The sequence below is a fragment of the Mustela erminea genome, chromosome 17 (genome assembly GCF_009829155.1).
Source record: "Mustela erminea isolate mMusErm1 chromosome 17, mMusErm1.Pri, whole genome shotgun sequence".
In the NCBI taxonomy this organism is placed as follows: Eukaryota; Metazoa; Chordata; class Mammalia; order Carnivora; family Mustelidae; genus Mustela; species Mustela erminea.
In genome coordinates this window covers 38,104,859-38,223,648 of record NC_045630.1, presented here as the reverse complement: position 1 = coordinate 38,223,648, position 118,790 = coordinate 38,104,859, and the positions used below count along the sequence as shown (strand labels likewise).

Sequence of the window (118,790 nt, the reverse complement as noted above, 5' to 3'; positions counted from 1 at the left end):
CATGATGAACATAAAAGCAAACTGTGTTTAGGTGATTTGCCACCCCTGCAGGATAGAGCAGCTGAGTCAACAAAGTTTATTCCAAAAGTTTAAAAGTATTCCAAAGTTTAAAAGGGCATTGCCTGGTTCTGCAGAGAGAAACTAATTTTTCAAAGGGAAATTAAGTTCATAGGTATCTGTTAGTTACTTCGTAGGGAAAGTAACAAAAAGTTACTTCATAGGGAGAGATGGAAACCCCGGAGAACATTACACATTAAAACTGAATTCAGGGAAACTCAGCATGATTCCTTTGGAGGAAAAATGGAGAGCATGGGAAGTATTAAAAAGTCTAACCCAAGCTGAGAAATACATTACCTAATACACTTTTTCTCAAATGTAATTTAAGACTAATCGTCCCACAATAGGCAAGGTTTCAACTGACAAGGATTTTAATTTGTTTTTATACACTTCATTTCCTCAGGAACTATTTTAGTCTTTAAATGAGCATTGCGTTGTATTTTATATACTGCAGTGCACATTACAAGGCCCTCAGAAGGGAACCTGCCAGAAACCCACTGCCGCTTTGCGGCTTGTGGAACCCAAAACATACAGATGTTCTCAGCAAGACAAAGAAAGTATGGTCCAAATTAAATTTTCCAAAGATTAAAAAATTCGCTTTGTATAAAATGTATTTAGCATCAAGTAAATTTTTCTACGACCAGATATTTTTTAAATTACAATTTTGAAGTAATGTATTACTCTTGTCACGTACAAGAGCAACTCTTAGACATTGTAAAACAGTTCAAACAATACAAATGTAAACAGGATAAAGAATGAAAATTCTCTTTATTCCCCTCAAAACTCCAGATTTACTTCCTCAGTCCAGAGATTCTGAATTTGCTCGTGGCTTCCAGATGCTACTATACACAGTTGAAAATGTATTTTATACATTTGTGCCTATTTTTGGTTTTGTATGTATTAGGTGGCATATATATTGCATATCATACGTTGTATACATTGTTCTAAGACTTTCATTTTCACTTGGTATATGATAGACCTCTCCCCATATCAGTACACACGGATTGATCTCATTATAAGATGTCGATAGTCAAAAGCTGAAGAATAACAGAATAAATTAATCATTCTCTGATTGATGGACTTTTCAGTTATTTTATTTTCCTCACTTCCTTTCTCCTTTCTTCTGTTTTTAATTCCTTCCTCCCTTCATTCCTTCCTTCATAGGTTATAGGTAGATATCAAATAATTTAAAGCTGAAAGGAAATAAATTCTAAATATATGTAAAACAACAAATACAAATGCCAAGAAAGATCTGAACATTCAATAAAATTAGATGATGGAGGAGAGGGAGGGAAGAAGAAAGGAAAAAGTTGTAATTTTATTGTTTCTCATCGGGACAAATAGACATTGCCTGAAGCTTGTGGGAATAAATTATATAAAGCAGGAACTACATCGGACAGGTAGTAAGATGAGTAACTTTTTCAGTCTAAAATACTTCATGTGAACAAAAAACAGATAAAGGATATAGGACATTCCAACAAGTAGTCAATAACATATATCTTACAAATTTATGTTAATTTTGTACCCAAATAACAGTGGGCATGCAGCAGTCATGAAAACTGTCTGTATATATTCAGCCATTAAGAAATCCAATTAAATTCCAAATAGATTAATATAAGCAAAATTCTCTGATTATATGCATTTACAACTTAAGCAAAACAAAAAAAAACTATTCTAAAAATGTACAAACTTTTTATTAGGCAAGTTGGGTTGAAATGAAAATATGAACAGAAATTGCAGGACTTCTTTATGGACTTTATGGACTATAGATAAAATAGTGCTCAGAGAAAATATTAGCTTAAAAACTATATCAGTTAATGTTCTTAAAAATGTATTGAACAGGGGTGCCTGGGTGGCTCAGTGGGTTAAGTCTCTGCCTTTGGCTCAGGTCATGATCTCAGGGTCCTGGAATCGAGCCCCACATTGGGCTCTCTGCTCAGCAGGGAGCCTGCTTCCCCCTCTCTCTCTGCTTGCCTCTCTGCCTACTTGTGACCTGTCAAATAAATAAATAAAAATCTTGGAAAAAAATGTATTGAACAACCAAATCTAATAGTTGGAGAAAGAATGTAAGTAAAACAGAAAAAAAAAAAAAAAAAACACGAAGAAATTGGACACCTGGGTGGCTCAGCCCGTTGAGTGTCTGCCTTCGGATCAGGTTGTGTTCCCGGGGTCCTGGGAATGGAGTCCCGCATAGACGTCCCGGCTCCGTGGGGAGGCTGCTTGCTTCTCCCTCTTCCTCTGCCTCTCTCTCTTTCATGGATAAATAAATAAAATCTTTTTTTAAAAAAGGAAGAAATGAAGCCAAATAAACAGAAACCTTAATAAAATGGAAAACATACAGACTGTAAGAAAATAAAAATTGACCTAAAAAAGGACAGAAAAATAGAAAAATGAATAAAGATACCATACAGCACAAATACAAATTACAAGAAATGGTACGGAGTAATAGCTCCTTAACTCACTGCAAATTGGCTTCTTGTTCCATTATTCAGGTTATTCTAATATGGAAAATTCAGGGAACATAGGTGCATTTCAGCCTTAATTTTTTTGTAGTTGAAGTATTGTTGACACACACTGTTATATTAGTTCCAGGTGTACAACACAGTGATTCAAGAAATTTATAAATTACGTTGTGTTCACCACAAGCCTATCCACCATCAGTCACCACACAATGCTCTTACATTACCATTGATTATATTACCTACGCTGTGTCTTTTATTCCCATGATTTATGCATTCCATGACTGGTAGCCTATACCTCCTATTCCCCATTTGCCCAGCCCCGCCCACCATCTTCCCCTCTGGCAACCACCAGTTTGCTTCCTGTATTTGAGAATTTGTTTCTGCTTTTTGTTTCTTTGATTTTTTTTAGACTCCGCATATAAGTGAAATCATAGGGCATTTGTCTTTTTCTGACTAGTTTCACTTAACATGATTCCCTCTAGGCCCCAGAAGTACACAAGAGGGGTATATATATATACACGGTATCTTCTTTAGCCGTTCACCTATCAATGGACATGCGGGTTGTTTCCATATCTTGGGTATTGAAAATAATGCTGCAATAAACCTAACAATGTATGTATCTTTCCAAATGAGTGTATGTTTGTTTGTTTGGGCAAAAATCCACTATTGGAATTACTGTATAATGTGGGATATTGGCCTGTAATTTTCTCTTTTTGTAGTGTCTTTGGTTTTGGTATCTGGGTGTTGATGGCCTCATAAAATGTGATTGCAAGTTTTTCTTCCTCTTTCATTTTTTGGACTACTTTGAGGAGAACAGGTATTTTACCTATGAACTCTTCTTTTTCTTTGGTAGAATTCATCTATAAATCTATCTGGTCCTGAGCTTTTGTCTGTTGGGAGGTGTTGTTTTGTTTTTTTTGATTACTGATTTTTTTGTTGTTGTTACTAATAATTGGTCTGCTCAGATTCCTCATTTCTTCCTGATTCGCTTTTGGAAGATTGTATGTTTCTAAGAATTTATTCATTTCTTTATCCAATTTGCTGGCATATAATTCTCCATAGTCATATCTTAAAATCATTTCTATTTCTTTTGTCTTTCTTTTCTTCTTTTGTTTCTGATTTTATTCACTTTTGTCCTTTTTTTTGTTCTTGCTATCTGTGGCTAAACATTGATTGATTTTGCTTATCTTTCCAAAGAACCAATTCTCAGTTTCAATGATCTTTCCTATTATTTTTATTTTGTTTGTTTAATTTATATTTTATTTCATTTGTTTCTACTTTGATCTTTATTATTTCCTTCCTTCTGCTAACCTTGGGCTTTGTTGTTCTATTTCTAGTTCCTTTAGGTGTAAGTTTAGATGGTTTAGTAGATTTTTCTTGTTTCTTTTTTTTTAATTATTTTTTTTAAGATTGCTTTTATTTATTTGACAGACAGAGATCACAAGCAGGCAAAGAGGCAGGCAGAGAGAGAGGAGGAAGCAGGCTCCCCGCTGAGCAGAGAGCCCAATGTGGGGCTCAATCCCAGGACCCTGGGATCATGACCTGAGCCGAAGGCAGAGGTTTAACCCACTGAGCCACCCAGGTGCCCCAGTTTTTCTTGTTTCTTGAGACAGGCCTGTAGTGCTAAGGATTTCCCTTTTAGAACTGCTTCTGCTGCATCCCAAAGATTTTGGACTGTTGTGTTTTCATTTTCATTGGTCTCCATGTTTTTTTTGCATTTCCTCTTTGATTTCTTCATTGACTTATTGGCTGTTTAGTAGCATCTTTTTTAGACTCCACATGTTTGTGTTTTTTCCAAGTTCCTTTCTTGTGATTAATTTCTAGTTTTATTGATATGGTATATCACACTGATTTGCCAATACTTAACCATCCTTGCATCCCCAGAATAAATCTCACCTGATCGTGGTGAATGATCTTTTTAATGCATTGTTCAATGTGGCTTACTAATAATACTTTATTGAGTATGATACTGTTGTGGTCAGAAAAGTTGCCTGATATGATTTTCATCTTCTTAAATGTATTTCAAGTGAGAAGAACCAACAGTAAATAATAGGACCGACAGGTTTTGGGATACCTGAGAAGGGCTACTGGTTTGCAAGAGTGGCTTACATTTTCCTTCTCAAACTAGGTGACTGAAGGATAGTTACCAGGAAAAACCCTGAGAAGGAAGCGATTATAGCTAAAAATTCATGTTAGATTCATACATATTTCTTTTTTAAAAAAATTTCTGTTTAAAATTAAGAATTTAGTTAACATATAGTGTATTATTAGTTTCAGAGGTAGAATTTAGTGACTCATTAGTTGCATATGACACCCAGTGCTCAACACATCAATTCCCTCATCCATGCCCATCACCGAACTACCCCATCTCACCCCCACCAGCACCCCTCAGTTTGTTTCCAAGAGTTTAGCATCCTTTATGGTTTGCCTCCCTCTTTATTTTTATCTTATTTTAGTTTTCCTTCCCTTCCCCTGTATTCATCGGTTTTGTTTCTTAAATTCCACATATGAGTGAAATCGTATGGTATTTTTGTCACAGATTTCACTTAGCATAATACCCTCTCATTCATCCTTGTTGTAATTGGCAAGATTTCGTTCTTTTGATGGCTGATATCTATATCTATATCTGTATCTATATATATCTGTATATATAAAAACTTCTTTATCCATTCATCTGTCGATGGACATCTGGGCTCTTTCCATATTCTGGCTATCACAGATATTGCTGTTGTAAACATTGGGGTGCATGTGCCCCTTGATTCACTGTTTGCATCCCTTGGATAAATACCTAGTAGTACAATTGCTGGGTCAGAGGGCAGTTCTATTCTTTAACTTTTTGAGGAAACTCCATATGTTTCCTAGAATGACTGGACCCGGTTGTATTCCCACCAATAGCATAAGAGTGTCCCCCTTTCTCTGCATCCTCACCAAGATCTGTTGTCTTCCTGAGTTGTTAATTTTAGCCATTTTGACAGGTGTGCAATGGTATCTCATTTTGGCTTTGATTTGTATTTCCCTGATGCCAAGTGATGTTGAACATTTTTTCATGTGTTTGTTGGCCATTTGTATGTCTTCTTTAAAGAAATATCTGTTCATGTCTTCTGCCCATTTCTTAACTGGACTTTTGTTCTTTGGAAATTGGATTTGATAAGTTCTTTAACATTTTAGATACTCACCCTTTATCTGATATGTTGTTTGTGAATATCTTCTCCTATTCTGTAGGCTGCCTTTTAGTTTTATTTCTTGTTAACTTTGTTGTGCAAAAGCTTTTTATCCCAATGAAGTCCCAATAGTGCATTTTTGCTTTTGTTTCCTTGACTCTGGAGATGATTCTACAAGAAGTTGCTGCAGTCAGGGTCAAAGAAGTTGCTGCCTGTGTTCCCCTCTAGGATTTTAATGGATTCTTGTCTCATTTTTAGGTCTTGCATCCATTTTTAGTCTCCTTTTGTGTGTGGTTTAAGGAAATGGTCCAGTTTCATTCTTTTGCACATAGCTGTCCAATTTTCCCAGCCTCATTTGTGGAAGAAACTGTCTTTTTTCCATTGAACGTTCTTTCCTTTTCTTGCTTTGTCAGGGATTAGTTGACCATAGAGTTGAGAGTCCATTTCTGGGCTCTCTATTCTGTTCCATTGATCTATGTGTCTGTTTTTGTGCCAGTACCATACTGTCTTGATGATTACAGCTTAGTAATAGAGCTTGAAGTCTGGAATAGTGATACCTCAAATTTGATTTTCTTTTTCAAAATTACTGTGGCTCTTTGGGGTCTTTTCTAGTTCCATAAAATTTTAGAATGATATGTCTTGTCCCAGCTCTGTGAAAAATGCTGGTGGCATTTTGATAGAGATTGCATTGAATGTATAGATTGCTTTGGGTAGCATAGACATTTTAGCAATATCTGTTCTTCCTATCCATGAGCATGGAATGTTTTTCTATTTCTTTGTGTCTTCCATAATTTCTTTCATAACTGTTCTATAGTTCTAACCCCTTTGGTTAGATTTGTTCCTAGGTATCTTGTGATTTTGATGCAATTGTAAGTGAGATAGATTCCTTGATTTCTCATTCTGCTGCTTCTTTGTTAGTGCATAGAAATGTGACAGACTTCTGTATGATGATTTTAATCCCGTGACTTTGCTGAATTCCTATATGAGTTCTAGCAATTTTGGGGTAGAGTCCTTTGGGTTTTCTACATAAAGTGTCCTGTCATCTGTGAAGAGTAAAAGTTTTGACTTCTTCTTTCTGACTTGGATGCCTTTTATTTCTTTTTGTTGTCTGATTGCTAAAGCTAGGACTTCCAGTATTATGTTGAACAATAGCAGTGAGAATGGATATCCCTGTCATGTTCCTGACCTTAGGGAAAAAGCTCTCAGTTTATCCCCATTGAGGATGATATTTTCTGTAGGTCTTTTGTATATGGCCTTTATGATGTTGAGGTATGTTCCCTTTATCCCCACACTGTGGAAGGTTTTTATCAAGAAAGGATGCTATATTTTTTCAAATGCTATCTCTGCTTCTATTGAGAGGATCATATTATTATTATTATTCTTTTATTAATGTGGTATGTTGTTGTTGATTGATTTGTAGATGTTGAGCTACCTCCACAGCCCAGAAATAAAACCCCTTGTTCATGATGAATAATTCTTTTAAGGTACTGTTAGATTCTATTAGCTAGTGTCTTGGTGAGAATTTTTGCATCCATGTTCATCAGAGATATTAGTCTGTGGTTCTCCTTTTTTATTAGGGTCTTTGTCTGGTTTGGAGATCAAGGTAATGCTAGTCTCATTGAATGAGTTTGGAAGTTTTCCTTCTATTCCTATTTTTTGGAAGAGTTTCAGAAGAATAGGTATTAATTCTTTGAACATTTGGTAGAATTCACCTGGGAAGCCATCTGGCCCTGGACTCTTATTTGTTGAAAGATTTTTGATTAATGATTCAATTTCTTTGCTGGTTATGGGTCTGATCAGATTTTCTATTATTTTCTTACTTCAGTTTTGGTAGTTTATATGTCTTTAGGGATTTATCTATTTCTTCCAGATTGCCTAATTTGTTGACATATAATTGCTCATAATATTCTCTTATAATTGTTTGTATTTCTTTGGTGTTGGTTGTGCTCTTTCCTCTTTCATTCATGATTTTATTTATTTGGGTCTTTTCTCTTTTGTTTTTGATAAGTCTGGGCAGAGGTTTGTCAATGTTGTAAATTCTTTTTAAAGAACCAGCTCCCAGTTTTATTGATCTGTTCTACTTTTTTATTTTATTTTATTTTATTTTTAAAGATTTTATTTATTTATTTGACAGAGAGAAATCACAAGTAGATGGAGAGGCAGGCAGAGAGAGAGAGAGAGAGGGAAGCAGGCTCCCTGCTGAGCAGAGAGCTTGATGTGGGACTCGATCCCAGGACCCTGAGATCATGACCTGAGCCGAAGGCAGCGGCTTAACCCACTGAGCCACCCAGGCACCCTGTTCTACTTTTTTAAAAAAATTTTCAATATCATTGATTTCTGCTCTAATCTTTATTATTTATCTTCTCCTGCTGGATTTAGGCTTTATTTTCTGTTCTTTTTCCAACTCCTTTAGGTGTAAGTTTAGGTTGTGTATTTGAGACTTTACTTGCTTCTTGAGGTATGCCTGTATTGCCATATACTTCCCTCCTAGGACTGTCTTTGCTGCATTCCAACGGTTTTGAACTGTCATGTTTTCATTTTCATTTGCTTCAATGTATTTTTTAATTTCTTCTTTAATTTCCTGGTTGAGCCATTCATTCTTTAGTAAGATGTTCTTTAACCTCTATGTATTTGTCATCCTCCCAAATTTTTTCTTGTGCTGGACTTCAAGTTTTATAGCATTGTGGTAAAAAAAAAAAATATGTATGGTATGTTCCCAATCTTTTTGTACCAGTTGAGTCCTGATTTGTGACCCAGTATGTGATCTATGCTAGAGAAAGTCCTATGTGCCCCTGAAAAGAATGTGTATTCTGCTGCTTTAGGATTAAATGTTCTGATTAAATGTTCCATCTGGTCCAGTGTGCCTTCTATCCTTGTTGATGATCTTCAGCTTGGATGATCTGTCCATTACTGTGACGAGTGTTAAAGTCCCCTACTATTATTGTATTATTATCAATGGATTTCTTTTAATTAGTTTTGTATTTGGCTGCTCCCAAGTTAGGAGTATATATATTTACAATTGTTAGATCTTCTTGTTGGATAGATCCCTTTTATTATGATATAGTGTCCTTGTTTGTCTCTTATTACAGTCTTTGGTTTTAAATCTAGTTTGCCTGATATAAGGATGCTACTCCAGCTTTCTTTTGATGTCCATTAGCATGATGCATGGTTCCCACCCCCTCACTTTCAACATGGAGATGTCTTTGAGTCTAAAATGTATCTCTTGTAAGCAGCATATAGATGGGTCTTTTTTTTTTTATCCATTCTGATACCCTACATTTTTTTTTAAAGATTTTATTTATTTATTTGACAGACAGAGATTACAAGTAGGCAGAGAGTCAGTCAGAGAGAGGAGGAGGAAGCAAGCTCCCTGCTGAGCATAGAGCCCGATGTGGGGCTCAATCCTGCAATCTCTGGGATCTTGACCTGATCCCAGAGGGATCTCGGACTCTGGGATCATGACCTGAGCTGAAGGCAGAGGCTTTAACCCACTGAGCCACTCAGGCGCCCCTACCCTACGTACTTTGACTGGAGCATTTAGTTTTTTTACGTTCAGAGTAATTATTGAAAGATATAAATTCAGTGCCATTGTATTATCTGAAGAGTCACTGTTTCTATAGACTGTTTCTGTTCCTTTCTGGTCTGTGTTACTTTTGGTTTCTCTCTCCACTCAAAAGAAAAAAGAAAAAGGAAAAAAACCAACAAAAACAATAACAACAATAAACTATTTCTGGGATATGTTTTGGTCGGCTTGTTAAAAAAGAGACTAGATCCCTAAAGAAAAAAAGATATATATATTACATAAATATATAATATACATAATATTATATATTAATGTATGTATGTGATTATGTATGTATTATATATGTACTATGTACTATATATTATAATTATATATATAATTATGTATTATAATTACATATAACCATATATATGCACATATTACATATATTATATTTTATATATTATACATATTATATATAATAAATATATTACGTATTATATATACATATATACATATATGTATATTAGATGTATATGTATATGTATATATAGATATGTATATATGTACATATTATGTATATTATCTATATAACATATGTAATATATTATATATTATAATTATATATAATTATACAAATTATATATAAATAAAATACAATGAAAGGAAACAAAAATAAGAATAAATACACAAAAATATGTAAAAATAAAATTTAAAAGGGATTAAAAAGAATTGAAAAAATAAGAAAATAACTGAAAAAATAACACTAAAAGACTAAATAAAAATACAAAGAATGCTATATACTGTTTCCCCCAAGAGCTGGAGCTCTGGAGCCCTTCACGATCAGTAAACTTAGTGTGAAGGATTTCTTTGATCTTGTCTTCTGAGGGAAGGGTCTGTTGCGGCCATTCTCAGGTGGACTTGCCCTAGTGGACATGAGGGCGCAGGGAGGCAGGGCTCAGTGTAAGCGCCGCTGGGCTCCACTAGGTGGTGCTGTTTTGCTCCCTGAAGGCTTTCAGGGCTGATGGGTATGAATACGGCAGTGCCCCTAGTTCGGAAGCTGAAAATAGGCACCCTCCACTCTTCACTGAGCTTTCACAGAAGAGCAATGAATCTGTTTCCCCAGTTTCTGTAAGAACTCGGTGTTCACCCAGAATTTGGCCGAGCATTTTTATCTCAGGCATGCAACTGAGTTTCAAATTTTCAAATTTTAAGGACTCCTGCTATTCCTCTTAGGGAGGGTCTTGCCCCCCTTTCTGCATTTTGCTGGGCCCCTTCCAGGAAAGCGGTCTCAGGAGCAGGCAATGGTTCAAAGTTTCATGGCAGCACAGTGCAGAAAGCCGGCGCCTACAGTTCACTGTTCTCAGCCAGTTTCCGGGCTCTTGATGCCTGGGAACTCCGCGCTCGGGCAGCATCTGATCTTCTGGTGACCCCAGGGATCCTCAGACCACACTGTCACAACCTGGCATTCCACTCCGCTTCTGAGCACATGTAAGCCAGGCACGTCCCCCACTGTAGCAGATTTCTAAAAGTTAGGATTTTGCACTCCGCTGCTTATACTACCTTAGGGTGCTCCCCCCTAGGGTGCCCCCCTCCCCGCCCCTGGCAAGCAGGCTCCCTCCCCTCGCCTACCCTGGGCTCTACCTAGCTTCTAGTCTCTGCACCTCCTATCTTCCAGACAGTGGTCATTTTCTACTTGTAGAATTGCAGTATTTGTTTTCTCAGATATTTGATTGCTTCCTCGGGGGTTCAGAATGATTTGGTAACTATCCAGTTGTATTCGAGGAACGAGAAAAACTTAGGGTTCCCTAACTTCTTTCTCTGCCCTCCTAACTCCCCATGCGCATGTTTGTTTGTTTGTTTTTTCCTGAAAGTGCAGGTCTCCTGGCAAGGACTTGCCCTAGTTAATTATTTTACTTTTCTTATTTCTGAAAATGTGCTTATTTTGCTTTTTTTTCTGATTTTATTTTCACTAGACATTATTTTGGGTTCAAAATGTTTTATTTTCGTACTTAAAAACTGATTTTCATTCTCTTCCAGCTTCCATATCTGCCAATAAGACAATACAATTCCATTGTATGAAATGCATCTTTTTTTTTAAATGGCTGTTTTCGAGAATCTCATTATCTTTCGCTATTGGTAGTTTGTATATATTATATTTTCTTTGTATTTATCGGACATGGACTTTATTAATTTTCTAGATCCTATATAGTTATCTCAGTCATCAAATTTGAGGAGTTGATGGTCTTGTTTCTTCAAGTAATTTTTCTTCCATATTCTTTCTCTTTTCATTCTCAGACTCCATGTACACATTTCCTTTTTCTATTGTGCAGGCATTCCCACAAACTCATTTTATAATTATTTTTCTTTTTTTAATTTAAATTGGATTATTTCTATTGTTTATTTCCATTTATTTTTAGGCTCGTGGTCTTTTGTCAATTCCATCTGTCCTAAGTCTCCCCAGTGAAGATTTTTTTTTTTTCAGATATTGAACTATAAGTTCTAGAATTTCTTTCTCTATTATGGTTTCTCTTTTTCTATTAATGTCTTATATTTTTATTCATTGAGAGCATTTTTTATAATGTTCTTTAGAATAACTATAAATCTTGTATAAAATACTTGTCCATTCCAATATCTGGATCATCTCGCACTCAGTATGTTGATTGTCTTTCTCTCTCTTTTTTTTTTCTTCAAGACTTTATTTATTTGGCAGAGAGAGAAACAGCTAGAGAGGAAACACAAGCAGGGGGAGTGGGAGAGGGAGAAGCAGGTTTCCTACAAGCCCGATGTGGATCTCCATCCCAGGACCCTGAGATCATGACCTGAGCCGAAGTCAGACACTTAACAACAGAGTCACCCAGGCACCCCTTGATTATCTTTCTCTTGAGAATGGGTCTGGATCATGTTCTTCTAGTTATTTGTATATCACGTCATTTGCTCACCTGACAACTACCTATAAGAAATGCTTTCTGCAATTTCCATTCCAATCCTACGCCTCCTTTTTTTTTTTTTTTTTTTTTTAATTTCGTTACACCTTGGAGGAGAGTAGAAAGCTAAGGACAGCAAAACTACTCAAATACGACACTGCTGCTCAAGCAACTTGTTTAGAAATGTGTGCCACAAATAGTTTGAGAATGAAAGAAAACAGTTTCCTTTCAAGATTTCCCCCTCAGAATTGAGGAGGAGAAATGAAACTTCTACCTGCCTTCCTTCTATTAGCTGCTTTAAGAGATCGCCAGTGTGAGTTACAAGTTTTTACTTTTTTATTCAACCCCATCAATCTTTGAGTTGGTACAAATTCATTATAAATTCTAATACGTCTTAATTTTTTCATTTTATTTTTTAATTTCCAGTATTTGTCATGATTTTAAAAAGTTGGCCACTATTTTCTTGAATTACTTTATTGAGCTATAATTCACATATCCTACAATTCACTCATTTAAAATGGATTGTGTGTTCAATGTTTTTTGGTATAATCACAAAGTTGTATAATCACCACCACAATTAATTTTAGAACATTTACTGCTGTTAGCTATCAACCCCTGCTTCCCCACTCCAACACTAAGCAAACACAGATTTACTTTCTGTCCCTCTATATTTGTCTATTCTGGACATATCCTATAAATGGAATCACATAATATGTAGTCGTTTTTGACTAGCTTTTCTCACTAAACCTAAAGTTTCTGAGGTTCATCCCTGTTGTGGCACGTAATAGTATTTTATCCTTTGTTATAACTAAAGAATATTACATAAATAATAACTAAACAATATTAATAATAACTAAATAATATTATATAAGATATGTGTTTGTAAATAATAACTAAATAATATTAATAACTAAACACAAATAACTAAATAATGTTAATAATAACTAAATATTACATAAGATATATGTTTGTGTATTTTGCTAAGTATCTTGGTTGTTTCTACTTTTGATTATTATGAATAATTCTGGTATGAACAGTCATGTCCAATGCTTCTGTGAACATGTTTTTATTTCTTTTGGTATATATCTAGAAATAGATTACTGACTCTATGATAACTCTATGTTTAGCCTTTCAAACAACTTCCAGATTGTTTTCCAAATTGGGTGTACCTCTTTACATTCTCATCAGCAGTGTATATGGGTTCCAATTTGTCCATATTCTTAACAACACTTGTTACTATCTGACTGATTATAGCCATTCTAGTGGGTGGGAAGTAGTATCTCATGGTGATTTTTATTTGCATTTGCTTCATGATTCATAAAGGTAAGTATCTTATCATGTGCTTACTGGCCATTCATACATATTTTTTTGAGATATGTCTATTTAGATCTTTTGCTCATTTTAAAATTGGATTGTCATTCTATTTTGAGTGGTGAGTTCTTTAATTCTAGATATGAGTCCCTTATCAGATATATAATTTGCAACTCTTTTATTTTATCTATTGTGCTTTCATTTTCTTATCAGTATTGTCTAAAGCATAAAGGTTTGTAATCTTGATGAAGTTCAATTTGTCCATTTTTTCTTGCTTGCTTATGTTTTGATGTCATATTGAAGAATCTATTGCTATATCCATAGTCGTGAAGATTTTAAGCCTTAATTTTTACCTGTATTTATTGTCAGCATATTCATAGATACTTAAGAAAAAAAAAGAAATATGCTGACCAAAAAATATTTTAACTATGAAATGCTACCTAAAATACAGGAACATGCAAAGTATATTTTTAAAAGTTCCTGTTCAGTATTTCCCTGAACTATAGTACATCAAAAAATAATGGAGTTTTTTTCCTGAGATCAGCTTCATGACCTACAGGGTCTTTACACTCTCATCTACTTTCTTGGTCTCTAATCACAGTTCTTGATAACTTTCATCTAACTGTAATAGTAATATAATTCAAAATGAAAAATTATAAAATATAGGAAATATAAAAATTTGCAAGTATTTAATTTCTTAACCTAATAACCTCAAACTACATTGAATTGTTACAGCCATACTTTGTATTTCTTCCCTATTATCTCTAAGTATTTACATATGTCTAGGTAATCTTAGAAGTGCAGTATTGTAACATCATAATTTTTGCTTATAACTATAGTTACCTTTGTGTATGTTTTATCACCTCTTGACTATACTGGAAGTGCTGTACTAGGATTTGTAAATATTTCAGTCTTGTACTCATTTGTGGAAGATTATGTATTTGTGCCTTTAGGGATTATTTAGTACTTGATGAATAATTAGTCTCCCATTAGAGGACTTATCAATATTTGCTAATGCTTGCTACAAGCATAAGTGGTGATAGTTTTTGTATTTTTATGATGTTAGGAAGATAGATAGTACATTAACAACTTTATTTCAGAAGAAGTAGGCTCAGAAAGCATTGAAGTTATCTTATAAATTTTAGACAGTTGGAAGAGGTTAGAGGGAATTAACTGAATTGAGGCCCATGCTCACTTTTTGTGGGTACTGCACGAACAGGGGACCCAGTGCTAAGATTTACCCAGGTATAATGTAGTCCTCCTAATACCCGAAGCACTGCTCTCAGCTTCTAAACTTATGAACCTCTGAAAATCCAAGTTCAAAGTAAGACGGAGATAAACAACACTTGAAAGAATAAAGTATAGAAAAGAATGCATACTTATACATGTAGGATTACCTTTTTTTAAGATTTTATTTGTTTATTTGAGAGAGAGGGAGAAGGAGCACAAGCAGGATGAAGGGCAGAGGGAGAAGCAGACTCCCCGCTGAGCAGAGAGCCCGATGCGGGACTCGATCCCAGGACACTGAGATCATGACCTGAGCGGAAGGCAGACGTTTAACCCACTGAGTCACCCAAGCGCCCCATGTACAACTACTTTTTAAAAATTATATTCAACGGAACTACGCTGGATTCATTCACACATGGGGTATTCAAATTTCCCTTCCTGACAGACAATCTGAAAAGATTCCTTTGATGTCTTTGCTTTATACGGCCATTTACAGTCAAATTCAACAAAATCCCCTGTTTTCACATAAAGTTTTTTGATGTCTTTCCATCTTAACTGTATATTATTTTTGTTCATGTTAACTTCAGAAATTATACAGGCATCTGAAAGAAGAAATAATAAAAATAAATTATTAATAATATAACTTTTCCTTTCCAAGAATTAAATAAAATTATGAATGAATATTAAAACTACTGTTTATTGAGTTTGCCAGATACTGTTCTCAGTATTTTGTATGCATTTTCTCTAAATACCACATATCATTTCCCTGGGCTACATAAGAGGAGAAAGGGGTTCAGAAAGGTTGAATAATTTTTCCAAGGTCATGCAATTGAGTGAGTGTTTTGAGTCAGAATATGGAAACTGGCAGTTTGACTTCAGACCTTGTGCTCTTAATTCTTATGCATTATATACCTAAATGCCACATACCAATAGGATTAAATTAAAATGTTCTATTAGGGTCAATGTTATTCATTCACCCTCCTTTCCCAACTCAGGATTCTCTTTTACATTGTTTCCAAAATGTGCACAGTGTGAGCACATGAATATATTAACATCTTACTAGTAAAAATAAGTTTATTTCCATCTACAGTACAGAAAGTTGGCTGAAGAAGACAACAATATATATAAAAACCAGTCATCTCTTTAAGTATTCACTTAGTATATTCTTGAAGGTAACTATCAATGAGCTATTATATTACTTGTTTAGCATTCTTTCTCCACAAACTAATTATTGATGGTTCGTGACTTTTATGAAACCTTGATTTCTGTAAAAGAGAAGTGTTACTTTCCCCCATGATCAGAGTCTACTACTTTTTTAAATTCAGCGTTCTTAGAGGTAGCATCCCCCTGAGTAAATAGTACACCCTGTCCCTACTAGCAGCGTGTTCTCCATAGCCCATCATCTCTGATATGGGACTTGTTCAGAGTTGGTGAAGTAAGTCCAAGGTCAAATGGGAGGAGCCATCCGAGGCAGTGGCAACCATAAGGAACTTCCCTAGATTTGCCCAAGCCCAGGAGATTGTAAGATACATTACCAAGTATTTTGTTGATGACATATGACAGACCAGTCCTTGTACTGTTAAGGAGAGGCTGACTTTTTTTCCTCCCTTACTTTTCTGTAGACATGAAATGAGAAGCCACCAAAGCATCAGGCTTAAATACATGAAATTTGGGACCAGATTGCTGTGTCCAAATCCTAACTCCTCCAAATACTTGCCAAATGGCTTGATCAATGTCAGGCAGGTTTTCAGCTCAATTCAATTGAAGTAGAAGTCATCCTATGAAATTAGTCCATGAAAAGTTTACTATGAATAACAAATATCAGATTCCAGGAGAACATGAAGAACTCACCTAGGCATTTTGGTGGTTCTGACCACTGTCCATTTCTGCATGCTACATCTATGGAGCCCCGAAGCTCATAGAAAGACTGACAACGGTACTGGACTGTTGATCCTGGAGGATATACTGATAATGGGAATGAGGTGATGTCTCCATTGCTAACAAGTGGAGGGGGACCGCAATATAGTGTGGCCTCTGGAAAGTAAATAACATTTATGGGTTGAGAGAAAACCAACATGTAGTTTAAAATAGTACAAATAAATCTCCTTATATTCTATCTTCAATGTCTTATATGATGTCTGAGAGCTCAAGTATCTGATTATATAATTTTGATAATACAACCTGATAGCCAAAACTATTATAGTGGTTCTTTTTACCCTAAAGTAAAATATACTGAAGTATTAAATATATATGTATTATAAGGACATGCAACTGTAAGTATTAAAAATAGTTTTTATTTAAAGCAAAAGGAACAGATAAGTAAATCTTATCTGGTCTACTGTCCATCATCTTCATAAAAAATTTATTTAAACAGGAAAGGTAAAAATAAAAAACTCCCTTTCCACTTCTATTCTCTGGGACTACTGTTATTTTATGCAAATATTTTATGATCAGTACATGATCATAAACTCATTGTTCTACTGAAATGAATTATTGACATACTATTTTCCATTTGTTTTCTGATTCCAAATAATAACACAGCATCTTTCTCTGTAAATAAATGTTTGAATTTCATTTTAAGGGTAGCTGGGATAGGGCGCCTGGGTGGCTGAGTCAGTCAGGTGTCTGCCTTCAGCCCAGGTCATGATGCCAGAGTCCAGGGATCGAGTCCCACATCAGGCTCCGTGCTCAGCGGGGAGTCTGCTTCTCCTTCTGCCCCTCACCCCACTCTCGTGCTCTCTCTCATTTCTCTCTCTTTCAAGTAAATAAATAAAATCTTTTTTAAAAAGAATGGCTAGGGAATGGGAGCAATTGGGTGGTTCAATTGGTTAACCTGACTCTTGATTTCTGCTCAGGTCATGATTTCAGGGTTGTGAGATTGAGCCCCACACTGGGCCCCATGCTCCGTGAGGAGTCTGCTGGAGATTCTCTCTCCCTCTCCCTCTGCACCTTCCTCTGCTCTCTCTCTTTCTCTCTCTCTCTCAAATAAATAAATAAATCTTAAAAAAAAAGAAAAAAAGGAATGGTGGGGATACATTCCATTGTACTGATTTCTCTTCCCATACATCACCAAAGATATAGATAAAAAATGGCCAAATAAATACTCTTATCCCAAATTTCTTCTACTTCTTGTTTCACTGAGTTACTAGTTATGCATTTTTCTTAGACTAACTCTTTCATGTGAGCATTAGATTCCTTCCCCTTTAAATTCAGCAAAGACCCTACTCCATGAATTGTCCCCTTTTGTCTGTATTATCAATTTCTCCTTACCTGCCAAATCATTCACCAATATACAAACATGCTGAAAATGTCACACTGAGTAAGGTAAAATTTCCTTTTATCCATACCTACCCCCCCAACCCCATCTAGTTACTGCCTCATTTCCCTATGCCCATGAGAGCAAAACTACTTGTTTCCTAGCCTCCCTGGTCTGACTTAATCACCTCACATCCTCTCCTGAACACACTGCAAATAAGTATTCCCCCCTACTGAAGTAACTAAGCAAAGTTATCAATTACTTTAGGTAGCTAAATTCATTGTTCAACCATCAGTCAACTTGTCTCATTCTAGGTAGTCTCTGACATGTTCACTGTCTTGTTGAATGATATTTTGCAATATGTCCTTGGCATTGCTTCTAGGACACCAGCTCTGGTAATGTGATTTATGATAAATATTTGGTTTTTCTCCCCATTGCTGGCCCAGAAGTCCTAAAGCCCTCGGGATTGCCCAAGTGATGAGAGCAGTACATGTGTCTTTTGTTATGTCAATGAGATGAATTTTGGAAAACTCAAAGGTAACCCGAGGATAGGGTGGTTGTGAGGAGAACTAACCATGTGATTAGAAGGTGGAACTTTCTGGAGGGACTGGAGGTTTGAATCAATCACTAATGGCTAAAGTTTTAATCAATCTGCCTATGTAATGAAACCTCCATAAAACTCCAAAAGGACATGGTTCTGATGTTTCTGGGGTGGTGATCTTGTGGAGGTGTTGGGGGAAAGTGTGGGCTGGAGAGAGCATGGAAGTTCTTGCTTTTTCCCCATACCTTGCCTTATACATCTCTTCCATCTGGCTGTTCCTGAGTTACGTCTTTTTATAATAAACCCGTAATCTAGTAAGTAAAACATTTCTCTGAGTTCTGTGAGTCGCTTTAGCAAATTAATCAAACTCGTGGAGAGGGGTTGTGGGAACCTCTGATGTATAGCCAGTCAGTCAAAGACACAGATGGCAGCCTAGACATGGAACTGGCCTCTGAAGTGGGTGTACAAGAAGTAGTCTTCTAAGAGGGCATTTTTTAACCTGTCATATCTGAAGCTGTCTCTGGGTGGATAAGACAGTGTCAGAACTTAGGTGAATTGTAAGGACACCCAACAGGTGTCCAAGACTTGCTTGTTGGATGTAGGGGAATCCCCTACACACACACACACACATACACACACACACACACACACACACACACATACACACACACAATGTAATTGTGTCCTAGAATCATTTTATCAGCCTTCCCTAGTTTCTCTTCCACAACTCTATCTGGCTGCTTCTCATTTCCCAGATCTCTAATAATGGAGAGTCACAAGGCTGTCCCTTTGACCGTCTCTCTTATTTAGTCATTTGAATTCTCTATGTGGTCCCATCCAGTCCTATAGCTTTAGATATTCTATATACTTACGGTTGCCAAATTTACATCTTAGCCCTGACCATTTCTGTATTGTCCATTATACACCTGTCAAGTAAATATACTTAATAGAAGTGGGTATCCAGTAGAGATCTCAAACTTGTTTCTTCTGTGGCCACTGTTACAAGTACTTCATAGAGGAACAGTTTTGGAAAGTCACAGAACTGGATAACTAGATGACAATTTAATGCTTTAGAATAATAAGTGCAATAAGTAAATCACAAGTTCTTTTTCCTGTTCTTTAGATAAAACAAAGGAGATTAGTAAACACTTTTTAAGTAGCATTAGAAATGAACTACTAACCAATACATTGTGGTAAGGACTGCCATTGTCCATCTATACACACAATTTCTCTTGGTCCATGAAGTAGATAATTTTCTTTGCAGAGAATGGCTACTTTTGCTTTATTCCGATAATTCACTGTGGTTAGCATTTTCTGAGCATTAGGTATCTGAGGTGGAGGTGGGCAGAATTCTCTCCATTTTCCTAAAAAAGTTTGGAATTTAATTATTTCACTAACAAAAGCTAAGGAAAAACATCTCAACAAGATAATATTTCAGTATAGTGGAACATCCAATAACTAGTAACTCCCTCGGGGTGTGTGTGTGTGTATACATATGATGCTATAGTAACAAATATACTTTATCTTTTTTAAAAGATTTATTTATTTATTTATTTATTTGACAGACAGAGATCACAAGTAGGCAGAAAAGCAGAGAGAGGGGAAGCTGGCTCCCCACTGAGCAGAGAGCCGGATGTGGGGCTCCATCCCAGGACCTTGAGATCATGACCTAATCTGAAGGCAAAGGCTTAACCCACTCAGCCACCCAGGTGCCCCAAATATACTTTATCTTAACATAGTTTATGGTTTGTAAAGCACTTTTGTGCTATAACCACTGGATTAAAATTTCTCTGGTATTCCCTTCTATTTCCTATTCATTATTCCATCAGTACTCTTATATAATTTTCAAATTAACCCTTTTACATTTTTTCTAGCTAACTCATATGATTTAAAAGTTATGTATGTGTGATTCAAACAAGTTAAAACCAAAAAATTAAAATGGTAATAGTAGTGATAAAACCAATGAAGACTTCCCCTAATAACCTAACCCTTGACCTCAATGAAAGATTTTCATGATTTGCCTTTTGTTCTAAACATGACAATGACTGGCAATTGATGTAATTAGAACACCTCTGTTTGAGTAGGAATGAACTTCATTTTGATGGTTTAGTTTATTCTAAGGGAAAAATTTTTAAATGGTCAATTTGGACGCTAAAATTTCATTATCTGAGCCACATCCCACCTCCTGACCTAGGCTGATAAAGTGTTCTCCTTCAGCTCATTTTCTTTTTTCCAGAATAGGTGTTGCTGTCTAGTGGCAATTCCCTTCAAAATAATTAAAAATAAGTTGTTAGATAGTTTTAAATTCCCACTATACTGTTTGGGAATTCCCACTATACTGTTTTCTTTTAAAACCAAGATAGAAGAATGAGCTAGTATCTTTTGTTTAGTTACATTTAAAAATATGACAATAGAGTAAAAATTTCAAAAATTATCTTAAAATAGAATCTAAGATCTAAATTCAGCCAAAATACACACATAGTCTCTGAAACCTGAATTTTCATTAGTTGTTGTTTATTTTTTTCAAGGGAAGACGTACACACTAGAATTATATGCTGCAAATCCTCTAAGCAAAAATTATTTCTGTGAAAAACTAGAGGGGTGTCTGGGAGGTGGGACAACTCATGCCTATGTTCTGTATGACTTGCCCTATTTATTTGTTGGTTTGAGAAATATGTGACATAAAAGAATTTAATTCCAGTGGCATCATTATTCCAGTCAACCTTTAATAAGGCTGGTCTTTCATGAACTGTTTTGGCTTAATAACTCACCCTTCAAAAGAAAATGAAGATTAGCCTGACATTTTAGCCTGACCTTGGGGTTGTTGGGTCCCCCCAAAATTGGGTACCCCAATAATGGGTCCCTGATTAAAGGAGCGAGACTGATACAAAGCGAAGGTCAAGCAAAGCTTTATTTCATACCAAGCATCAAGAATCAGACCGACCATCAAAGAGACCGGTCGGGGCCACCCCTTATAGAGAGGATGACCCTTCCCTGCTTTCCAAACTAACTTTTATAGAGCAAAGGCCATGTGGTTGGGCCTCGCCACACACAGGTGGCCGATGAGATTGTAACACACACAGGAAACTCCACAGTGTTGCTAGGTGACCAATTGAATTACAATTTACCCTAGTAGACATTTGAATCAGCCTATCACCTAGTTAAGAATTGGTGCCCAAGAGGTGCCCAAAGGCTGGGGCCCATTCTCCTTGGTAGGAGACAGTATGCGCCCGACTGATTGAATACCTCCACCTGGCCTGATCCACCCTTGTATTTGGACTTTGTTACGTGGGACTGGTTTCCCAGACTTGCTTTTAAATAAGTTCCCCTGGGGGAGGGGAGGGCAAGGTCAATTTAAGTTTTACAACAAAATGGCAGTTCAACTGGGGTGGGGCTGCTCTGGCTGAATAAGCCCTTACAGGGTGAGTGAAGGCACTTCGATTTTGATTTAGGTCATGATCTCAGGGTCCTGAGATCAAGCCCCACATCAGGCTCCAAACTCAACACAGAGTTGGCTTGGGATCTTCTCTCCATTTCCCTCTGCCCCTCCCGCTTGTGCTCTCTCTCTAAAACAAATGTGTAAATTTTTTTTAAAAAAAAGATTAGCCTGGTATTACTGTTATTGTAAATTTTCAGTTAATAAAGTCTGATTCACAGGCTAGAGGACAAGCTATGGGAAGCACATGAAAAGAAGACCAGGCACATTCAGCAGATGGATGGGGCTTTACTATGTAGACTATGGACTCTAAAATAAAAACAATCTGAGGGGTTTGAATTGGCGGGGAGGGGGGGGGGGTCGGGGTACCAGGTGGTGGGTATTATAGAGGGCACGGATTGCATGGAGCACTGTGTGTGGTGAAAAAATAATGAATACTGTTATGCCGAAATTAAATAAAAAATAAATTTAAAAAAAAGAAAATCAAGTTGATACAATAAATCAAATTTTTTTTTATTTTTATCTAACTCATATTGTGTAATTGGGGGATTCTAAATACCACTGCTAATGTGTTCTATAAATTTTATATAGTGTTTTTAGTATTAAAAACTATCAGTAATCTGGCAACGGGCAATGGAACATTATGTACAGTACATAATGGAACATTACATACTGCCTTATCTAATATAAAACATATTTAGGCTCTAATGTTAAATCAACCATGAAGAATATTTATTAATGTAAAAGATATGATAATAAGGTTAATGAATGAAAGGCCACTGAGGTATAATTTTAAAAGCTGCTGCTTCTCCACATAGGCAAATATGTTTTTCCCAAAGTCACTTGAGTAGCTCTCTCAGACAAACATAAAGCGTCATAGGGAATGAGAGTGGCAGCATATTTTTTTGTCATTTGGCAGAAAATACCTTTTCTCCCCAAATGGAGATAAAGGTACGAGTAGATGGTGATTCACAGACCTGTACCCCTGGGGATAAAAATATATGTTTATAAAAAATTAAAAAAAAAAAGGTATGAGTAGACTCAAAAGGAGAAAGGACCTGTCAGCAAGTGAAAAAAAAAAAAATTGCACAAAAAATTCTGGGATTTTTAAGTAGCAATAAAACAATAATCACATTCTCTTTCTCCCAAGACTTTTTTGTGTAGATTTTGCCAAGATGAAAAACTGACCAAGAAATGTTGTTTGGAAAGAGAACTCAAGGGGAATACAGGTGAGCAATCTGAAGTTATCTCAGCATTAAGACTGGGGAGAGACAGACTTTCTGGATGCTTTATTTCGATTTTCTTGCCTTCACATCAGATGTTATCAGGATACTTGGAAAAGACTGACACATGTTTGTTTGTTTGTTTGTTTCTGATCTCAGAAATTTTAAGTCATGCTAGCCTTCATTCCACTTATAATATTCTTTAAAAAATCTACTATTTGATTTATGTTTATGTTTCTGGTAGGTTTCTCACCCTCTCACCATTCCAGGAAGGATGAAGGCAGCAACGTGACTTTCTTTTTTCCTTGGAGAGAAATGTCTGGAATTTCACTAATTAGTTTCTTAGCTCTCTGACAGACTTTTTGGTGCAACTATAATTTTATAGTTTATCTTGATTTTTTCTCATTTTCAGAGTATAAGTAACATTATCTTCTTCCTTTTCTTAATAAAAGAAACTAAATTCTACAGATGTAGTAAAGTTACTTTTGTAACCCTGCTTATTTCATCATTTTTCCTTCTACCCTACCAAATGTGTTTAATTTCCAGTTTTTATTTTCTACTCTCAACACATACATATGAATCTATATTTAATATATTATTAGTGTCTGTGAATTTATTTTTTTAGCATTTATAAGGGCTATGTTATAGCATATTGTAAGGCAACTTGCTTTTTTCATGGACTATGATGTTTTGAGACCCATATATGTTTGCATATACAACACAGAGCATTAAAAGAATACTCTTATTTCCTTTGCCTGGTCTTCCAAATTCAATTATACCAAGATGTAAAGTAAGATAATAGAGGCACCCAGGCAGCTCAGTCAGTTGGGTGGCTGACTCTTGATTACACCTCAGGTTGTTATCCTGATCAGCATCCTGAAATGGAGCCCCGGGTCAGGCTCCGTGCTCAGCACAGAGTCTGCATGGGATTCTCTCTCTCCTCTGCCCCTCCCCCTACTCTATGCCAGCTGTGCTCTCCCCCCCACCAAAAAATAAAACAAGATAAAATAAAATATAAAATTAAAAAGTGAGATGATAGAAACTTTTATAACACATGGCAAGAGATTATAAAATATACTTTGTCATCTTTAAAATAGTATTACAGACATTCTTGAGAAGCAAAAGAAATGAGTTTTAAGGAGCCAGTAGTGAAGGTTTCTTTAAAAAGTGCTGTCTGCATGTTACATCACGGGAGAGAGAAGGGGGATCTCCCATTCAACTTAAGCCAAGTAAAAACAGGAAGCTTCTAAACATCTGCTTTTTCCATGGAATTAATGGTACAGGGAATAGTCTCTGACCCAGTTAAAATTTAAGATTAACTGAAGTGGTCTGTCTGATAAAACGCCTAAAAGACATAGCTGCACTGGTGATTCTCTCCATTTCCAAATCTTAGTGGCTAGAATTGAACCCATGAGAAAAAGCTAGCTGTGGGTTGCCTTAAAAGGGCTCTCCCAGAAAAGTCAACTGTGGGGAGTGAAATAACTCTAATGGAGAAATGGACTCCAAATTGAGGGCTGGTAGAGTTTTGTCAAGGCAACATCCTTTGTCAAGGCAAATCCCTGGATAAGGGTAATCTCCAGAAACAGCATTCTCCCAAGATCTGTAAATGCCCTTTTCATAGTGTTTTCCTTTTCAATTATGTTTTTAATTTCTTTATCTTCAAAATTGTATTCTTATATTATTTTTCCTATATTTGTATTTTTGTCTGCTTTTTGGTTATAGAAATGTCTATTTGGACCTGCCCACTATTCCTCTTGACTAGAGTAGAATTGATTAGAAGGTCTGCTTATTAATCTTTTCCAAAATTAGTATTATTTCATGGGTCAGCTGTAAGTAAAATATTCTATTTCATTCACACTGCTTTGACTTTTATTATTTGCCTCCTACTATGTGGAGTTTACTTTTCTTAGCTTTTAGGGAGATAGATAGATAGATATCTCCAAGCTTATTTTTTTAAGACTATGAATGTCACTCCAAATTTTAGGTTGCATTTCATAGGTTTTACCACATGTTCTTACAATTATTACGTAGTTTTTACTATTTATCAAGTCATTTGAAAGAGAACTATTTCACAAAATGAAGGGTAGGGGAGTAGATAAATGTTATTATTTTAAATATTATTTCTCTGTGGTTATAGAAAGTGATCAATAGGTATTAGTATTTGAAACTTGTAAGAATTATTTAATGCACAGTAAGTGGTTAATTTAAGTAAACATTCCATGGGCATGGAAAAGGCTTTATAATTCTTGAAATTCTCAGAACAATATTTTTTCCTTATATAAGAATAAAATTATATTGAATAAAGAAATTTAATAAAAATAAAAACATTTTACTTATTTTTTAAAAATTAGCTACCTTACCTTCTTGAAATTATTGTTTACTTAAATTTAACATTTTCTATGTTTTACTCATAATTTCTAATTAATTAAGTATTAATTAAGAATTAATACTTCATCTTGCTGATTGGTATATATTTTATATGACTTCTTTCAAAGGATGATTTTTTTTTAAGGTCGCTCTTTTTTTTTTTAATTAACATATAATGTATTATTAGACCCAGGGATACAAGTCTGTGAATCTCCAGGTTTACACTTCACAGCACTCACCATAGAACATACCTTCCCCAGTGTCCATAACCCAACCACCCTCTCCCTACCCCCCGCCCCCCGCAAGCCTCAGTTCGTTCTGAGAGATTAAGAGTCTCTTACGGTTTGTCTCCCTCCCAATCCCACCTTGTTTCATTGTATGAAACAAGGTGGGATTGTTTCATCCTATCAAAGGATGATTTTGAGTGGTAAATTCTCTTGGTCTTTTCTATGTTTAAAAATTTCTTTATTTTGTAATCATCATAATCATATGTAATAATAAGTAATTTTGGTATAGAGAACAATTGGTTGCCAATTATTTCCTTTAAGCCCTTTGGAGATATTACTGTGTTTATTCTTACTTCTTATATTGTTGGTGAGAAGTCTGAAGTCTACTCTATTTTCTCTATTTTATTGTGATTTCTCTGTAAGCTCTATATCTGGTTTATTTTAATTTAAAATGGTGCCCATTTTATAAATGTTTCTAATTTATAGTCCTGTTTCTCAAATAATTTGAAAATAAACCTTTGAGGAATGTGAGATTTAGTCTTAGGAAAATAATTTCTTTTTTTTTTTTTTTTTTAAGATTTCATTTATTTGACAGACAGAGATCACAAGTAGGCAGAGAGGCAGTTAGAGAGGGGAGGAAGCAGGCTCCCTCCTGAGCAGAGAGCCCAATGTGGGGCTTGATCCCAGGGCCCTGGGATCATGACCTGAGCTGAAGGCAGAGGCTATAACCCACTGAGCCACCCAGGCGCACCAGGAAAATAATTTCTTTTTTTTTTTTTTTTTTTTTAAAGATTTTATTTATTTATTTGTCAGAGAGAGAGTGAGAGTGAGAGTGAGCACAGGCAGACAGAGTGGCAGGCAGTCAGAGGGAGAAGCAGGCTCCCTGCAGAGCAAGGAGCCCGATGTGGGACTCAATCCCAGAGCACTGGGATCATGACCTGAGCCGAAGGCAGCTGCTTAACCAACTGAGCCACCCAGGCGTCCCAATAATTTCTTAATCAGATAATTTTCTTCCCTATTTTCTACTTTTGGTCCAGAATTTATAGTATTTGTTAGTTATCCTTCACGATGTCATTTGGGTTTTAGTTTCTTCCTAATGTCACTGAAGACTGAGTTTTTGTTCTGTTTTTACAGTTCTCTTTTTTCTTTTATGATTTCTAGAAATTGTATTAGAGTTAAAATGGGCTTACTCCATCAGGCCAGGGTTTTTAAATGATAATATTTGTCTGAAAATAGTGTTCTGAGTGTCAAACTTCACCATCAACTTAAAAATTACATAATGGGGCATATGGGTAGCTCATTAGTTTGAGTGTGTCTTCAGTTCAGGTCATGATCTCGGGGTCCTGGGATAGAGCCCCGCATCAATCTCCCTGCTTGGCAGGGAGTCTGCTTCTCCTTCTCTCTCCCTCCTACTTGTGCTCTCTCTCTCTCAAATAAATAAATAAAATCTTTTTTAAAAGTTACACATCACAATAAATAATTTAAAAACATACTAATTGGGGCACCTGGGTGACACAGGGGGTTAAGCCTCTGCCTTCTGCTCAGGTCATGATCTCAGGGTCCTGAGATCAAGCCCCACATCAGCTTCCCTGCTCAGTGGGAAGTCTGCTTCTTCCTCCCCCTCTCCTGCTCCCCCCGCTTGTGCTTTCTTGTTCACACGCACTCTGTCTCTCTCTCTCTCTAATAAATAAATAAAATTAAAAAAAATTAAAAATAAAAACATACTAATCACAAGAGAAATTTTCTGATAAAGATGTAATGAGGTCAACAAAATTTTTTTAAAGAATTTATTTATTTATTTGACACAGAGAGAGAGAGAGCACAAGCAGGCAGAGAGGCTGGCAGAGAAAGAGGGGGAAGCAGGCTCCCCGCCGAGCAGAGAGCCCAACGTGGGGCTCAATCCCAGGACCCTGAGACCATGACCCAAGCCAAAGGCAGAGGCCCAACCCACGGAGCCACTCAGGTGCCCCATCTACAGAGTTTTTAAAACAAACCTTACCTATGCAGTTTGGTTCAGGATACCATTTCCCATTGATGCAGATTGATCGTATGCGTTTGAACCTCGGAAGACAATTGTAATACATTCTGGTACTATGATTATATTGACTCAGATTTGGTCTTATCAGTATTCCTGGATGAAATTTTGGTCTGCTACACCCTTTAAGTTGGTCTGTTTCTATAAAAAAGAAAAATATTCATACATGATAAGAATATTGAGCAGAAACTAGCAATTATTTCAATAAAACTTCTGACATATTAATGGCGTAATTAAATTATGTTGGATGACTTCAAGCAATATCGCACAAAGCTAGTCTTAATTTCATTGCACAGACTATGCTGAAAAAGGGAAAAGGAAACAAAAATCTGTATTCCATTTTTAATGACAGAAAAACATGATGAAGTCTTTTGGGAAATGGAAGAGCAAGAGGGGTTAATCTGGTCCAGGGTCTTGACTCGAGGACAGTCCTTATGAAACGTCATTCAGCCTAATTTTGAAAGGCACAAAGAGACATACACATGTGATTGTTTTCCACTAAATTATGTTAAATAAATGTTGTCAAAGCATTTCAATAATAAAAAGAGGTGATGCATGAGTAAGTCTGTGGGAAGTACAGTCTTAAGAGAGGAAAATCTGGACGTCTCTTGAGGTTCAATTACTCCCACATTTCAGAAGCTTAGTTAAGACTCTGACTCAATAAGTCAGAGTAGCCTCAAAGGAAGAACACCCTGATACAACAGTCAGACAATAATTTGCAATGGGCCATTTGCTAGTCTAAGTAGATTTTATTGTTACAATTCTTCCCTATTGTCCATACATATATAGATCATTGCCGAACCTTTCCTGAGGGTGTCAAAGGATGGGATAACAAGACATAGACTGCTCTACTACCTCTCTCCCTTTATGTGTTTTTCTCCAATAATCCCTATTTATAAATTTACACTATGTGATCCTAGTGATTGGATATCTGTGTTCTCCTTATATAAAAGCTGTTAGCCACAAACATATATAATTTACACCTTTTTATAACTAATTCCAGGCTTTTGAGGATGCAACATATTCCTTCCCTGCAGGTCATCATGAGTGGGCAGTGACCGGGTATCTGCCACAGCTACAGTTGTCATCCCCAGGAGTGGGGAAGCCAGCTGATAATCCAAAAATCTAAGATATGACGGAAAAGAGTGGTTTTGAATTTTCTACTTTAGAGTCTTGAAGAATAGCAGCAAAGAATCTGCTAGTCTTTAAAGCTTAAAATTAAAGACTTGACTATATTGGGATTGCTGGATATAGGACATAGGAGAACAGCATCCACTGTTACTCTGAAGTAGAAGTCCCACTCTCTTGGTTCACAGAGCCCTTCGCATCTCCATAGTCTTGCACAGTGTACAGAGATCAAAGGAAATCTTTAATAATTCAGTTTTTTAAGTAATTAGGGGTGAAGAATTTAGGGTCTTATATCCTAATTATTTAATAGACGATGGGATTGGCATGTGCGGTTCTAAACATATCTATTGATTTTAAAAATTGTAAACAATCAAATACACAAGTAGGAAATGTATTCTCACCAACACACGTAGGAAGTTCAGTCCACGTTCCATCAATACAGGTAATTACATTATTTCCAATCATTGTATATGTATCTCTGCAATTCAGCTCCACAGAAACACCATGTTGGAAGGGAAGAATAGAGAACTGGGCATAGCCATTCTCGAGGTGAGGTACAGGGCCACATGCTTTAACTTGTCCTAAGAGAATGTAATAAAAGATATGCTTACTTTTAAAAATATTTAAATCCATGTTATGCTGAGTGAAGCAAGTCAATCAGAGAGAGTCAGTTATTATATGGTTTCACTTACTTGTGGAGCATAAGGAATAACATGGAGGACATCAGGAGAAGGAAAGGAAAATGAATTGGGGGAAATCGGAAGGGAAGACAAACCATGAGAGCCTGTGGACTCTGAGAAACAAACTGAGGGTTTTGGAAGGGAGGAGGGTGGCAGGTTGGGTGAGCCTGGTGGTGGGTATTAAGGAGGGCACGTATTGCATGGAGCACTGGGTGTGGTGCATAAACAATGAATCTTGGAACACTGAAAAAATAAAATTAAAGAAATAAATAAAATATTTTAATTATTTTTATGTACGTATTTATATATAAGTGCGAAGTTTAAACCATTCTGCTTAAATATTAGCATCTATTTACCAACGCAAGTGGGTACATTTGTCCATTCTCCATCGACGCACTGTATTTTCGCAGGCCCCGTCAGTAGAAAGTAGGGAGGGCATTCATATTCCACCATCTCGCCGTGTTCATATACGTCTTTCCTTATCCCCTTTATTTTACTATTCAGGACCTGAGGAGGTTGACCGCATGACTGTACTTGCCCTATCATAAAGAAACTATTTAAGTAATGCTTAAAGAATCTTAGGACTCTGACAAAATATAATATTACTGTTCTGGTTGACCTAGAACTAAATTACATTTATGCTACGTTCCTTTTTTTCTTCAGGTTTTCTTTTTACAGTGTACATAGTGTCCCGAGTACTCTTTTTTCTCAAATGTTGGCTTTTTATTATAAACAATTCTGAACAAATTAAAGAAAAATGGATACATATACTGATCACCTAGATATATATGAATGTTACATTTTGCCCAAATTACTTACTTTTTTGCGAAGTTATTTATTTATTTATTTAAGATTTTACTTATTTATTTGAGAGAGAGAGCGTGTGCACAAAATGAGGGGGGGGGCACAAGTAGGAGGAGGGGCAGAGGGAGAAACAGACTCGCCATTGAATGAGGAGCCTGACACTATGCTGGATCCCACTGGGATCATGACCTGAATGGAAGACAGACACTTACCCCAACTGAGACACCCAGGTACCCCAAAATAATTTAAAGTAAATGATAGACATAATAAGATTTTACTTCTAAATTTTTCAGAATACCTATCTAAGAAATAGGGTATTGACCTGCATATACGAAACACCTTATTGTATTTCTTTAAATTAACAATAATTTTTAATGCCATCCTATATTTTTTCTATATGTAAATATACTGATTGCCCCAACCTCCAATATTTTACAGGTTATTATAACCAGGATATTAATTGTGCCCTAAGGATTTTAAAGTAGTTCGATAATCTGGGTATCATATAGAAGTAAGTACTTATCAAATATATGGTATAATATAAATATAGATAAATAAATATAAAGTATATTATTGCATATTGTTTTTATTAATTAATATCTATAAGTATATATAAAATAATTTTATCAAATATTTTTTAAAAGTAAGGTCATCTGAAGCAAGTAACAAATCATTGATTTATACTGAATAATTCATATTTTTATTTGATTACTTCTTGGTTACTTAATAAAATATAAAAAAGCCCATGCAATATTTTTTAAAGCATAATTTTTTTATTGAGTTTGGGGAAAAATTCCTAACACTTCCCCATTCTGGCACCTATATTTTGATCTGTAAAACTCCATTACATATATCATAACAGAGGTAGAATTACTCCCTTGTTAAAGGAAACATAACTAATTGATGGCCCAGCACCTCTTCTCCTTCTCAGTTAAAATATCATTACCATGTTTTTACAGTTTGTCAGATTATATATATAAAGACCAATAAAATAATACATAGACATTAATATAAATTGATATAAGTTGTTTCATCAGTTCTAAAATAAATGTTGACCTTTGCATGTTGGAAAATTAGGTGACCATCCAAAGTGATAGCATTGAATTGAATCTGGTCCAACTCTTCTAAGTCCTCCTTCACAGGAAAATTCCAAGACATCTCCAGCATTGTATATTGCTTTTTTTGGGTAAACATCTATATTTGGTTTTAAAACTGGAAGAAGGCATTCTATATCTAAAATGAAATAAAAATAAGTATGTGTGAAATAATCATTGTAATATTAAATTTAATATATGCTATTAAGTAGCAGGGGGCTTCATACACAGGAGCACGTATAATCTCACCTTAAAAAAAAAAACAAAAAAAACCTCTAATTACGTACACCCAACAAATATGTGTAAGCCCCTTTAGAGAAATTAGGGTTGAACAGAAAGGTAAAATTTTGTATGACAATCTCCTCGGTATTGTAATAAATAAGTCCTGAGCAATCACTTATCAAGGAAATTATTTTATTTATTTATTTAACCATATAAGTTTAATAACTTTTATTTGTCCATAAAACAGCATATGAACAGTTTTCACAGATCGTGTGAAAATCAGTTTTTCAAGTAATAACAATTAAAATGCAACATATTTAATTAAATAATAGGTATGTTTAAAAAGTGAGTAACTGAAATGGTCCAAATAAGAATTATGTCTAGTACATTTTAAGTAGGAGGGAACATTAAAAAGCAAATAATTCCTAATTTTACTAGGGGAACTGTATTTAGTATGTGGACTTTTTCAGAAACACGTGGCCAAGCTGCCTTCTGGGTGTTCGAAATCTTTCCATTATACCCAACCTCCTCTCTAATATTTTTCTAAAAACCAATGCAGTATGAATACCTTCTGATTTAAGTAAAAATGGATACCTATATGAATATATAGGTGTATTTTTCTCATTTAATCTGTTATTTGTGGTTCATTTATAAAATTCGATATTGAAATTCACATGTGAAAGTATGAATGACAGGGGCACCTGGTGGCTCAGTCAATAAAGCATCTGCCTTCGGTTCAGGTCATGATCTCAGGTCCTGGGATGGAACCCCACATCGGGCTCCCCCCTCCACAGTGAGAAGTCTGCTTCTTCCTCTCTCTCTGCCCCTTCTCCCTCTCAAGTAAATAAATAAAATCTATTTTAAAAAAAGAAAATATAAATGACATGCGAGACAAATACTCTGAATAAACCAAGCATATATCACTAAAATATGATGAAATATTTCTAACTAAATCTCAGAAATATTATTTAAACTAGTCAGTTTTATGCATTGTTACTGACAATTTAATAGTTTAATAACAGTTTTTACATATCCCCTTGAAATGTAACTCACTCAGCTTTAGGAAGAGCTGCACACCTGTATCTCTGTATTTCTTTCCAGTAATTTTGCATGACAATTCTTTATTTGTTATTTATATTCCCTTTCTAATCCAACTGCAAAAAAAACAAAAGCTCTATTAAAAATAATTGATCTTGAAAAAAAAAAAGGAAGAAAAGGATCAATCTTGGCTGATGTAGGATTTTCCAACTGATTTATTCAAGTATGGTTATTACATGGTATTAGAGATAGAACAATGGCCTCCCCAAAATATCCATATCCTAATCCATGAAACATGCAAATATGTTACCTTCCTTGGAAAAACAGACTTTGTAGTTCCAATTAAGTTAAAGACCTTGAGATGGAGAGATTAATTTAAATTATTTGTATGGGAGTGGACCCAGTATAATCACAAGGGTTCTTACAAAAGGGAGCAGAGGTATCAGGATCAAAGTAGGACATATGACCACAGAAGCAGAGGTTGAAGCCGTGTAAGGGAGGGCGGTGAGTCGAGAAACACAAAGGGCTTTGAGAAGCTATAAAAGGCAGAGACAGATTCTTTCCTAGGACCTCCAGAAGGAACTGTAATTCAACATCTTGATTTTAGGACTTTTGACCTCCAGAACTATAAGATAATAAGTTTGCACTGTTTTAAGCAATTAGGTTTGTGGTAATTTGTTACAGTAGCGGCAGAATACTAATATATATGGGGGAAAATGTACAGTCATATTTAAGGAAGGGTATGATTTGGCATAACTTGAAGGCATCTGTGCAGCGTTTATGTCAAAGACTGTGCAACACCAAGAATGGACTGTAATGTAAACTATAGACTTTGGGTGATTACGATGTGTCAAACTGTTCGTCAATTGTACAAATATGGCTGGTCGGTCAAGTTGATATTGGGACAGACTGTATTGCATGTATGGGCCAAGGGATACATCTCTGTCCCTCCCCCTCAGTTGTGCCATGAAATCCCAAACTGCTCTAAAATAAACAAACGGGATACAAGTTTCTGACTATAAATTTCTTTCTAAGTTTTATTTATTTGAGAAAGAGAGAGAGCACACGTACAGAGGGAAAAGAAGAAGCAGACACCCTGCTGAACAGGGAGCCCATCATGGGACTCGATCCCAGGATCCTGAGATCAAGACCTGAGCTGAAGGCAGACGCTTTATTGACTGAACCATCCAGGTGCCTCAAGTCTCTGACCATAAATTGTGAATTTATAATCAAATGACAAGGAAAAGGATGAAAATCCAGGAGCATAATATCTAAAGTTGCTGTAGCAGGCATAGCAAGCTATAACTTTGGTGAGTTTGCTTAGTTTTGAATTATTTGGCAGCATGCATTCAAGGTACCTTTAAAACAGCGTTCACCTTGTTTGTAAATATTACAATGCATGTGGCATATAAACAACATTATTTTGGATGAACTAAGTAGCTTTTCAAAGATCTGTTATTAAATCATTATTTAACATTGGTCTCTTAAAGCTGTTTGGGGACACCTTAAATTTTGATGATTGTTCATTAGGAAACATCTTTCAGTAGAGTCTACTAAAAAAAAAAATACATTCAGAATTGCTTTCGTTTCCTAGAAGAAACAGTACTTACCGTAGCCTGTGGGCAACATGGGACCAGCCATCGCCACCCCATCCTATGGACGCGGGGTGCTCCCATGTCTGTTTTATATCCATCATGGCATTCATAGTCCAACTCATCACTGAGGTTAAACCATATGCTCTTACCTTTATTTCTGGCATGTGCTAATACTGACACCTCTTAAGACTTGAAGGCATATTTAAAATCAGGGTCTTATTTCTAATGTTATCCCAAGCACACAACAAGTGGACAAAAACCTTTAATCATTACGTACCAATGCACAAATTATCTTTTAGAAAATATTATGAATAATTTACCAAAAATTGATTTTATGTACATTTTCCTTATATATAAATGATACTCCTAAATAAATGAAACTATTTTTAGATATACTTAAGTATTCTACTACATAAATATATATGTCTATGTATACCTGTAAATATATACATATACATAAATATATATACATATATACATAAACATATACGTCTATGTATATACCTAGCATCTATAGTATCCTATATGTTCTCGTAGTGTACAGTAAGTACCTGGTGTGTGTGTGTGTGTGTCCACGCATATGGAAATGTATCCTCCTTACAGGAAACATTAGTTCTTTAGATCAGAGACGAAATAAGTGATGACTCTCAAAGAGCCATTTTGCCAGCTCTCTGAGCTCTAGTCTCTAATCTGTCAGCGTCCATGTAATCAGACGCCGTGACAGCCTGAGGTGCTCGTGCTCGGGCAGTGGCTTTGCACCATGGGAAAGGAACCTCTGAAGTAAGAGACTTGGACTCCAGCTGCCCTTGGAGGTTTCCAGGGCAGCTGGCCCCTTGGTCCATTCTCCCCGCAAGAGAGAAAGGGAAGGAAAGCTTTGCTCTGGAGCAGAGACATGTTTGTGGGGAGAGAGAGAGGAAGGTTTTTACTTCTCTGAGATGTAAGCAAAGGCTCCAGAAAGACGGCTCCAAGTTTCACTGGAGGCATAGGTTAGCTCTGATGTCCAAGATGTGTTTTCTATTTCATCATTTTCTAGCCAAGTTTGCTAACACTCTGTTCAGAAAGCCTGGACCCTGCAGAAATGTGAAGACATCCTAGGAACGGTCTCCTGATAATGTGTGGTAATGAACTTGGCTGAACAGAACATGCATATAGATGAGTGTAAAAATCAGAAGTTCAGTAAGTTTTTACAAAATAAACACACCTCTGTAACTGTTATCCAGTTAAAACAACAGAATGGTCACTCACATGTTCGAAGTTCCTCATGACATCTTTAGTCATTAACCCTCTCTTTTCCGTAAATACCACAGAATAATTTTGCCTTTTGTAAAATTTATGGAATCTTTAAACCTCATCTTCATATTGATGAATGTCAGCATTGTTTTTGTGGTTAGCTGTAGTTTATCACATTCTTTCGTTACTTAAATAGATCAGATTTTTAAAGGTTAAGTACACATTTTAAAATCACCTAAAAGGACCAATCAGTGGTAACATCCTCTGATAAAATTACTAAAATTGAAAATTTAATTTACTTGCATATTACTTTCCTAAAGACTTGAAGCTGCTTAAATATGAACAGTATGGATGGTTTTCTTTTTAAGACATTAAGCATTAAGAATAAATCCAATACATTTTTTAAGATGCGTGATTTACAATGTCATTAACATTGCCACAAAATTCAAATGTATGTGTATATCATGATTGATTTAATGAAGTGATTAATTATTTTATCAGTATTCCCACAGCTTATTTTGGGGAACAAAAGGTGTGCAAGCTTCAGAAAAAATTTAGAACTCTTGTTCTAGATATTTATTTTTTCTCTATTCTTTTCCTGTATTCCTCCTGTTTTTTCATTTTTTGGAATCTCTGCCATTTTGTTATCCAGTCCTTATCTCTTCCCTTGATACTCTAATTCTTGTTAAAAGCCATTTCTCACTAAATATTTGTCCATAAATCTAACACAGTTGGCAGAAAATAAGAGCTTCCACCACAGGTGAAAACAATTTAGGGATTTAAAGAAAAATGGTTGTATTTTAATCATTGTTACCTAGAAAGTTTAACATACTCATGTTGTGGATCAGTAAACTTAGCTCAAAAGGGTGATCATGTACTCATGGTCACAGAGGTGACTTTCCTCAGAACCTGTGCTAGAATCCAGTTGCCCTGAAATGTCATTGACTTTCTGTGGTGTTCTTCAACCAACACCCAACTTTGGATACACAGAATTTCTCAAGGGCTAATAGAGTCTCACAAAATATACACAGGAGCCAGCTTGTGTGTGTTACCACTGGTCAAACTGAGTTGTCAGGTCGCTACAATACAATTGGTGGTCTGACAACTGCCATTATCCCACAAAATGAAGAGAGATGATTCTCGAGATGAAGATGACAATGAAATGGTTATAGCATAACTAAAGACTTAAAAATTACGAGACCTGTTCAACCACGGGACATTTCAGGTAGGAAGTCACTAAATGTCTTCTTTTATTATTCTTCTGCAAGTATTGGTCATGTGTAAGCCCCTTGTAATTGAAAGAGATTGTGGCCCAACTGGGAACTGAGTATTTTAATTCAAGTTGCTTTAAAAAGACTCTATTTTCTAGAAGTTTAAATTTAAATAATGAGTTCTGGAATAAATTCTTTTAAAAAGCTTATCAGAAATGGGGCACCTGGGTGGCTTATTGGGTTAAAGCCTCTGCCTTCGGCTCAGGTCATGATCCCAGGGTCCTGGGATCGAGCCCCGCATCAGGCTCTCTGCTCAGCAGGGAGCCTGCTTCCTCCTCTCTCTCTGCCTGCCTCTCTGCCTACTTGTGATCTGTCTGTCAAATAAATAAATAAAATCTTTAAAAAAAAAAAAGCATATCAGAAGACTTCATTTCCTGATAAGATAGATTAGCTGGTATCAGCATACATTTCTATCAGAAAAAAATGTTAGAAGACTGTACAAAACAGCTCTAAAAAACTGGAAATTGCCCAGTGCAAGTCTGTGATGATAAAAAAAAAAAAGGGGGGGGACACCCAAACCCCAAATAACAGTCTATGACTGTTTCAGCTTTTTACTAGGAGAGTAATTTCCAGACTGTATTTGGGGGGTAGAGGGGGGCAGGGAGAAGCCACAGAGGGTCCAGGGTTCTTCCTGAACTGAGAAGAGCAAGGAAGATGACAGTATGGGAGACCATGGTGGTTAGAACGGCTAGAATTTACAGGGCAGAGTAACAAAGAGGGTACTAGGAGGAGGTAGAGCCAGAGAAGTTTTCTTAAGAGTGTTCTTGTGTCTTTGGTTGAGTACTAAACTCTGCAAGCCTCGGCTGGAACTCCACGAACTGCCTTAAGAATGATTGCCAGCGAGTTGCAAAGATGAAGAATCCCAAGTGTTCACACAGGTCTAGGAGAGGCCATCGTCTTGTACAGTTTCTTAAGGAGTAGTTTTCCACATTCTAAGCCACAGACAAATAAACATAACACTCACAGGTACAAAATATTTTAAACAAAGAAACTGAGTGCTTACTGAATTAAGCCTGTACATTTAACATGCACCCATAAAAGAACTGTATAAAACTGTCTTGGTCATAAGATATTTTAACTAGGATTGGACTTATGGTCACTTAAAAAGTCACTTTTCAGTTTGACACTCCAGTTTTAAGTAAAGTTTATTTCCAACTAACATGATAATTTTCCTGTAAGCAATAAATGGGTGTTCCTTTAACATAAAGGGACTGCCTTCAAAACCGTTGTATTATCTAACATTTCTATGTATTGCATGCACTGGATTTGTGTAGACAGGCAAAGTATGATTTTTGTATATCCATCAGACTCAACTGGAACTGAAAAACAAATGCATAAGCATAAAAGCCAGCAATGAAACCTACACATAACTCCTGACAACAGATATATATTTTTTTAAATCACATCATATGTCAGGATGTGACAGGGCAGCATTTTACTTACTGGTGGTACTGCATTTGGGAGGAAAAGACCAGCCATCTTGCAAACATGAAATGGTGTCACTATTATATGGAAGGCTGTAGCCAACATCACAGACAATTTGTACGCTGTCACCTTCCAGGTGTGTTTTTCCTGAAGATGCAGAATGACCATTTTCCACAGAAGGAAAGAAACACTGCCCTAAGGACCAAAGATTGTTTAATGTACAAGATGGAACTGATTTAAAAACAACAACAACAACAACAACTGATTTAAAAACAACAACAACAAAACTGAAATCAGGTATGAAAACAAAATTTCTAAAGAATTCTGATCATGCTACTATAGATACATTACTTCCATGTATGAAATGTAAATTGACATTTCATTCCGTTTTATGGTTTTTACAAAAAAATATTTGGTTTCTATAAACTTCTCGAGGTACAAAATTAGATTTTAATATATCCATTTCTCTCTTACTTCTCATAAATGTTGCTTACAGAACAAGAAAGACCATTACTGTCTCCTTTGTTGGCACGTATTTTCTGCCTCCCATTGTTTTTATTCTTTTATCTTTCTTTTTTTTTTTTTAAGATTTTACTTATTTATTTGAGAGAGACAGAGCAGGGGGTGAGGGTGGGAGGAGAGGGCAGAGGGAGAGGGACCAGTGGACTCCTCCATGAGCACAGAGCCCAGCACGGGGCTGCGTCTCATGACCCTGAGATCATGACCTGAGCCAAATTTAAGCATCAGGTGCTTAACAGACTAAGCACCCCAGGCGCCCTCCCCCCACTGCTTTTTGCTTAATATACCCAGTCCCTCCTGAGTCTGCTCTTCACATTCACTGAAGAATTAATAGAGAGATCACTGTAAGAACAAAAGACGTGTTTTATGGAAAATATGAAAGTGAAAATATTTACACTCACACGATCTTTGCAATATTCAAAAGAATGGCAAGTTTCAAAATAGAATGCAAAAAGATTTGTTTTAAAGGAAAAAATATGCCCAGGCCTGATACCAAACAAATATTAGGAAATACATATTAATGTCAAATATATAAATCTTCAGTTTTTAAAATTAAAATACATAAAGCACTTCTAGGTAACACAAGAAACTTCACATATTTATTCTTCATTTGCTTTTCAGAAAAGGTCTCTCAAGAAAGGACTACGTTTCTCATCTTCACTGGCTAATCCTGATCCCTGGGACCGTCTGCCGAGACATCTCGGCCGCGTCTAACCACCGAATGGTTCAGCCACATCTGCTGTGCAAGATATTTACTCACCGAGACACCTGGGTGTTGGTGACCATCCTTCCTCCGTGCAGATGATGCGAGTCCAAAAGGATCGTGAAGGAGATGCAAAATTATATTCACAAGAATAATAATAAATTTCCCCAACAGGAACCAGGGAATGTTCCTCTGAGCGCTCTCTACCATATATAATTCCGTGGTCTATTTTTGGGTAATTACAGTAGGAAGAGGCTGGGAAAAATGAAACAAAACTGAAGAATTAACCCACATCAGTGAATCATTAAGTCATATTTTAATCACCTTTTTTATTTTTTTTTCTGCCATGCAGCTCAGTTTCCTCTACTCTACATGCCTTCCAGTGTACTCATCATCAAGAACAAAAAAACCATCTCGAATTAAGAGTACAAGAGTATTTGAAAAGCCCATTGTCAATGAACATGAAATTTATGTTTGGAGTCACGTGGAATAAAAATCTTTTCCGCAGTAACTTTGAGAAGAAAATCCCACACAACCATCTATGAGCAGCGGCAGAAGGGAGCAGGCAGCGGCAGGCTTGGGTCCACACTACGTGCTGCCAGGTAGGAACAGCATCGTGTGGGCTCCCTGGGGCCTTTCCTTTCTCTGTTCTGATTCAGTCTCAGTGCTGTCTGGTTTTTCCTGGTGCCGTGAGGATGAAGAAGTTTTGTTTTCTCCTTATGTGAATAAAGAAAACAACTTCCAAAAATTCAGCTCACCAATTACCTTGGGAAATTCTCTCTTGCATTTGTCTAGAGGTGACTTTGCATGTGGCATAAAAGTGATTCCCATGACATTTAACCTGCAAAACCTGAGCTAACTTATCTGTTTACAATTTGACCCGTGGTAGTTTTGGAGAACGTGCAGGAAAAAAAGACCCTTATAACATTGAGAGTCACACCTCCCATAAATCTTTTTTCCAGATAAGCCTTGCCCTCCCCTCAAATTACAGCGTTTGATTTCCATCCATTTCTACCTCACTTTGTTATCCAGAAAAATATCCCTTCCATTCTCCGACCGTCCCTCTTCTACCTATCCTTCAATGCTCATTCTGCCACATTGAGCAAAAATATTCATTGTGTGCACAGCGACGGGCTAGCTTTCAACCTTAACCTCTTTTGGCAGACCTCCTTTAGCCAGTCACCCCTCCAAAAGGAAGAGATGATGACTCCCATCTCTACATTCTGATAAAAGCTCATGACTACCTTTCCTATGAAATAGAGCCATACCCTTCTACACAGACACACACACACACACACACACACACACACACACCCCACACAAACATACATGGACACATAGTCTTGAAATCTGTTTACTTATTAACACATTTTGCTTTCCTCCAACGACACTCAAAGCTATGGTGGAGCACAGAGTTTTCTTTTCTTTTTTTCTTTTTTTTTTTTGAGCTTCCTTGCTGCAGGATACAGCCTAATCCAGTGCTCAATCAGTATTTCACCATGGCAAACAAACAGGGTTTTTATATAACATGCTGTTTTTTGCTCTGGGGCCAGTTGCTTACAGGCCTCTAAGCCTTAGTGCAACACAGACTTGGAGGTCATTTAACATCTATACAACTTCTGGATGGATCTTCACTTGACAGTTCTCCGGGAGATGAGTGTGAAGTTTGAGTATCTTTTTCTGGGTCATGGGTTGGAAAAAGTCTATTTATCATTCTCATCTTTTATCCTTATTTTCCTCTGCTTTTTGCCCATTTCAAAATCCTCTCTTAATGTCATTGCTAACAGATGTGTAAAACAATCTATACCAGATACACAGATTAAAAAAAAAAAAAATCAAATACACCTATCCACCCATCCAGACAGTTCTTCAGTGAGACGATCGTCCAGTCTAACCAGAGAATTTGGTATTTCTGATTGAGACGAAGCAAGGCCTGTTGGACTTTTATCCCCATCTGCTAATTGCTCTCCTGTGAGTCTATCTCAATGCTAAAAGTAGTATCACACAAAAGGAGTTTCAAGCCCATAGAAAGGAGGTTTTACAACTTTTATGAGGGCAGCTCTTGAAAGTAAAGCATTTGTATTGTTCCTATTTTTCTCTGATGTTAGGATTAAAGAGAAACTTCCCCCAAAGAATGTCTATTAGATGTAAAAATTAGCAAGCAACAAAATAGCAAAATACACCCCTTCTGGAAATCAAACAATAAAAGGCAGGACTGAAACTCCACTTCTACCCGTGGTCTAATCAGCCATCCTGGATCTTGTTAGAGGTTTGTTTTCCATTATTTGGATATGATGATTTTTATCTCAACATGAAATAAGATGAGACAGTTTTTAAAATATTGTACGATGTGGTTTCTAGTTTTAATAAACAAAGGATGGACAATTTCTTTTCACTTTTGACCTTTACTGAAGAGCTCAGAAAAAGCAAATAACAAACAACAACAAAAAACTTACTAACATCTCACTGGTTTATTAGTCACAAAAATTAGAATAAACTGTACAGTTTTACTAAAAGAGATTTCCCTTTGTTAAATGACAGTTAGATTGAAAAAGGATGTTCCTAGTTTAATAATACTTAAAATTAGCAAATCTATGAAAATGCAAAAATTTCCAGATTTTCTTGGGATCCTTTTCCTGGCCAGTGGCATTGCAGAATTTATGGAGAAATACACTGGTACTGGACCCTTTGGACATCATTATATGTAGCTTTTTCATCCTGTAATTCCTCTCCAAATGTTGTATTTGGTGGCTTTCACACTTGGGAACTTAGAGGACAGAGAAAATAATTTCATTCTATTTTCTCTTAATTTCATATTAGAAAACATTTTGATAAAATAAATCATAAGACAAAAAAAGAAATCATAAGACTTTATTCAAAATGTTCTTACCTATTTATCCATTTTATTATTTTTAAGATTTTATTTATTTATTTGACAGACAGAGGTCACAAGCAGGCAGAGAGGCAGGCAGAGAGAGAGGAGGAAGCAGGCTCCCTGCCGAGCAGAGAACCTGATACAGGGTTCCATCCCAGGACCCTGGGATCATGACCTAAGCCGAAGGCAGAGGCTTTAACCCACTGAGCCACCCAGGTGCCCCTATTTATTCATTTTAAAACATATTTACACACACACATATACACACACACATACACACACCCAACATATGAAAGAGGAACTAAATATTCAGATCTGCTCTCATGTTTTCAACTTACCTTGCACCCCAGCAGTAGAAATCCAGAAGATTAGAATGACATTAATTAAAAGCAGCATGGCAGATTATCCCAAGCACATATGTTTAGAAATGGCCCAACAGCAGTGGTGTTGCTCCAAGTCCTGCTTTCATTTGGGGTGACATGCATGACTTTTGAATTTCAGGGCCCTGCCAGGAAGCTGTTGTAATGAAATAGCTTTGGTAAATACCAAAGTTCACAGAGGGTCATGTGAAAAAAACTAAATAGTGTCTTATTCGTGTTTTCACATCAAGACTCTAAATTCCCCTATTGATATTTATTTGAGCAGGATAATAGGTTTGCAACTTCCTTGCTGCCCTCACAAAGTTTCTGAATTTGAAGCATTCAGAAATGGACCCCTGAGGAGGAGAAATGAAGCTCTTGTCTCTCTCCTCGATAGCCAGGAGGTCAACTGTTTCAGAAGGCAACCAAGTGTAGCTCGTCCGTCCTCATTCTAAAGCCATGTCCAGCTTTAGTTATTATAAATTCCTCTTCAAACTGGCACTAAGAATTAGGTTCCCTCTTAATAGTTATTATAGGTTTGTAGATATTGTTTAAGTGTAGTCAAGAATAATTATGTCAAATAATGTTTCCTGAAATTTTGAACAAAGTGTATTTCAAACTCCTTTACGTGGGACTGGCAAGAATGGCTAGGACAGGGTTGTGGTAGATCCCCTCTTCAAAAGACAGAAATAATGCTGGACAAAATTATTTTGAAAAACCAAAACCATTTATAGTTTCTATAATTTGGCCAAAGAACATACTGTCAAGAAATGCTTATGAAAGGAAATCTCCGTAAGTCTCACTAAAAAAGAGTGGCTGCTCCCTTCCTTCTCTGACCTCTGCCCCGCTCTGTGGCTCACGTGAGTAGGCAGGCATTATGACCAGCAGCTCTGCTGTCCTGCTCGAGTAGAATGACATTAAAGAAGATCTTGGAAAACATCCACAGCCAATGACACTGGTGAACACAATAGAGATTACAGTGGGAAACAGTCCAGGAAGTCTAAGTCTCTACGGGATACTGTTGGGGCAAGAAACAAAATGGCAGCCTGGCCGGAAATTTAACAGGGAAATTTGGAGGAAAAAGACCAAAAGGACCCCACTAAGATAATACTTCCTGCTGGTGGTCCAGAAGTCCCTTGACATACAAGAGTTGTGCCCGATCAGAGAAATCAGAGAGGGTCCTGGGAGCTGCTTGTTCCTGGTTGAACATGGAGCAGACTTGCACACTCCCTGAATGTTGAAAGCACTTCCTAAACCACACAGAGTTTCAGAGACAAAACATAGGATGTTTAGCAGGTCGATATGTTTAAGCATGACCTCTGACCCATTTTGGGTTGATGTAATTAAGTTAAGCTGACTCAGGAATGACTCCTAGGAAGTCAGACTAAAAAATAAAAAGAAATAAAACCTGAGCAATGACATCCAATTCCAAGGCCTGATCGACACAAATGTGCACATTAGGGGCAGAGCTGGGGGAATCTGCACTGCATTGGCAGAGTAGGGCCGGGAGTGCTGACCAGGGCAGTCTTGAATAAGAGATACCTGGGGGCCCCCGGTTGTTGATAAAGATCAAGACCCCATCAGACAGTCGGTCCACATGAGGACCCTGTTGCCAGGTTAAAGTTATGGCCTCAGAAAGACTTCCCAGGGGTGGGCTCCTTCTACCCGGAGGATATTGAGGTCATTGGGTTGCCCCTGCCACCCAAGGCCCGGTGGCAGAGTACAGAGTCTGCGTGAGCAGGTCTGGCAGTTGAGGCCAAAAGGAGACTTGCAACAGGGCCACCGCAGTTGATGAGCATCACAGAGAAGAGCTAGTGGGGGTACGGGGTATTGGCCTAATGGACAAGGCCTACCTACATTATGGAATATGCCCCCAGAAGCAGAGCTGGAGGTTTTTCAACTGCCTTACTAGGAAGTGGCCTGTGGTATGGAGACCCAGGGGAGTCCTGATTCCCCCAGAAGGCCTGTAGCCCACAGGCAGCAAGTCTGCATGATGACCGCCTGTCACCCTTTCACACCTATGGGCTCAGAGCGATTTTCAAAAGGTGGGCTCGCTCTCCACCAGGGGTGATGCTGGCAGTGGAGGCCTAAATTTCACAAGCTCGGAGGGCAAGGTCTATCCAAAGCCGGCTTTTGGGGTACATACTGTCCGTGTGCACGTCTCCGAGGTAAGGGTAGCCAGAGACCTGGAAAAGGAGGACAAGCGTCCAGAGATACCTGGTCCCAGGAACATGCTCTTGGGGTACAAAAAATCTAATTCTCAGCCCCAACCTATGCAAATGTAAATATTCCCTCTGCAGGCCTAGCTAAAGTCGTCCTGATTGCCTTGCCCTGCGTGGGTCGTACAGAGGCTGTGCTTCTTCCAGTAAGAGACGCCCCCTGGTTGCTGGAGAAGCCAAACGCCCATCAGGCAGCTGGTCCAAATGGGCCTTGCTGCCTCTAGTTGAAGCTGGAGCCCCAGCATGATTTTAGTAGGGGGGTGGGCTCTGTCTACCCTGCAAGCCAGCAGGCGTATGGGGACCCGCACCTGACCTCCACAGGCATAGAAGGCCGTGACAGCCGGAAGCCAACTGACAGAATATGGACCATGGAAGCACAGGCCCCGTGAGTCCGAGTAGCCAGTGTAACCAGGGACTTGGAACTGGGCGATGTTGGCTGAAGCTGGGTCGTAGGACGGGGCAGCTGGGATCCCGAGCATCTGGTATATCAAGGCTTAACAGACAAAATGGCACATATTCTCCCTGAAGGAAGAGCTGGAAGAATAGACAGTGCCTTGCCTCAGTGGGGCAGGAAGGGGTGGCTGAGAAATGTGTAATAAGAGACACCTGGGATCCTTGATTCTGGAGAAGCCCACTGGGCAGCTGCTTCCAATGGGAATGAGCTGTCAACAGGTCAAGCTGAAGCCTCAGGAAGGATTTCAGGCTCTCCACACCCCGGCAGCTAGGAAGTATTTGAGGACCGGCTTGAGCTCTGCAGGCCTCTGAGGGCCCCAAAAGCCAAGGGCTGGCTGACATGGTGTAGACCACATATATGTGGGCCATGCAGGTCAGGGCGGTCAGGGACCTTGACCTGAGCAATGTCCGGTGAGGCCAGTCACAGGAGGCGGTCATTAGGGAACCTGGCATCTGCCTAATTCCAAGGTTTAAGCTCCACAAATGCATATATTCCCCCTGAAGGCGGAGCTGCAGAAATAAGATCGGCCTTGCCTGGGCAGGGCTAGGTTAGATGACTGGAGGACCCCCAAGAAACACCTGAGGAGCCAGGATGGTTGAGAAGCTTGACACCTCATCAGGGTATCTAAGGCTGCTGCCTTAGAAAGATTTTCAGGGTTGGCCTCCTTTGTCCTGGAGGCTATGTAGGTGGTTGGATACTGCCCTCCTGTCTTAGGGCAAAGCTGAGTAGGCCAGCCTGGGTATCCTATCATCTAATAAGAGATACCTGGGAGTCTTGATTGTTGGCAAACCCATCAGGAAGCCAATGCAAATGGAAGCAATGCAGATTGCTTCCTCACAAGGATTATCAGGGGGTGGGGCTCCCTCCATCCTGAGGTCATTCAGGTGCCTGAGTTCAGGCTGGGGTTCCACAGGCCTGGAGTGCCCCCTGCAGCCCAAGGCCGACAGTGGCGTGCCAACAGCGCATGCGCGGTTCTCCCTCCCAGGTTAAATTGGCCTGGGATCTAGAACAGGGAAGACTTGGAGGTTTTTCAACAGCCTCGCTTGGGAAGAACCAGACCCATAGGACGGGTTGTCTTCCATTTGGAGACATCGGGGGATCCTGGTTCCTAAAGAAGCTCAAGACCCCATCCAGAGTCACGTCCACACGGGAACTGTCTCCCATTAGTAGGGGTCCACTAGAAGCAATTTTCATAAGGTGAGCTCCCTTCTCGCCGGTCACTATGTAAGTGGTGGGGGCCTGGCCAGCGTTTCACAGGCTCTGAGGACTGGGTCTGCCCAAGATTGGCTTACAGGGGACGCCTGGGTGGCTCAGTTGGTTGGACGACTGCCTCCGGCCCAGGTCATGATCCCAGAGTCCCGGGATCGAGTCCCGCATCGGGCTCCCAGCTCCATGGGGAGTCTGCTTTGCTCTCTGACCTTCTCCTTGCTCATGCTCTCTCTCACTGTCTCTCTCTCAAATAAATAAAATCTTTAAATAAAAAAAAAAAAAAAAAAAAAGATTGGCTTACAGGATGTGTGTGTGGCTGCGGGTGTAGGTCAGGGAAGCTGGAGACCTGGAACAGGGCGAGCATCTGGAGATGTCAGGTCAGGGGAGCAGGTTCTTAAAATTACAAAGCATCTGCCTAATTCCAAACCCTGCCCTACGGCATTGTTCGTATTCTCACCGAAGGCAGTCCTTGAGAGATCTGGAGTACCCCCCCAATGAGAGACACCGGGGAACGGTGGTGGAGGCAGAAACTCGGACCTCAGGAGACAGTAAGGCCACAAAGGACTGTCTCTCATTTCAGCAGCTCAGAGTGATTTTTGATTTTCGGGGAGCTGGCTCTCTCCATTTTTGAGGCTATGCCAGTGGCTGGCTCTGGACATTTGCTCCACGGGCCAGGAGGGCCCAGCGGCCAAAGGGCAGCTGATGGGGTATGTACTGCATGTGCACAGGCCAGGGCAGTCAGGGATCTGGAAAAATACAAGTGCCCTGTGAGGCCAGGTCACAGGGACAGGCTATATCTGAACTGCCTTGCCAGGGTGGGGCCCAGCAGCAGGGCCAGGGTCCCCTCCAATAAAAGACACCTGGAAATATTTGCTGGTTAAACCTGGGACCCCTCAGGCAGCAAGGCCACATGGGGGTGTCTGTCAACCATTGTAGCTATGGGCTCAGTGTGATTTTTTTTTGAAAGGTGGGCTCCGTCCATGCCGGAGGCTCTGCGGGTGGTTGGGGCCTGGCTAGATTTTCACAGGCTTGGAGTACCAGGTCTGCCAGCAGCCGGCTTACAGGATATGTGCTGTGTATGTGTGGTCCGTGCAGGTCAAGGTAGCCAGAGACCAGGACCAGAGCAAGTCTTGTAAGTAGTAGGGTTCATAGGAACAGGCTCTTGGGGTTACAAGTCATCTGCCTAATTCCAAGCCCCAACCTACACGATTGTAATTGAGATGAACATGCATATTCCGGTGAAGTCAGACTTTGAGGAGTCTGGACTCCCTTGCACGGCTAGATCAATGGGCTGGCAGGGTTATCCTACCATAAGAGACTCCTGGGAACTTTGATGGACGCAGAAGCCCAGGACTTCAGCATGCAGTGAGTCAACATGAGGATGGACTTTTGCCCCTTTCTATGGCTGTTTCAGAACAATTTGAGGGCAACTTGGAGCAAGTTAAAGCTGCTGACTTGGAAAGATTTTCAGAGTTGGGCTCCTTTGTCCCTGAGGCTATGCAGGTGGTTGGATACTGGCCCCAGCTTCAGGAGCCAGTATCCGAGGATACTGCCCTCCTGTCTTAGGGCAAGGCTGAGCAGGCTAGCTTGGGTATCTATCATCGAATAAGAGATACCTGGGAGTCCTGGTTGTTGGCAAACCCTGGAACACTTACAGGCAGCAAGTTCAAATCAAGACTGATGGTGGCCAATCTGCAGCTTCTGCTTCCTCATGATTTGGGGGCTGGGCCCTGCCCCATTAGTCTGGAGGGGCCCAGCTGCTTCAGGCCATCTGAGGGGACATGAACTGCCTGCACAAGGTCAAAGTAGTTCAAGGTAGCCAGGAACCTGGGGAAGGGTATGGATCCAGGTGGGCCATGTCAAGGAATAGGATGGGGTGGACAAAGGCATGTGCCTCAGTTCAGACTGTAACTTAAGCAAATATCGGGCTTCCTTTGAAGACCAAGCTGGAGGATACCTGACTGCCTTGCCTGGGTGGGGCGGGGCTTTCTCAAGGGGTGTTACCTAATAAGAGGCACCTGGGAATCCTGGTGGCTGGAGCAGCCCAGAACCCCTGCAGGCAGGAAGTGCAAATGGGGAGTGATGGTGGCCAGTTTGCCGCTGCGGCCCCAGGGTGCTATTTCATGGTGGGCACACTCCACACTGTAGCCTAGGCAGGTACTGGTGTCTGGTACCACTTCCTTTCCTTGGAGGTCCTCACCTGCCTCGGGGGTATGAACTGCACGTGTAGCCAGGGACCTGCAACAGAGTGCTGGTCTTGGGAGGCTGGATTAGAAGAGTGGCTCTTAAGGACAAGATATGTGGGTACTTGCAATCCCTATCCTTCCCCACAGGCACTGTCCCCTCCGAGGCAGAGCTTGAGGTCACTGGACTGCTGCAGTTCAGGGCCAGGAGTGCTTTCCAGTTATCATCTAATAAGAGACTGTTGAGAGCCTTGAGGGAAGGAAAAGCCTTGGATCCACTCGGACAGCAAGTTCAAATGTGGAGGGACTGTCCCCAGATTGTAGCTGCTACCTCAGGGTGATGTTTGGGGCTGGTCCCATCCCCACTAAACCCATGCGGGTGTCTGGGAGTGGGCCGTGGCTCCCCAGAGCTGCAGGGCCCCGGCAACCCCGAGGGGCTGGAGTGGAGCTGACCGCACACGCACTGCACTGGACAGGTCAGGTGAGCCAGGAGCCTGTAACAGGGCGAGTGCAGGAGAGGTGGTGTCAGGGTGTGGACTCTCAGCAGCCTGTGTTAGTCATTTGAGTCTCACTTTTAATATCTGGCCTCTGTACACACAAAATTCTGCTTCTTTCTCCTGTTAATCTATCTTACGGCAATTTAACTCTTAGGCCACTAGGAGAATGTTGAAGAGTACAGAAATATTTTGCCTCTGCAAAACTTGGTGTGATGGGCAGGGTGAATGTCCCTGGCTGAACAGAACTGCAGCTGAAAGGGGGTAGGGGGGTGGGGGGGGTAACTAATGTACCTGCAAGTGGTGAGAGTCCTTTTTCTCTTTCTAAATTTAGATCAGCTGGAGAAAATATTTGTGGAATCGGTTGCTTGGACTTGGAAAATCTAGTAAATTTGGTAGAATAGTCTTGGTTTGACTAATCATGTCCTTCCTGAGGTGGTCAATGCTTTCCCTTATCTCGTATCATCTGTCATAAATAGGAGTCACTAAGGGGAAAGAATGTCACCCTGGGCCTTACCAGCCTGCTGTTCAAGTCGGGCTCATAGACTGGTGTGTTCACGATTCTTCTCCAACTGGGGTCTGTTTGGACAAACTTTGATGTGGGTTCCCCTTGTAAAAAACAAAACAAAACAAAACAACAACGAAAAAAACAGATGAAGTTTTTCCTTTCATCTTGTTCTATGTGCCAAGAGCTTGATCCTGTGACCAGCGAGAACATTCTGTTTGTCTCCACCATTCAGAGAGAACACTTACTTGGATATACCTTGCTGGCCAATTGAATAGACCAGGGTTCTGAAGCAAGAGGTTGTAAGCAGCACTCTGTCCACCAATGCCAAGGGAGTTGTCACAAGAGGTTGCTGCCCAAAGGGGACCTTTGTCATCTTAACTTTGTTGCTCCTTAGCCCTGGAAAAGTCCCATTCTAGTAGTGCCTGCCTGGTGAAATAGCTTAGGGGGTCAGAGACTGGAGACCTCTTACATTTTCGTGGGAGACCACAGACACGGTCTTCACTACACCATCGTTTTTGTTACTGGACAAGGGCCCATTGCTCAATGTACACGAAGCCAAACACCGATGCTGGTTTTGTGATAGAGAAAAAGGGTTTTATTGCAGGGTGCCAAGCAAGAAGGTGGGAGAAAATTTCTCAAATCTGCCTCCCCAAAGGGTGGAAATTAGGTGTATTTAAGTATAAGGGATGAGGATGTGTGTAGGTTGATTGGAATATGTTAGTTGGTTATATGGGAAAAGGGAGGACTCCTCCTTTCTGGTTATGGGAATCTAGGAATCCTGTCTTTTCATGGGACACATGTTCATTAAATGTTAGAGTAAGCATGATGATGGGGGAGATCTCAGAGTGTGTCATCACAAAAGTTAATTTCATTCACTCTTGAACCCGTCTGTACAGCTGCAAGAATTCTTCCCAGTTTGCTCTAGTCTTAGCTAGTCTTACTGGTGGTCAGTCAACTTCTGCAAAACAAGCTCATAAATCAATCAGGTTATCCAGAGTTTCCTTAGGGTGGAACAGCCAAGCGTTCTTTAACTCAGCATATTGGTTTTACTCCCCTCTATCATTTGATCATTTTCCAGTCTTGAGGGATTGGGAAGACGACCACTCTGGCTACTTCCTGCTGATTTTAGGGGCACAGTTTAGGACTTGAGGAATGAAATTATTTTTTACTTAACTTGGAAGTATATTCTTGTTCCTGGTTCTGCATGTTCATTTAGCATAACTAGGATATTAGTTCTTTGTTTGACCACCTTGAAACAACACCATGCACATTTTGTCATTCCAGATCTAATAACTGGTATGATGCATATGGGTATATCCACTTTAATTAGTCCCTTAATATATCCACTTTAATTAATGCCTGAGAGAATCTGTGAAAATAAGCCTGAAAACCAGTCTGAGCCCAGAATTCCCCTGTCACCATATCCATTTTTTTAAATACGCAACTTGTTCTCATGTAAAGTTACCAAGTCTTTCATGAATGGACAAGTCAAAGAGCTTTCTTAGGTCTGGAAGTCCCAATGCTGCTGCCTTCAACAAAAATTTTTAATGACGTGGAATGCCTGGTGACATTATCCTGTCCAATTACAGAGTTCATTGTTTCCTCAGTTGATGGCTTCATAGAAGGGCTTCGCTGTGAAGCCAAAGTAGGGAATCTAGATATGGAAGAATTCTGCCATATCTAAAAATCTCCACAGTTGTCTCTGGATAGTGGGTAACACAGTCCTGGCTAATAACTCTTCCCCTGTCAGGAAGGAAACTTCTTTGCCCCTGAGAAGACCATTCAAACAGCAAATATTTCACAGAGAGTTGAGAAATTTGACCCCCTTTTTTGGATACTTCATCCCCAATCAGCAAGAAAGTTCTGAGTCAAATAGTCTTTAGTCTCTGGTCCTATTGGCTATCAAAATGTCAGCCACATATTGAAGCAAGGCACCCTCTCTGAGCTGAAGTTCTCGAAGATCTTTAGCCAGAACCTCACCAAAAGAAGGACATTCTTAAATCCTTGGGGGAGTACAGTTCAGCATTACTGCTGCTTAACCTTCGTGTTCAAGTCTTCCCATTCAAAGGCCAATAGTTCTTGAGATTCTGGACTTTGAGGCACACAGAGAAACACCTCCTTTAAGAATCCAGTGAACCAGTGAAGAACTCCAGACAAGGTGATGAGCAAGGTGTAAGGGTTAGGTACCACCAGGTGACCATTTTCCATTATTTGTCTAATTGCTCTGAGGTCTTGGGCAAAGTAATATTCTTTTGTGCGGTCTTCTAAACCAGCAAGATTGCAGTGTTAGAAGTAAGGGACAGGACTGAATTAGTCCTGTTTTAAAAAGGCAATCGCCAGAGTCTACAAATCTCATGTAAGATGTTCTCTTAGGGAACACTGTTTTAGGTTTGGAATCTTTGCCTTAGGCAAAACCTCACCTGAATGCGTGCTATGGTTTTTGCCCCTCCAGTCATCCCATCTGCCTGCATTGGGGTTTACCTTTTGTAGAATCTCTTCTGACACGACCATTGGCTGTTCCTGTCCTTACTGTAATATTGCCTGGAATGCTCACATTGCTCTGGTAGTACTTTGATATCTCTTCATGCAGACAAAAAAGTGATGTGAGTATTGAGCTCATTCAGCAGGTCCCTTCTGAATAGTGGAGTGGGACACTGAGGCTTATACAAAAAACTATGCTGCAGGTAAGTTTTTCCAACTTGACAACCTAGGGGTTGGAAGAACCATCTTTGCAAAGGTTCTCCTGATACTCCCGTTAATTTCATGGAGGATAATTTTATTAATCAAGTATTTAATACAGAACAGGTGGTGCCTGTGTCAATCAAAAACTTTGTCATCCACCTTCCCACTTTCAGTTGTGCCAGGGCTCCTTGTGAGAAGGGTTAATGGAGCCTGTGGGTTGTAATAGAGTGAAGGCTTCATCACTTTTGATCAGTCTCAGTAAGCTGGGACATTTCAAGAGTAATGTGCTCTTGCTTCCCTTTTTCTCCAGGAGCTTTATTTAATCTAGGGGCAATTCTTTCTTCCAATGGCACATTGCCAAGGCCCCATTGTAGTGTGCCCCTTCTGATTCTGCTTGCCAGGAGTTCTTACCTTGGGTTTGTCACTTCTTTGTCCTTCCCGTGTAAGGGCAGTAGCAAGCTAGGTCACCTGTTTCATCTTGCATTGCTTCTTTTTCTCCTTTTTGTGATCTCTACCGTTAAAGACCTCAAAGGCAGTTTCTCCCAGTTGTGACATAGACCTTTCTATGGCCCTTCCAACGTCTGTCATTTCTTTTGAATATCTAGGACCCTAGCATAATTTCCCGTAGCATTTGTATCTCAGTTGGGGTCAGCCACCAGCACCACCATGGCAGCTGCAGTCCTTATCAGATTGGCTAGAGCCCTAGCCAGGAGCTTATCAGCTTCTTCTAACATCATTCTCCACTCTTCCGACATACGGAGAATGATTACTAAACTCTGTACCTTTGCCCAGATGAGGTTATGGGTGGCAAGATTGGAGAGAACAAATTTTCTATTCCTTTTGGAGCTATATCTATATGTTGGCTTATTATTTTTCCAGTTAAACAAGTTGGAAGTAGAGAAAAAGCAAAGGTACACAAATCATTTCAACCGATTGGTCACCATTGTTTCCTCAATGGTCACTTGCCTTAAAGGGAATTGCCCTGCCTCAATTTGAGTGACTCCCTGGCCAAATTTTGCTCCCTTCCCTGTTAAGTATGAGGAGAGACTATTCCTTTTTGTTCTGACTCCTCACGAGCCTGGGACCCTAGAGCCCAGGGCTCGGAGGTTTGCATAGCTGGAGCCCCTGCTGCACCACCCTATGGAGGTCGACCTGGACCTTTGGTAAATTCAGCTGCATAAGTTAAGGGGTCATCCTGTCGCTTATTAGATTCTGGTAACACTGCCCTTTGGGGGTTTATCCCCCTGTTGGACCATAATCTTACATTTCATCTGTACCAGCTTGTTTTGCTACAACAACACGAAAGATTGTACAGACAGAATATCTTCATCTCATTTCTCCTCTCTTTTACAGAACAATTCTAACTGAAGAATAGCATTATAATCCAAAGGCCCATTTTCAAGTTACATTTCTCAGGAGTCCAGGGAGCACTGTGGCCCAGCAATATTAAGGAAAAATGTTGTCTTGTTTTTCATGGGATCATAACTACAAGCTGCTGAGATTTTAAGTATGCATACCAAAGGGCTGCATGAAGAGATCAAATTATTACCCATGCTTTGGCTTTAACTTACTTCTTTTATTCTAACCAAGATATTGCCTAATATAATGCTAGCAAAACTAGATGCACATTATCAAAAAATTCAAGAAGTAAGAAAACCAGAGGATTTCTATGGGTAGGGTCCCTAACTCTTCCTTGATGTCAGGATTTCCCCCAGCGAAGGCTTCCTTTCAGAAGTCAAAGCTTCCTTGTGGAACTCTATCAAGTTGACCCCCAGAAGAGGCTCAAAGAGAAGAAAAACTTGTCCCATGCTGTCGCACATGAAGTATTCAAGAACAGACCTTTTCCAAATCAAGTCCTGTTTTTCTACCACAAAAAAGAAACTAAAATGTGAAGGTTCGCATCATCCCACCATGCGGGGACCCCTACGCCTTCCTGGATCAATGGTCCTGGCAGCTGCTGGACCCTTCACAGAATCCTGGGCGAGCAAGGGGCAGTGAACAATAGACAAGTGTCCAGAGAGGACTTAGGGTCCCTTCATGGTCACCAATTTTGTTACTGAACACGGGTCCATTGCCTAGTGCTCAGCAAGTCCAACACTGATGCTGGTTTTGTGGTAGAGGAAAGGGTTTTATTGCAGGGCACCAAACAAGGAAATGGGAGAAAATTTCTCAAATCTGCCTCCACAAAGGGTTGAAGTTAGGTGTATTTAAGAACAAGGGGGTGGGGGGGGCACACCTGGGTGGCTCAGTGGGTTAGGCCACTGCCTTCGGCTCGGGTCATGATCTCAGGGTCCTGGGATCAAATCCCTCATCGGGCTCTCTGCTCAGCAGGAAGCCTGCTTCCCCCTCTCTCTCTGCCTGCCTCTCTGCCTACTTGTGATCACTCTCTGTCAAATAAATAAATAAAATATTAAAAAAAAAAAAAAAAGAACAAGGGAGCAGGATGTCATAGGTATGTAGGTTGAATGGACTATGTTGATTGGATATAGGGGAAAAGAGAAGTGTTCTCCTTTCTGGGTATGGAAATTCAGGAACCCTATCTTTTCATGGGACACATGTCCATTAAATGTCAGGGTAGCATGAAGATGGGGGAGAGCTCAGAATGTGTCATCACAGAAGTTACTTTCGTTTACTCCTGGTCCTGTCTGTGCAACTGCAAGAATTCTTCTTGGTTTGTTCCAGGTTCAGCCAGTCTTGCTGGTGGTCAGTCAACTTCTGCAAAACAAGCTCATAAGTCAGTCAGGTTAACCAGAGTTTCCTTAGGGTAGAACAGTGAAGCATTTAATCCAATGTTTTGGTTTCACTACCTGTGGAATGAAGACCTTTGCTTTCTTAGACTATTTTGGGGAGTAAAGTTTTGGATCACAGGGGCTGTGTTATCTAGGCTCTCTCTGAGGACACTTGTGTCCATGGTCTAAACCTGGAGAGTGTTCCCCAGTATTTTTTTAATCAATTAAAATTTTAATTACAAAATAGTGATTCGAAAGCTCCACATATTACTCAGTGCCCTTCAAGGTCAGTGTACTTTAAATCCCCTCACCAATTTCACCCATCCCCCAGCCCACCTCCCCTTTGGTAACCATCTGTTTTTTCTCTATGGTTAAGAGTCTAGGCTTTGGTTTCTTTTTATTTTCTTTGTTTATTTGTTTTGTTTCTTAAATTCCATATAGGAGTGAAATCATACGGTATTGGTCTTTCTCTGACTTAGCTCATTTAGCATAATACTCTCTAGATCCTTCCATGTTGTTGCAAATAGCAAGATTTCATCCTTTTATGGCTGGATAATAATCCATTGTGTGTGTGTGTGTGTGTGTGTGTGTGTGTGTGTGTGTGTGTACAGCTTCTTTATCGATACATCTATCGATGGACACTTGGGCTGCCTCTATATCTTGGCTACGTAAATAATGCTGCAATAAAATAGGGGTGCATAGGCCCCTTCAAATTAGTGTTTTCATATTCTTTGTGTAAGTACCCTGTCGTGTGATTACTGGATCATAGGGTAGTTTTATTTTTAACTTTTTGAGGAACCTCCATACTGTTTTCCACAGTAGCTGCACCAGTTTGCTTTCCCACCAACAGTGCAAAAGGGTTCTTTCACCAATGTCATATAGTTCAGAGTTTTACCCCTTTGGTTAGGTTTATTCCTAGGTATCTTCTTATTTTTGGTGCAATTGTAAATGGGATTTTTTTCCTTAATTTCTCTTTATGCTGCTTCATTATTAGTGTATAGAAACACAAAAGATCCTGTGACTTCACAGAATTCATTTATTAGTTCCTGCAGATTTTGATGGAGTCTTCTAGGTTTTCTCTATATAGTATCATGTCATCTGTAAATCAAAGTTCTACTTCTTCTTTACCAATTTATATATATCTTATTTCTTACTTGATTGGTATAACTAGGACTTCTGGTACTATGTCGAATAAAAGTGGTTAGATCATCCTTGTCTTGTTCCTGACCTTAGGGAGTAAGCTCTCAATTTTTCCCCATTGAGTATGATGTTCATTGTAGGTTTTTCATAGATGACCTTTCTTATGTTGGGGGTGTGTTCCCTCTAAACCCACTTTGTCAAGAACTTTTATCATGAATGGATGTTGTATTTTATCAAATGCTTCTTCTGCATCTATTGAAATGATCATATTGGTTTTTATCCTTTCTCTTACTGATGTGATGTATCACATTGATTTGCAAATATTGAACCACCCTTATATTCCAGGAATAAATACATTTTATCATGGTGACTGATTTTTTTTAATGTATTGTTGGATTCTATTTGCTAGTATTTTGTTGGGGATTTTTGCCTCTATGTTCATCAGAGATATTGGCCTATAGTTCTTTTTTGTGGGGTCTTTAATGGGTTTTTAATGGGTTTTGGTATCAGGTAACACCGACCTCAGAATGAATTTTGAAGTTTCCTTCTATTTTGCGGGATAGTTTGAGTACAATAAGTGTTAAGTCTTCTTTATACGTTTGGTAGAATTTGCCATAGAACTGTTTGGTCCTAGACTTTTGCTTATTGCGAGTTTTTTTTTAATTACAATTCAATCTCCTTGCTGGTAATTAGTCTGTTCAAATTTTTTATTTCTTCCTGCTGCAGTTTTGGCTATTTATGTGTTTCTAGGAACTCATCTATTTCTTCTGGGTTGTCTAGTTTGTTGGCATATAGTTTTTTATAATATTTTATGACAATTATTTGTTCCTGTGATGTTGGTACTTCTCCTCTTTCATTGGTGATTTTGTTTATTCAAGACCTGTTTTTTAGGAGTCTGGCTAGAGGTTTATCTATTTTGTTGATCCTTTCAACCAACTCCTGGTTTCATTAATCTATTTTACTGTTTTTTTTTTTTTAGTTTCTATTTTGTTTACTTCTGCTCTGATCTTTATTTTTTTCCTTATTTCTGCTGGTTTTAGGTTGTTCTTTTTCTAGCTCCTTCAGGTGTAAGGTTATGTTGTTTGAGATTTTTCTTGCTTTTTTTTTTTTATCATGAAAAAACTGTATTTAGATTTAGCCAGCTGGACTCAGTTTAGATGATCCCAATTTTGTTGGCAACATCCAAAGCATCATAGTCAGGGGCCAGCCGAACATATGCCTTCTTCTCTCCATCAGGCCTGATTAAGGTGTTGACCTTGGCTACATCAATGTCATAGAGCTTCTTCACAGCCTGTTTGATCTGGTGCTTGTTGGCCTTGACATCCACAATGAACACAAGTGTGTTGTTGTCTTCTATTTTCTTCATGGCTGACTCAGTAGTCAGGGGGAACTTGATGATGGCATAGTGGTCAAGCTTGTTTCTCCTGGGAGCACTCTTTCGAGGGTATTTGGGTTGCCTTCGGAGACGCAGAGTCTTGGGTCCTCGGAACGTAGGTGATGTGCGGATCTTCTTTTTTTTGTGACTGTGGACGCCTTTCAGCACCGCTTTCTTGGCTTTCAAAGCCTTTGCTTTGGCTTCGGCTTTGGGAGGGGCAGGGGCTTCCTTCTTAGCTTTCGGCACCATCTTCCTTTTTCTTGCTTCTTGAGGTACATCTGTACTGCTATAAATTTCCGTCTTCAAATAGCTTTTGCTGGATTCCAAAGATTTTGGATGACTATGCTTTCATTTGTCTCCATTTATTTCCTCTTTGATTTCTTGGTTGACCCATTCACTGTTATATAATTTTTTATTAAATATTATATATAAAATAAAATATTATTATTTTTATTTGATCATGTTATTTAATCTACATATAATTGCATTCTTTCCAGATTTTTTTCTTGTGATTGAGTTCTAATTTCATAGCAGTGTGGTCAGAAAAGATACATGGTAGGAATTTGGTATTTTTGAATTTGTCTTTTTTTTTTGTCAAGACTTATTTTGTGGATACATATGTGATCTATTCTGGAGAATGTTCCATGTGCACTTGAAAAGAATGGGTATGCTTCTCTTCTAGTGTGGAATGTTCTGAATATATCTTTTAGATGGAGCTGATCCAATATGTCACACAAAGTCACTGTTTCCTTGTTGACTTTTAGTCTGGGTGATCTATCCATTGAGGTCAGTGGGATGTTAAAACCCCCTACTATTATTGTATTACTATCAATTGCTTCCATATTCGTTAGTAGCTGCTTTATGTATTAGGGTACTCCCATGTTGGGTACATATTTACATGTGTTATATTTCTTTTTGGATTATTCCTTTTATGATTATACGGTGTCATTCTTTGTCTCTTGTGATAGTCTTTGTTTTAAAGTCTTTTTTGTTCAGTTTAGTCTTAATAGTGTTGTCAGTGCATTCAATCAACTCCAAGGATTAAGGATGGTGTTCACAACGAAAGTGTTGTAAAATCAGCCAAACAGCACAGATGCGTCAAATCACCTGACCAGTACAATGGGTCTCTTAATCACTATGAAGTTTGAAAGAGGTAACCCAAGTAGGGATAATCTTTTCTAACACAATTTTAGCCACAGAAGAGGCATTGGAAAGCTTCAGTCCAGTGAGAAAACATACAAACCATTACTAAAACACTTTATTCTCGAGATGGAGGGAGCTGTATGAAATCCATTTGCCAAACCTCAAATTGTTCATTTGGCAATTTAACATGCCCAGGGCCAGTAGGGAGAGGTTTTCCAATATTGTAATTTGGACAAAAGGAACAACCAAGGTAGGCAGTTTTTGTGGGGTGGTTAACATTTCCCTACCAATATTGGTTCATGAACACTACCATTTTATCAATAGAACAGTAGTTTAATGCATATTCAGTTGTAAGTAGTGGGAATTCCTGCTAGGGCTGGATAGTTATTTGGTCCAAACTAGGGTTCTTTTTATCAAATCAACAATGATTGCATTTTTTATATTGTTTCTTCTTTTCTGGAGCCAATTTTTGGACATCTCTCATCAGTTTTTCTCAATCGTTATTTGAGAGACCATCCCTTTGAAACATAACAGTGGTTTAACTATTGGTCTCCGTGAGAGCTGCATGTGTGGAAATATCAGCAAGGTAGTTTCCTTTAACATGCTGAGAGTCAGGTCTGGAATGTCTGAGAAGCTTAATAATAGCTATAGCCCCTGGCAAAAGTATGGTTTGTAATACATTTTGGACATAGGAACCATTTTTAAATGTATTCTCATTGGAGGTAAGGAGACCTTATTGTTACCATAACATTCCAAAATTATGGGCAACCCCAGAGGCATCAGTATAACCGTTTAGTTTCACCCTTGGCCAAAGTACACACTCAGGTAAGGGCATATAACTCAGCCTGTTGGGCTGCAGTAGCCAAAGATAAAGGTGCTGTCTCAGTGACTTCAAAAGGAGTTGCAATAGAAATGCTTGGCATAATATTTACCATTTTTATCCTTTAATTAGTAACCATCAGTAAACCATGAAAATGCATTGGTAGTAGGGTTGGTTAGAGGGGTTTTCTATAAATTGTCACAGGGAGTCAAAAGGTACAAATTTCCATCCTCAGCCTAACCTATGGTTTTCCATAGGCAAAAATGGAGTGTTACAGGGACTAGTGTAGCAGAGAAGGAGACCCTGAGCCTTGTAATCTCCTGTAATGGGCTTAATACACTGAAGGGGTTCTCCATTTATAGGGAATTAATACCAGGGAGAAGTTTTGCATGGTCCATTTAATCCTGATGGGAGGTACACTGTGGACTCTGTGGATATCACTGAAGGTTTTACCCATAAAGAGGATGGTGGTTGATCTAATGGGAACAAATGATCCAATGTCCTCGGACTCCGCTCTAGCACCATTAGAGACCAAGTATAGAAAAGATGCCAAAGCATCATTTATTTTCCTTGCTTGACTATTTTAGTTATTACTGTCAAATTCTAGAATTATTTCCCCCTTTTGGGAGAAAGAAACGCCTGCATGGTATTTTTCTAAGAAATCTTGAAATAAATACAGGAGGAGGAACTAAAGAGAAAGGAATTGTGTATCTCTCAAAGAGCCTAGACAAAAGGGAATAGATTCAGAGACAGGAACTTGTTGGGGTTTATTAGAGCCCACTACTGTTGGAACTGGTTTAGTACTCCAAGGCAGGGACTGCTTTATAGCAATGGGGTTGATCTCCAAGAATGAAGCTCTGGTGTTAGTAGGAGAAGGAAGAGCTTTCATTCCCATTCTGAAGAATGGTTCCTCTGATCTGATTGAGAGAGAAGACTGGGAAGAGCCCCTTAGCTCCTTGGAGCCCCATCAGTGGTAATTAGGAGGACATTAAAAAGGTTGGCCAGAGGGTCGAAGGCATCTGGAGCACTTAAATTCGTAACAGTCTTCTTTCCAATGCCCTTGGTCTTTGCAATAAGAGCAGAAACTAAGTTTCCAGTTTTGTTTAAAGGTCTTAATTCCCTGGAGTTGAACACTGAAAATTTGAATACTCTTTCCTTTAAATAATTCATCTAGGGTGCAAGTGAGCTGGTTTGCTAAATTAACTAAATCTGGAGTGGATATGATTTCCCATTACATCATGGTCTTTTTAACTAAAAGGGAAAGATCTCATATCTGCCCATTAATAAAGTGTTAAATGCTACCTAAGGGGATTCAACATCTAAGATAAGACCAGAATTTTTTTTTTTAAAGATAGTTTGGAATCAAGGGTAATAATCATGAACAGATTCATCAGGCTTTTGTGTTCAAGCCTGAATTTTCTTCCAATTGACAGGCTTTCTAAAAAAGCTACTATAGGGGTGTCTGGGTGGCTCAGTCAGTTAAGCATCTGCATTCAGGGCATGATCCTGGGGTCCTGGAATGGAGCCCAGCATCTGGGCTCCCTGCTCAGTGGAGAGCTTGCTTTCCCTACTCCGTCTACCTTCTGTTCCCCGGCTTGTGGTCTCTTTCTCTTCTAAATAAGTAAAATCTTTTTTTCTTTTTAGGCTACTATAATTCTTCAGTGGAGATCTCCAGCAAGTGTTCTAGCATCTTGCCAAAAGTTAGGGCTCTGTTTCTCTAAATCCTGTTCAAGATGTTCCCATCAGGCTAGTTTCATGTAACATTTGGACTGATTCACTGATTCTCATCAACAAGCATGTGGACTAATTAATATAAATCTGAGAAATCAGGTTGGCAAGTTTGAAAACCTATGTTAAATTCTTCAGCAAACTTATGAGGGTCCTCAGTCACTATAGGAATCTCTTTATGGCTCACAATTCAGCCTTAGTCCAGGAACAAAAGAAACTTGGAATTTATTTAGATCCTCAGAAGACTTAACTTTAAAGGGGCAGGTTTTAATAGGTTTGGGAGAGGAAGAGGTGGAGGAAGTTTCAGAGGAAAACAGAAATTTAGCAAAAAGATTAGAATAAGGGATCAGAGGGTACAGAGGAGATGGGAAAGGTGCAGAGAGAATAGAGGAACATGATGCTAGAGATGGGGCCTGAGCATAAGACAGCTGTTGTGTCAAAAAAATGAAAGAGCAGGAAAGAAGAAGCCTCAGAAGACTTTCTGCTATTTCTCTCTTTCTCTCTCTTTTAAATTTTTGCCTTCAATAATAGATTGTATTTTGCAGAAGTGATTTTGGATTCCTTGTCCAATTTGAATTCCAAATGATGAGGTTTGGAAGTTTCAAAATACCAGTTAAGATGGGAAGCTCATTCAGTTTTGTCAATTTTAGGTCATGGCTGCCCAACTCAGTTTGGGGACAATTAAGTTTGGGGAGATTGGAAGTTCTGCCTGCTGAAGTTCTAGATTACTTTTGGTTCAGTCAGTCCACTTAGATACAAATGTCCATGCAGAGGGATGATAGTTTTTAAACATAAAACTGACCAAAGTCCGACAAGTTGGGGCGGGCACCTTCAAAGCATTTTTGGGACTAGGATCCCATTTCTTAGAGGTTTTGTTTTGTTTTTTCTAGGGCAAAAAGAAAATTTCTAAAGAGCACTGTTTTGACAGGAACAGCCTGGTTTCAGAAAGAATTGGAACAAAGGCCAGCACAGTTCCAGTAAGAACAGCCTGGTTGCAAACAGAAGTCAGACCAAAGGTCAGCGCATTTCCATTAGTAACAGTCCAGTTCCAAAAAGGAGCTGGACCAAAGACCAAAAGACTGCTCTCGGAGATGTTTTTAAAAGGGGGAGGCAGTGCTTAAAACTTACCCCAAATAAAGCCTGGAGAGACTGAACACAATTTGGAGAGCTCAAAACCTAGGAGAAAACTTACCCTCAAACTCTAAGGTCAGGGAGAAAGTGGTGAGCCCAGTCAGCTGTGTGTGTACCAGCACCTGTTTGCTCACTAGCCTTGGAGTTCTTGGGAAGGGGGGTCTTTTCTAGATCCCACTTCTGATCACCAAGTAATGTTAAAATTAAGCTGCTAGTCATTTTTTCATCCAAATATAGGTTAATTAGGAATAGCAGAGGGGGCACCTGGGTGGCTCAGTTGTTAAGCACCTGCCATCAGCTCAAGTCATGATGGGATCAAGCCCCGCATAGGGCTCCCTGCTCATCAGGAAGTCTGCTTCACCCTTTCCCACTCCAACTGCTTGTGTTCTCTCTTTCACTGTGTCTGTCCCTGTCAAATAAATAATTAAAATCTTTAAAAGGAGGGGGGGCGGATAGCAAAGAATTGCAATCCAGGATAAGCAAGCTCAGGCAAAACCATAGGCAGGTCTGGAAAACAAAGGTGGGGTATGCTCTTTTATAGAGGAGAGGGGAAGTGCAGGAGGCCTTTTTATTTTATTTTATTTTATTTTAATATTTTATTTATTTATTTGACAGAGAGAGAGAGATCACAAGCAGGCAGAGAGGCAGGGGGGGGGGCGGGGAGCAGGCTCCCTGCTGAGCAGAGAGCCCGATGCGGGACTCGATCCCAGGACCCTGGCATCATGACCTGAGCTGAAGGCAGCGGCTTAACCCACTGAGCCACCCAGGTGCCCCCAGAAGGCCTTTTTAAACAAAAAGTCTATTGGAGGGGCACCTGGGTGGCTCAGTGGGTTAAAACCTCTGCCTTTGGCTCAGATCATGATCTCAGGGTCATGGGATCGAGCCCCGCATCAGGCTCTCTCTGCTCAGCAGGGAGCCTGCTTCCCCCTCTCTTTCTGCCTGCCTCTCTATTTGTGATCTCTCTCTCTCTGTCAAATAAATAAATAAAATCTTTTAAAAACAAACAAAAAAGACATACAAAACAAAAAGAAGTCTACTGGAGTAAACTGGGAGTTTGAAGGATAGTGGCTTCTCATTGGCTACGGTTGTGACTGTATCTCATTGGCTGGACTGTGGGGCAGGGGAAGAAGAAAGCCTTTCTTCCTCCTGGTGGGGTAGTTACGTGGTATCAATGTGCAAGGTCCCTCTCTTCCTGTTGGATTTGCAATTTATAAGAAGTGGTAGGTGATGAGAGCATCTCCTGCTGAACCTACCAATTCCATTTTAGTGAGGTTTCCCTTTATTAATTTTCACAGTATTAGAGCTAATTTAAGGTAATTGGTTAATTAAAATAGACATGAATTTAGAGTTAATGGCATTCAATATAATACATTTATCTTACATGAGTTCACTAATCAAATAACTTCATGTTAACCCTGTTACAAAATTAGTCAACAAAAATAACTTAGAATGATAACTGACTTATATCTCATAAATTATTCATTGGTGATTGAAACATAACTGTTGGGAGCAAATGATTTACATATATGTAAAAGGAATAAGAATTTGTACATAAACTTTTTAGCAACAGTTATATTTTATAGCATGCATATTTAAAAACAACTCCCAAAATGTTTTTGGTAACCTGAAACCTTTAAATCATTTCCAAATAGGACAAAAGAATGAAATATTCATTGCTGAACATAGGTTTATTTACTTTTGACTTCCCTATTTCAAACAAACTAAAGATAAAGTTTGGTTAGTAAACGTGTTTGTTTACTAACTGCTGGTTAATAAACATGTTTCATGCTTTGTTGAAACATTGCGCTACGAGGAAGTGTGTTTCTAGAAATTATAAAATGTGTTACAAATCTAAACAAAAATGCTGGTGTAACAACAGTTCACAATTGCTTACTAATATTTCACTAGAAATTTAGGTTTCTATGGGCTGAGAATTCTAACTCATATATGTGGTTAAAGTGACTACAAATAAAAACATTTTCATATGTAAGCAAAGTAGATTATATGCCTTCAGTAAAAGAAAGTATGAGAAACAGAAATGCATTTTTTTGAGGGAAAAGAAAGTAATTTTGTCCTAAAGAGAGGCTGGAAAGGAGGAAAAACATAGGACAAAATCTGAATGTAAAGGGGAAAAAAAAGTGTAAAGATTTATGGAAAAGGAATCTTTGAGAAGGAATTGTATGTGAAGTTAGGACTGCCTAAGATTCAAATAAAGTAATTAAATTACATAAATGAACTTTCATCAAAAGTACACTGGTAGAAAATTAAAATTAGGCTTTCACTTAGGCAAACTTGAACTGTTGGTTTGTTCTTGGTAAGAGATATAAAAGGCCTCGGCTTTTCTGCTTAGAAAAGAGGGTTTTATGTTTTATCAAAGTCTGTGTTTTATGGTATCTTTATCATCAGATTTTTGATTACTTAATGAAACTGAGTCTTCTCAATATTAAGTGTTTTGCTCACAACTATGTCACCTTCTGCATTTGCCTTTGAAATCTTTCATTGTCACTTTGTTTAAACGGAATTGTTGTTTCATAATGATTTGTGATCTTAATCAAATGTTCAAACCTTTTTGCATTCTTTGACCAAGGTCCCGATATCAAACTCTAACATGAAGTCTTTTGACCACAAACTGTCTAGAAGATCCCTGGAACATCTGGAAGGATTTGTTCTTCTAACATAATAGAGACATTAAACTAATTAGGTGTAGTCGGTGTGCTAAATAACATGAGAATCGTTGCAAAATAAGTGATACCCTCTCTTTGATTATACTTGTGTAGATATGTTGTTATAATAAGTGTTTTAGAAATTATATGAAATTCCTAAAAATCTGATAGGCAACTATTGATGAAGTTCTTGAACCTAGGTGGGGTTCGGTGGGGTGAGGTTCGGAGCCGACGGCTAAAGAAAGAATTCTTAAGACGTCTCTGGTGCAAAAAGGTGGTTTATTAGAGCACAGGGACAGGACCCGTGGGCAGGCAGAGATGCGGCTGCCCCGGGTTGTGAGGGTAGGCATGTTATATACCCTGCTGTTGGGGGAAGGTGAGGGGAAGGGAGGTTTCAGTGGAGTTTTCATATGCTAAAGAGGGCCTACAAGGTGCCAGGATGTTCCAGGCCTGCCGGAGGCCTTGCCCTTGCTGCTGGATCAATGTTGTCTTTAGACCAGCCATTAACATTAAGATAGTTGGGAGACTTTTTGGTGGGGTGTCACAATCCTGCTATCAATCGTCTTTGTTAGTGAGATTTAGGACATTTGTAAGCCAAGGGAGACTCTGGTCTAGCAGGATTGTGAGCTCTGCAAGTTAACTATTTGCTTATTGTTCATGGCAGTCAGGGCTGCCTGAGGGATGCTACACTTATGGAGGGGAAAGGGTGAATAGGGGGTGCAAGGCGCCAGCTTTTGCTTTGTCCTCAGCCAGCCTCCTGCTCCCTCATCACTATAACCAGTTACAGTTGTATTTATTATCTTAAAATGTGTGTCACAGTTATAACCAAATTTCTTAATTGTGTTGTAATAAACCCTAATCAGATCCTTACCCATTGCCATTTTTAAGTCTTTTATCATTTACAGATAATTGTACTTTCTCTCAGATGTTTTTATAAGTGTTTCTGAAAAAACTCTTCCTCAAGAACATTCATGAAAATGACTCTAGAACACAAGTTTTTTGTAACTTTAAGATCAAAAACTGAACTGGGTAAGCAATTTCCAAGACTAATGGAAAAACCAGATTTAAGCAAACCAAGAATTAATTACATGGGACTGAATATTGAGGAAGATGATTATTATATTAAGACTGGTTTTTAGAAATATTGCTTATTTTTTAATGTTTTGTTCCATATTTAAGGAAATCTTTTCTCTTAAGCTAACTGATTTGTGGCAATTGTTGAATTACACCTTTTTAAGCAGAACTGAAATATTTATCTTTTTCTCCCTAACTGATCCCTCCAGAATTCAGAAACACAGTAAGCATTCTTTTATCTTCTTGGCAATAGATTTATTTGCATAAGTTCAATAAGAATGTTCTCCTTGTAACAGAACACAATTGGAAATATAGGCAATATTACCAAGGCTTTGACTATAATGTCATATTTGAGAGAAAAATGCATAGACTTAGATATAACCAAACATCCTCAAGGAACTAAGATTGACTTTATAGAGCCAATAAAGACTCTTGGAAAATCAGCCTCATACTCTGCTTACAGGGTTCCCAAAAGCCTTACCAGTTACATTACAAAAAAAAAAAAAAAAGTTACTTCCTGGAAAGTGCCAGAACCCCTCAGGCTGTTTTGAGGACCTTGAGAAGAGAAGTAACCCAAACCTATAGGTATTGCAGGCAGAGTCTGAGGGCAAGTATTTGAGTTGGCTTCTTGGCCTTGAGAGGTTTTTAAAAATTCAAATCTAAGAATTCTTTTTTTTTTTAAGATTTTATTAATTTATTTGACAGACAGAGATCACAAGCAAACAGAGAGGCAGGCAGAGAGAGAGAGGCAGAAGCATGCTCCCTGCTGAGCAGAGAGCCTGATGCAGTGCTCTATCCCAGTACCCTGAGAGCATGACTTGAGCCAAAGGCAGAGGCTTTAACCCACTGAGCCACCCAGGTGCTCCTCAAATCTAAGAATTCTTTATAAAAAGTTCCAGCAAAGCTGATTTAAAAGAATTTATATGGTTAATCACTATTCTAACTACACTTATGTCAATAATCAGGCCAAGTTTATAAAAGCTAAACTTATTTTTAAACAATTTGGTCCTAACTTGGCTAACTTTAAAAATGAGAGTAATTTAAGGGAAAAAAAAAAAGGTTGTTTCAGTAACACACCTCTGTGGATATTAGATTCTAATTCTGTTCATTGTTTTTTTGTGTTTTTTTTTAATATTTTATTTATTTTATTTGACAGACAGAGATTACAAGTAGGCAGAGTGGCAGGCAGAGAGAGAGAGGAGGAAGCAGGCTCCCTGCTGAGCAGAGAGCCCGATGTGGGGCTCCATCCAAGGACACTGGGATCATGACCTGGGCCGAAGGCAGAGGCTTTAACCCACTGAGCCACCCAGGTGCCCCCTGTTCATTGTTTTTGAGGTTTTGTTTCCTACCTATAAACTAGACTAAATCCTGAATTCTTCTACTTCCTTCCAAAGTCTGGCTACAACTCTCCATAATAATGTTTCTAATTTTCTCCCACCTAATTGACTTAGAATCACTAAGAAGTAAAACATCCTTTTTCTTGAAGTCCTACAAACTGAACAGGAATGACATTATGTAAGCTTCAGGGAAATAATCCTAATAGCTCATATATAGACAGTCTTCATACCTGTCTCTATGGGCCACTCAAAAATATAACTCGAGACACTCAAACTACAAATCAGGAAAATCGGTCTGATTGCCATTGCCTGCCTTCCCTCTTTGAAGATGCTCTTTGAGCCTGACATCTGTGCAGGTGGTTGTGGACAGGCTTAAATTCCACAAGCTTGGAAGACCCCAGCTCCCCAAGGCCAGCAAATGGGGTATACACTGCACATTATGGGCTACATAGGCCAGGTTAGGCAGAGACCTGGCACAGGTCAAACATCAAGGCCAGATCATGGGAACAGGGTCTTGAGGATCCATGGCATCTACTTAATTCCAAGTGCTAACCTACACAAATGTGCACATTTCCCAGAGAAATTTATCCATGTGCAACAGATGCAAATGCCTTTTTGTTCAGTGAGTAGATAAACGTAGATAAACAAGAACTCTGCAATTATCCAATGAACTACGTGATCACTGTATGATTTGTGGAGTCAGCCAGTTCTCCTAACATTAGAGAGAGATTTTTCATCACAAGCTTATTGGCATGTACTTTAATCCATGGGAGAAATCTCCCCCTACGAAGGCAAACCCAGAATCATGTGGGCCTCCTGGATGCTCCTATTTAAGGCAGCCATGGAGGCTTAATGGGGTGGACCGGTGGGAGGCTTATGACTTGTTACAGATTTTTTTAAGAGGCTCTACACCCCATGTGAAGCCCAATGCTGGACTTGAACACCTGACCCTGAGATCAAGACCTGAGCTGAAATCAGGAGTTGGATGCTTAACTGCCTGAGCCACCCAGGTCCCCTTGATGGATTTTAACAGAAATAGTTAAATGTCCCAATAAGCATTGGCTTCTGATCCATCCACCATCTAAACATTCATTTGTCCATGGGAAATCTGTCCATTTAAAAGAAAAATGACTAGGTAGAGTGTAGAGGACTCCAGCTAAGGTATAATTATTGACAGATTTGGTAGCCGGTATTTTGATTGACCCATTCAATCCATGAATCAAGCAGTTGGAATGACATTATTTGAAAGGCTATCTCTTCTTAAAGGAGTCTTGTCTAAAATCCTTACAAAGAGGTATAAATCTATTTGGTGCAAAGAAACGGGTGGTAAGGAAAAGAATGTGCAGGAGCAAAGGTTGTGCATTGACAAAGGTGGAGATGTTGAGCCAGTAGGTGATGACCGGGGAAAGGCTGAAGCAAGGTACAGTAACACTGGTCGTAACAGCTCAAAAGGTAATATCCACGGACTGGCAGGTATAAGTGACAGCAATACTTGGGACTAAAGAGAAGTTAGGTCCAGGTAAGACCAAAAGTCTCCAATATTGTGAACAGATTAGAGTTTCTGGTGTCAGATCCAGCAGAGAGGTTCCCCCCTTTTGCCATAGACAGAGGAATGCAGCAGATAAGAGTGTGGTTTCTCTAAGTGAAAGAGGAAAAAACAGCAAGGTAAGAAGCAGCAGGGACAAAATCACATACAGGCCTAGTCCAGTCATCTTGGGAAAGCTTCAAGTCCTGGAAATCTTTATGTCAAGTTGCGGTGCACGTCCAGTCAGGGTTTGGTGGTTTCTTTAGTTATATAACATGTGAATCTAAGAATCTATTCCTTGGAGTCTGACAGTACAAGGATTGGTTAACACTACTTGATTTGGGTTTTTCTCATGGGGTTGGAGAGAGTCTTTCTGGAGATGCCTTTTTCAATAGATGAATCCCCCATGTCATAAGGTATGATGTTCAAGGTCTTCATCCCTTGGGAGTACACTGTGAAAAGACTGCTAGACAAAGTGTGGTTATTTTTAAGAGAGACCATTAGTTCTTTACAATATTGAAGTATAGCTCCTTTTATAAACTGAGTCAAAGAAGCAGGGGTCAGGGATATTGAGTGTCCTGTTACAAAGAGAACAGATTCTTACTGAATTTGTGCAAATATCTTGTAATGAAACCTAAGAATATTTAATAAGAGTTTCAGAATTCTGGAGGGATCAGATAGAAAAGGATAAATGCTTTAACCTTTGTTGTAAAGATTGTACTTGACCAAATTGCTGTTAAGTGATAGATTGTTTAAAGAGAAAAAAGAGTCTATTAAATCTGGAAAAACATATTAAAGCAATCAGTTTTCCATTTGAGTTTTAGAAATTCTACCAAGTTCAGTGTTATGATCTTAAATTTATCAAAACCTGTGATCTACGGTGCTTGTCAAGTCTTTGTCATGAATCTCTTTGAAGATGAAGTACTTAAACAATAACTTCCCATAAATGACAGACATAAAAATAAGAATGACTAGAGATCTGAGGAGAGTTCATTATGATGTAATTGACAAGGAAATTGGGTTATTTAATAGTAGATAACACTTCAAGATAATAATATACCAGGACATATCAGATTTCTAGGAGTTTCATACCATTTCTAGAACACCTATTTTAACAGTATTCATATAAATATCTATACAAATCAAAGGAATTTTAGCATCAATTACTTGACAATGTTTCCTATATACCAAATAAGCTTAAATTAGCATAACGGCTCCCTTTTTACAAGAAGAGGGAACAAACATGAGACTTTCCAGAGGGTCTCTGGAAGTTCTGTTACTTTTAGGTCAAAAAAATTTGACTTACAATTTGATTTGAAAAAGTTTGTCAAAAATGTCCATTTTTTTTTTTTTTTTTATGGTACCTGGGTGGCTCAGTCAGTTGGGCTGACTCTTGATTTTGGCTTGGATCGTGATCTCAGGGTCATGAGATCAAGCCCCATGCCAAGCTCTGTAGTCAGTACAGTCTGCTTGAGATTCTGTCTCCCTCTGCTCCTCCCCCTGCTCATATTCACGTTCTCTCAAAAAAAAAAAAATTAGATCTCAAATATATGAAAATGTCTTAAACACTTGATTGAATGTAATCATAGACCATTATAAAGTGATATTTAATTACCTATTTGATCAAAATGACAATAAAAGATTTCAAAGGCAAATATAATGGTCACATACTTACAAGCAAAACTTACCTCTTTTAATACACAGAAGACCTCCATTTACTTGAGTAATCAAGAAGCTGATGAAGACCAGCCACAGAAATGTTGTTTACTAGGCAGATTACATTAAAGGCAAAGAAAAACCTTTGTTTACAACTTCTTACTGAGAGTGGACCAATCTAAATAAAGTTTAGTATTAACAGAAAACCAAGTTCTAATTATATACCAGTGTAATTTTTATCTTAAAATTACCTTTTTAAAAAACCTAAACCTAATCTTGACTACTTATAAAATTCCTTTCTTAATAGTCCTTTTCCATAAACCTACAACTTTCAAGATCTGTGTAGGGTTTGTCTTATTTTAAAAATTCGGGAACAGGGTGCCTGGGTGGCTCAGTGGGTTAAGCCGCTGCCTTCGGCTCAGGTCATGATCTCGGGGTCCTGGGATCGAGTCCTACATCGGGCTCTCTGTTCAGCAGGGAGCCTGCTTCCCTATCTCTCTCTGCCTGCCTCTCTGTCTACTTGTGATCTCTCTCTGTAAAATAAATAAATCTTTAAAAAAAAATTCAGGAACAATGATTTTGCTTTAGAACAAAATTAATTTTCCTTATAAAGTCCATCATACCTTTTCTTATAAAAAGAATTCTGTTTTTTAACCTATTGCTCATATATAGTCATTTTCTCTCTCACTGTTTCTAGTAGTTTTATTTTAAAAATGCTAACAATTTCATCAGTTCAAATGTCTTTTTTTTTCAATTTCAAAAATGTATAAAGCTTATCTAGAAAAGAAATGATACAGGATACATTACAGAATAATGATAGATTTACCCTTAGAAGATAACATAATTGCTTATGCATTACATTGGGGAAAATTCTTAAATATTAATATTAAATTAATATTATTAATATTATTAATTATCAATATCATTAAGTAATAATAAATATTAAATATTGTTTTGGTGAGTTAATAAGCACAAAATTGTTCCCATTTTCTACACTTATGTTTGCAAATACCTACATTTTTTTTTAAGATTTTATTTATTTGACACAGAGCACAAGTAGGCAGAGAGGCAGGCAGAGAGAGAGGGGGAAGCAGGCTCCCTGCTGAGCAGAGAGCCCAATGCAGGGCTCAATCCCAGGACCCTGGGATCATGACCTAAGCTGAAGGCAGAGGCTTAACCCACTGAGTCACCCAGGCACCCCGCAAATACCTACATCTTAATGAAAGAAGTTCATTACTTGGAAGATGTTACTGTTACTTGAAAGACTGATTATACAATTTATATCATCTTTTAAATAATCTTTTTTAATAAAAGGTAAACTTACATGTAAAAGCAAATGGGAATATCCCCATGGTTAACTCATTGACACTACATTATGTATAAACTGTCCTTCAAGTAACATCTTTGGTTCTTCGTTAAAATATGTGTTTGTTAAATAGGTGATGGGGATTAAGGAAGGCACTTGTGATGAGCACTAATGTTAGTTTTAACTAACTGGAATTTTTTTAAAAGATTTTATTTATTTTATTTGACAGACAGAGATTACAAGTAGGCAGAGAGGCAGGCAGAGAGAGAAAGGAGGAAGCAGGCTCCCTGCTGAGCAGAGAGCCCGATGCGGCGCTCGATCCAAGGACCCCAGGATCATGATCTGAACCAAAGGCAGAGGCTTTAACCCAGGCACCCCTAACTAACTGGAATTTAAATAAAAACTTAAAAATAAGTAAAAACAAGCAAGCAAATGTTATATCTATTTGTTGTTGTCTGGCTGCAAGTCTGAAAAGACAAGCAACAAAGTGTGAGTCTGCTAAAAACAAAAACTCCAGTTTGCCATTGAGGAGTTATCACTGTATATATACAAGACAGAAATGGTCATTCCTGTACTGGTCTTTTCAGCTGGCTGCACAGCCCCTTTTTTTGCTCAGCTATTGTGATCTACGAATGTCTTTCAAACACATGGGTCATCCCTAGCAAGAAATATGTGTATCCCAGGGCTGAGCATATATCTATATATATAATGGGGTGGCTAGGTGACTCAGTTAAGTGTCTGCCTTCAGCTTGGGTCATGATCCTGGGGTCCTGGGATCAAGCCTTGTGTCAGGCTCTCTGTTCAGTGGAGAGTATGCTTCTCCCTCCCCCTCTGCCTGCCACTCTGCCTACTTATGGTCTCTCTTTCTGTGTCATATAAATAAAGCCTTAAAAAAGGAACCCTAAATATATAAAAACATATAAGTAAAATTTTAATCAACTGACATGTATTTCCTATTTTGCATTTTATGAAATTATCCTGTTTTATTTATAGATAATAAATGAATCTAATAAAGTTTATGAATAATAGATAAAATTGAAGATCTATATTACTCATTGATCTGTATAGATGTAATGTGTGTGTTTTCTATTTAAACAGATGTTAGTCATAATTCATCAATGGTGATTGACCATAGTTTGAAAACTAAGAGGGTATGGTAAATCCTTCCATAGGAAGAGTCAGCTCTCATGGGAGTTCCAACAAAAAGGTGGTAACCCAAGATTGTGTTTCCTTCCTTAAGTGCCAATGTTCTAATTTCACAGATGCCTAAGGAATTACAGCCATTAGGATATGTTGTACCTACTTCTGCTTCGGCTGTCTATTGTCTCAGCTGACCAGCATTGACCTAAGATTATAGCTATTTTTTAAATTTATTTTTTATTTATTTTCAGCATAACAGTATTCATTATTTTTGCACCACACCCAGTGCTCCATGCAATCCATGCCCTCTATAATACCGACCACCTGGTACCCCAACCTCCCACCCCCCGACACTTCAAACCCCTCAGATTGTTTTTCAGAGTCCATACTCTCTCATGGTTCACCTCCCTTCCAATTTCCCCCAACTCCCTTCTCCTCTCCATCTCCCCATGTCTTCCATGCTATTTGTTATGCTTCACAAATAAGTGAAACCATATGATAATTGACTCTTTCTGCTTGACTTATTTCACTCAGCATAATCTCTTCCAGTCCCGTCCATGTTGCTACAAAAGTTGGGTATTCATCTTTTCTGATGGAGGTATAATACTCCATAGTGTATATGGACCACATCTTCCTTATCCATTCGTCCATTGAAAGGCATCTTGGTTCTTTCCACAGTTTGGTGACCATGGTCATTGCTGCTATAAACACTGGGGTACAGATGGCCCTTCTTTTCACTACATCTGTATCTTTGGGGTAAATACCCAGGAGTGCAATGGCAGGGTCATAGGGAAGTTCTATTTTTAATTTCTTGAGGAATCTCCATACTGTTCTCCAAAGAGGCTGCACCAACTTGCATTCCCACCAACAGTGTAAGAGGATTCCCCTTTCTCCACATCCCCTCCAACACTTGTTGTTTCCTGTCTTGCTAATTTTGGCCATTCTAACTGGTGTAAGGTGATATCTCAATGTGGTTTTAATTTGAATCTCCCTGAGGGCTAGTGATGATGAACATTTTTTCATGTGTCTGATAGCCAGCCGTTTGTATGTCTTCATTGGAGAAGTGTCTGTTCATATCTTCTGCCCATTTTTTGATATGATTGTCTGTTTTGTGTGTGTTGAGTTTGAGGAGTTCTTTATAGATCCTGGATATCAACCTTTTGTACTGTCATTTGCAAATATCTTCTCCCATTCTGTGGGTTGCTTCTTTGTTTTCTTGACTACTTCCTTTGCTGTGCAGAAGCTTTTGCACCCCCAAACTACTAGAACTCATACAGCAATTCAGCAACGTGGCAGGATACAAAGTCAATGTACAGAAATCAGTGGCTTTCTTATACACTAACAATGAAAATACAGAAAGGGAAATTAGAGAGTCGATTCCACTTACTATAACACCAAGAACCATAAGATACCTGGGAATAAACCTAACCAAAGAGGAGGTAAAGGATCTGTACTCGAGGAACTACAGAACACTCATGAAAGAAATTGAAGAAGACACAAAAAGATGGAAGACCATTCCATGCTCTTGGATCAGAAGAATAAACATTGTTAAAATGTCTATATTGGCTAGAGCAATCTATACTTTTAATGCCATTCCAGTCAAAATTCCACCGGTATTCTTCAAAGAGCTGGAGCAAATAATCCAAAAATTTGTATGGAATCAGAAGAGACCCCGAATCGCTAAGGAAATGCTGAAAAACAAAAATAAAACTGGGGGCATCATGTTATCTGATTTCAAGCTTTACTACAAAGCTGTGATCACCAAGACAGCATGGTACTGGCATAAAAACAGACACATAGACCAGTGGAACAGAGTAGAGAGCCCAGATATGGACCCTCAACTCTATGGGCAAATAATCTCTGACAAAACAGGAAAAAATATACAGTGGAAAAAAGACAGTCTCTTCAATAAATGGTGCTGGGAAAACTGGACAGCTATATGTAGAAGAATGAAATTCGACCATTCTCTTACACCATACATAAAGATAAACTCAAGATGGATAAAAGACCTCACCGTGAGACAGGAATCCATCAGAATCCTAGAGGAGAACATAGGCAGTAATCTCTTCGATATCAGCCACAGCAACTTCTTTCAAGATATGTCTCCAAAGGCAAAGGAAACAAAAGCGAAAATAAACTTTTGGGACTTCATCAAGATCAAAGGTTCTGCACAGCAACGGAAACAGTCAAGAAAACTAAGATTATAGCTATCTTAAGAGAACTCCACATATCAACCAACTGTATACTGATAAGCTACAACCAGAGAAGTATTTTTGTTTTTTTTTGATATTTTGTTATTTTTCAGCATTTCCTTCAGCTGATTTATTTAAATTTTTACCATCATGTGGAATTTTTGTAATATAATGCTAATTTTTTCCATCTGTGTACACAATGATGATAAAGGTGTCATTTTATGTGTATTAAATTGAGTTTTTTTATTTCAAGATTTTAAAATTTAATGTGACTTGATTTGGAATTGAGAAAAAGTGACTGCCATTGTTCCTCCAGTTAAACCCCCTACCAGTCCAACAAGGAACTTTAAGATTTTCCTTCCCTTGAGCAAATCTGTTTTTGGCGTATGTTGTAAATTGGTTATAAATGAAATGGATAACCCAAGCATAATTTGGGGATCTGTACTTACTTAGAAAGTTCTATGTATTAAATTTTAATGTATAGGTTACAATTATAACTTGCAATATGACTGGCATGGATTTATTAAAATGGATTCCTATATTCTTTGGGTAGAAATCTGTGATATGAGCTAGAAGCCTGAGGTATACTACTAAGGATAATAATATGTGTTATATGCTAGGTTTCCTAGGTGTTCTCTATACATCATACTTGATATCCCTGTTGTTTTAAAGTCTGGACATAATTTCCATAGACCTAGTGCTCATTTTCTAGTAGGTGAATATGGATTAAAAAGTATAAGTTGGGAGTACAGTAAATGATCAATTTTTGGCCTAGTATATTTAAAGATATAATTACTGATTCTGCATATTCAGCAGCTGTTCTTTTACAATAAAGTGCTAGCACCCAAATCGGGAATTAAATCGGGATTATTCGCATAGAGTCTGTCATGTGTCCAAAGCTGTACTTAATCCAGGAAGATAATGGAAAAGAACAAAATTCAGTACCTGGATGCATTAGCATATATGCTGGGTTATAATACCAAGAACCAGATTGGTTCAGACCAATCTTCATCCTTGAAGTCAGTGTCTAATAGGAGTTGCTGTTGTTCAGAATCCTTGCTGCTTCTTATGGAAATTAAAGTGGAGGTTTCCACTGCTTCATTGGGTTCCCTATTGATTGAAACTTTCCTAGTTGAGTAGATGGTGCTGACAGCAAACGGTGGGGTGAAGACGTTGGGTGTGATGATGCTGGTGATATTGATGGGACTTCCATTGCTATAAGGTGACCAGGATAATGATCCCTGGAGAAAGTAGTGGATGTCACAGCCAGTGGAGTTGTATGGGACCAGAAGGCGACATTCCAATTCAGAATACTGGCACAACTGCTATTGCTGGAGGGGTCAGAAGAGTATCCATTGCTGCAATGAGAATGGTGTCCAATAGTGAGAAACAGACAAACAGGCTGTTTTAGTCTAAGTTTTCAAATCAGGATTATTAGTGAGCTTCTGCTTAAGCCATTACACCTTTCATTTGATCCAGCAGGCAACATGTTGCACTGGCCTGCTTAGTAAGTTTGACAGGGTTAAAGATGCATGATGGATTCCTGCCTGCAGAATAAGGATAGTAGCCTAGACATTTTCAATTGTTTCTTGTAGTTCCTCCTTACCATTTTTATAGAGGCATCATATTATTTTCTTTAATGTGATGTAACATGTTTTCTTCTTCAGTCACCCAATAGGTTTTGTTAGCAGTAGGTGTGATAACTTCCCCAGTACTGTATATAGGTCACTTTCTATTTTAATTAATACTTTTCCTACTATTTCAGACTCTGGGGTATTGTTAGTACTCTTACCTCTGTGGGTGCTTGCAATATTAATTCAATCGGAGTTGTCCAATTCCTTCTATATACAGTTTAGAGATCTTGTAATTGCTCAGGCTGTTTTAGTCTAAGTTTTCAAATCAGGATTATTAGTGAGCTTCTGCTTAAGCCATTACACCTTTCATTTGACCCAGATGTGGTTGGCTTGTAGGTTAAAGTGGAGGTTCCACATTCTGCTTTGTTCCTCAGCCCATTCTAATATTTGTTTTTCTTTGAAGTGTGTGCCCTTATCTGATGGTTGGGATACCACAGCAAGCAATCCAGATTTCTAATACTCTGATGGTGGATTTTTGATAATTTTTTCTGCAAAAGATAAGAGTAATCCTATTCCAGACCATGAATCTACAATGGTGCATGCACATAGTTGATTCTCTGACATGGGCAAGGGTTCTATTTGATCATTTTGTTTTGGTTTGGTTTTGGTTTTTATTAACATATAATGTATTATTAACCCCAGGGGTACAGGTCTGTGAATAGTCAGGCTTACACACTTCACAGCACTCACCATGCACATACCCTCCTCAATGTCCATAACCCAACCACCCTCCCCCTACCTCCCTCCCCAGCAACCCTGTTTGTTTTGTGAAATTAAGAGTCTCCTATCGTTTATCTCCCTCCCTATCCCATCTTATTTCATTTCTTTCTTTCCCTACACTCCAAGCCCCGCATGTTGCCTCTCAAATTCCTCATACCAGGGAGATCATATGATAATTGTCTTTCTCTGATAGACTTATTTCATTCAGCATAATACCCTCTAGTTCCATCCGTGTTGTTGCAAATGGCAAGATTTCATTTCTTTTGATGACTGCATAGTATTCCATTGTATATATACACCACATCTTCTTTAGCCATTCGTCTGTTGATGGACTTCTAGGTTCTTTCCATAGTTTGGCTATTGTGGACATTGCTGCTATAAACATTTGGGTGCATATGCCCCTTCAGATCACTACATTTGTATCTTTAGGGTAAATACCCAGTAGTGTGATTACTGTGTCATAGGGTAGCTCTATTTTCAACTTTTTGAGAAACCTCCGTACTGTTTTCCAGAGTGGCTGCACCAGCTTGCATTCCCACCAACAGTGTAGGAGGGTTCCCCTTTCTCCGCATCCTCACTAACATGTGTCATTTCCTGACTTGTTAATTTTAGCCATTCTGACTGGTGTCTCATTGTGGTTTTAATTTATATTTCCCTGATGCCGAGTGATGTGGAGCACTTTTTCATGTGTCTGTTGACCATCTGGATGTCTTCTTTGCAGAAATGTCTGTTCATGTCCTCTGCCCATTTCTGGATTGGATTATTTGTTCTTTGGGTGTTGAGTTTGATAAGTTCTTTATAGATTTTGGATACTAGCCCTTTATCTTATATGTCATTTGGGAATATCTTCTCCCACTCTGTCAGTCATCTTTTGGTTTTGTTGACTGTTTACTTTGTTGTGCAAAAGCTCTTGATTTTTTTTAAGATTTTATTTATTTATTTGACACAGAGAGAGAGAGAGAGATCACAAGTAGGCAAAGAGGCAAGCAGAGATGGGGGAAGCAGGCTCCCTGCTGAGCAAAGAGTCCAATGAGGGGCTCAGTCCCAGGACCCTGAGACCATGACCTGAGCTGAAGGCAGAGGCTTAACCCACTGAGCCACCCAGGCATTCCACAAAGGCTCTTGATCTTGATGAAGTCTGATAGTTCATTTTTGCCCTTCCTTCCCTTGCCTTTGGCAATATTTCTAGGAAGAAGTTGCTGTGGCTGTCGAAGAGGTTGCTGCCTGTGTTCTCCTCAAGGATTTTGATGGATTCCTTTCTCACATTGAGGTCTTTCATCCATTTGGAGTCTATTTTTCTGTGTGGTGTAAGGAAATGGTCCAGTTTCATTTTCCTGCAAGTGGCTGTCCAATTTTCCCAGAACCATTTGTTGAAGAGACTGTGTTTTTTCCATTGGACGTTCTTTCCTGCTTTGCCAAAGATTAGTTGATGATAGAGATGAGGGTCTATTTCTGGGCTCTCTATTCTGTTCCACTGATCTATGTGTCTGTTTTTGTACCAGTACCATATTGTCTTGATGACAACTTTGTAACAGAGCTTGAAGTCTGGAACTGTGATGCCACCAACTTTGGTTTTCTTTTTCAACATTCCTCTGGCTATTTGGGGTCTTTTCTGGTTGCATATAAATTTTAGGATTATTTCTTCCATTTCTTTGAAGAAAATTGATGGTATTTTGATAGGGATTGTGTTAAGCATGTAGAGTGCTTTAGGTAGTATAGACATTTTCACAGTATTTGTTCTTCCAATCCATGAGCATGGAACATTTTTCCATTTCTTCGGGTCTTCCTCAGTTTCTTTCTTGAGTACTTTATAGTTTTCTGAGTACAGATACTTTGTCTCTTTGGTTAGGTTTATTCCTAGGTTATTATGGTTTGGGGAGCAATTATAAATGGGATTGACTCCTTAATTTCTCTTTCTTCTTATTGTTGGTGTATAGAAATGCAACTGATTTTTGTGCATTGATTTTATATCCTGACACTTTACGGTACAAGTTCTAGTGGATTTGGAGTGGAGTCTTTTGGATTTTCCACATAAAATATCATGTCCTCTGCAAAGACTGATAGTTTGACTTCTTCTTTGCCGATTTGGATGCCTTTAATTTCTTTTTATCATCTGATTGCTGAGGCTAGGACTTCTAATACTATGTTGAATAGCAGTGGTGATAATAGACATCCCTGCCATGTTCCTGACCTTAGTGGAAAAGCTTTCAGTTTTTCTCCATTGAGAATGATATTCTCTGTGGGTTTTTCATAGATGTCTTTGATGATATTGAGGTATGTACCCTCTATCCCTACACTTTGGAGAGTTTTGTTCAAGAAAGGATGCTGTACTTTGTCAAATGCTTTTTCAGCATCTATTGAGAGTACTGTACCATTCTTGTTCTTTCTTTTATTAATGTATTGTATCACATTGATTGATTTGTGGATGTTGAACCAAACTTGCAGCCCTAGAGTAAGTCGCACTTGGTCATGATGAGTAATCCTTTTAATGTACTGTTGGATCCTATTGGCTAGTATTTTGGTGAGAATTTTCGCATCTGTGTTCATCAAGGATATTGGTCTGTAATTCTTTTTTTTGGTGGGGTCTTTGGTTTTGGGATTAAGGTGATGCTGGCCTCATAAAATGAGTCTGGAAGTTTCTTTCCATTTCTATTTTTTTGGAACGGTTTCAGGAGAATAGGAATTAATTCTTCTTTAAATGTTTGGTAGAATTTCTGTGGGAAGCCGTCCAGCCCTGGGCTCGTTTGTTGGGAGATTTTGATGTCTACTTCAATCTCCTTACTGGTTATGGGTCTGTTTAGGTTTTCTATTTCTTCCTGGTTCAGTTGTGGTAGTATATATGTCTCTAGGAATGCATCCATTTCTTCCAGATTGTCAAATTTGCTGGCATATAGTTGCTTATAATATGTTCTTATAATTGTTTGCATCGCTTTGGTGTTGGTTGTGATCTCTCCTCTTTCATTCATGATTTTATTAATTTGGGTCCTTTCTCTTTTCTTTTTGATAAGTCTGGCCATGGGTTTATCAATCTTATTAATTCTTTCAAAGAACCAGCTCCCAATTTCATTGATTTGTTCTACTGTTTTTTTGTTTGTTTCTATTTCATTGATTTCTGCTCTGATCTTTATTATTTCTCTTCTCCTGCTGGGTTTAGGTTTTCTTTGCTGTTTCTTTCTTCAGCTTCTTTAGGTGTAGGGTGAGGTTGTGTACTTCTAGTATTATGTGTATACTTGTATACACAAATGTAAATACTTGTGTATTTGAGACCTTTTTGTTTCTTTTTTTAAAAAAGATTTCATTTATTTATTTGACAGAGAGAGATCACAAGTAGGCAGAGAGGCAGGCAGAGAGAGAGAGAGAGAGAGGGAAGCAGGCTCCCTGCTGAGCAGAGAGCCTGATGTGGGACTCGATCCCAGGACCCTGAGATCATGACCTGAGCCGAAGGCAGCAGCTTAACCCACTGAGCCACCCAGGCACCCAAGACCTTCCTTGTTTCTTGAGAAAGGCTTGTACTATATAATCATTTGCATCATCTGGAAGTGTCTGTCAGCTTTGACCTTCCATGGACTATTCACTAGTGGCCTCTAACCTTTAAACTTTCAGCAATTCCCACATTCCTTAATTTGAATTGGAGGTATTTGGTAGGTATATATCTGTTTCTTTTTTATTTCAAGTTTTTATTTAAGTTCTAGTTAGTTAACATATACGGTAAAATTGGTTTCACTTAGAATTAAGTGATTCATCACTTGTGATGAACACGTAGTGTTATATATAAGTGCCCTCCTTAGTACCCATCACCCAATAAGCCTATTCCCTACCCACCTCCTTCCATCCAACCTCGGTCTGTTCTCTATCATTAAGAGTCTCTTTCAGTTTGTTTCTCTCCTCTCTCTTTTTGCCCCTTTCCCATATGTTCATCTGTTTTGTTTCTTAAATTCCACATATCAGTGAAATCATAATGGTACTTGTCTTTCTCTGACTGACTTATTTTGCTTAGCATAATACACTGTAGCTCCATCTGCATCATTGCAAATTGCAAGATTTCATTCTTTTTGATGGCTAAGTAATATTTCATTGTATATATACACCACATCTTCTTTACCCATTCATCAGTCAATGGACATACAGGCTCTTTCTGTAATTTGGCTATAGCTGATATGCTGCTGTAAACATTGGGGTGCATGTGCTCCCTTGAATCAGTATCTTTGTATCCTTTGGGTAAAGATCTAGGAGTACAATTGCTGGGTCATAGGGTAAGTCTATTTTTAACAACTTGAGGAGCCTCCAAACTATTTTCCAGAGTGGCTGCACCAGTTTGCATTCCCACATACAGTGTAAGAGGGCTCTACTTCCTCCACATCCTCACCAACATCTGTTGTTTTCTGTGTTGTTAATTCTAGCCATTCTGACAAGTATGAAGTGGCATTTCATTGTGCTTTTGATGTGTATTTCCCTGATAATGAGTGATATCCAGGATCTTTTCATGTGTCTGTTAACCATTTGTATGTCTTCTTTGGAAAAATGTTCAGTGGTTTTCTGCCCTTTTCTTAACTGGATTATTTGGGGGGTATTGAGTTTAATTAGTTTTTTATAGACTTTGGATACTAACCCTCTATCAGATGTCATTGGCAAATATCTTCTCCCATTCTGTAGGTCATCTTTTAGTTCTGTTGATTGTTATGTGTTTCTTTCCTAACCATGTTCTAGTGCTTTGTGTCTCAGCATGATTGTTTGGTAATAGGTGCCCATGCAAGGATCCAATCAATTGGCACTGTCCTTCTTGTTTACATATGGTTGTGTTTTGAATTGGTTTCCTCATTAGTCATGAATCATTGTGGTTTTTGTTAAATTTCAGGAATTTGGGCGTGCTTTCCTAATGAGGCTGTCTATATGGTCATTAAGTTTCATTACTCAGAGTTGTCTTTCTGATGTGCAGAGACATGTGTGATGAGCATGGAGATATCAGCCAGTGCCATTTGCTCTCATATATCCTTACTCCATATGTTCATATTTCCCTTTCCAGTCATTTTTCCCATTTTTAGCTGACCAAAAGCTATTCCAGTGGCTATTGCCCATGAGTCTGAGATAAGATATATGTCATTCTGATTTTCCTTAACAGATTGTTCAATCGCCAATTTTATGGCTATTAACTCAGCATATTGTGCTGATTTTCTGGACCCTGATTCTGACAGGGCTGGACCATCATTAGTCCTCAAGGATGCTGCCTGCCAGCATTTTCCAGATGGTGTCACGGAGGCTGATCCATCTATAAACCAGGCATTGTTGAATGCCACGGACCATGGCAGTCCCCACTGCCCAATGGCTGGAGCTTGGCGTATTGGAGATTTTCTCAGTTCACACAGAAAGTTGAACCTCAATCCATTTTTCCTGCTTGAAAATATACCATTTCCATGTTAGGACTTTATGGTCAGGACTAGTTTCTTTCAGTTTGTCGGGGCCCTACTTATCCCACTCCAGTATAGGCTCTTGGAGTTTAAGTATAATTAGTTTATTTTCTGTTAGTTTCTCTGCATTTTGTAGGGCTTATAAAGTGCCCAGGTGAACCTTTAATTGGGTTGTTTCTGTTCTGGGGCCATGGGAACCTCTTAATCCAAAATATAGTTGGGTAATATTTGGGGTCCTGTGGTGTTTTAGACTGCAGAGCCCACACTGCAAACCCTTTTAAGTGTAAGCATTCTGGCTTATCTCTAGAGTTCTCATTAGCTGATGCCACTGAATTACAAGTTCTGACAGCAGTAGTGAAATAAGTAAAGGCAGACTCTTGAGTCTCTGTCCATCTAAAGCCCTTACTCTTCCTACTTATTTCATAAATGTGTTTTAATATGATCCTCATGTGTGGTATGTGCTGTTGCCAATACCCAAACAGTCTGATCAGTTTAAGAGATGCTACTTTTGTGGTACAAATAGAATGCAACCTAGCTTTTCTGTGACTGGGTCTGGTATTTTTTTGCCTTCAGAAAACCTAGAAATTTTATTGTAGTATAAGGTCCTTGGATGTTACTTGGGTCAATGGTTCATTCTCTGGGTGTAAGAAATTCAATTAACTCTCTGTTCTTCCCAGTTATCACCATAAGTAGTATGTCATCAATACAGGAAATGCTTGTTTGTGTATGTGTTGTTTTCTTGAAAGGCTTGGGTGTTTTGTGTTAGAAAGTTGTGGGCTCTTACTGATGTATACGATCAGTGAACTGATATTTTCTGCCTTCCCATATGAGGGCAGGTATGGGTTGGCTCTCCTCATCAATGGGAACAGCAATGAACACATCAGATATGTCTATCAGTATGTAATAAGTTGCTGATCTAGTAGTAATATTGATTATAATGCCCATATCTGAGAGTGCTCCCTCAATTTTGAGAGAGTATTTGTTTAACTTCTTATTATCTATTGTGAGTCTATATGACCCATCTGGCTTTTTAAGAGGCCTGACTGGGTTGTTACATGGTAAAATAGTAAGGACAGTAATTTGTTCCTTTAGAAGTTCCTGAATGTTTCCCATAACTTTTGTATGTCCTATTACATCTAGTCCAAGAATGTTTTCTAAATTGGAATCCATAAGGCTTTTATCCTTAATGAGTGATCTACCACCAATTGTTAGGAATCTATAGACCTTGTCCCAGGGTTAATTTTCATCTTAATACTTCAACTAATTCCTTTTTTATTGTTAAAGTTTTCTAAATTAGTAGGATAACCTAGTGTAATTGTTACCTAGGACCATATATCTAGCAACATAATGATACATGTAGCATTTTTACATATAAAGGTGGCTTCTACTGATATGGCCAGGTTACCGGGTGATTTTTCTCCAGCCTGGGCCAAGAGACAGAGACTGCCAGTCCCTGTGGGATTTGCTCTCCTTTAGCTACCAGTGGCTTGTCTATTAATGGGATTAAGCTTTAAAAAGGAGTATTTACAATGATGGGTCAGTAGGTCTATATGTGAGTTTATTTTTCTTAGGTCTATTTACTCTAAGAGCTGGTTTCCATTTCTCTGACATTGAACATATGTAATTTCTGGGGTTTCTATTTGGGTTTCTATTTTTATAATTTGTTACAAAGGGTGCTGGTTTAAATGGTTTAGGTGGCCAAATGGATCTTGCACACTTAGTTCTAAATGGCCTATTTTGATTAGGTATTTACATTTGGTGTAGGCCTGTTTTGTCAATATACTTAAGAGTTAAATCTATAGTCTTTTTCTAGACTTAGTTCTCCAGCTGTTTTTATCAAATCAATCAGTTGTCCTGTGTTTCTGGCACCTGAAAATACTATAAATAATGCTTTTCTCTTCTATGGGGGCTCAGCTTTTAGACTGACCTTTTCAATTTGTTCTGTTGCTTCCACATATAGCCGTTGAGGGTGTCCCTTATCATGAATCACAATTAATAGTTCTAAGTTCATATTAGTATGAATCCTGCTTCCCCTGCTCCTCCTGCTGTTCTCAATGGATATATTTCAAGGAATAATAGGTTAGGTAGATACCATCTTAATCTCCAGGTTGTTGCTATTCAAAGATCTTTATAAATTAGTATTATTTTCTCCAAATAATCAAAGGTGTCAATTTGTGTTAGCGTCAGTGGTAAGGGGCCCAAACTGCACAATCTCTCTTCCTGTGAGGGTAAAGTTTTGTTTTCTTTTGGTCCATGAATCTAATAGTCACTGGGTTTCTGTGTCCAAATGAGTTTGTTGGAATTCTATTCTAATTTTGTCATATTTAGTCTAGTAAAGCTCTCTTCAGTGACTCTGATTCATCCCATATTGTCAAAGATTAATTGACCATATAATTGTGGGTTTATTTCCAGGTTTTCTAGTCTGTTCCATTGATCTATGTGTCTATTTTTGTGCCAGTACCACCCTGTTTTGATTACTACAGCTTTGTAATAGAACTTGAAGTCTGAAATTATGATACCTCCAGCTTTGCATTTCTTTTTCAAAATTGATTTGGCAATTTGGAGACTTTTATGGTTCCATATACATTTTAGGATTGTTTGTCCTAGTTCTGTTGGTATTTTGATAGACATTGCATTAAGTTGCTTTGGGTCGTATAGACATTATTTTTTTTTAAGATTTTATTTATTTGAGAGAGAGACAGAGAGAGCATGAGAGGAGAGAAGGTCAGAGGAAGAAGCAGACTCCCCATGGTGCTGGAGCCTGATGTGGGACTCCATCCCAGGACTCTGGGATCATGACCTGAGCCAAAGGCAGTGGCTTAACCAACTGAGCCACCCAGGTGCCGCTAGTATGGACATTTTAACAATATTTGTTCTTCTCTGCCATGAGCATGGAATGTCTTTCCATTTCTTTGTATCATCTTCAATTTCTTTCATCACTGTTTTATAGTTTAGAGTACAGGTCTTTCACATCTTTGGTTGGGTTTATTCTTATGTATTTTACTATTTTTGTTGCAATTGTAAATGGGATTTTTTTTCTATTGATTTCTTTCTGCTGTTTCATTATTAGTGTATAGAAATACAAAAGAGGGGCGCCTGGGTGGCTCAGTCGGTTAAAGCCTCTGCCTTAACCTCGGGTCGTGATCCCAGGATCCTGGGATCGAGCCTTGCTTTGGGCTCTCTGCTCAGTGGCGAGCCTGCTTCCCTTCCTCTCTGCCTCCTTGTGACCTCTGTCAAATAAATAAATAAAAATCTTTCAAAAAATTTAAAAAATACAAAAGATTCCTGCACATTGATTTTGTATCCTGTGACTTAATGGAATCATTTATTCTAGTGGTTTTTTGGTGTAGTCTTTTGGGTTTTTTAAATATAGTATCATCTGCAAAAAGTAGAAGTTTTACTTCTTCCTTACCAATTTATATGCATTTTATTTCCTTTTGTTGTGTAATTGCTATGGCTAGGACTTCCATTACTATACTGAATAAAAGTAGGAAGAATGAACATCCCTGTCTTCTTGTTCCTGACCCTTAGGGGAAAAGGTCTTAATTTTTCCCCATTGAGTGTGATGTTCACTGTGGGTTTTCCACAGATGACCTTTATAATGTTGAGGTATATTCCCTCTAAACCTACTTTATTGAGGTCTTTTATCATGAATGGATGTTGTATTTTTGTCAAATGCCCTTTCTGCATCTACTGAAATGATTTTATGGTTTTTATCCTTTCTTTAATTGATGCAATATAACATGCTGACTGACTTGCAAATATTGAGCCACTCTTGTATCCCAGGGATAAATCCAACTTGATGGAGGTGAATGATTTTTTTAATGTATTGTTGGTTCTCTTCACTAGTATTTGTTGTCAGAGATATTGGACTATAGTTTTCTTTTTTTGTAGTGTCTTAATATGGTTTTGTTTTCAGGGTAAGGATAACCTCATAGAATGAATTTGGAAGCCTTCCTTCCTCTTCTATTTTTTAGAATGGTTTGGGAATAGGTATTAACTCTCCTCCTTTAAATATTTGGTAGAGAGGTGCCTGGGTAGCTCAGTGGGTTAAGCCTCTGCCTTCGGCTCAGGTCATGATCTCAGGGTCCTGGGATCGAGCCCCGCATCAGGCTCTCTGCTCAGCAGGGAGCCTGCTTCCCCCTCTCTCTCTGCCTGCCTCTCTGCTTACTTGTGATCTCTGACTGTCAAATAAATAAGTAAAAATTTAAAAAAATAAATATTTGGAAGAATTCACCTGTGAAGCTGTGTGGTCCTGGACTTTTGTTCTTGGGGAGTTTTTTGATTATTGACTTAATCTCCTTGCTGGTAATTGTTCTAGTCAAATTTTCTATTTCTTCCTGGTTCAGTTTTGGTAAGCTATATGTTTCTAGGAATTTATCCTTTTCTTTAAGTTGTCCAATTTGTTGGCATACAGTTTTTCATAATATTCTCTTAGAATTATTTGTATTTTTATGATGTTGGTTGCTATTTCTCCTCTTCCATTTGTAATTTTGTCTGAATTCTTTCTCTCTCAATAAGTCTGGCTAGAGGTTTATGAATTTTATCTTTTCAAAGAACCAGCTACTGGTTTCATTAATCTTTTCTGATTTTTTAGTATCTCTATCATATATTGCTGCTTTAATCATTATCTCCTTCCTCCCGTCAGTTTTAGGTTTTGTCTGTTCTTTTTCTAGCTCCTTTAGGTGTAAGGTTAGGTTGTTTGAGATTTTTCTTACCTCTTGAGGTACGCATGTATTGCTGTAAACTTTCCCTCTTAGAAGGGAAGGGTTTTAGAACATTCTGTTTTCATTTTCATTTGATTCCATGTACTTTGGGATTTCTTCTTTGATTTTGTGGTTAACCCATTCATTGTTTAGTAGCATATTACTTAACCTTCAAGTATTTGTGTCTTTCCAGATTTTTTCTTGTGTTTGACTTCCAGTTTCATAATGTTGGTCAGAAAAAATGCATGATATGACATCAATCTTTTTGAATTAGTTGAGACTTGTTAATATGTGATCTATTTTGGAGAACATTTCATGTGCACCTGAAAAGACTGTGTAATCTACTGTTTTAGGATGGAATGTTCTAAATATACCTTCTAAATCCATCTGGTACAGTGTGTCATTCCAAGCCATTGTTTCCTTACTGATTTTCTGATTGGATGATCTGTCTATTGATATAAGTGGGGTGTTCAAGTCCTCTACTGTTACTGTATTACTATTGATCAGTTCATTTATGTTTGTTACTGTTTTATGTATTTAGATGCTCCTATGTTGGGTGCATAAGTATTTACAATTATATCTTCTCATTGAATTGTCCTGTTTATGATTATATAGTGTCCTTCATTGTCTCTTGTTAGTCTTTGTTTTACAGCGTTTTTTTCAAAGATTTTTTCAATTATTTGACACAGAGAGAGAGAGAGAGAGGGAGAGAGAGCGTGCATGCACACAAGCAGAAATAGGCAGAGTGGCAGGCAGAGAGAGAGAGACAGACAGTCTCTCTGCTGAGCAGAGAGCCTATGCAGGGCTCGATCCCAGGACTCTGGGATCATGACCTGAGCTGAAGGCAGCCGCTTAACCAACTGAGTCACCCAGGTGCCCCTACAGTCTTTGTTTTTTTTTTTTTTTTTTAAGATTTTATTTATTTATTTGACAGAGAGAGATCACAGTAGGAGAGAGGAAGGGAAGAGATCACAGAGAGAGAGGAAGGGAAGCAGGCCCCCTGCTGAGCAGAGAGCCCGATGTGGGACTCGATCCCAGGACCCTGAGATCATGACCTGAGCTGAAGGCAGCGGCTTAACCCACTGAGCCACCCAGACACCACCAGTCTTTGTTTTAAAATCTATTTTGTCTGATGTAAGTATTGCCACTCTAGCTTTCTTTTGAAATCCATTTGCATGATAGAAGTTTTCCATCCCTTCACTTTCAATTTGCAGGTGTCTTTAGGTCTAAAATTAGTTTCCTGTAGACAGCACAGAGATGGGTCTCATTTTTATATCCATTCTGTAACCCTATGTGTTTTAATTGGAGCATTTAGTCCATTTAAATTCAAAGTAATTATTGATATGTACTTATTGCCATTTTACTACATGTTTTGTGGTTGTTTCTAAAGTTTTTCTTGATCCTTGTCTTTTTCTCTTTCATAGTTTGCTCATTTGTTTTAGTGATATATTTGGATTTTTTAAAAGTATTTTTATTTTTGCACATGCACAGATGCATGTGCGCATGAGGGAGAGATGCACACATGAACAGAGGGGAGGGGCAGAAAGAGAAGCAGGCTCCCTGATTGAGCAGGGAGCCTGATGCAGGACTTGATCCCAGGAACCTGGGATCATGACCTGAGCTGAAGGTAGATGGTTAACCAACTGAGCTACCCAGGCCCCTGGACTTCTTTCTCTTTATTCTTAGCTCTGTATTGGGTTTTTTGATGTGATTACCATTAGCTTTGCATGTATCGTCTTCTGCATAACAGTCTATATTAAGTTGATGGTTGATTTTTTTTTGTTTTTTTTTTTAATTTATTTTTTATTTATTTTCAGCATAACAGTATTTATTGTTTTTGCACCACACCCAGTGCTCCATGCAATCCGTGCCCTCTATAATACCCACCACCTGGTACCCCAACCTCCCACCCCCCGCCACTTCAAACCCCTCAGATTGTTTTTCAGAGTCCATAGTCTCTCATGGTTCACTCCCCTTCCAATTTCCCCCAACTCCCTTCTCCTCTCCATCTCCCCTTGTCCTCCATGCTATTTGTTATGCTCCACAAATAAGTGAAACCGTATGATAATTGACTCTCTCTGCTTGACTGATTTCACTCAGCATCATCTGAACTCATTCTTTACTCCTCTCCTCCCCACAGTTTAGATGTCATATTTTACATCCTTTTGTTTTGTGAGTTCCTTGGCTAATTGTTTTAAAAGAAATATTCATCTTTCTATTTTTGTGTTTCCCACTTTCATATTGTCACTTTTGGTCTTATCTTTGCACTCAAACAGTCCTCTTTAATAATTCTCGCAGGGCTGGTTAGTGGTCATGACGGCTTTAGTTTTTGTCTGAGAAACTCTTTATCTCTCTATTCTGAATGACAGCCTTCCTGGATATGGTATTCTTGGGTGCAAGTTTTTTCTAAATGGCACTTCGAATACCATACCATTCCCTTCTGGTTTGCAAAGTTTCTGCTGAAAAATCCACTAATAGCTTTATGGGGTTTCTCTTGTATGTAATTGTCTTTTTTTTGTCTTCCTGCTTTTAAATAGTTTTATCACTACATTTTGCCATTTTAATTACAATATATCTTGGTGTGGATATGCTTTTGTTGATTTTGCCCGGGAGGAGGGACTCTGTGTCCCCTCATTCTGATTATTCATCTCCTTCCCCAGATCAGGGAAGTTTGGGGCTATTATTTCTTCAAATATGTTCTCTGCTCCTTTTTCTCACTATGAGTCTTGTTATGTTTGATGGAATCACTGAGTTCTCTAGGTCTAATCTCATTTTGCATAATTCTTTTTCTCTCTTTTGTTCAACTTGATTACTTTCCATTACTCTATCTTCTAGGTCATTAATTTGTTCTGCTTCTTCCAGGCTGCTGTTCATTACATCAGCATGTTTCTCATTTGATTTATTGAAACTTTCTCTCTGCTAGTAATATAGCAGATATCTCTGTATTAAAGGTCTGACTGATGTCTTCCACTCTTCTCTCAAGTTTAGTGAGTATCTTTATGATCATTACTTTAAATTCTCCATCAGGCATGTTACCCCTATGTTTCACTTAAAAACTGACTGTGGCATTGTTCTGTTCCTTCATTTAAGGCAAAATTCCTTGGTGTTCTTTTCTCTAAGGCTCTGTGTGTTAGGAAAGTCAGCTATATGTCCTGTTCTTAAGTATAATGGCCTTATGAAGAAGAGGTCCTATAGTGCCCTGCAGTGTAGTGTCTCCTCTTTCCCAGGGCCTAGCACTTCTGGGAATGTCTGCAATGAGTGTTGCCTATACTCTGCTGTTGTGTCCTGGCCACTTTATCCTTCAGGCCAGTCGTCTGGAAAGCCTCTCTTTGCCTATTGTGGGCCATGTTTGGTCCCTGACCTAAGTGAGACAGGTTTTAACTAGATGTGCTCTGGTCTGCTTGTAAGATGAGACCTGTCACCACTGCCACCAGAAATGAGGCCCTGCAAAACTCCTAGGTTGGGAGATGAAGTGTTGGCAGGGTGTTAGGCTAATCTTCTTGGGGGTGCAGGAGGGCAGCACTGGGACTGAGGCAAGCATGACTAGGAAGGGTGGTTCCACCAGGCATGGGGAATGTTGTTTGGTCTAAGGTAGGTAGTGAACGTTGGTGCTGTGCTGGTACCCACAGGTGGCCCTGTGCTTAGGTGAAGGGCAGAGGGGAGGCACATGGGGCCTGCCAGTTCCTTTGTTCTGGTCTCTCCACGAATGCTGCCTCTCTGGGACATGCTCTGAACTGAGCAAATAACCTCCCCACTGTGTGCCCCAGGAACTCTTCATATCACGGTTTCCACATTGTATGTTCATGGGAACATACCTGCCTTCTCTCCAAAAACACCCCCAGTACCATCTGGGTTTTTTCCAAGGCAAGCCTGCTGATCTTAAAAATTCCTGAAGCCCTGATAGTTGCAAGAATTCATGAAATTCAATCCATCTTGGTTTCCAAGCCAATTGCTATGAGAATTTGTCTTCTCCGTGTGGGGTCCCTTGTCTGCTACATTATTTCTCACCCTTCTCTGGAATCACCTTCCTCCCCATTGCAGCAACCGTGATCCATTACTCTCCCAAATTGTGTCTCCACATTTCCTACCTTCTTCAGTGTGGCCTCTTCTCTACCTTTAGTTGTGGAGTTTGTTCTGCCAGGCTTCAGGTTGATTTCTGGGGTATCTGGCATGATTTGATAGTTTTCCAGTTGTATTCATGGGACAAGGCAAGCCTAGGTCCTCCTACACTGCTGCCATCTTCCCTTAACCCTTAAAGAATCTCTCTACCCTATGTGGGGCTCAAACACATAACCCCAAGAACAAGAGCCTCATGCTCTACTGACTGAGCTAGCCAGGCATCCCCTCTCTCAGTTATTCTTTTTAATACAAGATATAACAAACTGAGTTGATCAAGCCAAAATCTGGAGTTTCCTTAACTTTAAGTATTATCCAAACTAAGTCCTCAGTAGGTCTCCAGGAATCCTCAGAAGTTAATATAAAACCTATTTGGCCCTTAAACCACCTGCTGAGTAATTTTAATAGAGTTAGCTACCAAGGCATATTTGCTCTTTCCCTCCTGTCTTACACAACTGTGTTCAAAATGCAACTAATGAATCACTGAACACTTCATCAAACACTAATGATGTACTGCATGGTGGCTAACATAATAAAAAAAAATGCTTATCATATAAAACTATTTGAAATGCTCTATTAAGTGTCTATAGTATGGTAAAGCATCACAAGTAATTATTGTGCCAATGTAGTACCAAATTATATCAGCTGTCAGTTTTGTCCATTCAAAGGCTGTTTATAATTTCAGTAGGCTGTTACAGATGTAAATAGTATATTAAGTTTAAAATTTCTCAATCTGAAAATGGGCCTAACCAGATTTTAATCAATTATAAAATTAATATAATGTATCAACCTATATTTCAAATTTGGCATGGAGTAGGATATATCCCAGACTACTGACCAACATTACTTATTACTACTTTGCTTTGGATTGTAAGCTACCCAATTATTTTGGTGGGGGAGACACATAAATACTCAGTTTGGCAACAGTTTGCTTCACACAGTTTCACTGTGGGATTTTACAACTCAATAGCATACAGGAGCATATCTTTAATAAGCCAATAAAGAAATAACATACTCTAAATCAACTGTTGACCAACAAAAGACAAAACTGCAAGATGCAAAATAAAATACATGCATTTAGTTGGAGTGTTAGGGATTGCAATCTGGGAGATACAGATTCAACCAAAATCAAAATTGTGCTCTGGAGGAGAGATAAAGGAAATTAGAGGTTTTTTCCCTTATGCTCAATTAACCAACATAGCTTCACTAGTTTTTGATGTAGTGTTCAATGATTCATTAGTTACATATAACACCAAATTAGAGTTTATAAAGAGGAAAGAGGGAATTTAAGTAAGTTATTTCAAATTAAATGTAATTGGTGCTGGTATAGCTACTATAACACTAATCTATATGTGATCAGTTGCTAGGACTAGTGTTAATTGGAAAATCCATTTATGTCCACTTTAACATGCAGCCAATGATTTTTAGGTGAGTTCCAGAACTCCGGGAATTTGAGGCAGAATATGTACATGAGCCCCACTTCCTCAGTATCCTCTGAGCTCCATTTTAAATAACCCTCTTAGCAATGTTTTCTTTGCGTCTCTCCATTATCATTACTCCCTTTTGACTGAGATATTTGCATACAGAAAGCATCAGTGATCAACCTTTGGTTTTGTAATCTCATTGCCTGAAGTGGCCAACAACCTGCTCCAGGTCTACCAAGTACCTAAGTGGACAGTCTCATGGTTAGCCAATATTCATCATGTTTAACAGGCTTGCTGTGCAAGAGTCTTAAGGCCACATTTGGGAAACAAGGAGGTTTAAGAAGTGGACCTTAGACTATGTCAGTTGAAGTTTCACTTTTTGGTTGTCAGTGGGTAAGTTTGATGAATATTTTTAAGTCTTTAAGCAACTAGTACCAAAACAATAAATACAACTTAAAACAATAATATAATTTGTATACTCAAAATGCGAGAGTCCTGAGTCCTGAGAGAAGCCAATTAAAAAGATGAGAATTGAAAATCAAACCATTCTAGTACAAAGCTTGAATTTCTCTTTAAAGATTTAGCTAATTTAAGTAGTTTAGTGAGCTCCAATTTCACTTGTTGGGAAGTGTTTAAGTACAACATGAGGTTTTAGCTATGGCACAAACCCCTACTTGGACTGCAAGTAAATAATCTGATGCTATTCTAGGGAATCTGAAGATTTTTCTTGAACCTTAATAGCTCAGGCCATCAAGCAAGTAATTTGACTAACTGTTCTGGTTAAATTTTGTAACATGTTACATTGGAGGGTACCAACCCCCAGCCAGGAAAATAAAACTTGGATGAGATCATTACTGATCTCACCAGAAAAGCCCCTGACAGATCACATCCTTTGGAATGCACATAGCTATTAGCTTCACAAAGATTCTCAGGATAATTCTCTTATGAACAAGGCTCTTTTCTTGACGGGAGGTTAACTGGGCTCTAAGAATGCTGAGGGGGAAAGAAGGGAGCCCCAGAGGCACTGACCAGTAATTCAGCGATCTAAACAATCAAATGCCTCAGGTGTGGTAACGTGTGCAGAGATGTATCTTTTAGGGGCGCATAAAATGCCACATAATTTTTGGTTGTTTAAACGTTCATTTTGAGAAAAAAGAAGGAGGATAATGTCTAGCCAAGGAACCAGAGGGAGTCCAGTGGTTTGGTTAAACATAGTCCTCATAAAAGGGCAATCTTGAGTTGTCAAAGGATAGTACCAGAAGGCATGGTGCATAATGAGTCAGTACTTTCAAAAAGAGATATGTAAAGAGTTTGGCCTAATGGAAACGGACAGTTGGAAAAAATTCTATTGGAACGGGTAAAAGATATACAATTTGTATAAAGGTAATTCTAGGAGAAGGAGGGAGTAGGTTTTGATATTTTGCTAATTAAATTTCTGTTAACATAGGAGGTGGTCTCTAATTTTTTCTAAGTTTTTATTTTAGTTCATTAGTTAACATGCTGTTATATTAGTTTCAGTGTACATTATAGTAAGTCAGCAACTCCATACATCACCCAGTGCTTATCGTGACAAGTGCTTTACCCTGCAGTGTGACTGCAGGATCACAGGGAGTTCTATCTTTTTAACTTTCTGAGGAACCTTCAGTGACTGTACCAGTTTGCATTCGAGGTAGTCTCTAATTTAGGGGGAAATAAGCATAAAACACGGAGGCTTTTCTTGAGGCAATATCTGACAGAATAAGTGTTAGAGGGGGCTGTTTTGCAGTAACTAATGGAAGTATTTGGGCACCATGGCGAAGTTGCATATAAATAACATTATGGGGTCATTATCAGTAAACTATCCTGTAGATATACAGTCAGAAAATTTTTTAGAAGTAGCAAGGGATTGAGACCTCTAAATTATGGCACTGTTCTTCCAATTGAAAGCAGTAATGAGGGGGAAGAGAAATATTAATAAACTCATAAGCCGAATTTTGGTGCGATGACTCTTGCAAACATAATACTGGCCTGGTCCTGAGTCCTGGGAGAACAGTCTATACAGATGTCATCTGCTTTTTCTCCCTTTAAGGTCTCTTGTTCGTCTGGTAGTTCAGTTAGATGTTGGAGATTTTTTTTTAATTTTTAATTTTTTATAAATATACATTTTTATCCCGAGGGGTACAGGCCTGTGAATCGCCAAGTTTACACACTTCACAGCACTCACCATAGCACATACCCTCCCCAATGTCCATAATCCCACCCCCCTTCTCCCAGCCCCCCTCCCCCCAGCAACCCTCAGTTTGTTTTGTGAGAATAAGAGTCACTTATGGTTTGTCTCCCTCCCAATCCCATCTTGCTTCACTTATTCTTCTTCTACCCCCTTAACCCCCCATGTTGCATCTCCACTTCCTCATATCAGGGAGATCATATGATAGTTGTCTATGTTGAAGATTTTTTAAAATAGGAAGCATAAACCCCTGAGTCTATGCCTTCTAATTTAGCAGCACAAGGATTTCAATAGTACCTGGTATGATCCTCCATACCCTCCTGGAAGGAATCTTGATGGAGGTGTCCTTTCCAATAAACCATGTCTCTGGGTTAAAGGCCATGATGTTTGAGGTGTTCATTTCCCTGCTAAAAAGGGCCTGAATTAGTTCCTTTATAGTGAGTCATCAACTTATCTTTCAGTAAGCTGAGTTCATATGTACCTTGATCTATTCTCATTGGTTTTCCAGTTATTTCAAAGAGTAAGAGCTTAGGGCGCCTGGGTGGCTCAGTGGGTTAAAGCCTCTGCCTTTGGCTCAGGTCATGATCCCAGGGTCCTGGGATCGAGCCCCGCATCAGGCTGTCCGCTCCGCGGAGAGCCTGCTTCCTCCTCTCTCTCTCTCTGCCTGCCTTTCTGCCTACTTGTGATCTCTGTTTTTCAAATAAATAAAAAAAATATTAAAAAAAAAAAAAAAAAAAAAAAAAAAAGAGTAAGAGCTTAGTCTCCCAGAAGGAATGGGTCAAAGATTCCATAGTGCCAGGGAAGAGCTCTTGGTCATGGCAAGAAGAAAAATTCCATAAATTTTCCAACTGGGTTTTTAAAATGTCATTGATACATTCCACAAGGCTAGATGATTGAGGATGATAGGCACAGTGGAAGTGTTGTATCATTGGCCAAATGTGGCAAGTGACCGTATAATATCCAGGGAAATGGGTCCCTCAGTCACTATGAAGTTCTGAGGGCATTCCCCAATTTGGAATAATCTTTTCTTTTTTAAAAAATTTCTATTTATTTTTCTTTAAATTTCTTTTCAGTGTTCCAGAATCCACTGTTTATGCACCACACCCAGTGTTCCATGCAATAATACCTTAATACCTTAATACCCACCACCAGGCTCACCCAAACCCCCACCCCCCTCCCCTTGAAAACCCTCAGTTTGTTCAGAGTCCACAGTCTCTCATGATTCATCTTCCCTTCCAATTTCCCCCAACTCCCTTCTTATCTCCATCTCCCCATGTCCTCCGTGTTATTCCTTATACTCCACAAATAAGTGAAACCATATGATAATTGACTCTCTCTGCTTGACTTATTTCACTCAGCATAATCTCCTCCAGTCCCATCCATGTTGATACAAATGTTGAGTATTCTTCCTTTCTGAGAGAGGCATAATACTCCATAGTATATATGGACCATATCTTCTTTATCCATTTGTCCATTGAAGGGCATCTTCATTCTTTCCACAGTTGGTGACTATGAAATAATCTTTTCTAATGAAATTTTTCTACTGCTAAGGCCATAGCTCTGTGGCAAGGAGAGGCTTCTCCCTAGGGAGAAAATAATATAAAGATGGTGACAGCTGGATAAAATCCAAATGCTATATCTCAAAGGGCCCAGAAGGGAAATTTTTCTTTTGAAGTATGAAGAGGTTTTCGAGGGTTATGTTTAAGGCAAATCTGACATTTTTCATAAATTTGAGGATATTTTTGGAGATGGTTTCCAAAAGTATTGTTTTCCCTGTAGGACCATCTTGTCAGCATTCCAATGGGTAAGTTCATGTACAATTAAAAATTTGTTTCTACAAACTGAGGGTTGCTGGGGGGAGGGGGGTTGGGAGAAGGGGGTGGGATTATGGACATTGGGGAGGGTGTGTGCTTTGGTGAGTGCTGTGAAGTGTGTAAACCTGGTGATTCACAGACTTGTACCCCTGGGGATAAAAATATATGTTTATAAAAAATAAAAAATTAAAAAAAAAATTGTTTCTATAAAGAAGATGTGATATATATATAGATAGATAGATAGATACTTACATACATACATACACACACAATGGAATACTATACAGCCATCAAAAGAAATGAAATCTTGCCATTTGCAATGACATGGATAGAACTAGAGGGTACTATGCTGAATGAAATTAGTCAATCAGAGAAAGATAATTATCATATGATCTCCTGAGATGAGGAATTTGAGAGGCAGGGTGGGGGGGTGTTGCAGGGTAAAGAGAGAAAAATGAAACAAGATGGGGTCAGGAGGGAGACAAACCATAAGAGACTCTTAATCCCAGGAAACACACTGAGGGTTGCTGGCCAGGGTGGGGTGATAATTAGGGAGAGGGTTGTTGGATTATGGACATTGGGGAGGGTATGTGCTGTGGTGAGTGCTGTGAAATGTGTAAGCCTGATAATTCACAGACCTGTACCCCTGGGGCAAATAATATATTATATGTTAATAAAAATAACTTACAAAAAAGAAAATTGTTTCTGGACATAATCAGAGAGGACTGGTCTGTCATTTGACATATACCAAAGATTTCATTGACAGTCAAATTGGCAGCCTTGATCAGACCAAGTTTCTTTTAATCTTTAAGATTTTTGGTAAAGTCAGAAGGTACAAGTGGGGATTCAAAAGGTGGTTTATAATTTTTAAAAGCAGCCTCTTTGGCAGCTGCATCAGCCGAATGATTCCCTTTGTTTCCTTGGTGTTGGCCATTGAATGGCCAGGATTTTGATAATGGCTAAAGACTTACACCTTGGAACTATAAGATGCTATACAAGGACGTAAGGACTATTTTCAATCTGTTGTCCAATAGAGGTTCAAACCCTCTTTGTTACCAGAACATACCAAAATCATGTGCTATACCAACAACACAGCAACTTCTGGTGTAAATATTAATGGTTTGTCCTTCTGCCAAAATCAGGCTCTGATTAAGGCAAACAATTCTGCTTCTTGAGCTAAGAGGGCTGCAGTGATTGGTCCTGCTTCAATGTTTTCTGTTAAGGAGACAACCACATAGCCAGCTTGATAGTTTTTTGTCTTATCTTTAAGATACGAACCACTGGTAGACCAGACTAAGTTTGCATTGTGAAGTGCTATGAGAAGTCTGTTAGATACAGTCATGAGTTTCATCAGAGGGTAAAGGCAGTAGAGTAGCAGAATTTAAGAAATTACGGCACGTGACAGTAACACTTGGGGGTGAGAGAGAAGAAGACCACAAAAATTTGATCTGCTAGAGGATAAAGATTGAGTATGATGAATCGTGAAAACTGGGGCTTTCAGTATAGCTCTATGGCATGACAGTCCATGCATACTGCTGTCCCTCCCAGATGAAGGCAGGTAAGAACCGACTTTCAGGATCAACAGGTAGGTTAAAGAAGGCATTGCAAAGGTCTATAATAGTAGAGGTATTGCTATTAGGGAAATGGATATGAACAAGTGTGAAGGCTGGATCCTATAGGGTGCTGAGGAATATTAATATTGATCGCCCTGAGGTCCTGTGCAAACTTCCATCCTCTCCCATGTGGTTTACAGACAGGGAAGATAGGGGGTTACAGAAACTAGTACAGGGAACAATGAAATCTTTTTGTAAATACTCCTTAATGGTAGGTTAAATTGATTGGTGCTGGTATAGCTACAGTTACACTAATCTATCTGGGATGGTTTACCAGAGCTCGTATTAAGTGGCAAGTCCATTTACTTCCATTTAAACATGCAGCAGATATCTTGATTTTAGCTGAGAAATTTAGACAAAAGATGAACAGTCCCACTTCCTCCATGTCCCCCCGGCTCCATTTCAAATGACCCTCTTAGCTCCATGTTCTCTCCACTATCACAATGATAAATTAATCACACTTGTTCCAGGCAAGGGAAGGTGAAAGGGATAAAGTCCAAATTTACTTAAGGTATACCTTTTGTTTAAAAAAAAAAAAAAACAAAATTCTAGTGCATTAATGTGAAGATGTGCATGGCTTATTAATCATTTATGAATCGAGCAACCCCCTATCCAGCAAGTAGAGAGATGCTCCCAGGAGTTATACAAAATGGAAGGTTTTTATAGGAAGAACGGGTGGGGCAAGGAACTTAATAGAAGAAGAAAGAATTGTTCAGGGGCTCCTGGGTGGTTCAATCGTTAAGTGTCTGCCCTCGGCTCAGGTCATGATCCCAAGGTCCAGGGATTGAGCCCCGCGTCAGGCTCTCTGCTCAGTGGGAAGCTGCTTCTCCCTCTCCCACTCCCCCTGCTTGTGTTCCCCTTCTCACTGTGTCACTCTCTGTCAAATAAATAAAATCTTAAAAAAAAATGGTTTCAGTCCAGGATATTCTTTTTGTTTGTTGGTTTTTAGGGGTGAAGGGATGAAAAGATTTTTTTTTTTTAAATCATGAAGATTACCTCATTATTGCTGATCAGTAAATTTCGGATTGACTTTTGAAAGGTCACTTCTGTGGAGTAGGTTGAAATGGTAATTAAGTCTTGTTTTGTTGGTGTGAGGAACAAAGGACTCCATTTTGGACTTATTTAACATTTATAGGAGTTTGTACCCAGAAGGGACCATTTAGCCAACCTGGAGCTGAAGTCCAGCTGTTAGTGCAAAAGTCTCGTGTTGGCTAGAGCTGTTGCTAGGGAACAAAGGCAGATGATCTTTGCAGGGACACTGCATGGCTTTCGCCATTGCCTGTAAAGAGTCATCTTAACCTTGGTAGGAGCCGACTGCCTCTAGGTCTTTAAGAGTCATTTTAGATTAGCAAAGCGTAGTCTTGCCCAAACCAAACACTCTCAGGATTAGTCCTCATAAACTCTCAGTATTTATAACCTAATGTCCCCTTGTCATACTTGTTTTGCTTTTTCATATGTTTTTATTGACAAGTCTATGGCCAGGACCCCCAGTCACTGAGCTATTAAGTTCTCATGGGTGACAACAGATGAAATGATGATATCCTGACACAATGTACTTCATTCTTTTTTTTTTTTTAAGATTTTATTTATTTATTTGATAGAGATCACAAGTAGGCAGAGAGCCCAACGTAGGGCTTGATCCCAGGACCCTGGGATCATGACCTGAGCCGAAGGCAGAGGTTTTAACCCACTGAGCCACCCAGGTGCCCCAATGTACTTCAAACTTACATCAAAACAACTTCCAGAAAATTTTTTTTTATCTTTGTTATAAATGGATTTGAAATCACATCAAATTAATACACACCAAAGATAAAAGCAGAAGGAATCTGGACTCTCCTGCCAGGAGGGGCCAGGCGGACTGGCCAGGGCATCTTTGATTCCTGGTAAACCCAGGCCCTGAACAGGAAACCAACCTAATAAGTGGACTGACTGTTACCAATTTAAAAACTACTGGCTCCTCTGAAAGATTTACAAGGGGTTGGGCTTTCTTCACCCTGAAGACTGTGCTTGTGGCTAGGAACCAGGCCTGTAGGACCTCAGCCTCCCAAGACCAGCTTTTTTCCCGCCTCCTATTAATCTGTTCAGTGTTAATTTAATTCTCAGGTCAGCTAGAAGAACCTTGAAGGATAAATTAAAATTCTCCCTGCCCAACCCATGACAAGGTATGTCCTGAGCACGCACATACAGTTCAGTTCAGGGTACACAGGGAACTTGAACGGGGCAGGGTCCTGACAGGCTAGGTCATTGGAAAGGGCTGTTGGGGGTTCAATTCCAAGGCCTAACCTACATAACTGTGTATATTGTCCCTGAAGGCAGACCTGTAGGAAACTGGACTACACTGTCAGGATGAGGCCTGGAAGACTGACAGGCTATCCTCCAAAAAAGAGAGAACTGGGAGGCTTGATTATGGATCCTATTCTGGCAAGATACTCTAGGAAATACGTACTTTTGTTTACACTGGGGCTTGGAAGGAGGCAGATGCCACGGACCCCCAAGAGCTCATTCTTGAGACCTGGATTCTCTCAACACAGTCCAGTTCCAGGTCATTTGCGTCTCTGACCTGTGTGGTGAGAGCACAGGCAGTGTTCACCCCAACAGCCAGGTGTGGGTGGCCAGGGCCCTGCAGAGCTGTGGAGCTAGGGTTGATCCTCAGCCACCTACACAGCCTCCAGGGTGAAGGAATCCCACCCCTGAAAATCTGAGGCAGCAGCTTCTAAATGGTGACAGAGGCCATTTGGCCTGGCTGCCTGACTGAGTCCTAGGTTTATCAGTATAAGGGATCAGGGCCATCCAGAATGTTCTGCAATGGCATATTAATTATTTTGAATTAAAGTTACTTAAGAAATGTCCTGTGCAGGAAGAACACAGTGACTCTCCTTTGTTTCCAGAAAACCGTCAATAAATCTCCCATGTGAAAGTCACCCTCTTCTACCAAGAAACAGACATCCCTAGAGTCAAAGACAAGGAATTCCAAACGGAAGAAACCAATAGTAACAAAACCTTGTTACTTTTACGAACTTACTATCCCAGCCCAAATTCTGTACTAACAGGAGCCCCATAAAGAAAAGCTGCACGCTTCAGTCTTATCTTTGGGTCTTGATTTTAATATTGGGTTTTGTGCAAACATAAACTTTTCTTTTCTCCTGTTAATCTGCCCATGTTAATTTAATTCTCAGGGCAGCTAGAAGGGCCTTGAAGGCTACAAGAAAGTTTTTCCTGCCCCACAGATGACATCATCTGCAGGATAAACTCTAGCTGGACACCGCTGCAGCTGAGAAATCCTGAGACATCTGACAAGCCCATCAACCCCTAGCGCTCTGCCTGTAGGGTCTAATATATGTGACAATGGTGAGAAATCTTTCTTTGTAACTTGGATTAGCAGGGGAAAATATTTGTGGAACTAGTTTCTTCAGCTTCGGGACTCTGGAAAATTTGGCAGAATACTCTTGGTCTGACCGTTTCATTTCCTTCCAGAGATTGTCACTGTTTACCCTTCTCTCTCTCACTCTCTTTCTGGCATTTGTCATAAAAAGGAATTACCATAGGACATAATGCAGGACTCTTAAGTCTGCTGTTCAAGCGAGCCTCACAGACTGGTGATTTCATAGTTCTCCTCAGACTGTCATCTACTTGGACAAACTTTGCTATAGGTCCCCTGTATAAAATCCAAATAAGGTTGTTTTTTTTTTTTTTTTTTCTTTTTGTCTTAGTCTATGTTCTAAGAGCTTGGCTTTATAACCAGTGAGAATATCCTCTCTGGTCTCGGCCACCCAGGTAAGTATACCCTCTTGGGCAAAATAGAGTGGGGTTCCAAGATCCACAGGTACAAGTAGCATTCTCCTTGTCCAGCCATGGCAGATCTCAGGGGCGGTTGTCATAACAAAAGTCCCTTATGGGCGGTGACCTTTCATCCTAAACATCTTTGCTCATTAGTACTGGAAAAGTTCCATTCTGCCTGATGACACAGATTAGCAGGTCTAGGACTGTTTTTATGGGAGACCAGACTTGTTTCACTATACCATCCTTACCACCGGTGAAACAAAGGCTTTTGCTTTCTTAGATTATATCTGGGAGTACACTTTTGGATCATGGGGAGCTACATCATCCATGCCCTCTCCAGGGACGCTTCTTGTGTCCATGGTCTAAACATGGAAAGTTGTCTCCAGTCTTCCCATAAAATGGCTTATTGGTTTGAGTCACTATTAAGAAGATCCTTATCATCAGTGGCCAGATAATGGATCCTTGAAGTTGGCTATGTTTGAAAGAAAAAAATTTCTTGCACAGGGTTAATTGTTTCATTAGTATAACAGCTAGCCTCAGGGACTCTCTTTGACAAGATGAGAGAACAGACACTAGACTTTAGACAAAAATTAATGTCCACATCCAAGCTAAATTCTCCTTATCAAAATCTGGCCCCATCTGCCTAACTTCCTTTTCCCTACAAGATTTATAGAAAGCACTCTTTTTTGGCTCAAAGTATACAGGTCATGAAAATAAATTAATTTCCTAGCTTTCAGCATTTAACACAAGCTCTCAAAACTAGCATTAAGGTTCACTTTACTTAATTGGACTTTATAATCAGGCTCCGCGAGCTTTAGGCATTCTTTTTTTTTTTTTTTTAAGATTTTATTTATTTATTTGAAAGAGAGAATGAAAGGGAAGAAGGTCAGAAGGAGAAGCTGATTCCAGAGTCATGACCTGAACAAAAGGCAGTGGCTTAACCAAATGAGCCACCCAGGTGCCCAGCTTTAGGCATTCTTATACAATGTCCTTTGAGATGTATTCTAGACCCCCACCACCAAAAACAAAAACAGAAACAAAAAAAAACAAAACAAAAAAACCTGTCTCTTGAACAGGAACATATCTTTTAAGTTATAAAGCCCTTTTATCTCCCCTTTCACAAGATCCTACCAAATTTAGAGAGGAATTAGAAAGATCAGTAACCATTTACAACACCCCTCTCACAGGAAAAACAGATGACCAAATTTTCTCCTAGGCGCTCCTACAAATGATCGGCTGACATTCAGGGACTAACAGAAGCCAGCACTGAATCATGAACTCAGAATCACTTACTCAGAACGCCTTTGTTAAAATGCTTAATCAAGTTCTATCAGGGACTTTCTTAAAGTCTTTAATTTAAAAAGCAGTTCGGCCCCTTAATATTCAGGCTGTAACTCAGCTCTGGGGAATTAAAAATAATAATTGACTTGCAAATGTCTACAAAGCCAGAAATGCAACTTTACAAACAAATTAAAGCCCATCTACCTTTACCAATGCCTAATTCTCACTTTTTCCTCTCAAAATGCTTACAGATAGTACAAAAGATCAGAATATTTGCCTTTTTAAAAGTATAGGACCATTCTGATTCAGTAACAATTACCCCAAAAGTCTTAGAGATAAAAACTTATATTCTTTCTCTGTCCCTCAAAAGCTATGAAGCATATTGTCTTTGAAATGTAAACATAGCCTACAATCACCAAAGACTGAAGGAAAAAAGGAGGGAAGAGGCTTTTTTAAGATACAAACTATTAAAAGGGCCCTTGTGTCCAAACTCTAGCACAGCCTCCTTACAATTACTTCCAGGGACCAATAGAAATTCTTCTCTACCCCTCCCCCCGCCCCTTCAAAACTGGAAGCAGGTGGTGTGGGATGTTGGGAGAACCAGATGGTGGGTATTAGAGAGAGCACGGATTGCATGGAGCACTGGGTGTGGTACAAAAACAATGAATACTGTTATGCTGAAAAGAAATTTTAAAAAAAGAAAAAAAGAAATTATTCTCTAAAGGGGTGCCTGGGTGGCTCAGTGGGTTAAAGCCTCTGCCTTCGGCTCAGGTCATGACTCCAAGGTCCTGGGATCCAGCCCAGGATCCAGCCCGGGATCCAGCCCCACCTCGAGCCCCTCATCCGGCTCTCTGCTCGGCAGGGAGCCTGCTTCCCTTCCTCTCTCTGCCTGCCTTTCTGGCTACTTGTGATCTCTCTCTGTCAAATAAGTAAGTAAATCTTTTAAAAAAAATTCCTCTCTAAAAATAGTAAAAGGCTTTAGCTAAGTAAGTAAGTAAACTTAATTTCTTCAAACTATTATGTATGAACTAGTGAGTTTTATATTGTTTTAAAACAGAAGCTCTTATCTATATGTATATAAGGGTATATAGAGATATACTATTTTTCTACCTCTGGATGGTACTGTCAGAATTAATTTGTAAAAGAGCTCTTTCATTGGTTCAAAGAAAATTAAGAGCTTATAAAAATTAAATGTTCATAAAATTCTAAATTAAATAGAAACTTAATCCAAATGAACTTCAGTTTCATGTGATCTGGGAAAATATTCAACATTAAAGCTATTTTAAGGTTGTTGGTTCAATACACATGCCTTTATAGTTATCAGCAATAAAAACTTTTATCCTACCTATTCTGAAAGTAAAATATGTTCATGTTATATCTAGATTTCAAAATTTTCAACAACAAAAAAACTAACTTAGGAGAATGACTGGGTTTGTCTGATACGATGGAGTTTTTCTGGATAATCTAAACCTAACTGTTAAGAAGTAAATTGAATAGGTATAAATAAAAGTGTTTTAGGTAAACAATTTTAAAGATTTATTTACTTTTAGAAAGATAGAGTGAATGAGATTAAGTGGAGGGAGAGGGAGAGAGAACTCAAGCAGTTTCCACACTGAGAGCTCAGAGCGTTGCAGGACTCCATCTCACAACCATGAGATCACGACCTGAGCCAAAACCAAGACTTGGATTCTTAACCAATTAAACCACCTAGTTGCCCCCTGCAAACTTTTTTGATCATCTAAAACTTTAAAGCTTTGCTAGGTTAAATGATGAGTTGTTAAATACATTGAATATCTATGTTTCCAAATAAGATAAACCTATGTCTAGAAATTAATGTTTCATTATTTTTTTTTCTCCATGTCAAAGGAGTTTGTGAGCCCAATAGTTTATGGTCCTTCTCCACTTTGATAGCATCAACCAGATCAAGGTTCAGATGCCTTTACCAGCCTACCATCTCAGTGAGCCCCAGGACCCTAGCTGTTACCAGCCCTAGCCATGCCACCAGGGAAGCCCAGCACAGTGCATACCAAGACACCTGGAACAGAGGTAACCACAGCTCCTGCCATCACACTAAGGTGACATAGGCACACAGCACCCAATAACACTCCAGGCAGCCACTAGGGCACTGCTAGTGCAGAGTTCTCTGGGACCTCCTGGATCATGCCTGCTTCAGCTCCAGCCACCCCACTGGGATGTCCCCATGCAGAGTGCCCTGGGTTGTGCTGGCCCATGTTAGCTTTGGCTCCAGTCACCCTGCCAACATAGACCCTGCACTGAGAATGCAGTGGCACCTCAGCCCATGTCCATTTCATATAGCTGTCCTGCCAGGGTGCCTACTGTGTGGAACAACCCAGAATCCCTCAGCCCATACCTACTTCAACTATCTTGCCAGGGAGTCCTCTGCAGGAGAGCATAGAGACCACCCTGGCATTCACCCACCTCATTGTCAGCTCTGCCAGGACACCCTCTACACAGAGAGCCTTGGAACCACCCTAGAACACACCTCCTTCAGCTCCAGCCATCCTCCCAGGGAAGCGCCAGTATGGAGTGCCCCCTGAACTCCAGCTCGTGTCAACCACAGCTTCAGCCAGCCAAAGTCACCAGACACACAAAGGCTTCACAGGGGGCAACCATACACAAGACTATTTCTTCAAGTTTAGGAAGAGTAGTTGTTCCACCTAATTCACAGAAACAAAGTCAAGCAAAATGGGGAGACACAAGCATATCTCTCAACAAAAGAACTAAATAAAACATAATATAATAAAGATGTTCACTGGATGGCAGAGAAGAGTGGAAGAACTTCAACAAAAAGAAAATATTTAAAAAGAACCAATAAGAGATAAAGAATACAACAACTGAAATGAAAAATGCAATAGAGGGAATCAAGGATAGATTAGCAGATGCAAAAGAACAGATCAAATCTGGAAGACAGGGTAATGGAAAGCATCCAAGCTGAACAGTGAAGCAAACAAACAAAAAATTTTAAATGAGGGATATCTTGGGCAATATCAAGTGAAAAAAAATATTTACATTATCAGGGTGCCAGAAGGAGAAGAGAGACAAAAAACATATTTGAAGAAATAGCTGAAAACCTTCCTAACCTGGGAAAGGAAACAGACATACTGTCAGGGAGCACAGAGAGCTCCAAGAAAGATGACCCAAAGAGGTCCAAACTATGACATATAATAATTAAAATATCAAAGGTTAAAGAACATTTTAAAAGCAATAAGGCAGGGGCACCTGGCTGGCTCAGTGGGTTAAAATCTCTGCCTTCGGCTCGGGTCATGATCTCAGGGTCCTGGGATCGAGCCCCACATCAGGCTCTCTGCTCAGAGGGGAGCCTGCTTCCCCCTTTCTCTCTGCCTGCCTCTCTGCTTACTAGTGATCTCTCTCTGTGTCAAATAAATAAATAACAATCTTAAAAAAAAAAAAAAGCATTAAGATAGAAGTAAAAAATACGTATAAGGGAAAACCCATACAGATATCAGCTCATTTTAAAGCAGAAATTTGGCAGGCCAGAGGAAAGCAGTAAGAAATATTTAAGGAACTGAAAGGGGAACAAAAAACAACCAAGAACACTCTACATGGGAAGGTTATCTTTCATAACGAAAAGAGAGATAAAGAGTTTCCCAGATAAACAATAGTTAAAGGAGTTCATCACCACAAAACTGGCCTTACAATAAATGTACCTCTTTAATGGAGCGCCTGGGTGGCTCAGTGGGTTAAGCCTCTGCCTTCAGCTCAGGTCATGATCTCAGGGTTCTGGGGTCAAGTCCCACATTGGGCTCTCTGCTCAGCGGGGAGCCTGCTTCCCCCTCTCTCTCTGCCTGCCTCTGCCTACTTATGATCTCAGTCAAATAAATAAACAAAATCTTAAAAAAACAGTACTTCTTTAAGTGGAAATTAAAGGCCATAATTAGAAGAAAACTATGAATAAAAAATATAAAATAGGTAAAATGTAGAGGGAGAAAGTAAAAAAAAGTTCTTTTAGAATGTATTCAAACTTAAGTAACTGTCAACTTAATACAGATTCCTATATACTTAAGATGTTATATATAAACCTCCTCATAACCACAAATCTACAGCTTATAATAGATACACAAAGAAATAAAGCCAAGGATAACATTACAGAAAGTCATCAATCATAGGGGAAGAAATGAACAGAGAAGAACTACAATAACAAGTAGAAAATGATGAACAAAATATCAATAAATACATACCTATCGATAATTATGTTAAGTATAAATGATTTAAGTGCTCCTATCAAAAAAACACACAATAGCAGAATGGATAAGGAAATAAGACCTATCTATATGCTGCCTACAAGAGACTCACTTCAGACCTAAAGACACATACAGAAAATGACAGAATGGAAAAAGATATTCCATGCAAATAGAAGCAGAAAAAAACAGCCAGGGTAGCCATACTTAGGACAAAGAGACTTAAAAGAAGACAAAGAAGTACATTATGTAATAATAAAAGGGTCAAGGCAACAAGAGTAGGCAACAGTTGTAAATATCTGTGAACCCAACATTGGAGCATCTAAATACAGAAAGTAAACATTAATAAAGGGAGAAATTGACAGTAAAAGAATAGTAGGGGACTTTAACTTTAGATCAGATGGACTTAACAGATATATACAAAACACTCTATCCAAGGGTGCCTGGGTGGCTCATGAGTTGAGCACCTGAGTCTTGGTTTTGGCTCAGGTCATGATCTCAGGGTCACAGGATTGAGTCTGATGGGGAGCTCTGTGCTTAGCATGGAGTCCACTTGTCCCTCTCCATTCCCCTCCGCTCCTTCCCCTACTTGTACTCCCTCTTCCTCTCTCTCTAAAATAAGTTTAAAAATCTCTAAAAAAAAACACTCTATCCAAAAACAACAGAATACACAAGCTTTTCAAGTGCATATGAACATTCTCCAGGATAGATCACATGTTAGACAACAAAACAAGTCTCAATAAGTTAAAAAATATTGAAAGCATATCTTGCATCTTTTCCAAGGACAACAATATGAACTAAAAATCAATAACAAGAAGAAAGATTGGTAAAAACACAAAACACCTGCAGGCTAAACAACATGATACTAAAGAGCCAATAGGTCAGTGAAGAAATCCAAGAGGGAATCAAAAAACATTGGAGAGAAATGAAAGGGAAGACACACAGTTGAAAATGTTTGGGACACAGCAAATGCAGTTCTAAGAAGGAAATTCATAGGATTACAGGCCTACCTCAAAAAAACAAAAATCTCAAACAGTTTAACATTACATATAAGACCTAGAAAAATAATATCAGTAGAAATGAAATAGAAAATAAAATATACACGTACACATACAATACTAAAAGATCAATGAAACCAAGAGCTGGTTCTTTGAAAAGTAAACAATTTTTTTGAAAAGATAAAACTGATAAACCTTTAGACAGACTCATCAAGAAAGAGAACACAAAATCAGAAGCAAAAGTAAAGAACACCAGAAAAATACAAAGGATTATAAAATACTAAAAAATTATATGTTAATAAATTTGACAAACTAGAAGAAATAAATGGAAACATGAAATCTTCTAAAACTGTATCAAGACAAAATAGAAAATCTAAACAGACCAATTTCTAGTAACAAAATTGAATCAGTAATTAGGGCAACTGGGTGGCTCAGTGGGTTAAAGCCTCTGCCTTTGGCTCAGGTCATGATCCCAGGATTCTGGGATCGAGCCCCACATCAGGCTCTCTGTTCAGCAGGGAGCCTGCTCCCCACTCCCTGCCTACCTCTCTGCCTACTGTCAAATAAATAAATAAAGTATTTTTTAAAAAATTGAGTCAGTAATCAAAAACTCCCAACAAACAGAAGTCCAGGACCATATGGACTCATAGGTAAAATCAATGAAGCATGTAAAGAAGAGTTAACATCTATTCTCCTCAAACTATTTGAAAAAATGGAAAAGGAAAGAAAGCTTCTGAATACATACTACAAGATCAGCATTACCCTCATACCAAAACCAGGCAAAGGCGGCATACAAAAAAAAGAAAACTACAAGCCATTGTCCCCGATGAACATAGATGTGAAAAAATCCTCAACAAATTATCAGCAAACTGCATTCAACAATCCATTAAAAAGATCATTTACCATGACCTAGTGGGATTTATTCCAGGGATTCAAAGATGGTTCAATATCATAAATGATACACCACATCAACAGAACAGAGAATAAAACTCTTATGATCACCTCAGTAGATGCAAAAAAAGCAATAAACAAAATTCAACATGATTTCATGATAAAAACTCTCAAAGTGGGCTTAGAGGGAATAGACTTGCATACAATAGAGGCCATATGTGAAAAAGCCACAGCTAATGTCATACTCAGTAGGATAAATTTTCATCTAAGATCAGGAACAAGATAAAGATGTCCATGCTCACCACTTTTATTGAACATAGTATTGGATGTCTAAGCCACAGTAATCAGATAAGAAAAAGCATCCAAACTGGTAAGAAAGAAGTCAAACTGTCACAATTTGCAGATGACATACAGTATACATAAAAAAATCCTGAAGACTCCACCAGAACCTATTAGAAGTAAAAATAAATTCAGTAAAGTTGCAGGATACAAAATGAATACACAGAAATTAGTTGTTTCTATACACTTATAGGAAGTAGAAGGAGAAACTAAGAAGACATTTCTATTTACAATTGCACCAAAAAGAAAATACCTAGGAATAAACATAACAAAGGAGGTGAAAGACTTGTACTCTGGAAACTACAAAGCATTGGTAAAAGAAATTGAAGATAAAGTTATGATAGTGTTATTTCTTCCAATCCAAGAGTATGGAATATCTTTCCATACTACCCAAAGTGGTCTACAGACTCCGTGTAAATCCTATCAAAATACTAACAGCATTTTTCACAGGACTAGAAAAAAATAATACTAAGTTGTATATGGAGCCACAAAGATCCCAAATAGCCACAGCAATCTTGAGAAAAAAGTAATAAGTAGGAGGTATTAAAATCCCAGATTTCAAGATAAACTACAAAGCTGTAGTAGTCGAAGTAGTATTGAAACAAATATAGACACGTAGATCAATAGAACAGAGACCCCAGAAGTAAACCCGCATTTATGTGGTGAATTAATCTACAACAGAGGAGGCAAGAATATACAATGGAGAAAGGACAGTTTCTTCAATATATGGTGCTGGGGAAACTGGGGAACTACCTGCAAAAGAATGAAACCGGACCACTTTCTTACACCATACCCCAAAATTAACATAAAATGGATTAAAGACCTAAATGTGAGACCTGAAATCATAACTCCTAGAAGAAAACATGGGCAGTAATCTCCTTGACTTTGGCCTTGGCAACATTTTTCTAGATATATCTCCTGAGGCAAGGGCAAAAAAGCAGAAACAAATGTATACCAAAATAAAAACCTTTTGCACAGCAAAAGAAAGCATCAACAAAATGAAAAAGCAGCCTACTGACTGGGAGAAGATGTTTGCAAATGATATATCTGATAAAGGTTAACATCTTAAAAATACATAAAGAACTTATAAAATACCAATGAAGAAAAAAATCTGATTTTAAAATGGGCAGAGGACCCAAATAGCTGTTTTTCTGAAGATATAAAAAATATAAAGATGGCATACAGGCACATGAAAAGATGTTCAACATCACTAATCATCAGAGAAATGCAAATCAAAACCATATGAGCTACCACCTTCCACCAGAATGGCTAGAATAAAAAACAGAAAGTAAGTGTCATTGAGGATGTGGAGAAAAATTGGTACAGCCAATAATGATAAACAGTATGGACTTTCCTAAAAATAGGAATAACCTATGACCTAGTAATTACTGGGTATTTACCCAAGGAATACAAAAACACTAATTTAAAAAGATATATGCACCGCTATGTTTATTGCAGCATTATTTGTAATAGCCAAGACTGGAAGCAGCCCTATTGTCTATGGATAGACCAACGGATAAAGAAGATGTGGCATATACATGCCCTGAGATATTACTCCCCATAAGAAACAATGAGATCTTGCCATTTGCAGCAACATGGATGGACCTAGAGGGTATTACATTAAGGGAAGTAAATCAAAGAAGTACAAATACCATATGAAATTTAAAAAAAAAAAAAAGAAGAAGAAGAAGAAACAAAAGCAGACACAGACCCATGAATACAAAGAACAAACTGATGGATGCCAGAGGAATTCTGGGATGGGCAAAACCAGTGAAGGAGAGTGGGTAGTACAGGTTTCCAGTTATGAAATAAGCCATGGGAACAAAAAGTAGAGCACAGGGAATACAGTCATGGCAACAGTGTTGTGTGGTGGCAGATGATGGCTACACTTGTGAGCATAACATACAGAGTTGCCCAACCATTATGTTGTGCATCTGAAACTAATGTAATATTGTATATTAGCTATACTTCAATTTTAAAAGGGGGCTAAGGCTTTTTACAATTTAACTTTCTGTATTTGCCTGCAAAGTCTTTAATTGCTACCATTTAAATGGATAACTAAATGCTGTTTTATAATGATCTGCGATGCTATTTGATTCAATGTCCAAACACTTGTTTTTTACAAAGTTCCCCAAGTCACATTTATTTATTTATTTATTAGGATTTATTTATCTGTTTGAAAGAGAGAGGGACAAAGTGCACAGGCAGGCAGAGTGGCAGGCAGAGGGAGAAGCAGGCTCCCTGCTGAGCAAGGGGCCCAATGTGGGACTCAATCCCAGGACACTGGGATCATGACCTGAGTCTAAGGCAGCCACTTAACCAACTGAGCCACCCAGGTGTCCCCCAAGTCACATTTTAAAATGAAGTCTTTTGATCCTAAACTAAATTTGCAATTTCCAGAGGGTCCTTGGAAAATTTCCAAGACTGTCTTCATAAAAGAGAGATGTTAAATTAGACATATTTGGTACATTGTCAAGTAAGAGATGCTACGCCTTCTTAGATTATGTTTGTATAATATATGTTAAGGTAAGTGGTCAGAAATTATATGAAACTCTTAGAAATCTGCTATGTACTGGTATGTTATCAGTTGTGATTTTAGTTATTGTCTTGAAATATAGTGTGTCCCGGAAATAACCAAATTTCCTTGTCAGTTGCATTGTAATAAACTAATCAGATTTTTGCTATTATCACTTTTAAGACTTTCTGTAATTTATAGTTATAGTTTTACTGATACTTTTGCAAAATGTTTCATCTTCAAGGAGATTCAGAGAAAAGACCAACAAGTCCTCTAGAATAAAGCTCTCTAATAATTTTAACATCATACTATTGAACCAAGAATTTACAGAAGTCTACTGGAGAAACTGATAGCCTCATAAAGTATTTTTAAAAGATTAATTTCAAGTATTAATTACATGGGGGTGAATAAACTAAGGAAGATGATTGTAATTTCATGACATTTTGTCTGATATATTGCTGGTTTCTTATTTTATTTTCCAGTTATAAGAGGACCTTTTAAGCTGTGACTTCCAGCAATTTGTAAGTTATACCTTTGTAAACAGAATTGAAATATTATCTTTTTCTCCCTACCTGATCCCTCCAGAATTCTCAGTGAGTAAGCTCATGTTTTCTTAGCAATATATTTATTTGTGTAAGTTCGGTAAGAATCTGGTGTCCTTGTAACAGGACACCATTGCAAACATTGCTATATTACCACGGCTATGACTAGAATGTCATATTTGAGAGAAAAATGATATGAACAGGCACCTTTAAGGAACTAAGATTAACTTTATGGAACCAGTAAAGAGCCTCTTGAAAAATCAGCCTGATACTTGCTTACAGGATTCCTCACAGGAAAGCAAAGATTACTCCCTCACAGGTGCTGGTACCTCAGGATGTTTTTAGGACCTCAAGAAGAGATCAAGTAACCCAAATCTATAGGTATTGCAAGTGAAGTCTGATAGCAAGTACTTGGCTTGGCTTCTAAGCCTCAAGAGGCTATTAGAGTTCAATCTGGGGACTTCTGGGGTTCAAGACAGTGATGTAGGAAGACTGTGAACTCACATCCTCTGTAGAACATACCAAATTATACATACTAATAAAACAGTGTATCCTGAAGAACTGAGGGCTGACTGTACAGCTAAGGAACAACCACAGACAGAACAGCTAGAGAGACAGAGACGTAGTAATGAAGGGAACCCACACCTCCAGTGTGGCAAAACCGTGGGGAGAAGGGATGGTACTGAGGGACTGGGAACAGATCACTCTGTGCTTGGGCACAGAAAAAAACAGGCAGCTTAAAAGAGCAACTAGCATATTAAGGAGACAACGCTAGACCTCTGAGGAGTGGCAGAGGACCTGCAGGAATGCTCTCCAGGTCAGAGGAAATGGAGAACCTTCGGGTTTATGCTTCCACTCCCCTTCAGAGCCTAGATGAGAGGAGGGTCCGGACACCACAATGGCAGGTCCCATCATCTCAGGGAGTTTACAACTTGAGCCAGCCCAGTGTCCATGGGCCCTTACCAGCCCTAGATGCAGGGACATAGGAAAAAAGACCTGTGGTTTAAAAAGGCTGAAGAATTGTAGGAATTCTCTCCACCTTGGCCTCAAAAGCCCAGACCAGAGCAGGGTCTGGCCAACATAAGGGGCTGGTTCAGATGCCATAACTAGAGGGTGCTAATGCCCTAACTGTAAGGTCAGATTATCACTGGGAGCCTGCAACTTCAGCAAGCCCAGGGTCCTGAAGCCCACACCAGCTCTGGGTGTGTTGCGGCACAGAAGAAAAAGCCGTATTTAAGAGGGCTGAGGAACTGCAGGAATATACTCTCTCTGCCCACCTCTCTCCCAGCTAGCCTACTCAGGCTGGCTAAGATGCGCTTCCAACATCGGTGACCCCAGGGTCCACAAGCCTACACACGTCACCCTGTGCTGTTGAGGCAAGAAAAGAAGCTATGGTTTTGTATTTCTTTTAATTTTTACTATTTTATTTTCTACTCTTTAAAATTTGTCTCATGCTGCTTTTATTTTATTTTTCTTTTTGGTTCTGTTCTTTTTTAAAAAAGATTTTTTATTTATTCATTTGAGAGAGAGAGAGCAAGTGACAGTGAGCAGCAGGTAGGGCCGAGGGAGAGGGAGAAGCAGACTCCCTGTTGAGCAGTGTGGCACCCGGGGATCATGACACAAGCCGAAGGCAGGTGGCCCAACAGACAGCCACCCTAGGAACCCAGGTTTTGTTCTTTCTTGTTCTTCTTTTTTTCTTCATTTCTTGTTTTTCTTTCTTGTTTATGTAATTATTATTTTTTCTTCATTATCTCCATAAAAAGCCACGGTTGAAAAGAGTAACCAGCATTGCAGCCACAGCTCCAGCCGGCCAGCAAAGTCACAAGCACACACCATCTGCATAGACGTCACCATACACAAGACCACTCCTTCAACTTTAGGAGAAGTAGCTGTTTTACATAATACATAGGAAGAAAAAACACACAGTCAAACAAAATGGGGAGACGGAGTAATATACTCCGAAAGAAAGAAGAAAACACTCAGAAAAAGAATAAAACAGAGATAAGGAGAAAAAGAAGATGGCAGAGGGGTAGGGGAGCTTTGGTTTGTCTCGTCCCTTGAATACAACTAGATAGTTATCAAATCATTCAACATCCAAGAAACCAGTCAGAGGTCTGACAAAACAAATACTGTGCATCTGCAAGTAGAGAAGTGACCACCATTTGGAAGACCAGGAGACTTGAACCCGTGGGCAGGGGAGGGAGCCTGCTTAAGCAGGCTACTGCAAAGTGGTATCAGCAGCAGAGTGCAAAATCGGAATGTTTAGCAGTCCACTACAGTGGGGGGTGTGCCTGGCTTGAATGTGCTCAGATGGTGAAGCTAGGTGGAATCCAAGCTGTGACAGCGAGATCTGAGGATCCCCTGGATCACAAGAAGAAAGGGTGGTGTCTAGGTGCAGCCAAGTTCCCAGGCATAGGAGTGGGGAAGCCTGCTGAGAACAGGGAGTCTCCATACAGCCTTTTTGCTCTGTGCTGTCATCAACTGCAAGCTGCTGGGAAGTCCTGTGACCACTTTCCAGGGAGGGGTCGTCCAGCAAGACACAGAACCCTGGTGAGACATCCCTCTTTCCCCAGGAGTAGCTCGGGCCCCTAAAATGTGCAGTTTCGTATCTCAGTCACATGCCTGAGATAAAAACACTGGGTCACAGGCTGGGTGAACACAAAGTTTTGACGGACACTGGAGATACAGGAATGATTGACTGCTTTTCTGTGAGGGCTCAATGAACAGTGAGGGGGAGCACATTTTTAACTCCAGGGCTAGAAACTACCATATTCATTCCTACTCTAGGTGCTGAAAGTCTTCAAGGGCAAAACAGCACCACCTAGTGGAGTCTGGAGCTGCTTACACCAAGCCCTGCCTTCCTGCACCCTGGAGGCGCTTGTCCACTAGGACAAGTCTACCTGAGAATCTGCCCAGTAGACCCCTCCCCCAGAAGACCAGCACAAATAATTCCCTCCCACAAGATTACTAATTATCCAGGGGTGCAAATATTCCGCAATAGGGGAAAACAGTAGTATTCTTTGTATTTTTATTCTTTAGTCTTTTATTTTTTGTTGTTATTTTTTATTTTTCATTTATTTTTTAATTTTTCACATATACTTTATATATTTTTTTTAATTTTTGGTACCTTTCATTGTATTTTATTTTGCATTGTTTATATATTTTTCTTATTTGGAGATCTAGTTTTGGGGTTTCTTTAAAGATTTATTTATTTGACAGAGAGAGCGCACATGTGCACAGGCAGGGGGAGCAGCAGGCAGAGGGAGAAGCAGGCTCCCTGCAGATCAAGGAACCCAATGCAGGGTTCCATCCCAGGACCCTGGGATCACGACCCGAGCCAAAGGCAGACACCTGATGACTGAGCCAACCAGGTGTCTCTATTTTGGTTTTTTAAGATTTTATTTATTTGACACAGAGAGAGAAAGATAGAGCACAAGAAACTAGGACCTGGTTCTTTCTTTGAAAGAATTAATAAGATTGATTAACCCTTAGCCAGACTTATCAAAAAGAGAAAGGATCCAAATAAATAAAACCATGAACAAAAGATGAAAACTGACATCAAAGAAATACAATTATAAGAGAATATTATGAGCAATTATATGCCAACAAATTAGGCAATCTGGAAGAAATGGATAAATTCCTAGAAACATATAAACAAACAAAACCAAAGCAGGAAGAAATAGGAAACCTGAACAGACCCATAACCACCAAAGAAATTTAATCACTAATCAAAAATCTCCCAACAAACAAGTGTCCAGGGCTGGATGGCTTCCCAGGGAAAATCTATCCATCTTTTAAAGAATTAATACCTATTCTTCTGAAACGGTTCCAAGAAATAGCAATGGAAAGCACTTCCAAATTCATTCTATGAGATCAGCATTACCTTTTTTTTTTTTAAAGATTTTATTTATTTATTTGACAGAGAGAAATCACAAGTAGATAGAGAAGCAGGCAGAGAGAGAGAGAGGGAAGCAGGCTCCCTGCTGAGCAGAGAGCCCGATGCGGGACTCGATCCCAGGACCCTGAGATCATGACCTGAGCCGAAGGCAGCGGCTTAACCCACTGAGCCACCCAGGCGCCCCGAGATCAGCATTACCTTGATCCCAAAACCAAACAAAGACCCCACTGAGGAGAATTATAGACCAATATCCCTGAGGAAAATGGATGCAAAAATTCTCACCAAGATACTAGCTATAGGACCAAACAGTACATTAGAATTATTCACCATGACCAAATGGTATTTACTCCTGGGCTGTATGAATGGCTCAACATCTGCAAATAAAATCAACATGACACACCACATTAATAAAAGAAATAGGGCTGCCTGGGTGGCTCAGTGAGTTAAAGCCTCTGCCTTCAGCTCAGATCATGATCCCAGAGTCCTGGGATCGAGCCCCACATCAGGCTCTCTGCTCAGTAGGGAGCCTACTTCCCCCACCTATCCCTCTGCCTGCCTCTCTGCCTATTTGTGATCTCTGCCAAATAAATAAACAAAATCTTTAAAAGAAAAGAAAATAATCCTCTCAACACATGCAGAAAAAGCATTTGACAAAATATAGCATCCTTTCTTGATAAAAACTTTCCACTACATGGGGATAGAGAGGACATAAAAAAGACCCACAGTGAATATTATCCTCAACGGGAATAAACAGAGCTTTTTCCCTAAGGTCAGGAATACAACAGGGATGTCAACTCTCACCACTATTGAAATGAAATCTTGTTTGAACACTACATGAAAAACTATTGATGTACTGCATGGTGGCTAACTTAACATAATAAAAAAAATGAGAAGAAAAAAAATGAAATCTTACCATTTGCAATGATGTGGATGGAACTAGAGAGTATTATGTTACGTGAAATAAGTCAGAGAAAGACAAATACCATATGATTTCATTCACATGTGGAATTTTTTAAATGATGAACACAGGGGAAGATGAACACAGGGGAAGGGAAGGAAAAATAAGATAAAAACAGAAAGGGAACAAACCATAAGAAACTTTTAGCTATAGGAAATAAACCGAGGGTTGCTGGAGGGCACGTGCGTGAGGGAATGTGGTAACTGAGTGATGAGCCCTTAAGGAGGGCACTTTTAATGAGCATTGAGTTTTAATATGCAACTGATAAATCGCTAAATTCTGCCCTGAAACTAATAATACAGTTAATGTTAACTAAATTGAATTTAAATGAATAATTAAAATTTTAA

The 118,790-nt window shown here is 38.8% G+C and overlaps 2 protein-coding genes and 1 long non-coding RNA gene across 3 annotated transcripts; all 3 read right to left on the bottom strand.

The window, feature by feature from the left end:
• Positions 1-14,974: 14,974 nt before the first annotated feature.
• CFHR5 (complement factor H related 5) lies at positions 14,975-42,832 on the bottom strand. The gene is made up of 10 exons (XM_032318596.1): positions 42,655-42,832; positions 39,499-39,696; positions 38,238-38,414; positions 31,401-31,577; positions 29,897-30,079; positions 29,262-29,441; positions 27,697-27,873; positions 19,626-19,808; positions 16,499-16,681; positions 14,975-15,249 (listed from the first exon to the last, which is right to left on the bottom strand). The coding sequence occupies exons 1-10, from the start codon at positions 42,710-42,712 to the stop codon at positions 15,053-15,055; spliced, it is 1,713 nt and encodes a 570-aa protein (XP_032174487.1). The 5' UTR covers positions 42,713-42,832; the 3' UTR covers positions 14,975-15,052.
• A 1,447-nt stretch (positions 42,833-44,279) lies between these two features.
• On the bottom strand, positions 44,280-95,995 carry LOC116576412. The gene is made up of 3 exons (XR_004280144.1): positions 95,892-95,995; positions 49,752-49,843; positions 44,280-44,861 (listed from the first exon to the last, which is right to left on the bottom strand). It is a non-coding gene; the product is annotated as an uncharacterized LOC116576412 (long non-coding RNA).
• Positions 57,447-57,932, bottom strand: LOC116576411 (60S ribosomal protein L23a-like). The gene has a single exon (XM_032318597.1). The coding sequence runs from the start codon at positions 57,915-57,917 to the stop codon at positions 57,447-57,449; it is 471 nt and encodes a 156-aa protein (XP_032174488.1). The 5' UTR covers positions 57,918-57,932.
• Positions 95,996-118,790: the final 22,795 nt, after the last annotated feature.

Excerpts from the sequence above, each read along its gene's own strand:
- CFHR5 (XM_032318596.1), bottom strand. The coding sequence starts at position 42,712 with ATGCTGCTTTTAATTAATGTCATTCTAATCTTCTGGATTTCTACTGCT. Across the intron at positions 38,415-39,498 it reads ACCAACACCCAGGTGTCTCG|GGCAGTGTTTCTTTCCTTCT; the intron begins GTGAGTAAATAT and ends TTTGGTCCTTAG. Across the intron at positions 27,874-29,261 it reads TGAACTTCCTACGTGTGTTG|AAACAGACCAACTTAAAGGG; the intron begins GTGAGAATACAT and ends TCTTTTTTATAG.
- LOC116576411 (XM_032318597.1), bottom strand. The coding sequence starts at position 57,917 with ATGGTGCCGAAAGCTAAGAAGGAAGCCCCTGCCCCTCCCAAAGCCGAA.